This window comes from Salvelinus alpinus, chromosome 26 (assembly GCF_045679555.1).
Source record: "Salvelinus alpinus chromosome 26, SLU_Salpinus.1, whole genome shotgun sequence".
Classification (NCBI taxonomy): Eukaryota; Metazoa; Chordata; class Actinopteri; order Salmoniformes; family Salmonidae; genus Salvelinus; species Salvelinus alpinus.
This window is the reverse complement of record NC_092111.1, coordinates 3,605,466-3,749,133: the sequence shown is the minus strand read 5'-3', so window position 1 is coordinate 3,749,133 and position 143,668 is coordinate 3,605,466. Positions and strand designations below refer to the sequence as shown.

At 41.8% G+C, this 143,668-nt stretch overlaps 8 protein-coding genes, 1 long non-coding RNA gene, 3 other non-coding genes and 1 pseudogene across 13 annotated transcripts in view; 2 read left to right on the top strand and 11 right to left on the bottom strand.

Moving 5' to 3' along the window:
• Nucleotides 1-7,118: 7,118 nt before the first annotated feature.
• On the bottom strand, nucleotides 7,119-8,468 carry LOC139554463 (uncharacterized). Its single transcript, XR_011670845.1, has 2 exons — nucleotides 8,394-8,468; nucleotides 7,119-7,649 (listed from the first exon to the last, which is right to left on the bottom strand). It is a non-coding gene; the product is annotated as an uncharacterized lncRNA (long non-coding RNA).
• Nucleotides 8,469-10,621: 2,153 nt separating this feature from the next.
• Nucleotides 10,622-12,718, bottom strand: LOC139554467 (prostate stem cell antigen-like). Its single transcript, XM_071367279.1, has 3 exons — nucleotides 12,477-12,718; nucleotides 12,059-12,178; nucleotides 10,622-11,236 (listed from the first exon to the last, which is right to left on the bottom strand). Exons 1-3 carry the CDS (start codon nucleotides 12,526-12,528, stop codon nucleotides 11,025-11,027), a joined length of 384 nt encoding a protein of 127 aa, XP_071223380.1. The 5' UTR covers nucleotides 12,529-12,718; the 3' UTR covers nucleotides 10,622-11,024.
• Nucleotides 12,719-14,698: 1,980 nt separating this feature from the next.
• On the top strand, nucleotides 14,699-22,329 carry LOC139554465 (putative hydrolase DDAH2). Its single transcript, XM_071367277.1, has 6 exons — nucleotides 14,699-14,966; nucleotides 16,266-16,907; nucleotides 17,136-17,324; nucleotides 18,159-18,278; nucleotides 20,859-21,002; nucleotides 21,328-22,329. The coding sequence occupies exons 2-6, from the start codon at nucleotides 16,623-16,625 to the stop codon at nucleotides 21,442-21,444; spliced, it is 855 nt and encodes a 284-aa protein (XP_071223378.1). The 5' UTR covers nucleotides 14,699-14,966; nucleotides 16,266-16,622; the 3' UTR covers nucleotides 21,445-22,329.
• Nucleotides 22,330-27,920: 5,591 nt separating this feature from the next.
• On the bottom strand, nucleotides 27,921-31,365 carry LOC139554466 (small ribosomal subunit protein uS7). Its single transcript, XM_071367278.1, has 6 exons — nucleotides 31,237-31,365; nucleotides 30,045-30,154; nucleotides 29,545-29,754; nucleotides 28,674-28,802; nucleotides 28,224-28,322; nucleotides 27,921-28,058 (listed from the first exon to the last, which is right to left on the bottom strand). Coding segments are annotated over exons 1-6 (618 nt in total). The 5' UTR covers nucleotides 31,238-31,365; the 3' UTR covers nucleotides 27,921-27,989.
• Nucleotides 28,413-28,543, bottom strand: LOC139555423 (small nucleolar RNA SNORA3/SNORA45 family). Its single transcript, XR_011671005.1, has one exon. It is a non-coding gene; the product is annotated as a small nucleolar RNA SNORA3/SNORA45 family (small nucleolar RNA).
• Nucleotides 29,259-29,385, bottom strand: LOC139555418 (small nucleolar RNA SNORA65). The gene has a single exon (XR_011671000.1). It is a non-coding gene; the product is annotated as a small nucleolar RNA SNORA65 (small nucleolar RNA).
• LOC139555424 (small nucleolar RNA SNORA3/SNORA45 family) lies at nucleotides 29,845-29,976 on the bottom strand. Its single transcript, XR_011671006.1, has one exon. It is a non-coding gene; the product is annotated as a small nucleolar RNA SNORA3/SNORA45 family (small nucleolar RNA).
• A 3,763-nt stretch (nucleotides 31,366-35,128) lies between the features above and the next one.
• LOC139554461 (lysosomal thioesterase PPT2-A-like) lies at nucleotides 35,129-48,239 on the bottom strand. Its single transcript, XM_071367272.1, has 8 exons — nucleotides 47,743-48,239; nucleotides 45,954-46,107; nucleotides 44,678-44,773; nucleotides 44,421-44,528; nucleotides 42,443-42,526; nucleotides 41,082-41,166; nucleotides 36,433-36,487; nucleotides 35,129-36,319 (listed from the first exon to the last, which is right to left on the bottom strand). Exons 1-8 carry the CDS (start codon nucleotides 47,920-47,922, stop codon nucleotides 36,176-36,178), a joined length of 906 nt encoding a protein of 301 aa, XP_071223373.1. The 5' UTR covers nucleotides 47,923-48,239; the 3' UTR covers nucleotides 35,129-36,175.
• An 8,269-nt stretch (nucleotides 48,240-56,508) lies between these two features.
• On the bottom strand, nucleotides 56,509-69,286 carry LOC139555383 (carnitine O-acetyltransferase-like; annotated as a pseudogene).
• On the bottom strand, nucleotides 67,294-82,270 carry LOC139554460 (uncharacterized). Its single transcript, XM_071367271.1, has 3 exons — nucleotides 77,936-82,270; nucleotides 72,581-72,794; nucleotides 67,294-69,746 (listed from the first exon to the last, which is right to left on the bottom strand). Exons 1-3 carry the CDS (start codon nucleotides 82,250-82,252, stop codon nucleotides 69,727-69,729), a joined length of 4,551 nt encoding a protein of 1,516 aa, XP_071223372.1. The 5' UTR covers nucleotides 82,253-82,270; the 3' UTR covers nucleotides 67,294-69,726.
• Nucleotides 82,271-94,543: 12,273 nt separating this feature from the next.
• On the bottom strand, nucleotides 94,544-101,611 carry nrm (nurim). Its single transcript, XM_071367270.1, has 4 exons — nucleotides 101,411-101,611; nucleotides 97,762-97,955; nucleotides 97,468-97,644; nucleotides 94,544-97,096 (listed from the first exon to the last, which is right to left on the bottom strand). The coding sequence occupies exons 1-4, from the start codon at nucleotides 101,559-101,561 to the stop codon at nucleotides 96,791-96,793; spliced, it is 828 nt and encodes a 275-aa protein (XP_071223371.1). The 5' UTR covers nucleotides 101,562-101,611; the 3' UTR covers nucleotides 94,544-96,790.
• Nucleotides 101,612-106,803: 5,192 nt separating this feature from the next.
• Nucleotides 106,804-135,971, top strand: LOC139554457 (CUB domain-containing protein 1-like). 2 transcript variants are annotated; one of them, XM_071367269.1, is made up of 12 exons: nucleotides 106,804-106,906; nucleotides 107,048-107,119; nucleotides 125,134-125,367; nucleotides 125,634-125,990; nucleotides 127,666-127,875; nucleotides 128,825-129,181; nucleotides 129,334-129,693; nucleotides 129,962-130,159; nucleotides 132,180-132,542; nucleotides 133,476-133,832; nucleotides 134,684-134,771; nucleotides 134,914-135,971. In XM_071367269.1, exons 2-12 carry the CDS (start codon nucleotides 107,053-107,055, stop codon nucleotides 135,434-135,436), a joined length of 3,114 nt encoding a protein of 1,037 aa, XP_071223370.1. In that variant the 5' UTR covers nucleotides 106,804-106,906; nucleotides 107,048-107,052; the 3' UTR covers nucleotides 135,437-135,971. The 2 variants fall into 2 exon arrangements, with proteins under 2 accessions (XP_071223370.1, XP_071223369.1); XM_071367268.1 differs by lacking the exon at nucleotides 106,804-106,906 and having other exon boundaries at nucleotides 106,918-107,119.
• Nucleotides 135,972-138,626: 2,655 nt separating this feature from the next.
• Nucleotides 138,627-143,668, bottom strand: part of exosc7 (exosome component 7) — a 7,688-nt gene continuing 2,646 nt past the window's right edge. Inside the window, exons 5-8 of the mRNA XM_071367267.1 lie at nucleotides 141,310-141,380; nucleotides 141,036-141,159; nucleotides 140,703-140,858; nucleotides 138,627-138,786 (exon numbers count right to left, since the gene is read on the bottom strand). Coding sequence (XP_071223368.1) covers nucleotides 138,682-138,786; nucleotides 140,703-140,858; nucleotides 141,036-141,159; nucleotides 141,310-141,380 — 456 coding nt within the window. The 3' untranslated portion in view covers nucleotides 138,627-138,681. The remainder of the gene's footprint in view (nucleotides 138,787-140,702; nucleotides 140,859-141,035; nucleotides 141,160-141,309; nucleotides 141,381-143,668) is intronic.

Genomic DNA, 143,668 nt, shown 5'->3' with positions numbered 1-143,668 from the left:
TCAAGTTTTACAGTGTACTTTATTGAGGGAAAATGTACAGTTACTATGACTGAGATATGTGGTTGTCCCACCTAGCTATCTTATTAAGATGAATGCACTAACTGTAAGTCGCTCTGGAGTCTGCTAAATGACAACAACAAAATGTTTCAATACATGTAAGAACTGTCTGGATTACTGCAACTCGCTGTTGGCTGGGCTCCCTGCCTGTGCCATTAAACCCCTACAACTCATCCAGAACGCCGCAGCCCGTCTGGTGTTCAACTTTCCCAAGTTCTCTCACGTCACCCCGCTCCTCCGCTCTCTCCACTGGCTTCCAGTTGAAGCTCGCATCCGCTACAAGACCATGGTGCTTGCCTACGGAGCTGTGAGGGGAACGGCACCTCCGTACCTTCAGGCTCTGATCAGGCCCTACACCCAAACAAGGGCACTGCGTTCATCCACCTCTGGCCTGCTCGCCTCCCTACCTCTGAGGAAGTACAGTTCCCGCTCAGCCCAGTCAAAACTGTTCGCTGCTCTGGCACCCCAATGGTGGAACAAACTCCCTCACGACGCCAGGTCAGCGGAGTCAATCACCACCTTCCGGAGACACCTGAAACCCCACCTCTTTAAGGAATACCTAGGATAGGATAAAGTAATCCTTCTAACCCCCCCCCCCCCCCCCCCTTAAAAGAGTTAGATGCACTATTGTAAAGTGGTTGTTCCACTGGATATCATAAGGTGAATGCACCAATTTGTAAGTCGCTCTGGATAAGAGCGTCTGCTAAATGACTTAAATGTAAATGTAAATGTAAACTGTAACGCTGCTTGGTTTTTCATGCTCACCACTTTCCCGTGTGTATCAAGAATGGTCCACCATCCAAAGGACAACCAGCCATCTTGAAACAATTGTGGGAAGCATTGGAGTCAACATGGGCCAGCATCCCTGTGGAATGCTTTCGACACCTTGTAGAGTCCATGCCCCTACAAATTGAGGCTGTTCTGAGGGCAAAAGGGGGTGCAACTCAATATTAAGGTATTCCTAATGTTTTGTACATTCAGTGTATTTTGTATGTCTTCCAGGGTAAGGTTTTGTAAGACTGTATCACCTAAGTGCCATTCACGTTATTGAATAGTACAACCATGAGGATGTCATTTGCAACATATTTAGCATCGGAGGTGGCGTTGTTATGTCAGCTATTTTATACAGTCGTTTCCTCAACATGTGGGATGACCCACTAGGCACATTTGGGTAATATTTGGTTAAGTCAATGATCAATTCGATTTCAACCTTTATTTACACACTCAAAAAGAAGTTTGTTGAATTCCCAATGTGTTATCACTATGCTTTCAACCATCTAAAAGCACAACCAAATTCCAACAGAAAGACAATGCCTGATTTTTGGTTTAGTTGTCATCTGAATGTATCACTGTACTTCTAACCATTTAAAAGCACAACAAAATGAAAATACAATGTCAGATATTTGGTATATATACAACAACTTAATGTGTCATCACCGTGCTTCACCTAATAGCACAACCAAATGACCGGGGTTGCAGTTGAGATTACAGTTAAAGGACATAGTGCAAGTGATCAATGTTGTTCGAGATTCTGCACTGAATATTATAGCAATTGTGAAGATCTCCACAAACATGTGACCTTTGTATGCATTCATGATTACATAAGACATTTATAGTTACAGTAACTTCAACATGTGGCCATGGATTTGTTACTCATTTTGAGGTTGAAGAAATACTGTTACAGTTTGCAATATAGCCTTAAATGTAGGCAATTTACTGTATTACAAAAGTAATAAAGAATTGTGATTGCTTGACAACAGAACCAAATATCAAAATTTAAAGAATAGGACTGAATCAAACATTATTTGAAGTGGATTTAAAGTTTGATTTGATTTAGTCCTATTCTTTTCTTTGGTTTTTGGTTGAGATGGAGACGTGAATCTATCATATCAATGATGAATTTGTAGACAAACTGAAATTAAAGCCAGACTAGGTCAGTGGCATAGATGGCACTATCCAAGCAGAAGATATATCTCCTTAAAATGCTGATATTTGGTTGACAACCAAAGACAATTCAATATCCAGTTTGTCTACAAATTAATAATTGATACAGTGCCTTCAGAAAGTGTGCACAAGTATTTATGTTACAAAGTGGGATTAAAATGGATTTAATTGTAATTTTCTGTCAACAATCTACACAAAAACTCTGTTGTAAAAGTGGAAGAACAATTCTAACATTTGTATCAAATGTATCTTGAGTAGATGAGATTCAACCCACTGAGTCAATACATGTTAGAATCACCTTTGGCAGCGATTACAACTGTGGCTCTTTCTGGGTAAATCTCTAATAGCTTTCCATACCTGGATTGTGCAACATTTGCCCATTTATTCTTTTCAAAATTCTTCAAGCTTGATTGATGGTTGATCATAGCTAGACAACCATTTTCAGGTCTTGCCATAGATTTTCAAGCAGATTTAAGTCAACTGTAACTAAGCCACTCAGGAACATTCACTGTCTTCTTGGTAAGCAACTCCAGTGTAGATTTGGTCTTGTGTTTTAGGTTATTGTCCTGCTGAAAGGTTTTGCCTGTGCTTAGCGGTATTCCATTTCTTTTTTATCCTGAAAAACTTCCCAGTCCTTAGCGATTACAAGCATACCATAACGACACCACTAAGATTGAAAATATGGAGAGTGGTACTCAGTAATGTGTTGTATTGGATTTGCTCCTAACATAACACTTTGTATTCGCTCTGGATAAGAGCGTCTGCTAAATGACTTAAATGTAAATGTAAATGTATTCAGGACAAAAAGTTAATTGCTTTCCCACATATTTTGCAATATTACTTTAGCGCCTTGTTGCAAACCTGATGCATGTAAGCAGGATGCATGTTGTGGAATATTTGTATTCTGTACAGGTTTCCTTCTTTTCACTCTGTCAGAGTAGCTACAATGTTGTTGATCCATCCTCAGTTTTCTCCTATCACAGCCATTAAAACTCTAACTCTTTTAAAGTCACCATTGGTGTCATGGTGAAATCTCAGAGCGGTTTCCTTCCTTTTTGGCAACTGAGTTAGGAAAGACGCCTGTATCTTTGTAATGACTGAGTGTATTGATAAGTGTAATTAATAACTTCACCATGCTCAAAGGGATATTCAATGTCACATTTTTCTTTTTTACCTATATACCAATAGTTGCCCTTCTTTGCGAGGCATTGGAAAACCTCCCTGGTCTTTGTGGTTGAATCTGTGTTTGAAAATCACTCCTTGACTGAGGGTCTTTATAGATAATTGTATGTGTTGGGTACAGAGATGATGTAGTCATTCAAAAATCATTTTAAACACTATTATTGCACACAGAGTGAGTTCATGCAACTTATTACTTATTAAGCTAATTTTTACTCCTGAACTTATTTAGGCATGCCAATCAATAACAAAGGGGTTGAATGCTTAACGTATTGACTCAAAACGTTTCAGCTTTTCATTTGTTTACATTTTCATTACACATTATTACATTTGTTTAAAAAAATTGAAAACATACAGTACCAGTCCAAAGTTTGGACAAACCAACTCATTCCAGGGGTTCTTTATTTTTACTATTTTCTACATGGTAGAATAGTAGTGAAGACATCAAAACTATAAAATAACACATATGGTATCATGTAGTAACCAAAGTGTTAAACAAAATCGAAATATATTTTAGATTTTAGATTCTTCAAAGTAGCCACCCTTTGCCTTGATGACAGCTTTGGACACTCTTGGCATTTGTTTATAATCCCATCCTTCAGCTACAATCAACCCCTCCTATCTATCTCTTAACACCATCCATTTTCTATTTCTATTTGACATATCATTTTTAACTGTGCTGTGATGCTTCACAAAAGTACTGAACCTTTCTATTCTCATAGTTTCTACAGATTGTAAATGAAAGATACATTTTTTGCTAAAAGTATCATTATATTATTGATCAATTGACTTTGACTTTTCAAATCACCCAGCAGTGCTATTTGCCGAGTTAGCTCCGGGTAAATGTTGCAATGAATCCAAAATATTAATTATTAAATTAAAAATTACATTTGAAATCAACACAAACTTGAAACCCTAGGCCTATATTTGGGATATTTTCACTGTATTTTACAAATGTTCCATCCCTAGAATAAATTACTTTTCTCCAGGGTAACCCGGTATTTCCCTCCAAAACCATGTTATTCTAAAGCATATCAGGCATATACAGTGCATTCCGAAAGTATTCAGACCCCTTGACTTTTTCCACATTTTGTTACGTTACAGCCTTATTCTAAAATGTATTAAATAGTCCCCCCCCCCCCCCCATCAATCTACACACAATAACCCATAATGACAAATTCAAAAACAGGTTTTTAGACATTTTTGCAAATGTATTAAAGATAAAAAACTGAAATATTGTCTTTACATACGTTTTCAGACCCTTCACTCAGTACTTTGTTGAAGCACCTTTGGCAGTGATTACAGCCTGGATTCTTCTTGGGTATGACACTACAGGCTTGGCACACCAGTATTTGGGGAGTTTCTCCCATTCTTCTCTTCAGATCCTCTCAAGCTCTGTCAGGTTGGATGGGGTGCATCGCTGCTCAGCTATTTTCAGATATCTCCAGAGATGTTCGATCATGTTTAAGTCCGGGCTCTGGCTGGGCCACTCAAGGACATTCAGAGACTTGTCGCGAAGCCACTCCTGCGTTGTCTTGACTGTGTCACTATGGTCGTTGTCCTGTTGTAAGGTGAACCTTAGCCCCAGTCTGAGGTATGAGAGGTCTGGAGCAGGTTTTCATCAAAGATCTCTCTGTACTTTGCTCTGTTCATCTTTCCCTCGATCCTGACTAGTCTCCCAGTCCCTGCCGCTGAAAAACATCCCGACAGCATGGTCCTGCCACCACTATGCTTCACCGTAGGGATGGTATTGGCCAGGTGATGAGCGGTGCCGGGTTTCCTACAGACGTGACGCTAGGCATTCAGGCCCAAGAGTTCAACCTTGGTTTTGTCACAACAGAGAATCTTGTTTCTCATGGTCTAAGCGTCCTTTAGGTGCCTTTTGGCAAACTCCAAGCGTGCTGTTGTGCCTTTTACTGAGGAGTGGCTTCCGTCTGGCCACTCTACCATAAAGGCCTGATTTGTGGAGTGCTGCAGAGATGTTTGTTCTTCTGGAAGGTTCTTCCAACTCTACAGAGGAACTCTAAAGTTCTGTCAGAGTGACCATCGGATTGTTGATCACCTCCCTGACCAAGGCCCTTCTCCCCCGATTGCTCAGTTTGGCCGAGTGGCCAGCTTTAGGAAGAGTCTTGGTGGTTCCAAAAGTCTTTCATTTAAGAATGATGGAAGCCACTGTTCTTGGGAACCTTCAATGCTGCAGAAATGTTTTGGTACCCTTCCCCAGATCTGTGCCTCGACACAATCATGTCTCAGAGCTTTACGACCTTATGGCTTGGTTTTTGCTCTGACATGCACTGTCAATTGTGGGACCTTATATAGACAGGTGTGTGCCTTTACAAATCATGTCCTATCAATTGAATTTCCCACAGGTGGACTCCAATCAAGTTATCGCAATATCTCAAGGATGATCAATGGAAACAGGATGCACCTTAGCACCTAATAGCAAAGGGTCTGAATACTTATGTAAATAAGGTTTTTCTGTTTTTATTTATTTATATATTTGCAAACATTTTTAAAAACCTGTTTTCGCTTTCTCATTATGGGGTATTGTGTAGATTGAAGAAAAAAAACATGTAATCAATTTTAGAATAAGGCTGTAACGTAGGAAAATGTGGAAAATGTGAAAGGGTCTGAATACTTTCCGAATGCACTGTAACTCATTCTTGAATAGGATTAGGCCTATTTATTTTGGATGCTATTTGAATGGAATTGATGGAGAGATGGAAAGACTGAGAGAGTGCCCACGTACACACTGATTTAAAGCAAAGATATTCTAGTGATAGGCTGTTTTAAAACCCTTCAAAAAAATAAGATGACCCCTGAAAGCCAGATGGATATGTGTAAATTAGACATGCATTCGGTCCTTATATTACTCTTGCATAGGCTATGCTGCAGCAAATGTAGTCCTACCTTTCACAATAAAACAAAGTTACCACGATGAGATGATACATGTATTGTGAACTGCACTCCTAGATGCGCTGAGCATTTATGATTGATTGTGCAGATAGCAGAGTAGGCTGTGGCCCATAGAGAAGCCAGATTACAGTTTAACAGTTACATTTAAGGTCATGCTGTTCATTGAAATGATTTACCAGTTTCTCTTAGTTCTTTATTCCTGGAAAGGGGATTGGGTTTGGGCAGGAAATATTGGTCATTCTTGGTAACCCGGTTCCCTCTATTCAACCCTAGCCTATATTGTCTATTTTTAGTTGAACCCTAGGTTAAATTGAAAGAATAGCTGTTAATGACTTCACAAATAGTATATAGGCATAGTATCATTGATGATATTTGACTTATAAAAGTTAGTTACATTTAATTTGCTCTGTTAAACCTACCCTTTGGAATGACTTCAATTTTATTTTTGTTTAAAAATATATTTTACCTTTATTTAACTAGGCAAGTCAGTTAAGAACAAATTCTTATTTTCATTGACTGCCTAGCAGTGAATCTATATAGTTATTATGAGATCTCTCAATAATCTTTCTTAAGATAGCACATTGGTAGTAGTCAGTGACAAATATCAGATTCCAAGTCACAATACATTCACAAATTACATTGAAACAATGTTGATTCAACCAGTGTGCCCAGTGGGGAGTCTGTCATTTAAAATCATTAATAAAATCCATTATTATTTTTACATGACTGAATCCTTTATGTTATTGGTGTTATTTGGTTTCCATGGACCAACTTGTACCAGACAATTGTCTATAGTCCTGCTGTCATGGCCAATGTTCCCTGTAGCCCTGAGACCGTTACGCAGCAGCTCCCCAGGGACTGCCGCATTTAAATATCAGCCCACAGAGAGAAGCATGAGTTTGAACTTAACTCAACTTTCTAAAGCATTGGTCACCAACCGGTCGATTGCAATCGATTGGTCGACCCCCCCGGGCATTCCTAGTCGATCGCCAAACATTTCTGTAAAAAAACAACGATAAAGCCTTGTGTTCCTATTTTATTGTTTTCGTCTCGGGCTGTTGATGGTAGGTGCATCCGATTCATCTGCTCTGCGCGCCGGGTACGTGAACTGTTGCCATTTTTAACAATTTCATGTGTCTGAAGCTACAAACTCTGCCTTCCCGGCGGCCCCAGATATCAATCGGATGGCTCAGATTACAGTGTCCGCAGTTAACGTAGCAGGCATACAATAAAGCTATAGCAAATTTTATACTGCGAGATTTCAAACCTTTTAAAACCATGACTAGAGAGAGACAGACTGTCTTTTGGGGTATTTTTGAATATCAATTAATATTTCACGTTCTCTGTTTATAGGAGTAACAACATGAATTTGTGCATGAGGCAGAAATAATGTGGTGCTACCCGAGTTTCGCCATCAAGTGGATGGAGACTGTGTCCGTTTTTGGTCAGTGTCAGTTGAGGAAAGGGTGAGCGGAGTGATATTGAGTGGCGGACCCTGTCTGCTGCTCTCTCCCTGCGTTGAGACTGACCATCAGATGCAGGCATCATCAACCCTGTAAAATAAAGATAAAAGGCGAATTATTTAAATGTATGCTCACTCAGTTGTGCCTCACAAGTAATACAACAACGGATCTATTACTGGAGTAATCAAATATGGGAGCCTACCTCAAATGTTTAAATATAATTTTAAAAAATGGCCCGAACAACAATGGGCAAAGCCAATATGCGGTGATAATGTATTGATCCCATAGCTTACTACACACACCTCATTACTACAGTACTGTTTTTAATTGGTTAATGTTACATAGGCTTACGTTTTTTAAGTCATACAAAAAAACAAATCAGAGTGGTAGATCTCGGCTTGCATTTTGAATCAGAAAGTGATCTTGACTCAGAAAAGGTTGGAGACCACTGTTCTAGAGTTATTCCTGTTAACACTATCCACGTTTCCCTTTACTGTGGCAATTGTGATCGAATAAATACAATATTAGCCACTTTCAATGCAACATACCGTAACAAAACGAACTACAGTATCCAAGAGATTTTGTTGTAGGCAGAATGCATCGAAATAGGACTATATTGCATTGACACGCACTTCTCAGCCCCTACTCTACACAGACCTGTGCGGCATAAACAATCACAGCTGGTGCAGACCTATATGCAAATAGACCATTGCCATTCACTTTGAACTGAGCGGTCGTGAGATTTGATTGTTTTAAGATCAAAGAGAGAGCTGCATGTAGCAACGTGTGCACATTTTGTTCATATCCTTTGCTAGTTAGTGAGACATGATTTACCCAGTTATAGATCATCTGTAGTCAGCAATAGAAGATTGATTACTTCCTGCAAGAGCGCAAAACGTGTACATTTCTTTAGAGTCATTTAGAGCTTTTTTTTTTGTCTTAAAGGGGCAGTGTTGTATTTTTTTAAATTTTGAGACAGGCTTGAATAAACTACGTAGCAAATAGGCAGATGGTAGCATAATTTGTCTGATTCTCTGTAATAATGGTATGAGAATAATAGTGCATTTTATTCTGTAAAGTGGTTTCTTGCATCAAACAACACAAGAGCATTTTCAGTCACCTCCTTGTCTGAAGAAGCACAAGTGGATGAAGAGGTTGCATGTTTTTTTCTCTTCAAAAGTCTCATGGAATGTATACATTTGTTGCTACTGTAGGATGAATGATATAACAGCTATTTTCATGTTAAACTGTTATGGGATGCATTGTTTTTGGTGGTAGGCCACTCTGGTAGGCCTACATCATGATCAAATAGCCACAGAAGCCTACATGGCCACTGTTAAAACTGTAACTTAAAACCGGTGCAGCCTCAATGTTCACAGTAAAGGCCCACTGGAAGTTGCAAAGAATTTTCATAAAGTTCAAATTTGCTCAGTGCCCGGAAAATATTTGAGGGAACATTGCTCATGACTATTTGTCAAAAGGGACCAAGTCTTCATTTCAATGCAGCTTGTTGGATTCTAGTATTTTCCTTTACTGAAGCTTGTAACAAGTATTACCTTTTATTGTAAGATTAGATTAGATTTAGATTAGATTAGATTCAACTTTATTGTCATTGAACAAGTACAAGTACAAGTACAACGAAATGCAGTTGGCATCTGACCAGAAGTGCAAATAAAAGAGAGCAAAAAATGTACAAGTGAAACATTTAAGTACAATGTATGTTATTAAGTGGGATGTATAAATGTGCCATGAAGGCAAATGGCAAGTACAAATGGAAATTCTAAATGTGCAACGGAGGTAAATTGAAAGTGCAAGGAGACATGCAACTGAAATGCAGCAGTGAGGTTACTGAGGTAGACATGTACATGTACAACTGAATTACGTCCCTAATCAGATTTTGCAAAGCAATGTCAGAGTCCAGTAGTACCGTGAAGAGTGCAAAGAGAGTAGTGCAACAAGGTCCCTGAGAGGTAGTACTAAGATGTGGGCGGGTGGATATGGCTAGTGCCGTGCCACAGAGGTCAGCAGGGTTACAGTAGCTGGAAAGAAACTGTTCTTGAGCCTGCTAGTGTGGGAATGTAGAGACCTGTACCGCCTGCCTGATGGTAGGAGGGCAAACAGTTTGTGGCATGGATGTGAAGGGACCTGATGATGTCGCGCGCCCTACACAGACACCGCTTGCGCTGGAGGTCTACGACGGCAGGGAGCTGGGCACCGTGATGTGCTGGCCGGTTTTCACCACCCGTTGCAGGGCCTTCCGGTCGGCCACGGAGCATCCGCCAAACCACACTGTGGCGCAGTTAGTCAGAATGCTCTCGACCGTGCAGCGGTAAAAGTTCACCAGGATCTTGGGAGACAGGCGGGCCTTCTTCAGCCTCCTCAAAAAGTACAGGCGCTGCTGCGCCTTTTTGACCAGGATGGAGGTGTTGAGGGTCCAAGAGAGATCCTCGGAGATGTAGACACCCAGGAATTTGAAGCTGGGCACAAGCTCCACCTCAGTGCCATCAATGAGAACCGGGGTGTGGCTGCAGCTTTTAGACTTCCTGTAATCCACATTGAGCTCCTTGGTTTTCTTTGCATTGAGGGCCAGGTTGTTGTCAGCGCACCATGCAGCCAGGTGCTTGACCTCCCTGTAGGCTGACTCGTCATTGTCAGTGATCAGGCCTACCACCGTGGTGTCTCGACGATGGTGTTGGAACCGTGTGCAGGAACGCAGTCCTATTCTTCTTTAATGTTTTCTTCCCTCCTACTCAAACTCATCATTTGAAAACATATTTTAAATGTTATTTTTTTTATTTTCTTCCTACTTTTAATGTATTCTTTCTTCGACATATTTCCTCCCTTGACTTCACCTTCCATTTTAATCAAAGGCAGTTGCATTTAACCTAGATCATGGTGTGGACATTGAATCAATGACATTTCATTAGATCTCTACAGAGGATGTCAATCAACTTAGTATGAGACTGACATTTCTTTTTGACTTCTTTTGTATGTTTCAATCACCCTGAAAAGACACAGTCATTTTCTTAATTCACGTAAAGAGATCGACATTAAAAGCACAGTTGTTTTGTTTGTTTGTCTGTTTATTAATTGCTGCCAGTCATTTTCCAACAAGGTAATGTTAAATATAGCACCGTTGAAAAGTCTAAACATTAGAAAGCCATGTTAACCCTTATTTAAACAAAGGTTCTTAACAAAGTACCATTTCCATCAACATGTGGATTATGTTTTGTCTCTAGTTACATTGTCATTAAAATAGTGTGATGTGTGTGTGTGCGTGTGCGTGTGCGTGTGTGTCTATTGTATGTAAGCAGCTCATGTAAACGAGGCACTGTCCGTTTGTCACACCGTGTATGTCTATACTGAGATTGTTTTGGTTAGTGGGATTCACGCCATGACATATATAAGTTGTGCATGTTACGGTATGATTGTGCATTTTCATATCAAATGCAACAAGTCAGTATATCAGCCCTGTATGAGAGAGAGAATAGGCAGGATGCACAGTGCACCTCCCCTCCAGATGGGGGCAGCATGGGCCATAGCCCCGTTGCACAGGTCAGTGTCACAGCAGTTGTTGTGGTAGGTGAAGTTCAGGCCTGCAGTATGTTTCTCCCCAGACAGACCACATTGGGAGGGAATGGCACAGCTCTTCTCATACAGGACCAGACGCAGGGAGCCTACAGATGGCAGAGAAGGGTAATGCCAATAGTACTCAAAACACAGAATGAGTTTAGCACTACTAATAGTCAGTTAACCCATACTTGGAGTTGGATCCATTCAGTAAAGTATACTTTATTTCACTTCAGTACGTCTAGGCCTATTTGTCAGTGCACTGACTGAAATAGAGGCAAGAGGAGATGACAGTGTAATTGCTAGACTGACAGACATTGTGACGTATTACTGTCGTCCTAAGAGGCTAAAACAATTGGCCCACCAGGAGTCAGCGGATAGGCCACACCAGCTCTGCATTTAGAAAGGTGTTAAACACAATACATTCAACCACTGCAAATCACTGCCCTCCATTGAATTATGTGGCAAAAACACTTTAACAAGAAACACATTGTCTGTGTTTTCAGAGCAGTCCCTTTCCTCTTAACCTCAGAGGCACACAGAATCATGTATACCACCCACTGATCTCACAGGCTATTTTTTTGTTGTTGATAATTTGAGGGCGTCACAGGAATTAGGGAGCTAACAACTGGCTTGATGAGAGATAGTGGTGACATTTGACATTTTCACCTAGTTGTTTAAATACCTAGTAGGAAGGCAAGTCTAGGCAGGCATAGTGGACCATAAAATATCTCCCACACTTAACTCTTCAACTTCAGTTGACACAACACAATTGCAGTGCCACTCAAGTTTGTTATTCAATCCAACACACAATCACGGAACATAGGTTTCATTGTATTTGTCATTAACATAATATGTCATGCCAACTCCACCAGAAACCCAATACTGTCCCCAATGCCCACACACGCACACCCACAGTATGCACTCACCTCGCGTCCCCACTGCGGTGCTAGCTAGGCAGCGCTGTCCAGCAGGACACTCCTGAGGGAACTTGAGGCAGTCCATGGGAGAGATGGCAGGAAACACACATGTGTAACAACAAAGAGGTGCTAAGAAAGAAGGGGACCATCATACATTAAGATTATGTATCAATTATAAGATATACATCATACTAATGGGGGTATAACACTAAAATTCTACTTAAGGTGGAGGGGAAAAAGACAACTCAGCACTATAGAGGTATTGCTTTTCTCCTAAACCTTTTGGCTGACTAGCTAATGTGTCATTATTACCTCCTGCTGTTGCGATATGGGTCGATTCTTAAAAGACAATTGTCCTTGTTAAACAAAAATACTTTGTCATATTGAATTGTGTATTCCTAGGCATTAACCTCCTTTTCTTACATACCTGCCAAAGGAAGACAGCACAGGAAAAGAAGCAACAGTTGTGGATGAGACATCGTAGAAGTCCTAGATCCTTTGGCACTTTGGAAGATATTACAAACTCTTCTGTTATTTTGGTCAACGCCCCTGCCTAATATCTTCAGCCTCTCTCTTCTCTCAACACCACTAGCAGTTAATAGGGAGCATGTCCCATTCAATTCCCAATTGAATTTCCCTTTCTTTCCTTCCAAGTCAGCATCAAATCCATCCAACTCTCAGTCTTTCTCTCCCGGTCAACTACACATATTTTCCTACTGTATTATTTCCCTCTCTGATAATGCAATAAGTGACCAGATGTCATTTGTATTGTCCTCAAATGGTCAGTTGTAAATTTCCTCAATCTACCTCCCTATGTCTGGTCCTCTTTATTTCTGACCAACCAGACACATTGGGAGTCAAGGTCTCCACCCAAAACTCTCCTAATTGAATTTGGATGGTAACCGTGTGATGCTAACACACGTTCCCAGTATAATTGGTCAAAATCTGTCTAAAAGGGAGATTTACAGAGGTCCTTCCTTTAAGGCAACAACTAAATGTGGTGGTGATTTATATTGTACTGAATCAAAAATAACATGGGAAGTTATACATCATGTCCATAATGAAGTCTACACCCACAGATGTGGATACAGAAGGCACAGTAAAAAGAGTGAGGCAATGCACTGTATGTGTAACCTACAGTATAACATGGTGCATTTTACACAAGACTAGTTCTTGCTGTGAAGCTTTTGCATTCAATTTATGCATTCGGTTTATGCATGAGATGAGAGAGAGAGAGAGAGAGAGAGAGAGAGAGAGAGAGAGAGAGAGAGAGAGAGAGAGAGCGAGAGAGCGAGAGAGCGAGAGAGAGAGAGAGAGAGAGAGAGAGAGACAGACAGACAGACAGACAGACAGACAGACAGGGAATGACTAAGAAAGAAAAAGAGTAAGTAAGAGACAGACAGACAGACTGAGAGAGAAAGTAACTGCATTATCCATAACTCCCTAATGAGTGCCGTGAGGTGAGCAGGGAGGATAGTCAAGTGACAGGAGTCTTGTGATAAGGGCGGGCTAAGGCCGGATAAATTGTTTACCAGTCATTAAACACACCATGTACAGCCAGCCTTCCTGAAACCCACTCCAATGTGGATAAATATTAGATAGGCTAGGGTCACGTTCATTAAGCACAAAATGGAAGAAAACAGTGTGAAACAGGGAGGCACTACATGAACTTGTCCAATAAGAACTGCTTGTTTTTTAGTTTTCTGTTAGAAAATGCTTTGCTATCGGAAGGGAGGTTACAGGTTTTAACTAGTTGGCTCATGCTAGTGCTGATGCATAGAATACAGATCCTCCACTGTATTTCAACGGGATGTTTTGTGAGGGCTGGAGTTGGGCTGACAGATGGTGTTCTTCGTTAATCCTGTCTATGTCCGCTGTGTGTGTGTGTGTGTGTGTGTGTGTGTGTGTGTGTGTGTGTGTGTGTGTGTGTGTGTGTGTGTGTGTGTGTGTGTGTGTGTGTGTGTGTGTGTGTGTGTGTGTGTGTGTGTGTGTGTGTGTGTGTGTGTGTGTGTGTGTGTGTGTCCATTGCGCTCTGTCTTTGTGTGTCTCTCTCTCTCTCTTGTCATCAAATAAACATGCAAGCTATTTTTTTTCTTCTGACTCCCAATCAAATCTGCAGTTGACTGTTTTGACCATTTGATTTCAGTAACATATGCCAGTCGCTAGACGAACATTGCACTGTCCTGTCTGCAGGTCACACTCCTTCTGTCACTAGCGGGTCTGTTTGAGTGTGTTTACCATTTAACCAGAGATGATTATCTCAAATTTGAGACTGAGTCATGTTTATCAATCTATGGCCGAACCTCGGAAGTGTGATAAGCCACAAGCATTGATAATGCTGTTCTTAATTCTCCAAGACAAATATACATGTTGCCAGACTATGTTGTGTAACTCCATCATATCTTTCTCTTGGACCCACTGCACGGTTAAATATATGACCAATATTGCAGAAAAGACAGGATTATTTTTCGCAGACAAAGACTAGACTCCAACAAGACACACACACACAAAGACACAAAGTTGAATAGTCAAGCGTATTGCGTCTATAAAAAATCTCTGAAAGCGTGCGAAGTAATAATGTGACTATATACAATGTAACATTGCGAATTGATATAACTGTTGACGTTTATCTGTAGAATGGGCGGATACAAATTTGGCGAGGGAGCGGGGGTGTGGCACATTTGTAAACAATTAATCAGGGAGAAAATATGAATCCGGTGCCATAATCTCTTCGAAAACCACTTAAAGTCAATCTGCATAGAACGAGTTTACGTTACAGCAACATTTCAACTGGTTTGGGCAACATTTTATGAGGAGATTAGCTGTCAAACTTTACTTTTAAAGTGACAGAATTCCGAATCATTTGCGAGTTGAACTCTGGTTGATGAATTCCATTCGAGCTGCACTTTCATACAAGGTAAGAAGCAACTCTATCGTGATAATATTCTACTTTTCTCCTTGAGCGGAGGGAATTAGGACGGGTGGGGGAGGGGATGAAAGGGTGAACAGGGCGCCGGGTAAAGGGAAATATAGAAGAGAAGATAATAACGGGATAGGTTTGGAAATTGAAAGAAAAAAAACTGAGAAAATAGGCATACGATTAAAGACATGACTGAATTTGATTAACCTCTGTAAAAGCAATAATAAAGTAGGCATACATCTTAACATTGCACTGGGCGTGATGAGCTCTTGCAGCCAAAAATGTCAGATGCTCTTCGTGTAACTTGTTTGGCTACTCTGCAGATGGCTAGCACGGGATGATAAAAAGGCATAACAAAATTAAATACATTTGAGAAATAGTCCTAAATCTAGTTGTATTCATTTGATTGAGGTTTAGGTAAGTTACATTCCTAAAAATCTATATTGAGAGACATCACTTAGTTTGTTATTGTCTGATAATTACTCAAATGCTGCCGTGAATGGCTATTTTCTATGAATTATCCAGAATACACTAAATGTAGGTAGCATCTGAACATATAGAGGCGCAATCCTGCAACACTTGTTGCGTCAAAATGTTAGAGGGGTCAACCTGAAATTATTCGACATTCTGGTTTAGCAAACTCGTGTGCCTAGCAGGGAGAGAGAGCAGTCGTTTAAGCAAATAGAATATTGACGCTGGGATTCACAACCGGGTGAAAATAAAGCAGTGAGTGTCTCTAAACTGTAGCCAACGAGCTGATCGATTTGCCATTGCAAGACCATTGTAGGATGTTGGGCTCAAATAATATGCCCTTGAACAATGCAGCTCTTGTCAGCATTCTCCAGTCCACTCTGTTATCTGTATTAATTCTGGTTCAACTTGACACAAGAATAGTGTCTCTATGAAATAAGTTAGAGAAGTTACATTACAAATGATTGAATAATTATTATTTAGTTGGTCTAAATCATGTAATCATGTATTCAATAGCAAATGGTGGACACTGAACACTTGCGATTATGCAATTTATTTTTTATTTTTCATGCCAACTGTCCAATGCCAGCAGCACCACAAAACAGACCATTGTCTCGCTAAGGAAAATATCTTATGTTCCAAGACAGAATGGGTAGCCCTACTATATGTCCTACAGTTGAAGAGAGTTAAATACGTGCAGTAGAGCAGACACAAGTGATCACAGGAACTTTCATCTAATGAGTCACTGAGCATGTACTAACATGCTTTAGCCTTCTCACCAAAAGCCCTCAAGAATTTGTCTCTCTCCTTTCAGACAGCAATCAGACTGAAACTCATTTACCTCCCTGGAACTTTGCAGTTGGTATTGGAGTGGCTAATCACTGAAGTGGAAGAACAGGGATGAATACTTTCTCCTGTGTTTTCCTGCCTGGATGACAGACTCCCCATAGAGTTGCTGATTCGCTCCATCACATCCCTTTAGTGTCCAGCTGGTCTTGCCATCACACCTCACAGCTTCTCAAACAGCTGGGAACACACTCTGACAACAATTGTCACCCACTCATCTAGAGGCAAACACACTTTCACTGTTCTGCCTTGTAGTGGCAGTACACCAATACTAGCCCAAAGCCAGGGTACTCCCACGCCTTCGCACACACACCCTCTCTTTCTCACACACACATTATGGCGAGCGAGTTGCCGTACGGCTGCTTCACCCACGCCGTGGTGCGGGGCATCCCAGAGACCTTTGGGAAGGTCGATAATGAGGAAACCACGACGGACCTGGCTAAGGCACAGCGTCAGTTTGGGGTGCTGACGGGGGCGCTGAGACAGAAGGTGGGGCTGCAGCTCATAGAGATCCCTGCAGACCCGGAGCTACCAGAGAGTTGGAGGATAGAGGATATAGCTGTGATACAGGGAGACACGGTACTCATCACCAGGCCATTCAAACAGCAGAGACGCAGAGAGGTAAACACTGACCACAACAACTGAGAAAAATACTTATCTGTATCGCTGACTTATTTTAACCTAAATGAATGAGATTTGTGTGTGAATCAATCCATTAAACGCGTTGTAGTTCTGTCTCAATTATTGATTTATATTGTTATGTTTTAATTATAGATTAATGTTGCAGTAGAGTCAGTTTGACCTCCTCTCTTTCTCTCCCTCCCTGTCCCTTTCTCCTCTCTTCCTCAGGCTGAAGCGGTGAGGAGGGTGATGTCGGAGCTGAACCTGACAGTGGTGGAGTTTGGGGCAGAGGAGGGAGGCTCCGTGGGGGCCACGCTGGAGAGCAGCGACGTGCTCTTCACTGGCAGGGAGTTCTTTGTGGGCATCTCCTCCCACACCAACCACAAAGGAGCTGAGGTGCTGGCCGACACTTTCAGAGTGAGTATAGCTTGATTCCTTTCTCAAACCACATGCGAGGACAAGATCCAAAGTCCCTCCAACCTTCTCCTCCAATGTGTTCTGAGGAGGCAAGCAAAGAGGACATAAATAATCTAGGAAAGACTAATTGGGACAGAGCCCATGTGTTGCAGCAGAGATGAGCAGGTGGCTATTGTATTATGAGATTCATGGCTCAAAGACAGCTTGCTCTTCCATCATTTATGTCCCCATTGGTCAGGGATGGTGGTGATCATACCAGGAACCCCCTTGAGATTTGACATGGTCCACAGTAGTGCCATTAGTATTGATGGCTTCCTCTTGCTAAGTGCATTTATGGCAAGTTATGTGTGTGTATATCTGTCCACGTGTGAGTTCACTTGTGTGAGAAAGAGACAGATGGGAAAGTATGAATGTACAAAGAAAATGCATACTTAATTTTCTACCATGCTCCCGTAAACTAGACAAAATGAGATTTTTCAGAGTCAGGTCTGTTTATTTTAATGGACTTATAATGGTCGTTAATACCATAACCTGTTGGATTTCGATATTCAATATCACTCAGGGTGTGGCATGCAAACTACACCATTGTGTTTGGGGTGTTTGTCTGTATGCTTTCCTGGTGTTGCTTTACATGCAATATTTACAGAGTATTTATTATCTAATCTATCTGATGAATTACTTGATTTGATGTCGAAGTACATGACCATATTAAAAAGTAATTCAAAGATAAATAATTTTCTTTGGGTCCCTGTGTACACAATAAGAAAAACATTTTAGAATCTACAACATTTTATAGGCCACTTAATGTTCTTACCATCTCTGTCCTCGTTTTAGGACTTTACTGTGTCCACGGTGCCAGTGTGTGAGGGAACTCGTCTAAAGGACATATGCTCTATGGGTGGTCCTGATACTATCATCATCAGCAACAGTGATGGGGCCAAGAAGACCCTCCGGGTGAGTGTGTCAGAGAAAGATGGTGAACTAATATACTGTTGAAGTCGGAAGATTACATACTCTTAGGTTGGAGTCATTAAAACTCGTTTTTCAACCACTCCACAAATTTCTTGTTAACAAACTATAGTTTTTGCAAGTTGGTTAGGACATCTACTTTGTGCATGACACAAGTCAATTTTCCAACAATTGTTTACAGACAGATTATTTCACTTATAATTCACTATCACAATTCCAGTGGGTCAGAAGTTTACATACACTAACAGGCTGACTACACCAGCGCGAGCGTTGCAAAATAAATTTAGAAATCTATATTATTCAATTATTGCACCACACGGCTTGCGCGCACCAACGAGCGTCTGCGTTGCCAAGGTTAAAATAGAAGTCAGTTCTATTCGTGACGCAGATCGCGCTGCAAGTCCTGCCTCTCCCATCTCCTCATTGCTTTATAGAAGCAGGTACCCACGTGCCATCTCCTCATCGGTTATACCCACGTGGGTGATTGAAAGACGAAATAAGTCAGTGGCGGTAATGCACCTAATTTAGAAAGTTGCCAATCGCAATATAAAGTCCAGAGAAGAAAAAGCCTGGAAGGAGGAGAGATGACTAGAAACGATTCAGATTAGCGTTTTATGTGTGGATTCATTGTCGGATTAGAGGACCTTGTGCATTTCAGGTAAAATAACAACTCAATGTTTATGTCCCAGGACAAATTAGCTAGCAAGGAAGCTAGCTAAATAGGACAAATTAGCTAGCTAGCTAAATTGCCATACATTTTTAATGTTTAATTTTTAATGGTTCAGAGTTTGTTTTGGTATTTTAACCTGCGTGTCGTGATCGTGTTTGGTGTGGGGGGACAAAATAAATTTATGCACGATGGCGCACGTGCGCAGCTGGTTTGGGTTCTGTAAGTTGACTGTGCCTTTTAAACAGCTTGGAAAATTCCAGAAAATTACATCATGGCTTTAGAAGCTTCTGATGGGCTAATTGACATCTGAGTCAATTGGAGGTGTCCCTGTGGATGTATTTCAAGGCCTACCTTCAAAATCAGTGCCTCTTTGCTTGATATCATGGGAAAATCAAAAGAAATCAGCCAAACCTCAGGAAAAAAAAATTGTAGACCCCCACAAGTCTGGTTCATCCTTGGGAGCAATTTCCAAACGCCTGACGGTACCACGTTAATTTGTACAAACAATAGTGAACAAGTATAAACACCATGGGACCACGCAGCCGTCATACCGCTCAGGAAGGAGACGCGTTCTGTCTCCTAGAGATGAATGTACTTTGGTGCGAAAAGTGCGAATCAATCCCAGAACTACATCAAAGGACCCTGTGAAGATGCTGAAGGAAACGGGTACAAAAGTATCTGTAGCCACAGTAAAACGAGTCCTATATCGACAACCTGAAAGGCCTCTCAGCAAGGAAGAAGCCACTGCTCCAAAACTGTCATAAAAAAGCCAGACTACGGTTTGCAACTGCACACGGGGACAAAGATTGTACTTTTTGGAGAAAAGTCTGGTCTGATGAAACAAAAATAGAACTGTTTGGTCATAATGACCATCGTTATGTTTGGAGGAGAAAGGGGGATGCTTGCAAGACGAAGAACACCATCCCAACCATGAAGCACAGGGGTGGCAGCATCATGTTTTGGGGGTGCTTTGCTGCAGGAGGGACTGGTGCATAGATGGCATCATGAGGGAGGAAAAGTATGTGGATATATTGAAGCAATATCTCAAGACATCAGTCCGGAAGTTAAAGCTTGGTCGCAAATGGGTCATCCAAATGGATAATAATGACCCCAAGCATACATCTAAAGTTGTCCTTAAGCCAGTTTGCCACAACAGTCAAGGTATTGGAGTGGCCATCAATCCTATAGCAAATTTGTGGGCAGAGCTGAAAAGGCGTGTGCGAGCACGGTGGCCTGACTCAGTTACACCAGTTCTGTCAGGAGGAATGAGCCAAAATTCACCCAACTTATTGTGGGAAGCTTGTGTAAGGCTACCTGAAACATTTGACCCAAGTTAAACAATTTAAAGGCAATGCTACCAAATACTTATTGCGTGTATGTAAACTTCTGACCTACTGGGATTATGATGAAAGAAATAAAAGCTGAATTAAATAATGCTCTATTCTGACATTTCACATTAAAATAAAGTGGTTATCCTAACTGACCTAAAACACAATTTTTACAAGGATTAAATGTCAGGAATTGTGAAACTAAGTTTAAATGTAGTTGGCTAAGGTGTATGTAAACTTCCGACTTCAACTCTACATTCTGCTTGCCACAACCAACTGCCATTCAGACATGCAAAGTGATCGACTGAAAATTCTCCAGCCCAGTATTTGTCACTGCTCAGATGAATAATGTAAATGATAAAGCAAGCTTTGTTGGGCTGTCTTTAAAATGTCATTGTGTTGTTTAGAGCCCTATTAGCCTACATTACCCAAGTGTATTTGGTCCCCATCCGGAAATGATTGGCTCTTGCCCAGTTCAGCTTCTCCCTGTGGGTTACTCAAATGTGAACACATCCTGGCCCCTGCTGTCATGCTAATTTTGTTAGCACCGCCTCTGTGTTTGTGTAGATGATGGAGCAGCTGACTGATCACCACTACGAAGTGCTCACGGTCCCGGATGCCACAGCAGCTAACTGTGTCTATGTCAGGGGCCCCTCCAAAGTGGACTACCTGCTTCACCCGCCCACTGAGGAGTGCCTTGACAGTGTCCCTGTGAGTGAACAGCTGTCTTTAGGCTACTTTACTAAGCTATACTTTTTTTATATCCACCGTATTGGGTCTTTGGCATATAAGAGAAACAATTTTATTTTCAATACAAAATCCCTCCACTCAATCCTAAATGTGCCATGATATAGGCATTAATTTTCCACCCTGCTGCAATACACCATGAAATAATCACATGAAGTGCACTCGTAGAACAAGGAACGCAAGATGAACAGCAGGCGAAACACAAAAGCTTGTCAAGGACATCGGCTGAAGCTTCTCCCCATAAATGGGAATGTAATAAAACTGTATTCTCTCCACCCCCACCCCACAGGCCTTCCAGAAGCTGACAGACTACACCCTCCTCCCTACAGCGTGCAGCGAGGCCTCCAAGCTCGGCGGCCATCTATCTTCATTCTGCCTACTTATCAATAGGAAGCCACACTTCTGAATGCCCTTCTCCCATAGTAAACACATAGGCCTTCATTGGCTATAGGAAAATACAAATGTGAACAAAGAAAATGGCCAACTGTTGGGTCAGGGGCTAAAGGGAAAAGTCTAAACTGTATCCTTGGGACATCCCAACTCTGACGTCACCCCATTTTGAAGTTGACATTTTAAAACTGTTACGGTAAGGGTTAAGGTTAGAGGTATGGTTAAGGATAGGTAAATTGTATGGTTTAGGGTAGGTAGGGACGTCTCAAGGATCCCGGATAGCACTAACTGGGGCTAAAGAGGGTTCAATGTGCATATTCTGCACAACTGCTCTCCCTTCTGTGGAAAGAGTGCAGTGTGGCTTGAGGAACTTTAATAGGCTCTAGATTTGAAATGTAGGTGTACTGTATACGGAACCGGCTCTACAGAGATGCTCTCTGGAGACAAAAGCATAGCCACCTCAGTTTTATGTCCCTATATTATATAACAAGACTTGCTGCGATTATCCAAAATGTCTGATCCATCCTCCGAACCACACTCTCTGCGCTCAAGAGTAAGTAGGCTGTTACGTTGCGGCCATAGAAATATAATACATAGAAGGGACTTGCCACCTCTAACCCTGTCAATTTTACTGGTGAACACATGGGTACACTCTCAGTGGCTGCCAGTCCTGACTTAAATGGGCACATCCGTTGTATAGATTCTGTCTATGGTTGTATAGGCCTTTTGAAAATTTCAAAATACAATCATGGGGAAAAAATAGTTTAAAGTAAATTACCAGTGGCAACCTGTCATTCAGGGCAGGTAGGGCAGAGCACTTTTGTTGTTGCATGTTATCAGTTTGCAAACAATGTAAAAAATAAAAAAAAATACAAAAATTGTTAATAAAGCTGCATACAAACATGGTCTCTTTTTGCTTGAGTAAGGCAGATCCAAAATGCAGGTGTTTCAGCCTAGCTCAGTGCTTTCTGTGGTGTAGGGACAGCCCATGGAAAATACAGAGCGTAGGGGTTGGTTCTGTCACTCATGGGGACAGTATGGCACCAATCTACAGGGAGAGCTAGAAAGTTCAAGCCCTCTTGGGTGCCGCCATAGATTTACATTAGAAGGCTCAAGGTCATTGGCCACAGATAAAATTACGTTAAATCATGTTATAGTGTTGAGTCATCCGCATACATAGACACACTTACTCAAAGCCAGTGGCATGCAGTTAGTAAAGATTGATAAACGTAAGGGGCCTAAACAGCTGCCCTGGGGAATTCCTGATTCTACCTGGATTATGTTGGAGAGGCTTCCATTAAAGAACGCCCTCTGTTAGACAGGTAACTCTTTATCCACAATATAGCAGGGGTGTAAAAGCCATAACATGTTTTTCCAGCAGCAGACTATGATTGATAATGTCAAAAGCTACACTGAAGTCTAACAAAACAATATTTCTCTCAGCCAATCATCAGTCATTTGTCTAAGTGCTTGTTGCTGAAAGTCCATTGTCAATTGGTTTCCTGTAAAATAGCATTGTATCTGGTCAAACAAATTATTTTCCAAAAGTTTACTAAGGGTTGGTAACAGGCTGCTTGGTCAGTTATTTGAGCCAGTAAAGGGGGCTTTACTATTCTTGGGTAGCGGAATGAATTTTGCTTCCCTCCAGGCTTGAAGGCACACACTTTGTAGTATGTTTTAAATTGAAGATGGCAAATAGTGGGAATATTGTCCGCTATTATTCTCAGTAATGTTCCATCCAGGTTGTCAAACCCCGGTGAATTGTCATTGTTGATAGACAATTTTTTCACCTCTTCCACACTTTACGGAATTCAAAAATACAATGCCTGTCTTTCATAATTTGGTCAGATATACTTGGATATGCAGTGTCAGTGTTTGTTTCTGGCATGTCATGCCTAAGTTTGCTAATCTTGCCAATGAAAAATCATTAGTGGTTGGCAATATCAGTGGGTTTTGTGATGAATGGAGCAGACTTAGCCTTTTCTCATTTGTGTTTCATAGTACATTTTTATTTAGTTTAGTCACATGATTTCTCAATTTGTGAGTTTGCCAATCGGTTGTACTACCAGACTTCTTTGCCATACCTTTTGCCTCATCCCTCAAACATACAATTTTTCATTTCCTCATTCCAAGGGTGTTTAACAGTTTTTACATGGGTGCATGCTTATTAGTAACTGGAATAAGCAATTTCATAAATGTGTCAAGTGCAGCGTCTGATTGCTCCTCATTACACACCACAGACCAGCAAATATTATTAACATCAACATATGAATCACTACAAAACTTATTGTATGACCTCTTATGCACTATATTAGACCCAGCCTTTTGAACTTTGGTTTTCCTAGACATGGCTACTATATTGTGATCACTACATCCTATGGATTTGGATATTGCTTTAAAGCAAATTTCTTCAGCCTTAGTAAAGATCTGATCAATAGATGTTGATGATTTAATTCCTGCGCTGTTTGTAAGTACCCTGTTAGGTTGACTGATAACCTGAACCAGGTTGCAGCCACTGGTTACAGTTTGATGTTTTTTCTTGAGTGGGCAGCTTGATGAAAGCCAGTCAATATTTAAATCACCCAGATATTATACAGTGGCAAGAAAAAGTATGTGAACCCTTCGGAATTACCTGGATTTCACAACAATAGACAAACAGTGTGCTTAAACTGATAACACAAATTATTGTATTTGTGTTGTCTATATTGAATACATCATTTAAACATTCACATTGTAGGTTCGAAAAAGTATGTGAACCCCTAGGCTAATGACTTCTCCAAAAGCTAATTGGAGTCAGGAGTCAGCTAACCTGGATTCATATCAATGAGACGAGATTAGAGATGTTGGTTAGAGCTGCCTTGCCCTATAAAAAACACTCACAAAATTTGGGTTTGCTATTCACAAGAAGCATTGCCTGGTGTGAACCATGCCTCGAACAAGAGATTTCAGAAGACCTAAGATTAAGAATTGTTGACTTGCATAAAGCTGGAAAGGGTTACAAAAGTATCTCTAAAAGCCTTGATGTTCATCAGTCCACGGTAAAACAGATTGTCTATAAATGGAGAAGGTTCAGCACTATTGCTACTCTCCCTCGGAGTGGCCATCCTGCAAAGATGACTGCAAGAGCACAGGGCAGAATGCTGAATGAGGTTAAGAAGAATCCTAGTGTCAGCTAAAGACTTACAGAAATCTCTTGAACATGCTAACATCTCTGTTGACGAGTCTACAATACGTAAAACACTAAACAAGAATGGTGTTCATGGGAGGACACCACGGAAGAAGCCACTGCTGTCAAAAAAAAACATTGCTGCACGTCTGAAGTTTGTAAAAGTGCACCTGCATGTTCCACAGCGCTACTGGCAAAATATTCTGTGGACAGATGAAACTACAGTTGAGTTGTTTGGAAGGAACACACAACACTATGTGTGGAGAGAAAAAAGGCACAGGACACCAACATCAAAACTTCATCCCAACTATAAAGTATGGTGGAGGGAGCATCATGGTTTGGGGCTGCTTTGCTGCCTCAGGGCCTGGACAGCTTGCTATCGTCAGAAAAACGATTTCCTACGTTTATCAAGACTTTTTGCAGGAGAATGTTAGTCTATCTGTCTGCCAATTGAAGCTCAACAGAAGTTGGGTGATGCAACAGGACAACGACCCAAAACAGAAGTAAATCAACAGAATGGCTTCAACAGAAGAAAATAAGCCTTTTGGAGTGGCCCAGTCAGAGTCCTGACCTCAAACCGAATGAGATGCTGTGGCATGACCTCAAGACAGCAGTTCCCACCAGACATCCCAAGAATATTGCTGAACTGAAACAGTTTTGTAAAGAGGAATGGTAAAAAAATCCTCCTGACCATTGTGCAGGTCTGATCTGCAACTACAGAAAGCGTTTGGTTGAGGTTATTGCTGCCAAAGGAGGGTCAACCAGTTATCAAATCCAAGGGTTCACATACTTACCTGCAACTACAGAAAACGTTTGGTTGAGGTTATTGCTGCCAAAGGAGGGTCAACCAGTTATCAAATCCAAGGGTTCACATACTTTTTCCACCCTACACTGTGAATGTTTACAGTGTGCTCAATAAAGACATGAAAACGTATAATTGTTTGTGTGTTATTAGTTTAAGCAGACTGTGTTTGTCTATTGTTGTGACCTAGACGATCAGATCCCATTTTATGCAGAAATCCAGGTATTTCCAAAGGGTTCACATACTTTTTCATGCCACTTTACCTCTGTTGATATCACATACATTATCAAGCATTTCACACATATTATCCAGATACTGACTGTTAGCATTTGGTGGTCTATAGCAGCTTCCCACAAGAATGGGCTTTAGGTGAGGCAGATGAACCTGTAGCCATATTACTTCAACAGTATTTAACATGAGATCCTCTCTAAGCTTTACAGGAATGTGGTTCTGAATATAGGCCGCATCACCGCCCCCATTGGCATTTGTCTTTTCGGTAGATGTTATAACCATGTATTGCTACCACTATCATCAAAGGTATTATCTAAGTGAGTTAAAGAGATCGTCAGAATGAGTGTCATCTGTTACAAGTTAATAACTTTATGAACCTTGTTTCATAGAATGTTATTATGGGCATTTTTTTTGTTGCACTTTTCTGGATTGGTTGATTGTTTTTAATGCTTTACTGGGAAGCTTATCAGAGGTAGACTTATTCATGTTATTTATATTTGAGCTGATAGTGCACTGTGTGCTGCTCACTGCTCCGCCAACTCCTGGACAGTCTGTGGTGCAACGTGGCGTTGGTGGATGGAGCGAGACATGATGGCCCAGATGTGCTCAATTGGATTCAGGTCTGGGGAACGGGCGGGCCAATCCATAGCATCAATGCCTTCCTCTTGCAGGAACTGCTGACACACTCCAGCCACATGAGGTCTAACATTGTCTTGCATTAGGAGGAACCCAGGGCCAACCGCACCAGCATATGGTCTCACAAGGGGTCTGAGGATCTCATCTCGGTACCTAATGGCAGTCAGGCTACCTCTGGCGAGCCCATGGAGGGCTGTGCGGCCCCCCAAAGAAATGCCACCCCACGACTGACCCACCGCCAAACCGGTCATGCTGGAGGATGTTGCAGGCAGCAGAACGTTCTCCACGGCGTCTCCAGACTGTCACATGTGCTCAGTGTGAACCTGCTTTCATCTGTGAAGAGCACAGGGCGCCAGTGGCGAATTTGCCAATCTTGGTGTTCTCTGGCAAATGCCAAACGTCCTGCACGGTGTTGGGCTGTAAGCACAACCCCCACCTGTGGACGCCGGGCCCTCATGTTGCACAAAGGCGGAGGTAGCGGTCCTGCTGCTGGGTTGTTGCCCTCCTACGGCCTCCTCCACGTCTCCTGGTAGCACCTCCATGCTCTGGACACTACGCTGACAGACAACAAACCTTCTTGCCACAGCTCGCATTGATGTGCCATCCTGGATGAGCTGCACTACCTGAGCCACTTGTGTGGGTTGTAGACTCCGTCTCATGCTACCACTAGAGTGAAAGCACCGACAGCATTCAAGTGACCAAAACATCAGCCAGGAAGCATAGGAACTGAGAAGTGGTCTGTGGTCACCACCTGCAGAACCACTCCTTTATTGGGGGTGTCTTGCCAATTGCCTATAATTTCCACCTGTTGTCTATTCCATTTGCACAACAGCATGTGAAATTTATTGTCAATCAGTGTTGCTTCCTAAGTGGACAGTTTGATTTCACAGAAGTGTGATTGACTTGGAGTTACATTGTGTTGTTTAAGTGTTCCCTTCATTTTTTTGAGCAGTGTATATATATATATATATATATATATTTTTTTTTACACTCAGCAGTCCAGTTCTGTGAGCTTGTGGCCTACCACTGCACGGCTGAGCCGTTGTTGCTCCCAGATATTTCTACCTCACAGTAACAGTTGACCAGGGATGCTCTAGCAGGGCAGAAATATGAACTGACTTGTTGGAAAGGTGGCATCCCATGACAGTGCCACATTATAAGTCACGGAGCGCTTCAGTAAGGCCATTCTACTGTCAATGTTTGTCTTTGGAGATTGCGTGGCCATGTGCTCGATTTTATACACCGCCAGCAACTGGTATGGCTAAACTAGCTGAATCCACCAAATTGAAGGGGTGTCCACATACTTTTGTATATTTAGTGCAGTAACTCAAAATAAACTGGCATCGTTTGTCACAGTACTTATGTGTTGTTGCGAAGTCCTGCACTGACATTTACCTTTTACTTCAGTAGTCCAATCAGTAGTATGCACCTAAAATGCAGCATTAATTTATATTCAAGTAACTACATATCTGGTGACTCAGTTGAAACAAGTGAACTCAAGTTCTACACATTAAGCATTTTAGTGTAGCTTTTGAATGTGATGATTATAGCTCTACTTAGTAGATCAAATAAATGAATTTAAAACCTTTGACTCATTCCTCAACTGTCCTGTATTCAGGCCTTTATAAGTGTTACTAAACACCATACCACATTAAACTTTTTTTTTTAAACAATGGAAGTTCAAATTTATTTCCTCATTTTCTTTTTTAGAAAGGAACAAGCAATTTTAACGGTTGGACTTGGCGACCCTCTCCAACTCGTCCTTCTTCTTGATGGCGTAGGAGTTTGAAGAACCCTGACAAAACACAATCAACACATTGATCAACCCCGAATAAATTGACATGAACACTGGTGAACAAAACCCAACAGCAGACTAGAAAAATCTGATTAAAACTGGTTCGAAATCAAATCTGTATAGTACTGAAATCGCAATTGAGACTACACTTTCAACAAGTCTCACCTTAGCTGCGTTGATCAGCTCATCGGCAAGGCACTCTGCGATAGTCTTGATGTTCCTGAAAGCAGCTTCTCTTGCTCCAGTGCATAGCAGCCAGATCGCCTGAGAGATAGGAGGCAAGACAGTGAGCAGCCATAAACAGAATATAAACTATGTTGTGAATCTTTACAACAAAACAAGTCAAAATGGAGGTTCTGTATCTGAGCTGGTGATTGACTGGGCCACAAGAGACTACAGCCAATGAATAGGCAAAGATGTTTACTCTACGAGCACTCTAGCACACCAGGACAATGAGTTTGTAACGGCGTGACTCTAGCCTCGTGTACACAAAAACAAAATGTACAAACAAGTTCTATATTCCTGTAACGTCACTTGTGATGTAGCCTAAATTTGGCAGTGAACCAAGTGGCAACAGGCAGAGTTGGAGGAGAATGTGGCAGCAGTCTCCTTTACCTGGTTGACTCTACGCAGAGGGGACACGTCCACGGCTTGCCTCCTCACGGTACCAGCACGACCAATACGGGTGGAGTCCTCACGGGGCCCGCTGTTTATGATGGCATTGACCAGCACCTGCAGGGGGTTCTGAGAGGACAAGGCAGAGGAGAGACAAGGTCAACCACCACAACCGTAATGGAATCCATATTCAGGGGTACAAATTTCACAGGCAAAGACACTCCGAGCGTACTGTTGGATTCGACATTTTGAACGTTGAGATATTAAAGACATGATAGATCAGACGCATAGTATATTAAGGAGTGAAAGAGACCGGGTCTCTGTAGAAAGACATAGCTGTGGAATGTGTTGGGTGACAAGAGGAGAGCAATGTGTTGATACAGGGGAGACAGATGGACACCTGTGGATTAGATGGAGGGGTTGAGGTCAGGTTCTCTTAAAGCTTCTCTAGTGTCCATGAGTTATTTACTCTGAAAAATAAGAACCCAACAGTACATATGGGACATAGAGATGACCAGTAAAATTGGGGTGATAACAGTAACAGGAGAGTAGGCATGGACTTAAGTAGAACAATTTCCATGTGGTGTTTGTTCCAGGCCTTTCGGCACAGAGTCGCCCATTTGTTTAGGCAGCCCTGCTTCCTAGAGCTGGGTCTATCTGAGCCTCCACTGGATTATACTCAGTCACTGAGACAGACCAGCATAGTGGCGGGAGGCTGACAGGCATGGAGTTCAAGGCTAAGTCCGCATTTCAAATGGGACCCTATTCCACATTTAGTGCACTAGTTCCGACCAAGGACCATAGTAGTGCACTATGAAGGGGATGGGGTGACATTTGGGACGCAAAAAACAATGTTGAATAAGGTACGTACCTCCCCGGTCAGCAAGTGGATGATCTCGAAGGCGTGCTTCACAATGCGACAGGTCATCAGCTTCTTGCCGTTGTTGCGGCCATGCATCATCATAGAGTTGGTGAGACGTTCCACAATGGGGCACTGGGCCTTGCGGAAACGCTTAGCGGCATAACGGCCTCCAGAGTGTGGCAGGTACTTAGCGTACTTCTCCTTCACAGCAATGTAATCCTGAGTTGAAGGAAAAAGCACCATCAATACTAGTTCTCTTCCCAATAATGTAGGTTTCAATGTCCTGGTTAACAGGGAATACATAGATGTTCATGTTTCTGAGCTGGTGATTGACTGGGCCACATCAGACTACAGCCAATGAATATGCAAAGAAGTTTACTCTGCGAGCACTCTAGCACACCAGGACAATGAGGGTCGTAAAGGCGTGACTCTAGCCTCGCGTACACACAAAAAACAAATAATGATGTTTTAAAGTGCCTCGTCACAAGTCAAACATTGAAATGCCCTACCTGCAGGGAGATGTCATTGATCTGAACATCGTCTGTGCTCCATTTCCCGAAGAGCTTGATTTCTGGCGTTTCAGCCACTGCAGGGGCAGTCTCCCACGACTCTGAAGTCACTGATGAAAAACAGAAGATTTGGTCCGGTTATATTGATGGATTTAATTACGAGAGTTAAGGTACCACAATGTCTGACCCCAGTTCCATGGCAAAAGGCCTTGTAACAATGGTATCCCACACTAATCAATGATTACTAAATTGTAATTATTTCACCACTGTGCCCCATTTATTGCCTACCTCCCTTATCTTAACTCATTTGCACACTGTATATAGACTTTATCTATTGTATTATTGACGGTATGTTTATTCCATGTGTAACTTGTTTGTGTCACACTGCTTTGCTTTATCTTGGCCAGGTCGCAGTGTAAATGAGAACTTGTTCTCAACTAGCCTACCTGGTTAAATAAAGAATACACTTAAAAAAATATATTTAAAAAATAACCACATCACGATATTGACATTACCACATCACGGCTCAACTAGTTAGCATAATAGAGGAAATGAGAAACGGTTTCATCAACATCAGGAAGGAATGGCTGCCACTGTTAGTAACACACGAATAGTTAGCTAACTTGCTAGCCAACGTTATCCATTATACAGTCAACGTTAGTGATGTTAGCAACGTGGGCTGGGCTACACACGGACAGCATAAATATAATGGTTTAAGTAGTTAACGTTAAATTATATTAAATGAAACAGTCGTGATAAAACGTAAAGGCAATGTGAATGAGCGCAGACACCCGACAGTAGGCCCAAAAGGCTAAAGTTAGCCCGAGTCTACTAGCGAACGATAGTTATATGGCTAATGTCATTATGAGCAAAACATGAGATAAACATATGTTTAACACCAAACTGAACATCTTGCATAGCAACAATGTTCCGAGTGGTCCAGGGAAGACGCTAAATAGGTAGGTAGCTAGTTAGCAATGTCGCACGTGCTAGCATGAAGTTAATCTGCCCCGGCTGAAGGAATTTGAGCACAGAGGAAAAAAACACTCGGATGATTTAAAAACGACTTTGGACTATAAACTGATATACTTCTGACTCAAAGTCAAACAAGCAATGTTACACGTACGATAGTTGGACATTATGCTTTTTCATGCAATTTTGGGCTTGAAAATTGTAAAAAAAAATCACTCACTTGTGTCTGCCGTTCTGCACCACACTTCTCAAAGCCGGAAAAGGGCCTTTTCAGGGCGCATCAAACAGATATACAGTGAGGCGGGAAATGAGGCATCTAGATTGCAAGGCTTTTATGGAATTGTAGTTCAATTGCAGAAATCCCATCTCCGATATGTCCAGTGCATTCGGAAAGCATTCTGACCCCTTTACTTTTTCCATATTTTGTACGTTACACCATATTCAAAAATGGATTAAATGGCTTTTTCCCCCTCATCAATCTACACACAATACCACATAATGACTAATCGAAAACAGGTTTTAATACATTTCTGCTCATTTATTAAAAATAAAGAAACCGAAATAGCTTATTTGCATAAGCATTCAGGCCATTTACTATGAGACTCGAAATTGAGCTCAGGTACATTCTGTTTCCATTGATCATCCTTGAGATGTTTCTACAACTTGATTTGAGTCCACCTGTGGTAAATTCAATTGATTGGACATGATTTGGAAAGGCACATACCTGTCTATATAAGGTCCCACAGTTGATAGTGCATGTCAGGGCAAAAACCAAGCCATGAAGTTGAAGGAATTGTTCGTAGAGCGCAGCGACAGGCTTGTGTCGAGGCACAGAGCTGTGGAAGGGTACCAAAACATTTCTGCAGCATTGAAGGTCTCCAAGAACACAGTGGCCTCCATCATTCTTAAATGGAAGAAGTTTGTAACCACCAAGACTCTTCCTAGAGCTGGCCGCTCAGCCAAACTAACCAATCGGGGGAGAAGGCCCTTGGTCAGAGAGGTGACCAAGAACCTGATGGTCACTCTGACAGAGCTTCAGAGTTCCTCTGTGGAGATGGGAGAACCTTCCAAAAGAACAACCATCTCGGCAGCACTCCCCCTTAATCAGGCCTTTATGGTAGAGTGGCCAGACGGAAGCCACTCCTCAGTAAAAGGCATATGACAGCCTGCTTGGAGTCACCTAAAGGACTCTGAACATGAGAAACAAGACTCTCTGGTCTGATGAAACCAAGATTGAACTCTTTGGCCTGAATTCCAAGCGTTACGTCTGAAGGAAACCTGGCACCATCTCTATGGTGATGCATGGTGGTGGCAGCATCATGCTGTGGGGATGTTTTTCAGTGGCAGGGACTGGGAGACTAGTCAAAGGTGCTTCAACAAAGTACTGCGTAAAGGGTCTAAAATACTTATGCTATGTCTTTTTATTTGCCAAAAACTTATACAAACCAGCTTTTGCTTAGTCATTATGGGGTACTGTGTGTAGATCGATGAGGGGGGGAAAAGCAATTTAATCAATTTTAGAATAAGGCTGTAACATTACAAAATGTGGAAAAAGTCAAGGGGTCTGAATGCACTGTTTAAGACTTCACATGTCATTTGATTAATCAGGTGCAACAGATGCACTCGTGGAACAAAACCATTTGTTTCGTATGAGAACATTGAGCCTACAAGTCCTTTGTGAGCTAACTACAGTTGAAGTTGGAAATTTACATAAACCTTAGCCAAATACATTTAAACTCAGTTTTGCTGAGTGCTGCCATAGAGTTACATTAGAAGTGCCCATTCAAGAAGGCTCAAGGTCATTGGCACAGATTAAATGTCAAATCACGTTACATGTACAGTAGCTTTGATTGGACTGATGTCAACATCATACTTTCAAAATCTTAGCTAGCAGTCATCATCATGAATCAAGTTGACAATCTACTGGCAAATCCTTTTTAATCCTTGTCATATGAAAGCGGTCTAAGGCACTGCATCTTAGTGCTAGAGGCGTCACTACAGACCCTGGCTCGATTCCAGGCTGTATCACAACCGGCCGTGATTGGGAGTCACATAGGGCGGCGCACAATTGGCCCAGCGTCGGCCAGGTTTGGCCGGGGTAGGCCGTCATTGTAAATAAGAGTTTGTTCTTCACTGGCTTGCCTAGTTAAATACAGGTTATATAAAAATAAATGAGAAATAATGAAGAGAAATTATAGATAAAACGTATTGGTGATCATCGGCCATTGGACATAAGCATTACACAACGAGTTGGAAATTGCAAATTCAACAATGAGTGGTTTGGAAGGAATCAGTGACAGTGGCTAACTCTACAAGCATTGCAAAGCAATCACTCGCCTGCTATTCAGTGGAGTGGCTGTGTGGTCCCAAATCTGTGATTAAGGGTCTCGTTTCCAAGTTTAAAATGATAAACATTCAACATTGGCCATGCTGTCAATGAAGCATGATTTGTGCCGCGCTCAAAACAACTGTTAACTCAGAACTGTGAAAACTTGACTTCAGTGAGTTCAAGACAACTGGGAAGTCGGGAATAAACGAGCTCCGACTGGGAATTGGAAATCCGGCCTCTTTCTAGAGCTAGGATCTCTGAGACCAGCCACCCGGACAGCTGATGAATCTGTGGGTTTGCACAACCAAAGAATTTCTGAAAACTGTCAGAAACCGTCTCAGGGAAGCTCATCTGCGTGCTCGTAGTCCTCACCAGGGTCTTGACCTGACTGCAGTTCAGCGTCATAACCGACTTCAGTGGGCAAATGTTCAACGTCGAAATGTACCAGGCAGATGACAGACAGCGTGTATGGCGTTGTGTGGGCGAGCGGTTTGCTGATGTCAACGTTGTGAACGGGGTGCCCCATGGTGGGGTTATGATATGGGCAGGCATAAGCTACGGACAACGAACACAATTGAATGTTATCGATGGCAATTTGAACACACAGACATAATGTGAAGAGATCCCGAGATCCATTGTCGTGCCATTCTTCTGCCGCCATAACGAAAATGCACAGCCCCATGTTGCAAGGATCTGTACACAATTCCTGAAAGCGGAAAATGTCCTCGTTCTTCCATGGCCTTCAGCGTATTTGTATATTTTTACTTTTACTCCTTTTTCTCCGGTATCCAATTGGTAGTTAACGTCTTGTCTCATCGCTGCAACTCCCGTACGGACTCGGGAGAGGTGAAGGTCGAGAGCCATGCGTCCTCCGAAACACGACCCAACCAAACCACACTGCTTCTTGACACAATGCCCGCGTAACCTGGAAGCCAGCCACACCAATGTGTTGAAGGACACACCGTACACCTGGCGAATGTGTCAGCGGCCCCCACAGGAGTCGCTAGAGCGCAATGGGACAAGAACATCCCTGCCGGCCAAACCCTCCCCTAACCCGGACGACGCTGTGAAAGCCTGGACTCAAACCAGGAGCTCTAGTGACACAGCTAGCAACTGTGATGCAGTGCCTTGCGCCACTCGGGAGCCTTAAGTGTATTTAGATAAAACTTTTTTGGTTTGGCTAAACCGTTTACAATCCCTTTAGAATTGCTTGCTGGCTAGCTACAGTGGTTAGCTGGCTAGTTAGCTACAGTAGGTAGCTACTGCCATCAGTTGTTATATTTGACCTATTATACCATTTGTAGAATACATAGTGGCATTTGAATATAGCTTGGGAAAAGGGAATCCGAACACAATGTGGACACGGTAGACACATTGACAGCCGAAGGGATGGTCACCGTCAGAGCATTAAAACCTTTGTAATTTTATCTTTTGTTGCACCTACCCAACATTTTCCAAGAATAGCCTTATGTTACTAAATGTATCCAGAGTATTTTCAGATTTTGTTATCAACAAATGCAGACGAAAGTACAGTAAATGTAAAATGCACATAAATTCAAGCGTAACATTTGGATTCAGTCTTGTGACCTGTTGTGTCCTCACCTTTGGTATAATGATTTCCCCATTACCTTCAAACTGTTCCCTTTCAATTGCTACTATGGTTATGCATTTAACATTTATTCTGTAAGAAACATTTCAATTTACCCCTATAGGCCAATTCCCACAAGTGTTAAACCTTAACAGATAAATGCAATGTAAAGAACTCACAGAACACAGAAAAGTATTCCTTTTAGTAATCTATTGATTTATGCAATGTCAATTTTAAAACTTCCCTTAGAAGCAGAACATAAACCAGGAAGTGTGTGACAATATTAAAATACATACACTTAATACTGCAATGTCAACGATAAAAATATAACAATCTGAGTCTCATTTTAAGTTCACATCAAATTACATTTTAGCAGATAACATTTTCAATCTTTGTGCAATGCTTGCCGTCTTAATTCACATTGTAACTTAGTGAAATTACTCTATCGTAAAGGCAATCCCCTGTGTCATACAATAAAAACACCTATAACAAACAGTCAAGTTAAAAATAAATCATTCCTTTGACAAAAACAGACATAGGTTTGATCAAAAGCCTGAGATACCTAATTGCAACGAGAGGTACAGGTATGTCACATACATTATGCTCAAGTGGACAGGTAAATTACCTCCTGGCACTCTACTCCCCTTCCATCCATTCCTAAAACCTCCTTCCTTTCTCATATTCTTTGGTCTCCAGTAGCTCTTCCCTTTTTTCTATCCACTCCCCCCTTTTAGCACAATCACTAGAGGCAGTGTGCCATAGCACTTCAGTTTGTAAACACATAATGGAACACAGAGACATGGGTAACACAAAACTAATGGCATGATTTCTACTGCAGCGGTCTGCCGGGCGGCTTAGCAATGACCAACGGTTTACTTTACAGGTTAAAAAGACATTTGTTAACGGCTAAAACCAATGGTAAAAGTCACTTTAGCAATGAGATGAACTGAGCGGTGGGTCTGCAAATGTACCGGATGTCACTCAGTCAGGCACTGTTGTGTGATACCTCAAAGTATGTGTGGGTAAAACACACACACACACACGAGGGTAAGGATGTTTTGAATCATTCTCACAGAAATGTAAGAACATAAGATGTAGTTCACAATGAAAGTTTCACAGTGGAAATATGAGTGCCACACTGCAGAAGTAAAACTTTGTGCATGAGTAGGTGTGTGCGTTTCACTGTCACGATCGTATGAAATGGGACTGTTCTTGTGATGCTGTTTGGTGGAGTAGTCAGCTCTAGACAAGCCACTTTTCAATGCAGGCGTTGAACACCGTGTAATTGGAGTGCCAATTGATGTGCTCTACTCCAGCCATGGAGCACAGGAACAGGTCCCCGCGAGCATTTAGGGTCTTCAGGCCAAACACATCTCTCAAATAGAACTGGGAAAGAAGGAGAAGAGTGCAAGGAATCGTTATAAGATAACGGCAAGCATCAATATACATAGCATCTTGTGTCATATTTACGCACAACCATGTTCTAAAATAATACGTACATCCTGGTCCTTTATCTCAACGACAGTCTCGTTGTCATCGAAAAATCCAAACTGACTAAAAAGTAAAAAAGAAGGGAGGGAACCAGTGAGTGGATGACCTTGAATGAATAACATACACATACACAGTTGAAGTCGGAAGTTTACATAAGCCTTAGCCAAATACATTTAAACTCAGTTTTTCACAATTCCTGACATTTAATCCTAGTATAAATTCCCTGTCTTAGGTCAGTTAGGATCACCACTTTATTTTAAGAATGTGAAAATTCAGAATAATAGTAGAGAGAATGATTTATTTCAGCTTTAATTTCTTTCATCACATTCCCAGTGGGTCAGAAGATTACATACACTCAATTAGTATTTGGTAGCATTGCCTTTCAATTGTTTAACTTGGGTCAAACGTTTCGGATAGCCTTCCACAATAAGTTGGGTGAATTTTGGCCCATTCCTCCAGACAGAGCTGGTGTAACTGAATCAGGTTTGCAGGCCTCCCTGCTCGCACACGCTGATGGCCACTCCAATACCTTGACTTTGTTGTCCTTAAGCCATTTTGCCACAACTATGGAAGTATGCTTGGGGTCATTGTCCATTTGGAAGACCCATTTGCGACCAAGCTTTAAATTCCTGACTGATGTCTTGAGATGTTGCTTCCAAATATCCACATACTTTTCCTCCTCAAGATGCCATCTATTTTGTGAAGTGCACCAGTCCTTCCTGCAGCAAAGAACCCCCACAACATGATGCTGCCACCCCCTGTGCTTCACAGTTCATTGAGTAGGTAGGCCTTGAAATACATCTACAGGTACACCTCCAATTGACTCAAATTGTGTCAATTAGCCTATCAGAAGCTTATAAAGCCATGACATAATTTTCTGGAATTTTCCAAGCTGTTTAAAGGCACAGTCGACTTAGTGTATGTAAACTTCTGACGCACTGGAATTGTGATTCAGTGAAATATAAGTGAAATAATCTGTAAACAATTGTTGAAAATTACTTGTCATGCACAAAGTAGATGTCCTAACCCGACTTTCCAAAACTATAGTTTGTTAATTAACAAGAGTGGTTCAAAAACTAGTTTTAATGACTCCAACCTAAGTGTATGTAAACTTCCGACTTCAACTGTTTGTGTGTGTGTGTGTGTGCATGTATGTATATATATTTATTACACACACACAATCAGCAAAAAAAGAAACGTCCCTTTTTCAGGACCCTGTCTTTCAAAGATAATTGGTAAAAATCCAAATAACTTCACAAATCTTCATTGTAAAGGGTTTAAACACCGTTTCCCATGCTTGTTCAATGAACCATAAACAATTAATGAACATGCACTTGTGGAACGGTCGTTAAGACACAAACAGCTTACAAACGGTAGGCAATTAAGGTCACAGTTATGAACTCTGAAAAACACCAAAAGAAAGATGCCCAGGCCCTGCTCATCTGCGTGAACGTGCCTTCGGCATTCGCAAAGAGGCATGAGGACTGCAGATGTGGCCAGGGCAATAAATTGCAATGTCCGTACTGTGAGACGCCTAAGACAACAGGGAGACAGGACGGACAGCTGATCGTCCTTGCAGTGGCAGACCACGTGTAACAACACCTGCACAGGATCGGTACATCCGAACTTCCCACCTGCGGGTCAGGTACAGCATGGCAACAACAACTGCCCGAGTTACACCAGGAACGCACAATCCCTCCATCAGTGCTGACTGTCCGCAATAGGTTGAGAGAGGCTGGACTGAGGGCTTGTAGGCTTGTTGTAAGGCAGGTCCTCAGACATCACCGGCAATGTCGCCTATGGGCACAAACCCACCGTCGCTGAACCAGACAGGACTGGCAAAAAGTGCTCTTCACTGACGAGTCGCGGTTTTGTTGTCATTGCAGGCAATCTCAACGCTGTGCGTTACAGGGAAGACATCCTCCTCCCTCATGTGGTACCCTTCCTGCAGGCTCATCCTGACATGACCCTCCAGCATGACAATGCCACCAGCCATACTGCTCATTCTGTGCGTGATTTCCTGCAAGACAGAAATGTCAGTGTTCTGCCATGGCCAGAGAAGAGCCCGGATCTCAATCCCATTGAACACGTCTGGGACCTGTTGGATCGGAGGGTGAGGGCTAGGGCCATTCCCCCCAGAAATGTACAGGAACTTGCAGGTGCCTTGGTGGAAGAGTGGGGTAACTTTCACAGCAAGAACTGGCAAATCTGGTACAATCCATGAGGAGATGCACTGCAGTACTTAATGCAGCTGGTGGCCACACCAGACACTGACTGTTACTTCTGATTTTGACCCCCCCTTTGTTCAGGGACACATTCCATTTCTGTTAGTCACATGTCTGTGGAACTTGTTCAGTTCATGTCTCAGTTGTTGAATATTGTTATGTTCATACAAATATTTACACATGTTAAGTTTGCTGAAAAGAAATGCAGATGACAGTGAGAGGACGTTTCTTTTTTTGCTGTGTATATATACAGTGGGGAGAACAAGTATTTGATACACTGCCGATTTTGCAGGTTTTCCTACTTACAAAGCATGTAGAGGTCTGTAATTTTTATCATAGGTACACTTCAACTATGAGAGACGGAATCTAAAACAAAAATCCAGAAAATCACATTGTATGATTTTTAAGTAATTAATTTGCATTTTATTGCATGACATAAGTATTTGATACATCAGAAAAGCAGAACTTAATATTTGGTACAGAAACCTTTGTTTGCAATTACAGAGATCATACGTTTCCTGTAGTTCTTGATTAGGTTTGCACACACTGCAGCAGGGATTTTGGCCCACTCCTCCCTACAGATCTTCTCCAGATCCTTCAGGTTTCGGGGCTGTCGCTGGGCAATACGGACTTTCAGCTCCATCCAAAGATTTTCTATTGGGTTCAGGTCTGGAGACTGGCTAGGCCACTCCAGGACCTTGAGATGCTTCTTACGGAGCCACTCCTTAGTTGCCATGGCTGTGTGCTTCGTGTCGTTGTCATGCTGGAAGACCCAGCCACGACCCATCTTCAATGCTCTTACTGAGGGAAGGAGGTTGTTGGCCAAGATCTCGCGATACATGGCCCCATCCATCCTCCCCTCAATACGGTGCAGTCGTCCTGTCCCCTTTGCAGAAAAGCATCCCCAAAGAATGATGTTTCCACCTCCATGCTTCACGGTTGGGATGGTGTTCTTGGGGTTGTACTCATACTTCTTCTTCCTCCAAACACGGCGAGTGGAGTTAGACCAAAAAGCTCTATTTTTGTCTCATCAGACCACATGACCTTCTCCCATTCCTCCTCTGGATCATCCAGATGGTCATTGGCAAACTTCAGACGGGCCTGGACATGCACTGGCTTAAGCAGGGGGACCTTGCGTGCGCTGCAGGATTTTAATCCATGACGGCGTAGTGTGTTACTAATGGTTTTCTTTGAGACTGTGGTCCCAGCTCTCTTCAGGTCATTGACCAGGTCCTGCCGTGTAGTTCTGGGCTGATCCCTCACCTTCCTCATGATCATTGATGCCCCACGAGGTGAAATCTTGCATGGAGCCCCAGACCGAGGGTGATTGACCGCCATCTTGAACTTCTTCCATTTTCTAATAATTGCGCCAACAGTTGTTTCCTTCTCACCAAGCTGCTTGCCTATTGTCCTGTAGCCCATCCCAGCCTTGTGCAGGTCTACAATTTTATCCCTGATGTCCTTACACAGCTCTCTGGTCTTGGCCATTGTGGAGAGGTTGGAATCTGTTTGATTGAGTGTGTGGACAGGTGTCTTTTATACAGGTAACGAGTTCAAACAGGTGCAGTTAATACAGGTAATGAGTGGAGAACAGGAGGGCTTCTTAAAGAAAAACTAACAGGTCTGTGAGAGCCGGAATTCTTACTGGTTGGTAGGTGATCAAATACTTATGTCATGCAATAAAATGCAAATTAATTATTTAAAAATCATACAATGTGATTTTCTGGATTTTTGTTTTAGATTCCGTCTCTCACAGTTGAAGTGTACCTATGATAAAAATGACAGACCTCTACATGCTTTGTAAGTAGGAAAACCTGCAAAATCGGCAGTGTATCAAATACTTGTTCTCCCCACTGTATATATATATACACACAAAAGTATGTAGACACCCCTTCAAATGAGTGGATTCGGCTATTTCAGCCACACCCGTTGCTAACAGCTGTATAAAATCGAGCACACAGCCATGAAATCTCTATAGACAAAGAACTTGACTGGCCTGCACAGAGCCCTGATCTCAAACGTCTTTGGGATGAATTGGAACACCGACTGCGAGCTGGGCCTAATCGCCCAACCTCACTAATGCTCGTGGCTGAACGGAAGCTAGTCCCTGAGGCAATGTTCCAACATCTAGTGGAAAGACTTCCCAGAAGAGTGGAGGCTATTATAGCAGAAAAGGGGGGAGGGGAACAACTCCATATTAATCCCCATTATTTTGGAATGAGATGTTTGACAAGCATACTTTTGGTCATGTAGTGTATAATCTCTCTAGGAACCAAATGCCTCATACATTAAAGTGGAGAGAGAAGATTCTTCTTAGAGGTGTCCATTTAAAACAAAACACATCTTGTTAAGCAGATAGAATGGAAACAATGCTTTAACAGAATATAGATTAGTAAGAATATTGCACTCTTTAGGAAAGAGGAACTAGTCACCTGGACTGCCAAGGTGTGATGACTCCATCGTCTGGCCCCCCGATTAAGACCAGCTTCTTGATACGTAGGAAGTTCTTCTTCCACACTGTGTGAAAGAGAGATAATATCACATCCTATCTACACTGCCTTCAGAAATGATTCATACCCCTTGAATTATTCCACATTGTTGTTACAGGCTGAATTCAAAATTGATTATAACATATTCGTTTTTTTTTACCCTAACCTATCTACACACAATACCCCATACTGATAAAGTGATAATATGTGTGAGATTTTTTGCAAATGTATTGAAAATGAAATACAGAAATATCTCATTTACATAAAGTATTCTACCCCGAGCCAATACATGTTAGAATCACTGTTGGCAGCGATTACAGCTGTGAGTCTTTCTGTGTACGTCTACAAGCTTAGCATACCTGGATTGTGGAACATTTGCCCATTATTATTTTCAAAATTCTTCAAGCTCTGTCAAAGTGGTTGTTGATCAGTGGTAGACAACAATTTTCAGGTCGTGCCATAGATTTAAGTATAAACTGTGATTCTGGTGGAAAGCAGACAGCCGGGTTTTCATCTAGGATTCTGACGGTGCTTAGCTCCATTCTGTTTTGTTTTTTTATCCTGAAATGCTCCCTAGTCCTTAACGAGTACAAGAATACCCATAACATGATGCAGCCACCACTATGCTTGAATATATGGAGAGTGGTACTCAGTAATATGTTGTGTTTGATTTCAATGTCTGCTTTTGATTTATATTTTGACCCATTTACCAATTGGTGCCCTTCTTTGTGAGATATTGGAAAACCTCCCTGGTCTTTGTGGTCGAATCTGTGTTTGAAATTCACTGCTCGACTGAGGGACCTAGATACTTGTATGTGTAGGGTACAGAGATGAGGTAATCATTCAAAAATCATGTTAAAACACTTATTGCACACAGAGTGAGTCCATGCAACTTATGTAACTTTTGAAACAAATGTTTTACTGGTGAATTTATTTAGGCTTGCCATAACAAATGGGTTGAATACTTACTGAAGACTTTTCACCTTTCAATTTTTAATTTGTAAAGAAATTAAAAATATAATTACATTGTGTGGTATTGTGTGTAGGCCAGTGACAACATCTCAATGTAATCCATTTTAAATTCAGGCTGTAACACAACAATGTGGAAAAAGTCGAGGGGTGTGAATACTTTCTGAAGGCACTGTATATAACATTGTAATTACATAACAGCAATGCTGTACAGTGAGCAAAGGTTTCTTATAAAATCCAGAGTAATACAACCCCTGACATTGCCTCAGCAGCAATAGAGTAGTCAGACTAACCCTTCTCTGAAATAGTGGAGCAATGTGGGAAGAGTTGCTGACCTGTTGAATTGGGATTTGTCCTCTCGCTGTTCAATAAAGCCAGATAATCACTGCTGTTCACGTACATGTCCATGTGATGGGGGTCTGCAAGAGAAAACAAACACTTTAGTCGAACAAAAACTTCAACTCCAACCACATATCATCAATATTTGAGGTCGACCGATTATGATTTTTCAACCCCGATACCGATTGGAGGACCAAAAAAAGCCGATACCGATTAATCGGCTGATTTTTAAAATGTATTTGTAATAATGACAATTACAACAATACTGAATGAACACTTACTTTAACTTAATATAATACATCAATAAAATCAATTTAGCCTCAAATAAATAATGAAACATGTTCAATTTGGTTTAAATAAAGCAAAAACAAAGTGTTGGAGAAGAAAGTAAAAGTGCAATAAAAAGCTAACGTTTAAGTTCCTTGCTCAGAACATGAGAACATATGAAAGCTGGTGGTTCCTTTTAACATGAGTCTTCAATATTCCCAGGTAAGAAGTTTTAGGTTGTAGTTATTATAGGAATTATAGGACTGTTTCTCTCTATACAATTTGTATTTCATATACCTTTGACTATTGGATGTTCTTATAGGCACTTTAGTATTGCCAGTGTAACAGTATAGCTTCCATCTCTCTCCTCGCAGCTACCTGGGCTCGAACCAGGAACACATCGACAACAGCCACCCTCGAAGCAGCGTTACCCATGCAGAGCAAGGGGAACAACTACTCCAAGTCTCAGAGCGAGTGACGTTTGAAACACTATTAGTGCGCACCCCGCTAACTAGCTAGCCATTTCACATCGGTTACACCAGCCTAATCTCGGGAGTTGATAGGCTTGAAGTCATAAACAGCGCAATTCTTGAAGCATTGCGAAGAGCTGCTGGCAAAACGCACGAAAGTGCTGTTTGAATGAATGCTTACGAGCCTGATGGTGCCTACCATCGCTCAGTCAGACTGCTCTATCAAATCATAGACTTAATTATAACATAATAACACACACAAATACGAGCCTTAGGTCATTAATATGGTCGAATCCAGAAACTATCATCTCAAAAACAAAACGTTTATTATTTCAGTGAAATACGGAACCGTTCCGTATTTTATCTAACGGGTGGCATCCACCTTCAATGTTATGTCATAATTACGTAAAATTCTGGCAAATTAGTTCGCAATGAGCCAGGCGGCCCAAACTGTTGCATATACCCTGACTCTGCGTGCAATGAACGCAAGAGAAGTGACACAATTTCACCTGGTTAATATTGCCTGCTAACCTGGATTTCTTTTAGCTAAATATGCAGGTTTAAAAATATATAATTCTGTGTATTGATTTTAAGAAAGTCATTGATGTTTATGGTTAGGTACACGTTGAAGCAACGACAGTCCTTTTTCGCGAATGCGCACTGCATCGATTATATGCAACGCAGGACACGCTAGATAAACTAGTAATATCATCAACTTTGTGTAGTTATAACTAGTGATTATGATTGATTGTTTTTTATAAGATAAGTTTAATGCTAGCTAGCAACTTACCTTGGCTTCTTACTGCATTCGCGTAACAGGCGGGCTCCTCATGAGGCAGGTGGTTAGAGCGTTGGACTAGTTAACCGTAAGGTTGTAAGATTGAATCCCTGAGCTGACAAGGTAAAAATCTGTCGTTCTGCCCCTGAACAAGGCAGTTAACCCACAGTTCCTAGGCTGTCATTGAAAATAAGAATGTGTTCTTAACTGATTTGCCTAGTTAAATAAAGGTGTAAAAAAAAAATGGCGTCCAAAATTACCGATTGTTATGAAGACTTGAAATCAGCCCTAATTAAATCAGCCATTCCAATTAATCAGTCGACCTCTAATCAATATATCCACGTTGAGTCCTTGAGAAACCCGTGGCATAGGTCATCGGATATAGAAAATCCCTCTTCCTTCAGCGTTGAGGCAGTCCACAACCCTTGTATTGCCCAATCCTCTGCTCAGCCTACTAACCTTTCCAGAAGTTGCAGATAGATATCCTTTGGCCCACTGAGGTGTAGCAGAAATGGAACAGGTTGAACTTCATGAACTGGGGGAAGAGGTACTTCAGGTAGTTTGTGTCTGAACAGAAACAAGAGAAAAGACCAGTCTCTGTTAAGTTCAGGCCTCAGCAGACACTGGGAGTCAGGGTGACAATGTACCATGTTTCAAACAATGATGTTGGCTGTTGAGCACAAAGATCAAGTTGATGGCTTCTAGTGAACGCTTACCTCCATACTGCCCAGCCTGAGGTGAGGACAGAGAGATGAAGGAGTGGACATTGTGATCAGGGAGAGTAGAGAGGATCCCTCTGCAAATCAGTCCACCTGGAACAGAATGAGAGTGGCGGTAAATACAGGTAAATGCCAAAATAGAGGCAACACCAACATAAAGTGTAATAATAGGGCATTGGGCCACCACGAGCCAGAACTCATTCAATGCTCCTTGGCATATATTCTACAAGTGTCTGGAACTCTGTTGGAGGGATCAGACACCATTCTTCCACAGCAAATTATGGTATTTTTCGTTTTGTTTATGGTGGTGTAAAACGCAGTCTCAGGCGCCATTCCAGAATCTGCCATAAGTGTTCCATTGGGTTGAGATCTGGTGACCGATGGCCCTGCTACACTACAGCCATGGGGCGTCCGGCATTGCCATCAGCCATTGAGGCAATGCTGCCTTTGAAATCGATGAAAGCTGCTATACTGCCCGTGTTGCGCTCGCGTTGCATCACGTCCAATTGCAGCTTCCAAGCTCAAGAAATGCAGATGTTCAATTCTCTATAGCCAAAGAGTGTGTTCATTCGATCTTGAAATAATGAAAAATAAAGTTTAAAATAATGTTGATTTTGGTTGCATATGGCCTCGTCTATACACCACTGGTTATTTTACTAAGATCTATGAAGTCAAGAAGCTACTAGCAGAAACTCCAGCTAGCTAGCTAGCTACATTAACTATGTTCACAATCCACCAGCAACAATTGAATGAGTCCTTGTGAAAAACTGAACCAAAGCTATTGTACTTACGCACCATATATGAATGTGGTACAGTAGGGGAAAATAGAATAAAGAAGCTCTCAAAACAACAACTCTGTGTAGCAGGTAGAACGTCGCATTGACGCGACACTGATGGCAAAGCAACATGGCGTGTACAGTGGAGCTGAAGTGTAAGACGTCCATGGCATATGGTTTACATCATTTTCATGCTGGTCAAACTGCTCAGTGACCACTCGTGCCCTGTGGATGGGGGCATAGCCATGCTAGCCAAAATAATGGCCCATCCAGCATTTTTATACATGACCCAAAGCTTAACTAACTCAGGAACCACACTTGTGTGAAGTTTGCTTTCAATATACTTTGTATCCCTCATTTCCAAGTGTTTCCAGTAGTCAGTTACCTGTACATGCGTTCCCATTTCATTGTAGAAACACGAGGTGAAACGATAGCCCACGTTAAACGTAAAAAAGATTCAAAATGAAACCAAACAAATGCAAATTATACACCCAAACCTTGAGAGTAGCAGATGAAGTGGACCCCATCTGCAGCGTTTTGCATGATGGGATAGATGGCAGCCTTGAAGCCCTCCACTTGTTTCCATAGCGGCTGTAGGCTGGAGCTGCGGTCAAACAGGTCGAAGACTGACACATTGGTTCCTGGGTGAGCCTTTCAGAAGAAGATGAGGACGGGACAGATTAAAGCACCATAACAAAGAGAGCCTCATCAATTAACGTTCTATAAAGCTAGGAGTGTGGGAGCATCAGACAAAATTAGTGAAAATATTATGTTAATAAATGACCAAATAATGCCTCAACTGACAGAATTGATTATACAAAAACAAAGCCACGACTTATTCGTTTTTCAGCAGGGGCCAAACAGGCATACTTACTTATATTGGTTGAAATACCTCAGCTTGTTGTGTTATCACATAAGTCTATCCTTTGGAAATGTATCACTACATTACTAATTAATAAGCGTCTATTAAGGTGATGTTTCGAATATTGATTGTCAGGCAGTTTGGAAGTAGTGGACCTCACAGTCTATATAAAAACCCCTGTGATACTTTGTACATTCTCACATCTGCAATCCAGTGTGTATTGCCATCAAGTTACATATTAACTTCTGTCCAGTACAGTAGTTTCCACTCTGACATTTAAGTTCTTTATAATCATTATAAAATGGGGTTAGAGGGTGGGGAACCACCCGGAAGAGATCATCTTCAAGGAGAGGGGAAACACGTGAGATGTTGCTATGTTGAAAACTGCAAGAGCATGCATATCTCCTGTTTAGTCTCCTCCCCATCTTATAACAGTCAGCTAAAAAATTCCCCCTGGAGCCATGTAAGTATTTTCAGGTTCAATGAATTGTTGATCATTAAAAAAAAAGGAGAACGATCCCAAGGATCGTAATCCTGAAGAGGCCAGGGGGGATGATTAGGCAACATTATGCCAGGAACATTTTGCTCTGGAATCTGGCAACAATCAACAGCCTATTTCCCCAGTATTCATGAAGAACTCAGCTGATAAGACTGGTGACAAACAGCTGATTTCATATTATAAACGGGGTGGTTCGAGCCCTGAATGCTGATTGGCTGACAGCCGTGGTATATTTAAGCAATAAGGCACGAGGGGAAAAGCAGAGTGCATGGATACAGCCGTCGTATATTGACCATATCACAAACCAGTTTATAGCAGATAGGTATGACAACAAAAAAATATTTGTACTGCTCTAATTATATTGGTAACCAGTTTAATAGCAATACGGCCTCACGGGGGTTTATGGTATATGGTCAGTATACCACGACTGTATGTATTTGCTGTATCCATGCACGCCAAGTTGCGTCGTGGTTAAGAACTGCCCTTAGCCGTGGTATATTGGCCATATAGCACACCTCGGGCCTTATTGCTTAAATATAGCCTTCTTAAAATAACAAGGTGACATGACACTTGCACTAGCCCTAACGAAAATGGAAACATTGTAACGTTAGCGACCAAAGTTCTCATAAAACCCAGTAGTCTCCTGCTATTCTCAAGCAGACCGCAGTAATGTTTGGTATGAGTAAACTGAGGCGCGCGCCCAGCTTCCAGAAGCACAATGGAAACACCATGTACAAACATGGAAATTACCCAAAGATTGACCGTTTAAGATAATGGTATGGGCCTTACACATACAGTCTACATAACTCAACCTGCCAGATCTGTTCTGTAGTTACATAGCCTAACAGGCGTTCGTTATTACCCATAAGCAATCTTTCTTTAGCTAGATTGGTGGACCGTGGTGATATATTTTCAAAACACTCACCTGATTGATGAATCGAAGTAATTCCACAAATTCCCCAGAGCTGTCGAACAACCCATGAACTATGACCACCGGTTTGTACCCGATGACTGCAGCAACAAGGCAGGCACCCAACAGTGACCACAACAGCCTTGTCGCAACACTCTTCCTTCGACTAGAGACTGCATAAGAGGGCCCTTTCATAGTTATTCTAAAAAAAAAAACATAAAATATCGGTAAAAACAAACAAATAACGAACACTAAAATATCTTACACTGTTGTACACAATGTCCTACGAATCCGGTTACAATATTGTTGCTTGCTTTGGCGGTATTCCCTTTTCTTTAGACAAATGTTACAAATACATACAATTGATATCGCATGTGCTACTCTGTACTCTTATTCCCCTTCATAGATCCTGTTTTAAATTAAACGAACACCCATGCTGAATGTCTGCATATGACTGGCGCTGCTTAATCACAACACCGCTTGACATTTGCTTCGTTTGTTTGTTAGGGTTCGTGATCAAAGACGCGAGACCACATGAAGTAATTTCCGGTTTCCATAGCTCCTCAAAGTAACCGCATGGCTCAACAAGTCAGCAAAATATAACTCGACTGAAAAAAATACAGAATGCACCTTTTACTAAATGAACACACTTGGGACAACATATCCATTGTAAACGGGTTTGCAGTTCACAGTCAGGACATACTCAAATGATAATTCAAGATCTGCTGAATGTTCCAGATGTAGCCATGGCCTGGTCATTATACCAAAATACAAGTACTGAATTATGTCTCACTCGGTTACTATTTTGCTCACCCACAAAATCAAATTTTCAACACAGTATTTCCATTTAAAATGTACTTTACTAACAAAACAGGACAAGCTGGATCGTAGAAGTAGAATTGAATTGTATTTGTTCCAATCACACACAAAAACAGGACAAGCTGCGGCATGAATAGAGCTCTGCTGAACAAAAATGCTGAATGACATGAAATTTCAAAGTGAATACTAGGAATTGCATTACCAAAGCACAGGAAGAACCACCATGCCATAGAGCTGACGCATCCAATGGTGCAAGTAGGGGTTGCTCAGCAACAATACTCGGAGTACCAGCTAAAGCTTCATGTATATATCGGCATGTTAACATTTGGTCCTTTTTCAAGAATCTACCCACAAAATAAATAAGTAATGGACAGATTGGACAGTTGACAGGCATTCTCATTGACTGCAAAAGTATTGCAGCAAACAGGATGCCAGATGGTATTAGATACCATACAGTCAAATCATCCCATGAGATGGCATTAAAGAAAGATACCTACCATACAGTCAAATCATCCCATGAGATGGCATTAAAGAAAGATACCTACCATACAGTCAAATCATCCCATGAGATGGCATTAAAGAAAGTTACCTACCATACAGTCAAATCATCCCATGAGATGGCATTAAAGAAAGATACCTACCATACAGTCAAATAAGTCATCCCATGAGATGGCATTAAAGAAAGATACCTACCATACAGTCAAATAAATCATCCCATGAGATGGCATTAAAGAAAGACACCTACCATACAGTCAAATAAATCATCCCATGAGATGGCATTAAAGAAAGACACCTACCATACAGTCAAATAAATCATCCCATGAGATGGCATTAAAGAAAGATACCTACCATACAGTCAAATAAATCATCCCATGAGATGGCATTAAAGAAAGACACCTACCATACAGTCAAATAAATCATCCCATGAGATGGCATTAAAGAAAGATACCTACCATTCAGTCAAATAAATCATCTAAATGGCATGTCAATAAAGCATTACAAACCTCTAGCAAGACAAACCTAGCTTATAAAGTACATTCTTATGGCTTTAGATTCTCCTTAAGTAGGTACACAAAAGTGTCCTAACAGTAGTATTCAATTGCCCTTAAGTACAATCAGTAGCTTAAACCTAGCATCAAATTAAGCTAATGCTAGCACATGCAACATAGGACACATATACCTCTGACTCAGATGTTTTCCACAGCAGTCCTGGGTTAGATTCATTAGGGCACACAACTGAACACGTTTTAAAGCGCTTTGCAACGGAAAACGAAAATTAGTGTTTCTTATTGGACAAGACCTGGTAGTCCCTCCCAGTTTCAGTCTCTTTTCTTATATTTGGTGTCTGATGAGTATACCCCTGTTGTGTGAGACAGCACAGCGATATACAGTAGGCTGCAGTAGCTCCTGGAGCTGGCAGAGGGTACTGTGCAGTGTGGCGGCCAGTGTCTCAGCCTGGGTTTCCACACAACAGTAGAAGGCTGTTATGGAGAAGTGGACATGGTCAAACTGGGGGTTGTAGCACACAGCATATCCGTCGGGAACGAGAGGTTCAAAACACAACACAATGTCCATGTTTGTAGGCACCTAGTGTAGGGGTTTTTAATGTAGTTTAGAAGTTGGGGAGAAGAAGGAAGACAAGGTATAAAGTTACTTTCACATAATTTAAAAAAATTAGTTTTACTGATGTAGTTTTACAGTTACTGATCAAACTATTCCTTTACTTTAAATTGGTATGCACAATAGTTTCCTAAATGTGTGTCTTGCAAATGATCTGAAAATGATAAACCACAAATGAGGTGTTGATAACCAATAAAAAAAAAATGAAATACTTTAACACACACATATATATAACATCCAACAATTTCAAAGATTTTACTGAGTTACAGTTCATATAAGGAAATCAGTCAACTGAAATACATTAAATTAGGCCCTAATCTATGGATTTCACATGACTGGGAATAGATGCATCTGTTGGATGCAGATAACAGATAACCTTTTTAAAAAGGCAGGGGTTTGGATCAGAAAACCAGTCAGTATCTGGTGTGACCACCATTTGACTTATGCAGCGCGACACATCTCCTTCACATAGAGTTGACCAGGCTGTTGATTGTGGCCTGTAAACGTTGTCTCACTCCTATTCAATGCCTGTGCGAAGTTTCTGGATACTGGCGGGAACTGGTACACGTCGATCCAGAGCATCCCAAACATGCTCAATGGGTGACATGTATAGTGAGTATGCAGGCCAGCTGGGACATTTTCAGCTTCCAAAAATTCTGTACAGATCCTTGCGACATGGGGTTGGGCTTATCATGCTGAAACAGGAGGTGATTGCGGCTGATGAATGACACGACAATGGGCCTCAGGATCTCGTCACGGTATCTCTGTGCATTCAAATTGCCATTGATAAAATGCAATTGTGTTAGTTGTCCGTAGCTTATGCCTGCCCATACCATAACTCCACCATGGGGCCCTCTGTTCACAACGTTGACATCAGCAAACCGCTCTTCCACACGGCGCCATACATGTTGTCTGCCATCTGCTCGGTACAATTGAAACCGGGATTAATCCGTGAAGAGCACACTTCTCCAGCGTGCCAGTGGACATCAAAGGTGAGCATTTGCCCACTGAAGTCGGTTACGACGCCAAACTACAGTCAAGTCAAGACCCTGGTGAGGATGACGAGCACGCAGATGAGCTTCCCTGAGACGGTTTCTGACGGTTTGTGCAGAAATTCTTGGGTTGTGCAAACCCACAGTTTCATCAGGTGGCTGGTCTCAGACGATCCCGCAAGTGAAGGAGCCGGATGTGGAACTCCTGGGTTGGCATGGTTACACGTGGTTTGCGGTTGTGAGGCTGGTTGGACGTACTGCCAAATTCTCTAAAACGACGTTGGAGGTGGCTTATGGTAGAGAAATGAACATTCAATTCTCTGGCAACAGCTTGTGGACATTCTTGCAGTCAGCATGCCAATTGCACACTCCCTTAAAACATCTGTGGCATTGTGTTGTGTGACAAAATGGCACATTTTAGAGTGGCCTTTTACTGTCCCCCAGCACAAGGTGCACCTGTGTAATGACCATGCTGTTTAATCATCTACTTTATATGCCACACCTGTCAGGTGGATGGATTATCTTGGCAAAGGAGAAATGCTTGCTAATAGGGATGTAACATTTGTGCACAAAATGTTTGAGAAATAAGCTTTTTGTGCATATGGAACATTTCTGGGATCTTATATTTCAGCTCCTGAAACATGGGACCAACACTTTACATGTAGCGTTTATATTTTTGTTCAGTGTACTTGCAGATCCAAAACTTTGTAAGCAAAATGTTTAGCAACTTTATAACTCAGTCCTACTCCAGTACTGTCGACACTATTCTGATACAAGGGCTCAATCACAAAGCTAAGATCGCTTCTATTGACTCCATTATTTTGCTCTATGCAATCTGCACCCATTGTGAAAATCAAAATACAATTGGAACAATGCCTAGATTGTACACTGTCATATAGGGTCAAATTCGGTAAAAAATGCACTCTTCCTCTAGCTTCGCTAGACAGTCTCATTCAACTTAAACTAATACATTGTATGCCAGGCAAGGTTATTATAGTTTTGTGATTTTCTATTAAAAAAATGTTTAAAAATCAAACCGTTTTTAGATTTTTATTTCAAATTCAGTTTAGTTTGTTTGTTTTCAGACTTGATTTACTAGTTTTTATTCAGTTTGATAAAAACATTTCTATTTTGATATTTCTATTATTTTGTTTCTGTTTTAGTGTTAGGGACAGAAAGTATTATGCATGAGCGGCTAGGAGCCCATTTAGACACTGAGTGTACAAAACATTAGGAACACCTGCTCTTTCTATGACAGAACCCCCAGGGGTACGCACAATGCAGTAGGGGGTACGCCAAACAAAAATGTGATTCACATTTTTTTTTAAATTATAAAAAATATTTTTTTCTTTTACATTTTTCATTTTCAGACCTTTAGAAACATGACAATTTGAAAACTAAGCCATGGCAGTTTTTGAGCGAGAATAAAGATGACTTTTGAGTAGTAAGACATGTATAAAAGCAACAGATACCATTAATAAGAAGGGGCTAGAAGCGTCTTATATAGTGAGCTACCAAGTGGCTAGGACAGGCAAGCCCCAAACTATTGTGGAGGACTTAATTCTTCCTGCTGCTATGGATATGGCTGAGACAATGCTGGCGGAAAAGTACAAAAAAACTATACACACAATTCCTTCATCAAACAACACTGTTTCACGACGCATCACTGACATGGCAGGAGATGTTTTGAAACAATTACTGCTTCGCATACAAGCCAGTGAATTACAGTTGAAGTCGGAAGTTTACATACACTTAGGTTGGAGTCATTAAAACTAGTTTTTCAACCACTCCACAAAAGTCTTGTTAACAAACTATAGTTTTGGCAAGTTGGTTAGGACATCTACTTTGTGCATGACCTAATACATTTTTCCAACAATTGTTTACAGACAGATTATTTCACTTATAACTCTCCGTATCACAATTCCAGTGGGTCAGAAGTTTACATACACTAAGTTGACTGTGCCTTTAAACAGATTGGAAAATTCCAGAAAATTAAGTCATGGCTTTAGAAGCTTCTGATAGGCGAATTGACATCATGTGAGTCAATTGGAGGTGTATCTGTGGATGTATTTCAAGGCCTACCTTCAAACTCAGTGCCTCTTTGCTTGACATCATGGGAAAATCAAAAGAAATCAGCCAAGACCTCAGAAAAAAATGGTAGACCTCCACAAGTCTGGTTCATCCCTGGGGGCGATTTCCAAACGCCTGAAGGTACCACGTTCATCTATACAAACGATAGTACGCAAGTATAAACACCATGGGACCATGCAGCCGTCCTACCGCTCAGGAAGGAGATGCGTGCTATCTCCTAGAGATGAACGTACTTAGGTGCGAAAAGTGCAGATCAATCCCAGAACAATAGCAAAGGACCTTGTGAAGATGCTGGAGGAAACAGGTACAAAAGTATCTATATCCACAGTAAAACGAGTCCAATATTGACAAAACCTGAAAAGCCGCTCCGCAAGGAAGAACCCACTGCTCCAAAACCGCAATAAAAAAAGCCAGACTACAATTTGCAACTGCACATGAAGACAAAGATCATACTTTTTGGAGAAATGTCCTCTGGTCTGATGAAACAAAAATAGAACTGTTTGGCCGTAATGACCATCGATATGTTTGGAGGAAAAAGGGGAGGCTTTCAAGCCGAAGAACACCATCCCAACCGTGAAGCACAGGGTGGCAGCATCATGTTGTGGGGGTGCTTTGCTGCAGGAGGGACTGGTGCACATCATGAGGAGGAAAAGTATGTGGATATATTGAAGCAACATCTCAAGACACCAGTCAGGAATCTAAAGCTTGGTGGCAAATGGGTCTTCCAACTGGACAATGACCCCAAGCATACTTCCAAAGTTGTGGCAAAATGGCTTAAGGACAACAAAGTCAAGGTATTGGAGTGACCATCCCAAAGCCCTGACCTCAAGCCTATAGAAAATTTGTGGGCAGAATGAAATAGCGTGTGTGAGCAAGGAGGCCTACAAACCTGACTCAGTTACACCAGCTCTGTCAGGAGGAATGGGCCAAAATTCACCCAACTTATTGTGGGAAGCTTGTGGAAGGCTACCCGAAACATTTGACCCAGGTTATACAATTTAAAGGCAATGCTACCAGATACCAATTGAGTGTATGTAATCTTCTGACCCACTGGGAATGTGATGAAAGAAATAAAAGCTGAAAGAAATAAAAGCTGAAATAAATCATTCTCTTTACTATTATTCTGACATTTCACATTCTTAAAATAAAGTGGTGATCCTAACTGACCAAAGACAGGGAATTTTTATGAGGATTAAACGTCAGGAATTGTGAAAAACTGAGTTTAAATTTATTTGGCTAAGGCTTATGTACATTTCCGACTTCAACTGTATGTGCGTTATAGCTGGATGAGTCAATAGACGTGGCGGGCCTGGCACAGCTCCTCGTATATGTCCATTACGTTTATGGGGGGTCAATTAAGGAAGACAATCTCTCCTGCAAACCACTGGAAACCAGGACAACATGAGAGGATTTTTTAAATGTACTGTACAGCTTTGTGACATCAAATTAACTTTGTTGGTCAAGATGTGTTGGTATCTGTACTGATGGCGCAAAAGCCATGACATGGAGACATAGTGGAGTGGTAACGAGCATGCAAGCAGTTCTCAAGTGCTGTCAGGTTGGATGGGGAGCGTTGCTGCACAGCTGTTTTCAGGTCTCTCCAGAGATGTTCGATCAGGTTCAAGTCTGGGCTCTGGCTGGGCCACACAAGGACATTCAGAGACTTGTCCCGAAGCCACTCCTGCTTTGTCTTGGCTGTGTGCTTAGGGTCGTTGTCCTGTTGAAAGGTGAACATTTGCCCCAGTCTGAGGTCCTGAGCGCTCTGGAGCAGGTTCTCTGTACTTTGCTCTGTTCATCTTTGCCTCAATCCTGACTAGTCTCCCAGTCCTTGCAGCTGAAAAACATCCTCACAGCATGATGCTGCCACCACCATGCTTCACCGTAGGGATGGTGCTAGGTTTCCTACAGACGTGACGCTTGGTATTCTGGCCAAAGAGTTGAATCTTGGTCTCATCAGACCGGAGAATCTTGTTTCTCGTGATCTGAGAGTCTTTAGGTGCCTTTTGGCAAACTCCAAGCGGGCTGTCATGTGCCTTTTACCGAGGAGTGGCTTCCGTCTGGCCACTCTACCATAAAGGCCTAATTGGTGGAGTGCTGCAGAGATGGTTGTCTTTCTGGAAGGTCCTCCCATCTCCACAGAGGAACTCTAGAGCTCTGTCACAGTGACCATCAGGTTCTTGGCCACCTCCCTGACCAAGGCCCTTCTCCCCCGATTGATCAGTTTGGCCAGCTTTTGGAAGAGTCTTGGTGGTTCCAATCTTCTTTCATTTAAGAATGATGGAGGCCACTGTGTTCTTGGGGACCTTCAGTGCTGTAGCCATTTTTTGGTACCCGTTCCCAGATCTATGCCTTGACACAATCCTGTCTCGGAGCTCTATGGACAATTCCTTCGACCTCATGTCTTGGTTTTTGCACTGTAATGCACTGTCAACTGTGGGACATTATTTAAACAGGTGTGTGCCTTTCCAAATCATGCCCAATAAATTGAATTTACCACAGGTGGACTCCAATCAAGTTGTATTAACATCTCAAGGATGATAAATGGAAACAGGATGCACCAGAGCTCAATTTCAAGTCTCTAGCAAAGGATCTGAATGCTTACGTAAATAAAGTATCTGTTTTTTGTCTTTAATACATTTGCAAAAATGTCGGTTTTTCATTATGGGGTATTGTGTGTAGATTGCTGAGGAAATTGTTTCATTTAAACCATTTTAGAATAAGGCTGTAACGTAACAAAATGTGGAAAAATTCAAGGGGTCTGAATACTTTCCAAAGGCACTGTAAACCAATACGACATACTCCTATTGTAAAACTCTCTCTCAAGTGCTCCATAATGGGACTTGAGAAATAACCCTGACACCATTGGAAAGGTGGGATTCCACTCTATTCAACATTGTGACAAATATTCTAGCCTAATTGACAAATACCTCATGCTGTTAATAGATCATCTGAATATTTTAGGTTATAGATAAACATGCCTTAGTTAGTTACCTTGCTTTGAAGTAGCCATTTGATCCCTAACTCATTGAATGAGGGAATTATTTTATAAAGACATAAAAAAGTATTTGGTTGTAATTGTAATTTTGCAATATTTTATAGGAGCGCCTTAAAGGGGCAGTGTTGTAGGCTTGAATATGCAAATAATAATGCATTTTATTTTGTAAAGTGATTCCTTGCATCGTACAATGATGTAAAAATAGTGTTATAGAGCACTCTTTAACTCACCGGAGCTTCCTCTCCCACTTGTCCAAAGGACATGTCAAGCCCTGAGTATGATTCTCACCGAGATAGTGGGGTCGTCAAAGGCAAGCACAAACTTGAGCATTTGATTGGTGGGAGAGCGGATGTAGTCTGTGCGGCCCCCTCGAAACATCCTTTGGGAGGCGATATCACAGGAGGCACAGACCTCATTGTGAACTCTGATGGAGAGAAGGAGAAAGGGAGAGCAGGGGTGCGTTCAGTTTGCTTCAACGTTTGCTACGTTCCGTGACGCTTTGAACTGAATGACCCGTTTCCCCAAAACAGTGCACAACAATCTTTGACTACCTTTGAGGTATGCTTGCTCCCATTTGGTGAGTGTGCTGAGGTATGGCCTTATCAATATGGGTGTGACCATCTGAAATTGCAAAACTCGTCCAGCACACCATATAGCTACTTCCCTTTGGGACCACCATAATCACAACGTTTTTAAACCGGATGTTCAGTACAGTACCGTTTCAGTTGAATTCAATGTTGCACAACGTTCTGTCGTACTGAACGCAATTCAGATATTGGATATGGACACAATAATTGCTGCTAATCACAATTCATTTACAGAAAAGTTTTGATTTGAAAATGCAGATATTCCACATTTTCAGAAAGTTGGCTGCCAAGAACATATATTGTCTCATTTATTTACTATGAGAATATAATGCTTCTTGTATGAACATTTACTAGCACGTCTATGAAAATCAGTACCACAAAAGTGTGAAAACAACATCAACTGCACACATATGATCCTTATTATTGCATACAGTATCCTGGTTTGAGGCTGAATGCCCTTTGTAAGTGATTCCCATGAGCACACTTGTAGTAGGCCAGCTGCAGTGCCACCTGGACGAAGGAGATGGGACTCAGGTTGTGCCGTTTAGGCAACTCCTTCCCAAACCTCTGAAAGTTGAAGCACCGGATATCCAGGTCGTTGATCAGTCTTGGGGGAAAAGTATGGTCAAAATTAAAATGACAAATTAAAATTCCATGAATAAAGCGTCAATGTGGGAGTGCTGATCTAGGATCTGTTTTTGCCTTGTAGATTATAATGAATGGCCATGATCCAAAATCTGCTTTCTTGCTCTGAGACACTTCATGTATACGGGCCCAGGTTGGCTGTTCAATTCAAATTATAAAGATGAATCTTCACTCTAATGGGATACAAATGTATCGACAGTTGTCAGTTTGGCCACAGGATGGCAGCACATGGTCTGAACCCAGGATAACACAGCCAGCTCAGGATCACAAACAATTACTTCAAATAGAATAAGGAGGTTAGGGGGCCCTAAAGCCAACCAGAGCCGTCTTACGCCTCTGACCGTGTTTTGTAAAGGTTAAACCAACACTGAGGGCAGATAATCGTGTTTACACGCCTCCATTTGCTTTGGTCCGTGTAACTTTCATTTCAGCTCAGAGCCGTGTTGAATTTCATAGCAAAGCAAACGTCGACTGCACAGAGGCTGAGTGTTTCCTTGTCATTGTCATTGTAGTATCACCTAGTACACCAATGCACTCGACAGTGTTAGTACTGTAGTCTGTGTGGAACCAGTCAGTATGCGCACCATATAAATAAACAACCGCATATTTAGGTTCAATAAAGCCTATATGATATGTAACAACACAGGAGTGAGGAAATAATGCATGATAATAATTGCATAGGGTATGCAAACTCACATATCACGGTTTTGCTTGGCATGCTCGATATCTCTGTTCATCTCACAGTCAATGTTGAAGTAAAGCTTCTTGGGCATCTGAAGTGGGATCAAAGGGGTTTTATGTGGGTCAGGTTTCTTACTGAAGAGAGAAGACCAAGGATGAATGTTAATTGGAATTGTGTGTGTGTGTTTGTGAGTGTTTTTTATTGTTTGACTCATTGTTTCTCTTCTGATAAGCCTCAACTACACGTTTTTTTGCAATCTTGAGAAACTGAGGTGAATACCGTATGTAAATGAGCAAGTGATGCAGCAGAAGTAAATGAGACCTTCCCCTGTGTTATCGGACCAGTTTTGTAGAATGTGATCCAGAAGAGTAGCTATTGGTGGACCTTCAGCCGTGGCCTGCTCATACAGAAGCCCCCATGAGCCATCCTCACCCACCACAAACTAGGAGAGAGGGAGGAATAGTGGAAGAGAAAGATAATGAATTAATTTACCAACAACTGTTGCTCAGTCCATGAACTTCATTGCTGTTTGATTGGTTTTATTTCAGTGTCATCCACCATTTGGTGCCAAGCCCATAAGGGCTAACAAGACACAATTTATAAAGTGCTTCTGCGAAATGTGATCTATGATTGGTTGGTCATTCGGTTAATTGCACTGCTCCACTCACCTGCAGTGTTTTGTCAAACCAACGATTGCCGCTGTTCAAGTGTGTCCCGCCCCCACGCAGGATTTGAGCTGCCATGCGACTGGAGTGCCTGTCAGTCAAGGTCAAAGTAACATAGAACTGCATGACTAATTCATCTCATAATCCAAAAACACATCAGTCAGACGTAACCAATGAAGTGCTCAACAAGTCCCTGGTGTGTCAAATGTAAATGAGCAAAAATAATTCATACTGTACAGCAAATACAAAAATAGTAACAAAGGATGGGTGAAATAACAATAATTTGGTTGTATAAATAATTGAGAAGAGGAAATGGAGAGAAAATACATAACAATAATAATTAGGAGGGTGCTTACATTTGTTCTATTTCATACATGTATGAAAGTGTGTATTATACATGTGAATTGGAAATAATTGTTTGGCATGTCCCACTCCCCCAGAGACACCCTCGGAGAGTTACTGGCGGCGACGCTGGAGAAATTAGGGAAAAGGGAAAGGGGGATACCTAGTCAGTTGTACAACTGAATGCATTCAACTGAAATGTGTCTTCCGCATTTAACCCAACCCCTGTGAATCAGAGAGGTGCGGGGGGCTGCCTTAATCGACATTCACGTCTTCATTGGATGGGGAACAGTGGGTTAACTGCCTTGCTTAGGGGCAGAACGACAGATTTTTACCTTGCCTGCTCGGGGATTTGATCCAGCAACCTATCGGTTACTGGCCCAACACTCTTAACCAATAGAGAAGAACATGGCTCATACCTATCATCTGAGACCCTCATGACTGGAGAGTCCAGACACAAGGTGAAAAGTCCCTTCTCAATCGCTCGCACTGACTTGTTCAATTTATATGTGTAAGAAAAAGAGGGAGAGCATGAAAGAAAGGTTAAGAGGTGAAGCACTGAGCAAACAATCGCCCTAAGTCCTTACTGAAGGTAATAAAAAATGACTTTTCGGACTTCAGAGACCTAGTATTTGAAAACAGTGTCGTGCCTCTGCATTACACACCCTGGATGTTAGAGACGATTTGGACATATTTGTACAAAAGACAGAACATACAGAGCTCCATGTACATTTGTGTAAATATATTAAATATGAATGTATATGATGAAATATTAGGTACGTACCTTTATGATTTATATTTACCTGATTGAGATGTATTCATTTGTTGTTAGTGTAACTTAGTTTTTTGCCCCCCCTCTTGCCCATTCATTGTACTGCGTTAAGTGTGTTAGGATAAAGGCAGGAAGTTGGGCCTTCGGGGGGAGGAGTCCTTGCTAGACGTGGGAGCGGTATAGTTTTTTGACCATACAGACATACAAACAGGTCATATTATGTATTTTCCATATCAAGTAATCTATGATTTAAGTTGATTGGAGAATCATTTTTTGTTAGATATAAGAAGAATAAACCTTTTTGTTGCACCATATCCCTGGATCTCATTGAATGTTTTGGCCGTTTGAAAACTTTGAGTGTGGACTGTATGCGTACGAAACAACCCCGCTTCAAGCTTGGGCAGTGGCTATGGTAAAGAGGAAAGGAAGCCACTACACTGGACGTCCCATACTTTAGGTATTTTTATGGGTATGTATAGTATAATGCTGTGTTCTATCATCTGTCTACCTTTGAGCAGGCGGCTGCAGGCCTGGCCGCAGGTCTGGCGGTGCTTACTGGTCAGGATGCTCATGGGCTCCTTGTCCGTCTTCCAGGACTCAGCCCTGATTCACAGGAGCTGGGCATGGATCTGGCTCTCTGTCATCCGGGAGCCGTCACTGTTGTACACGTCCAGCTGAAAGCACTTGGGGAGCAGAATAGAGAATTGAATTGTGATACGGAAAAGCCATTCCATGCTTTTGTCACTTCAAGATTAGATTACAGGAATTACCTACTTTCCGCCTACCCAAATATGGCACTAGGCTTTAATAAACTTCAGTTAGTGCAGATTACAGCTGCAAGAATCTTGACTAGAACCCCAAAATTCCAGTACATTGCTCAAGTGCTAGCCTCTGGCTTCCTGTAAAGGTTAGGGCTGATTTCAAGGTTTTACTTTTAACCTACAAAGCATATGGATATTCTTGGTACCATTTGAAGGGAAAAGCTTTGAAGTTTGTGAAAATGTGAAAAGAATGTAGGAGAATATAATACAATAGATCTGGTAAAAGATAATACAAAGAAAAAAAGAAAGGAAAAAATGTATTTTTTTTTACCATCATCTTTCAAATGGAATAGAAAGGCCATCATCTATTATTCCAGCCCGGCTGCAATTTAGATGTTGGCTACTAGATGGCAGCAGTGTATGTGCAACATTTTAGACTGATCCAAGGAACCATTGCATTTCTGTTCAAACTTTTGTATTAGGACTGCCCAAATGTGCAGTCCTAGTTGGTTTATTAATAACTTTTCATGTTCAAAACTGTGCACTCTCCTTAAACAATAGCATGGTATTCTTTAACTGTACTAGCTACTGTAACTTAGACAGTGGAGTTAGATTAACAAGAATTGAAGCTTTCTGCAAATATCATATATGTCTATGTCCTAGGAATTTTCTTGTTACTTACATCCTCATGCTAATCACATTAGTCTAAGATAGCTCAACTTCCTGCAGGGGACCCACCGATCCTGAAGAAGTTTTAACCAACAATGCAGTTAAGAAAATAGAGAAAAAAAGTAAGAAATAAAAGTAAGAAATAATTAAAGAGCAGCAGTAAAATAACAATAGCGAGGCTATATACAGGGGGTCCGGTACCGAGTTGACGTGCAGGGGCATTGGTTAGTTGAGGTAATATGTACATGTAGGTAGAGCTACTAAAGTGATTGTGCATAGATAATAGCAGAGAGTAGCAACAGTGTAGGGGGGGAAATGCAAATAGTCTTGGTAGCCATTTGATTAGATGTTCAGGAGTCTTATGGCTTGTGGGTAGTAGCTGTTTAGAAGCATCTTGGACCTAGACTTGGTGCTCCGGTACCGCTTGCCATGCGGTAGCAGAGAAAATAGTCTATGACTGGGGTGGCTGGAGTCTTTGACAATTTTTAGGGCCTTCCTCTGACACCGTCTGGTAAAGAGGTCCTGGATGGCAGGAAGCTTGGCTCCGGTGATGTACTGGGCCGAACGCACTACCCTCTATAGTGCCTTGCAGTTGGAGGCCAAGCCGTTGCCATACCAGGCAGTGATGCAACCCGTCAGGATGCTCTCGGTGGTGCAGCTGTAGAACCTTTCAAGGATCTGAGGACCCATGCCAAATCTCTTCAGTCTCCTGAGGGGGAATAGGTTTTGTCATGCCCTCTTCACGACTGTCCTGGTGTGCTTCGACTATGTTAGTTGGTTGGTGATGTGGACGCCAAAGAACTTGAAGCTTTCAACCTGCTCCACTACAGCCCCGTCGATGAGAATAGGGAAGTGCTCGGTGCTCCTTTTCCTGTGGTCCACAATAATCTCCTTTGTCTTGATCACGTTGAGGGAGAGGTTGTTGTCCTTGCACCACACGGTCAGGTCTCTCATCGGCAAACTTAATGATGGTGTTGGAGTCGTGCCTGGCCGTGCAGTCATGAGTGAACAGGGAGTACAGGAGGGGACTGAGCACGCAGCCCTGAGGGGCCCCCGTGTTGAAGATCAGTGTGGCGGGTGTGTTGTTACCTACCCTTACCACTTGAAGGTGGCCCATCAGGAAGTCCAGGATCCAATTGCAGAGGGAAGTGTTTAGTCCCAGGGACCTTAGTGATGAGCTTTGAGAGCACTATGGTATTGAACGCTGAGCTGTAGTCAATGAATAGCAATCTCACATTTTCAAGGCACAAGGCAAGATCCAAATGCAGACACAGGAGGTAGATTGTTGGAGTCTTACAATGTTTATTAATCCAAAGGGGTAGGCAAGAGAATGGTCGTGGACAGGCAAAAAGGTCAAAACCAGATCAGAGTCCAGGAGGTACAGAATGGCAGACAGGCTCATGGTCAAGGCAGGCAGAATGGTCAGGCAGGTGGGTATAAAGTCCAGAAACAGGCAAGGGTCAAAACCGGGAGAACTAGAAAAAAGAGAATGCTAAAAGCAGGAGAACGGGAAAGACGTTGTTTGACTTGGAAACATACAAGACGAACTGGTACAGAGAGACAGGAAACACAGGGGAAAATAAGCGACACTTGGAAGGGGTGGAGACAATCACAAGGACAGGTGAAACAGATCAGGGCATGACACACATTGGTGTTCCTTTTGTCCAGGTGTGAAAGGGCAGTGTGGAGTGTAATAGAGATTGCATCATCTGTGGATCTGTTGGGGCGGTATGCAAATTGGAGTGGGTCTAGGGTTTCTGGGATAATGGTGTTAATGTGAGCCATGACCAGCCTTTCAAAGCACGTCATGGATATAGACGCGAGTGCTACGGGTCAGTAGTCATTTAAGCAGGTTACCTTAGTGTTCTTGGGCACAGGGACTATGGTGGTCTGCTTGAAACATGTTGATATTACAGACTCAGACAGGGAGAGGTTGAAAATGTCAGTGAAGACACTTGCCAGTTGGTCAGCGCATGCTCGGAGCACACATCCTGGTATTCTGTCTGGCCCTGCGGCCTTGTGAATGTTGACCTGTTTAAAGGTCTCACATCGGCTGTGGAGAGCGCGATCATACAGTCGTCCGGAACAGCTGATGTTCTCATGCATGTTTCAGTGTTACTTGACTCGAAGCGAGCATAGAAGTTATTTAGCTCGTCTGGTAGGCTCGTGTCACTGTGCAGCTCTTGGCTGTGCTTCCCTTTTGTAGTCTGTAATAGTTTGCAAGCCCTGCCACATCCGACGAGCGTCGGAGCCGGTGTAGTACGATTCGATCTTAGTCCTGTATTGATTATTTTTCTGTTTGATTGTTCGTCAGAGGGCATAGTGGGATTTCTTGTAAGCATCCGGGTGAGTCCCGCTCCTTGAAAGCAGCAGCTCTACCCTTTAGTAATCCATGGCTTCTGGTTGGGGTATGTACGTACAGTCACTGTGGGGACGACGTCATCGATGCACTTGTTGATGAAGCCAGTGACTGATGTGGTGTACTCCTCAATGCCATCGGAAGAATCCCAGAACATATTCCAGTCTGTGTTAGCAAAACAGTCCTGTAGTTTAGCATCTGCTTCATCTGACCGAGTCACTGGTGCTTCCTGCTTGAATTTTTGCTTGTAAGCAGGAATCAGGAGGATAGAATTATGGTCAGATTTGCCAAATGGAGGGCGAGGGAGAGCTTTACACGTTTCTGTGTGTGAAGTAAAGGTGGTCTAGAGTTTTTTTTCCATCTGGTTGCACATTTAACATGCTGATAGAAATGAGGTAAAACTGATTTATGTTTCCCTGCATTCAAGTCCCCGGCCACTAGGAGCATCGCCTCTGGATGAGCGTTTCCCTGTTTTCTTATGGCTGTATACAGCTCATTGAGTGCGGTCTTAGTGCCAGCATCGGGCTGTGGTGGTATGTAGAAGGCTACAGAAAAATACAGATGAAAACGCTCTAGGTAGATAGTGTGGTCTACAGCTTATCATGCGATACTCTACCTCAGGCGAGCAAAACCTCGAGACTTCTTTAGATATCGTGCACCAGCTGTTGTTTACAAATATACATAGCCCGCCACTCCTTGTCTTTCTAGAGGCTGCTGTTCTGTCCTGCCAATAGAAGGTATAACCCACCAGCTGTATGTTATTAATGTCGTCGTTCAGCCACGACTCTGTGAAACATAAGATATTACAGTTTATAATGTCCCGCTGGTAAGATATATGTGCTTTTAGTTCATCCCATTTATTTTCCAGCGATTGTACGTTGACTACCAGTACGGATGGGAAAGGCAGATTAGCCACTAGTCGCCTGATCCTCACAAGGCACCTCGATCTCCTTCAACACAATCTCTGTCTCTTTCTCCTGCGAGCGACGGGGATGAGCGACGGCCGACACTCACACACGCTGGCCCCTCCAGTCTGAGAAGTCCCACTTAGGCATGGAGATGGCTGGGTTAGAATGCATGGGCAGGGGCTGTCTGCTCTCCAGGTACGCCCACTGCACCCAGCAGTCAGATATCTACAATAGAGGACAGAGAAGAGAACAACAGCAAAACAACCATCAATCATGCAGGACAGTCCATAAAGGAGGGCAGCTGTGGAAAGGCAATTTGAGCCATAGAGTTAACTTGAAATTAGCATCATGCATTGTGTGTACTATAAGGTGTCATCCAAAACTGATATTTTCTTGTCTCAGTCTAGTTACGTGAAAATCAGTCGGTTACAAATTGTGCACAATTTCCCACATTGTTTGCATACCCAAATGTTTAAGTGTCTAGCTCGTCTCTCCAGTCCCTCTTGAAGTTGCGGACCGAGTCCCCCCTCTCCACAAAACTTTTGGATCTTCTTGCGGGTGTGGACCAGCTCTTTTTCAGGTATCAGGGGCTCCAGTGCTCGTAGGTAGCCCTGCAGAGTCTGGGCCAGCGGGGGCACCGGTTGGGAGGGCACTGAGGAGTAAAAGCATCACTCCTGGCTGGATCCAGACATAACCTACATGCATGTCCAGATAAACAATGATGAGTTGATATGTGGTTTGAACATTTATGTTATTTGGGGTCACCTAGGGCTATTACTTTAATAAATGGGGAAACTCCATTTGATTCGCATTAATGTCCATTCTGTACGTTACCCGTACCTTTTCAATGGGCCGCTTGGTGCATTCTGGGTACACTCCTTCAAGGAGTCAATTGAATGCTAGCTTAAAAACCCAACATTTGCATGAATTACTTGAACAAGAAGCACAACATTACAAATCGTTTCCCGAGATGTGAGATAATAAACTTCTCTGTGATATCGTAGATCTTTGAAATCGTGGCATTATGAACTTTAAAGGAAAATAGGCAGGTTTCTCGACTACTGCTGCGTTCACAACATCTCATAATTTAAATATCAGCATAAGACTGAGGAAAATCCACTTGATCCCACTTTAGGGAAACTGGTCGATCATCTCCGTGCTCTGAGTTTCACACTTGCGCCTCTGACATCATTTGTAAAAATAAAAAAAAACAGCAGGATCTTCAGTAGTTGTTTTTTTATGGTAAGAAAATAATTCAAATTGTTGATCCAAAATTGATTCTGTTCATCTTCCTTTTGATTTAGAAAGTGAAAGGAACTCTGGATTATACAGTGCATTCGGAAAATATTTAGATCCGTTGACTTTTCCCACATTTTGTTACGTTACAGCCTTACTCTAAAATTGAATCAATAAAAAAAATCCTCAATCTACACACAATACCCCATAATGACAAAGCGAAAACAGGTTTTTCGATTTTTTTGCAAGGTTATTAAAAATCGGATTACAAATCTATTCATGTTGCGACAGAATTGCCTGAAATGCTTTGGCCGTGAAGTCCTGCAGATCCAATAACCTTTAAGCTGCATTCACAAAGATATCCAATTTCTCCGACTTCTTATTCGTTTGGCGCATACAGTTTATTACCTGCGCAATGAAGCTAAACAATCCACCCTAGTTAAAAAAAAGTCCTATAGGATTAGTGATTTCTCCAATAGAATTCTATAGGATTCTCACAATCCTATAGGATTTTGTGTCACCTCTATCAGAATAATTTTGGTATCCTATTGGACTAATGTTTTCCAATTGGAAATGAAAAGTATTCCTATTGGATCCTGTAAGATTCTCGCAGTCCTATAGGATTTTGTGTCACCTGTATCGAATCCTATTGGAATTCTATTATACTGCTTTTTTCCCCGATTGGAGATAAAAAATAATTATATCGGACCCTATATGAGTCTTGCAATCCTATAGGATTTTGTATCACCTCTATAAGAATCCTATTGGACTTCTTTTTTTCCTAAACACTGCACTAGATGACTGACAGGGGGTGCTGTGTTGAAGCCACCGTGCCTCCATCTGGGCCCTCCACCACCATTGTAAAAAATATTTTGGAAGCTATAGAAATGCACTTATTAATGTCTACATTTGTTTTTGACACGTTTATTATTTTACGGACAACTCAGTGCATACTTCTAAATTATATTATGAGAGCTAAACAAAAAAATGTAAGAAAAATATTAAAACATTTTCCTTAAAGTAGAATTTTTGAAAGTACTAACGTTACTGTCCGTACTACAACACACAAAATACTTAAATACATCTAATTTTGTCATTTAAACATTTAATTGAAATAGCGTAGAATTCTATTCATTCCTGTGGATTACTTATTTTCTGAGGAGTGTCAATAAGGCTGACCGGTGTCTTCAAAGCCTGTCATTGGTCAGTACATAGCAACAGTAATCCAGGATTTATATACATCATTGGTTTGGACAGCCAGACTGTAACCTCTGTGCTGTGATTGTAAATCATTGCATCGATGCAGCCACGTTTGTGCACTAGAAGTCCCACCATGACATGATAATATCACATACTCTCTAAATATCCTTGAAACATAAACGTATGCATAGTCACGTCTACACAACCCATCATGACACTTCAATTGGTTTCAAATCATTTATTTTATGTTTTTCTCTCATGAAGCCAGCTTCTTCGACCACAATAAAAAACAGAATAAATCCAAGTATTAAAATTGCACACTTGGGAGCATAAATCAGATATACCATAAATCCGATATTCTTAATTTAGATTATTTTTCATCTAAAATTGAGATTACAGCATCCCATGGAGCCATTATAACGTTTGTGCCCTTATTTGGGATGTCGGTGATTCCTCACAAAACCAGGATGAAAAAATACCATGATTTGGGAGATTTTCACAACATTTAATCCATAGAATGCTTCTTTGGAGGAAGGATGGTTGACATATATTTTACATTTGTGTTTAAAAGCAGAATTGAGAAATACTTCATCGAAGTTGTCCTATTTATTACATTTTGGCCTTACCCAGGCCTCCTTTAAGACGCCATAATGTTTCATATGTAGGTGCTACAAAAACCTGTGTCTTATAAATCTTTTCCACTTACTTTGAAACATGAGTGGTATTTTGATTTCAATAACAATTTTCTTACATGAATGAATGAATATAATATAAACAAGAATATAGAATATAGAAAAGAATATTGGGCAAATCTTTCAACATATTGTACATCCTGCAAATCACCAGCAGTGGGCAACCATTTTGAATCAATTTTCACATTCACTCTGTTCTTAATGCTTACAAATTGGATAATAACTCTAAAAGTAGCAGAGAACTTTGATATGTCCATAGAGTATATATATTACGTTCAACAATATATAGAAAAAATTGCTAAATCAAAAAATATACTTATTTTTCAGTATTCATAAATTAATGCAAGAAAATTGTTATTGAAAACAAAATACTACTCATATTACAGAGCAAGCGGTAAAGCTTCATATGACACCAATGTTTGCTTTGTAGCACCTACAGAAAAACATAATGGAGTCTTAAAAGAGACCTGTGTAAGATCAACATTTCATAAATATGCCAACTTTGATGAATTATTTCTCAATTATGCTTTTAGATACAAATGCCAAATATATGTCACCAACCCTTCCTCCAAAGGACCCTTCTATGGATTAAATGTTGTAAACATCCCTTAAATCCTGTTTTCACCCACATCACCCATGTGCTGTAGTCTCACATAATAACACCAGAGACACAAACATAATACCTTTTCCATTCAAAACTATGCAGTCAAATTAGTACAGATACAGTAGATATACTACTCTTTTTCATTCTACCACATTAATTCCACTAAAGGGCAAACAGTGAAACATAAAAAAAAATATTATAATAATGTGTATTGGTGATTATTCCATAATGTATCATCAGTATTTTCAATAATCTGCATTAAGGCTAGCTGAAATCCATTTTGTGGTTCAAACAGAAACAGTAATTGAACAAAAGAGAATTGTCATGATGTTACATATAGCCATGGTTTGCCAGAAACTACATATGAGGGGTGTTCACAAGGCTCAAAATTCATCTTGGACTTGTAGATGACCTGTTCTTATATAATCTGTATGAGCAAATCCAGCAGGCACAGGGACCAGATGATATACTGTTAGCATCATTGAGGATGCGTCCAAAATGACATTCTAATCCCGTTATAGTGCACTACTTTTGTCCAGAGCCCTATCGGGAATAGAGTGTCATTTGGAATGCACAGTGAATCGTTACAGTGCTGATGCAGAGTTTATATACAGTAGAGACGTTGTGTTGTTGAACTAAGCTAACTAAAACTAAACTGACCGGACCCTTTTTACCATACATTGTAATCCACTAACTTGCATAGACATGTGATCATCACCCCATAGTACACACCTGATAGTAAAAATACAACCAGTGTATATAGTAAAACTTATAGGCTACAATATGTACCATGTTTTCATATTGTCTTTACACTTTTACACTGAAATAGAGGAGTTGAGGCTCCACCATTCTGTCACGTGTGCTCCCTCTTCAGCCTCTTGGTCACCAGGCTGCTCGTTATGGCGCACACCTGTCACCATTGTTACGCGCACCTGCGCATCATCAGACACACCTGGACTCCATCACTTCCCTGATTACATTCCCTATATGTCACTGCCGTTGGTTCCTTCCCAAGGCGTTATTGTTTCTGTTTCAGTTTCTTGTCTGTGCGTTGTTCGTGTTTCATGGTTTGTATTATGTTGCATATATTTATTAAAACACTCACTCCCTGAATTTGCTTCCTGACTCTCAGCGCACATCGTTACATATTCATCTCACAAACTACATAAAACGGTTATTTTTTATTCAAAACCAATAGTCCCTGATCCTATGTAAAATAAAACATTGTACATCAAAAAAGATTACAAACATTAAATGAATCATTTCAAAGAAACAAAATACAGGAAAACAAAAGTCATATTGCAAGATAAAATCTAATCTTAACCACATTACTTGAGCAATTTGGCGAGCCGACTGATGTCTACCGATGGCAAGACTCATCTGTAAAATAGAGAGATAAAGAGGAGTTATGAGACACAATTCAGACTGGACAACCACATTTCATGACTGGACAACCACATTTCATGACTGGACAACCACATTTCATGACTGGACAACCACATTTCATGACTGGACAACCACATTTCATGACTGGACAACCACATTTCAGACTGGACAACCACATTTCATGACTGGACAACCACATTTCATGACTGGACAACCACATTTCATGACTGGACAACCATAATTCAGACAGGACAACCACATTTCATGACTGAGGGGTGTATTCACTAGAAACCAAACGGATGCAGACGGGCGAAAACTGAGAGGGACTAACCTAGACTTGTCCAATAAGAAACGCTTGGTTTCGTTGCAGAATGTTTTGCAATGGTTTGCACAGGTATTCAGCTACACTATAAATGCAAAAGTATGTGGACACACCTTCAAATGACTGGATTCGAGCTATTATAGCAACACCCGTTGCTGACAGGTGTATAAAATCGAGCACACAGCCATGCAATCTCCATAGACAAATATTGGCCATAGAATGGCCTTACTGAAGAGCTCAGTGACTTTCAACATGGCACAGTTTTCCAACAAGTCACTTCGTCAAATTTCTGCCCTGCTAGAGCTGCCCTGGTCAACTGTAAATGCTTTTATTGTGAAGTGGAAATGTCTGGGAGCAACAACGGCTCAGCCGCGAAGTACTAGCAGCTCCGTCTCATCGGTCACTCCACCTTCTCGGGAGCCCCACTTACCTCCTTTGGAACGCTTCAATGGAGAGCCGAGCACCTGTCGGGCGTTCCTAGATCAGTGTGTCCTCGTCTTCAAGCTTCAGCCCTCCTCCTTCCCCTCAGATCGCTCCAAGATAGCCTACCTCATCACGCTGATGACCGGGAGGGCTCTCACCTGGGCTACTGCCGTGTGGGAACAAGCGTAGAGTGCTTGGAATCCCACCTCGTGCTTGGTGACGGCACTCAACTGGGGTATAGGGAAACAGGTCTGAGAGGCGCAGCGGTCCCAGCCGAACCCTGGGGGGGCCCTGATAATTGGATGTTTGTGCCTGACGCTGTCCGCTCTGCGGTCCTGGAGTGGGCCCATTCCTCCAGGCTTGCCTGCCACCGGGGGTCCCATCGGACCCTGGCCTTCGTGCGACAACGCTTTTGGTGGCCAACGATGGTTCCGGATGTCGCCGCGTTTGTATATGCCTGTACAGCCTGTGCTCAAAACGGCGCTTCTCGGCAAGCGCCGGCTGGTCTTCTGCAACCACTGCCTGCCCCTCACCGATCCTGGTCCCACATATCCCTGGATTTCGTCATGGGTCTTCCCCCGTCTGAGGGCAACACTGCCATCCTGACTGTGGTTGACCGGTTTTCCAAGGTCGCTCACTACATCACTCTCCCTAAACTACCCTCGGCCAAGGAGACGGCCCAGTTCATGGTGCAGCACCTCTTCTGGATCCATGGACTGCCCGCGGACATGGTCTCCGACTGGGGGCCTCAGTTCTTGTCCCGGTTCTGGAAGGTGTTCTGTGCCCTCTTGGAGATTTCCCATCTTCAAGATTATTAGCCCCTCTGCTGTTAATCTTCTGTTGCCCAGTACTCTTCGTATACATCCCACCTTTCATGTGTCCAGAGTCAAACCTATGTCTCACAGCCCTTTGTCTCCTGTGTTCTCTGTTTGTCTGTTGCCAGTTCGTCTTGTTTGTCAAGTCAACCAGCGTTTTTTCTCAGCTCCTGTTCTTTCCAGTCTCTCCTTTTTCTCGCCCTCCTGGTTTTGACCCTTGCCTGTCCTGACTCTGAGCCCGCCTGCCTGACCACTCTGCCTGCCCCTGACGCTGAGCCTGCCTGCTGACCTGTACCTTTGCCCCACTTCTGGATTGTTGACCTCTGCCTACCCTGACCCTGAGCCTGCCTGCCGTCCGGTACTGTTGCCCCACCTCTGGTTGACTGACCCCTACCTTGACCTGTCTATTGCCTGCCCCTGTTGGAATATTAAACCATTGTCAATTCGACGTGTCTGCATCTTACCTTGATTCCTGATACGTCTTTTCGTCAGGAGCAACGTCTTTTCGTCAGGAGCTTCATGAAATGGGTATCAATGGCTGAGCAGCCACACACAAGCCTAAGATCACCATGTGCAATTCCAAGCGTTGGCTGGAGTGGTGTAGAGCTTGCAGTCATTAGACTGGAGCATGGGAAACACGCTCTCTGGAGTGATCATGCTTCACTATCTGGCAGTCCGATGGATACATCTGGGTTTGGCAGATGCCAGATGAACGCTACCTGACCCAATGCATAGTGCCAACTGTAAAGTTTGGTGGAGGAAAAATAATGGTTTGGGGCCGATTTTCACGGTTCGGGCTAGGCCCCTTAATTCCAGTGAATGGTCATTTTAACGCTACAGCATACAATGACATTCTAGACGATTCTGTGCTTCTAACTTTGTGGCAAGAGTTTGGGGAAGGCTCTTTCCTGTTTCAACATGACAATGCCCCTGTGCATAAAGCAAGGTTCATACAAAAATGCTGAGATCGGTGTGGCAGAACTTGATTGGCTTGCACAGGGCCCTGACCTCAACCCCATCGAAAACCTTTGGAATGAATTGGAACGCCGTCTGCGAGCCAGGCCTAATCATTCAACGTCAGTGCCCGACCGCACTAACGCTCTTGTGGCTAAATGGAAGCAAGTCCCTGCAGCAATGTTCCAACATCTAGTGAAAAGCCTACCCAGAAGAGTGGAGGCTGTTATAGCAGCAAAGGGGGGACCAACTCCATATTAATGCCCATACTTTTGGTCATGTAGTGTATTTGTAAGGAAGTGACATATACTGACCCACTCTCAGCACTCTCAGGCCAGCCGCTGCCCCCACATTCCTGCTGCTCCTGGACACAAGCACTCCTCTCTCCTCCTCCTCTTCCTCCTGCACCTCCTCCTCCCTCCCTTTTTCCTGACCAAGTAAGGGGTAGTGGGTGGAGTCAAACATGGAGGTCTCTGATGGGTACTCACACACCTGCTCCAGCTGGGTCTCGTCGAAGCACACCTTCCCCTGGAGGGGGCAAACAAGACAGACACAGGAGAGAGGCTTAGTACAGTGCACACAAATGAGCCACACCCTTACAGACAGCCTGACCACATTGCAGTGTTATAATAATAAGGATGGACATGCTTCAAGAACAATAACCTTTACTTTCAGTGTTGCCCTTATTTCAATTGAAAGGGAGATGGTGAAGGCACCCATAAAAACGACATAATTAGGTTGTACTGAGTCGGACCCTCCCTGCCAAAAATGTGTGTAACCTACAGTTTGTTTACTTAGCAAGGACACTGCGTTTTGGTTAGGTCAGGGTGTGACTAGGGTGGGTACGCTAGTTTTGTATGTCTAGGGTTTTTGTATGTCTAGGGCTTTTGTATGTCTAGGGGTGTTGTATGTCTAGGGGTTTTGTATGTCTATGTTGGCCTGATATGGTTCCCAATCAGAGACAGCTGTTTATCGATGTCTCTGATTGGGGATCATATTTAGGTAGCCATTTTCCTCGTTTGTATTGTGGGATCTTGTCTACATTGAGTTGCCTGAGTGCATACCAGTAGCTTCACGTTTCGTTTGTTCTTTATTTGTTTTGGTGAGTTTCGATTTATTAAAAATATGTGGAACTCTACTCACGCTGCGCCTTGGTCTCATCTTTACGAAGATCGTGACACCTGGACCCAACAGGAAGTAAAACCTGGCTCCTGGGATGTATGTGTAGGTCGTTATAGTACATTATATTATAGGTCGGTGTAGTACATTTATATTCACAACAGACTGACTGCCCACACACTCCTGATAATAAACTGGTGTGAGAGAAGTTAGACGAATGAAGCTCAGGCCCAGGAGGCTAATCCCTTACTGAACTGATTAACCCAGGCTAACACAGCAAGGGAGAACATGGAGGACAGACAGAGAACCAGAGAGAGAGAATGAGGAAGAAAGGAGGCGCACTGTGTCAATCGCTGCTCCCAAGTGGCACACAGTCTAAGGCACTGCATCTCAGTGCACTACAGTCCCTGGTTCGAATCCAGGCTGTATCACATCCGGCCGTGATTGGGAGTCCCATAGGGCGGCGCACAATTGGCCCAGCGTTGTCTGGGTTTGGCCGGGGTAGGCCGTCATTGTAAATAAGAATTTGTTCTTAACTGACTTGCCTAGTTAAATAAAGGTTAAATAAAAATAAAATAGTCACACCGGGAACCTTTACGAATACTCGAAAAATGTCTTACACAGGATGTGGGGCAGCCACTGTCGACGAGAATGGTACCTTGGTCTAGTTTGAGAGAAATAGATGTGCCAAGGGAGCCTAGGGATTGAAGAGGGTGGAGAGAAAAGATCTGACCGAGGATGAGGAGGAGAGCATAAGTCACCCCCCTCTGTGAGATGATGCTGTTGCTCGGAGGAGCTGACGGCAAACAGTCTCAAGGACAGCAACGTGAGCAACAGGTGGCCAGGAATCACCAATAGGCTACGGAAGAGTTACGGCAGGACGACTATAGTAAAGGAGATCTGTGCTTAACAGCTAGGAGGAGTACATTACACGATTTGGTGCCGAACAGATACCAAAGAAACGATTCTTGGGGTTTTTCTCATTACTCAGTGTGGACTGAGTGGGTGAGATTCATTCAGGTGAATGATCCAAATAATCATCCAAATATATCCACACAATTAGGTTTGGATATCTTTGGATGATTTCGGTCAGAGTATGTCCATTCAGTTACAGAGGGTGATACTTTGTCATAATCCACATTCTGTATCATAGTCGATTAATAAACAACCCTGCATAATTTATTCACTCAAAACCAGTGTCTTTAGGGGAGATCGGGGTATGATGAGCCGTTTTTTACATTCAGCGTCACTACGTCAAGGGAAATATGGTATTCTTTCTAACAAAGATATCTATATATTTCAGGATGTTTTGTATCCCTGGAAATAATCTGAATTAATGTAAACATAACAGTTTTGAAAACATAGCTTGTCCAAATAAAGTGGTCTCTTGAGCATAGTGACAGGTAAGTTGAGCAGCCTTGAGGTAAGTGGGTGATGGTGCTGGTAGGTCAAAGTTTAATGAATGAAATGGGGGAGTGGTATATTGTATATCCTAAATGTATACCTACATTCAGATATAGATCTCTCTGTTCAATATCACTTATCCTCCCATTTCTTGACCACTTGTCTGGGACAGGGATGTTGTTTCGATGTGCCAATTTGTAGGCAAGTTCTCTGCATTTGAGGCTACTAAGCCCATGAAATTGGTTCGCAAGATTCTTGATATGTTTATCATCTCAGACTCCATGTCATCAGATAAGACCTTGTGTGCCTCTGCTACTCTATCATAGCCTCTCTTTCGAACAGGTACATTTCTTTTTTTGTCAATGTACCTCTTCAGTGTCATTCAGTAAAATGTTTTCATCCCTTGCTGCTGCTCGAATTGACTTTTTCCCTTCTCTCAATTCCATGTGTGAACTCTCAAGAACCTCAAGGAGGGGCTACACCCCTGCTTGTTTACGTTTGTAAACATGGGGCATGATGATGTCTGCTCTGTCACAATACAAATGCACTATCTTTAGTTCATATGCATGATACATGGCAAAAATACTATGCATAAAACTGGCAAAATGTAATCATCATTTGAATGGGGCTTGGTGGCCATTGGCTCAACTTACCCCAGCGTTTCCCAAACTCTGTCCTGGGGACAACAGGGGTGCACGTTTTGTTTTTTTCCCCTAGCACTACACAGCTGATTCAAATAATGAACTCATCATCAAGCTTTGATTAATTGAATCAGATTTGTAGGGGTAAAACCAAAACATGAACCCCTTTGGGTCCAGAGGACTGAGTTTGGGAAACCCTGACTTACCCCATGGCCATTGGCTCAACTTATCCCAAGGCAAACATTTTGACGACTATATATTAGCCCACACAGCTAGGAGGCACTTTCATGCTAGGGTTAGGACCTCATATTGTAGCTTAGAAAGACCCCAACGGATGTATAAAACAATCTTAAAACTCTAACATTTGGTTTAGATACAAGCCTCATGAAACCTACAACACAATATATTCATTTGAGTTTGTGAAAATCTTTTAATTTTTTTTTAACTAACTTGCTTACCACATGTTCCATGTGGTTTCTTCCTTCATAGACTCCATGAAATGATGACCTCTTCCTAAATATTTGGTCACGTGATTAATCTTGTGTATGGTTTCTTAGAAACAAGGGGTGGCTCAACTAACTGCTTGGCTCAACTTACCCCACTCTCCCCTATATTTGCTATTCCTCTGTCTCTATCATTCAGAGGAAGTGAGCAGGCCTGAAAGAGGAAATGAGAGCTAATATCCAGTGAATGCATGCAAAATGTCACCCGTTTCTCTGTAAAGTGCACTCGTTTTGACCAGGGACTCAGACAGGCAGTGTCAGCTAGGGAATCACAAAGTGGTTGAGTTTCCCCACACTACACTGTTTAATCCCACCCTCCTCTTTCACTGACAAATGAGAGGCTGTTCCTCCTCAGTCGCACCAAAATTGGGCTTGATGACCCCATTTGAAAAAGTATCAATTGGAAATTAGGTTACAGTAGGACAGCATCAATAGTCAATGTTGCAAATACTACCCAATAAACATGGCGAGAGCTTCCTCAACTATAGTGCCATTGCTAAATGAACAAGTTAGTTATTTTTCATTTGAGGTGTTATCACTCATTCCCATATTTCAACAAGCCTTGAAAGGATGGCATTGGCATTGCGAGACTATTCATTTCGTTCCTACCCTGCAAATGCTGCTATATGCCAATAGGTCAACGTCTGCCAAAATTCCAATGCAGCAAAACAAACTCAGCAGAAACAGGAAAATACAAAGGAAGACTTGTCGGGAAGGCGAACAACGGCAGACTCATTGAAAGACAGGATCTGGCAGAGGAAGTAACCTGCAATATAATGGTGTGACGCAGTTCGGGAACTGGGTAGCATCTTACATTATGGACAGAAAACGAAAGGAAACAAGATGCTGATAGGCAAAGTACAATAGCAACGTGCTTTATACTAAAGGTCATGCTGTCTGAGTGAAGTACAGTACATAAACCATACACAATAAGTATACTGTATATAGTAATTGCTCTAGATATGCACATTCTGGTCTAACTTACTATATAAACAGACTGTACCAGGCTCATCCCACTCTAAAGCTCTTGCTCTATTTGAGTGGGGAGACTGCCAGCCTTGTCTTTAGTTCTGCCCTGATGAGCCACTTTGTTATGCGGGCGTCCTAATTACAGTACTCTAAAAGGCTCTTCTGTGTCTGAAATGGTACCCGGAAGCATCCTGTCTCCAACAGGCTATGGGTCCAAAATGTTTTCATCGAAAAGGGGACGCAATGTTAAAAAGATTTTTGAAAACTTTTGTGAGATAACTCGTCTTTTCTATATGAAACAGAAAGAAGTGATGACTGATTCACAACCCACACACCTCGTCTCTGCAAAACCTCCGGTCAGACAGACCGAAAGAGATACGGGGGAGGAGGAAGGGTGGCTCTAGTTGTCGGTGTGATTTCCTCTCTACCCCTCCTGGCCCCAAGTGTTACATGAAGGCTAATTTGAAAGTGACTGGTAATTCTATACATTACGGTTAACCCTAACAAATGATTTCTAAAGGGTTTATAATTAGTCTACTAGTAAATGAGACCACACAGCCACTGCTACTAGCAGGCTACTTTACACCTGGGAATCATGATGTCGTGCTTGATAAGGCTTTAACAGGCTTAGCTCAGTCGACGTGCTCTAACTCCTCAGTTCAACCAAACAGGATGTTCTAATGCTAGCGAAAGGGGATTCTACATGATAGTGGGGGGGGGGGGGGGGGGGGGGCATTCTGGGGACTGGTGATAAAAAGGTTCAAATGGAAGCAAGTAGGGAAGAGGTGATGTTTTCTGACAGTCACCGTCATGAGTGTGACAACTCAAAACACTATCATCGATCTTATCCCATAACATACTGATAGTCTATTCTATTTCTGCTATTTCTTTCTTTCTTTTTTTACCAATTGGGTCTTTATTAAACACAACCTTAGATGATGGGATCCATGATCGCCACTACAAGATGCGATACATCATCAATGCAATTTGTAGTGCACGGGCTGCAATATGCCAAAAGGCAGTCTACACTCACCCCTTTGGGAGATGCTTTGGAAGTCTTGGCCAGGCAGGACTTGTCCAGGTTCTGATACCCACCGATCACTTCGATCTCCTCCGCGGTGGGGTACCTCTTCTTGCCTCTCTCTACTTCCTCGGTTAGGACAGGCATCTGGGACTGGGCAGACGTATTGGCCAGGGGTCCCGAGGATACTGAAACTGCTTCCACGGCTGCCCCTCCAACAGGCTTCCTGGGGGTGATGGTGATGGTGGTGCCCCTCTTGACCTGCTGGCCTCCAGAGAGGCTTCTGATGGTGAAATGGGTCGGAGAAGGGGAAGGGGAGGGAGAGACGGAGGGGGACTGGGATGGCGAAGCTGATGGGGGGGTTGGGACTCCCTGGTCTGGGTGTAATGAGTTCTCAGGAGAGGGGGTCAGGAGAGATCTGGAGTTGATGGTAATGGATCGGGCCTGTTTGGGTTGGTTGGACTGGGCCTGCTTGGGTTGAGGCCTTTCAGAGTGCAGTTGCAGATTGGACTGAGATTTTCTGGGACTTAGGATTGTTTGCTGGTCCTTTTGCCTCGGATGCGTCTGCTGGGGTTCCTTATTAGGCTGGTTGCGTGATATTCTAGGGCTTTGCTGAGCTTTAGACTCTTTATCTTTCAAATTATTATTTTGTCCAAGAGACGGCCGTGCTGCGTTGTCGTCATGTGATAGTCTCTGTACTTCCTGTTGTTCTCGCAACTGAAGCTGTTCCACCTGACGCTGTGCAGTCTGAAGTCCGGACGTCTCATGGCTGGAAGAGGCTTTATTCCCAGATGCCCCACCACCACCCCACAGCTGCTTCTGTATCAGCCTCCCAACTGATCTCTCTGGACTGCATGGCTCCTGTTGTTCTGCGGATATGTGGGACTGTACCTTCGGAGTGTGTGATGGGATAGGCCTATCCACGGTCCTGTCACTCATGCACACCGCCGTCCTGGACCCCGGCGTTTTCAAGTTATAGATCCGGCTCATCTCAGCAAGAGAGGGAGGGTGAAGCAGAGAGGGGGAGAGCGAGTCTAAGGGCGCGGGAGAGTGTGAAGGAGGCAGATAATGCAGCCTGTACTCTTCCTCCGAGAGTTTATCCTCTCCTTCTTCTCCTCTACCTCCTCTGCCTCCGCTGTTCTGTTTCCTCTGCCGACCCCTGTCGCACCCTAACTCCGCTAGTACATGTTTGGTTGGATCTTCCCCTCTCTCAGTCGTGTGAGAGCTGAACAAGGCTACTTCACAGGCTGCGATGGAGATCCCCCCGGTTTCTTTCTCTCCTTTGACAGCTTGCGAGAACAAGAGAGGAACAGGAAGCTGGGAGACGGCTTTCGACACGCTCACTTCCTGTGTGACGTCAAACTGAGTGGATGTTGTCTGCGGTGCAGAGCCTTCCTGTCTCTGTCTCTCTCGCTTAATTTCGTTCCCTATCTCTCCTTCCTCACACCAGTCTGAACTTGAAGCTTTTCTAGTCCTTCTAGTCCCAGCCTTTTCTGTCCCCTCAGTCGCATCTCCATAATCCCCCGTCGTTGCCACTCCCTCCATGTTCCTCCGCCTCTCCTTCTCTCTCTGTTGGATTTTCTCTCGCAAGGATTCGATGCGAGACAAGGGCTTGCCAATCCTCCAACTGTCCTTCCCCTCCACACCTTTCCCTCCCTCTCCTTCGCAGCTCTGGTCGTATTCGCTTTGGAGGCTTGCCTCCCCCACACCATAGAACACTGTTCTGGGTATGTGTATCTCAAGTGGCATTGGAGGGATTCCAACTGAGGCAACGCACTTTGGAGACTTAGGACACTTAGGGGTCACTTCCTGAACTGACTTTTTGGGATAAACATGACTGCGCACGTGTGCGCCAGGTGGATGTGTGATGTCCTTGCTTACCTCACCTGGCTCCCTATAAGCTTTGCTCCCTCTCTCAGTCTCTGTGTCCTCCCTCATCACGCTTTTGCTATCCTGCATCGAGGTTTGGGTCCCTTTGTGATTGTCACGTTCATTCCCTTTCCCCCCCACACTCTCTATCTTGTTGATAAGATCCTCTGTGTGCTGTGACAGTGGTGACTGGGTTGAATGGTGCCCCGTTGCTCCTTGACTACTATGCCAGTCTGTTCCTTTATGTGCCACAGTGCTGAGCAAGGTTGATGAGCACTCTGTAAAAGCTGACATGTGTTTGTAATGACTATCGACCGACTGAGGAGGACTGGCTCTGTCTACGGAGAGGGTGATCACACAGTTTTGCTGAGTTGTCTCAACTGAAATTGTGCAGTCCCTTACCTCTGATACCCTCGTCATGTCCCTAGAATCTAATCCTCTCCTAAAGTCTGACCCCCTTCTCTCCCGCACTTGAGGTTCTGCCTGTCTTCCACCCACCCCCTCTCTCTCTTTGCTCCTCGCCCTGTCCATCCCTCTCTCACTTTCTTCTCTCGTTTGCCTTACCTCTCTTTCCACTGCTCTCTCTCGCCCATCATGTTTGATGGGCACTCTTCGCGCAAATGAGGCCTCTGTGTTTTTAACTGAGGCCATTGTAAACCCTACCTCCCCATACATATTCTCTGTTAGTTCCTCTGTCCCCTTGTTACTAAAATCTAACTCCACTCCTGTTACTCTCTCGAGCCAACGGTCAATCTCTTTTCCGGCGTTACTTTCCAAAGCAGGCTGTCTCTCATGCTGTCCCCCTACCGCCCTGTCTGCTTTTATGCATCCCTCTCTATGCTTCCCTGCCCGCTTTTTATCTGAAAGACAGGTCCAGCACCCCTGCTTGCCTCCTCTCTCTGACCATTCCCCCTCCACTACATCTCCCCTTCCTGCCACCCTCCTGTCTGAATATGTCCTCTCCACCACCTTCCTATCATGGTTCCCCTCATCCTGTATGCCGTTCTCCTTTGCGCATATCACACGGTCAGAGAAACTGAATGACCGCTTGGGCACACCCCTGAATCCTGCATGTTTCTCCTCCCCTCTCCTGTCTCCATCATCGTCCTCATCCAGACAAAACGTTTCTCTGTCCCTGCCAGGCCGGATGAAACACTCTGAGCTTTTAGACCGGGACGGGGGTTTTGGATGTTCTCTGAATTTCTTTGTATGCTCCCCAAATTTACTCAGCAGCTCACTCACCCGAACTCCTCTCTCGTTGTGGATACTGTCATCTGTGTCACCATATCTCCTATCCTCTTTTTCTGAAGAAGCAACTTGTGTCCGTGGTCGGTCTTTCTCCCTCAAGTTTTCCCTCTCTTTATCTTTCATCATCAACCATGCCACCTCTCTCTCCAGCTGCCGCTCACAGTCCTTCCCTCCATCTTTATTGCACTTTGCATCTCTCCCTCTTTCTCCATCTCCTTCCCTGCCTGTCCCTTTTAGACCTACACTTCTTGAGTCCTCAGTGCCAGCTAAGGGTTTAATGATCAATATTTCTGATGCTCGGATCTCTGTGACACTCCCTCCACCAGCCAGAAACTCCTTGAGGTCCATCGTTACATCTCTATTTTCCTGCTCCTCTTCCATCACCTCCCGCTCCCTCTCTGACTCTCTCCTTCTACCTCTCCTTTCATCACTTCCCTTTCTGTCCTGTTCAATAATGATGATGTTGTCTGCTCTGATGGTACGAAGGCCTGGGACTAGTGGATAGGGGTACTTGGGTGTTCCCTCCTCCCTCTCCTTCTCTTTTCTCCCCCTCGGGCAATCCATTTCCCTGTCCCTCACAGTATCCCGGCTCGCCTCTCTCCCGGCACTTCTGTCCCTTTCTCTGCCCCCACTCCATTCCCTGTATCGCTTTATTTGTATTTCTATATCTCTTCCCTTCCCAGACTCTCCATCATGACCTTTGACGTGGCCTCTTTCTTTCTCCTTTTCCCTCTCTCTCCCTACTTCTATTTCCTCCTCATTCCCTTTCTCGTGGCCCATTTCCCCAGCCCTCTCTGCTTCTCTTCCCCTCCTCCATCCGCCATGTGTGCGAATGAATGAGTTTTGTCCAACAGGGATGATGGTCTCCTTTAACACCAGACTCTGCGGTTTAGCCTCTTCATCCAGCCAAGGCCCTGTGATGTCTGGGCTGAGTGGTGGTTCACTTTCCAGCTGCACTAGTGTAGAGCTGTCCAGGTCACTCGCAGGATCAGAGGAGGACCTGCCCTCCTTGACTTGGAGGGGGCCCTCCCTCTCCTTGTCCCCGAAACTCTCCTGTTTCATTCTCCTCCTCTGGATGATCCCTCGCTTCCAGGCAGGCATGCTGGCGAGTTTGTCCTCCTCCTCTTTTTCTCTCTTCTCTCGCTCCTCCTCCTCCCTCCTCTTTCGCTCCAGCAGGAGTTGTTTCCATTCCGGTAAAGAGGAGACAGACATAACAGAGAAGAGGTCTTGTTTTTGGCAAGTTGCCTAATCTTCCTTTCTTTTAACGCTCTGGCAACAGGTCTGCCAAAAAGGACACATATATAATAAACATATGTTGTGATTTAAATTGTATAGCATATTCCCTTTCAAACGGATCATAGAGAACTGGAGAAAAATGTGTGCTTCACTTTGCTTTCAAATCAGAATAGACTTTTTATTGAAATGTTGCCTATTAATAGGCCTGCTTTGTACTTTCTATGACATCATGAGTAGAGGCTACGTAGCCTATTTACTGGATGACATTTTACACAGGCGTCATCCTCCCCTGATGGTTACTTTCTCTATTCATAAAACATCCCATCGACGGATAGTTTAGTACTGTCGTTTTAGAATAACATGCAAACTTTGCCTCTGGTCTGCACGCAGCTATACATTTGCAAGCCAAGCGTTCACCACAATTACACACTCCTCGTTTTTAGGCGTGCACGCAAAGAATGTTCAAAAACCATTTTCCAAACTTACCAAATCCTTGGTATTCCGCAGTAATGCTTTATATCCCTCTCTGTGTTGGCTTGAGAGTAGTCATCTTCTGAACGACGGGCGACTGTGCGCCACCCGTTGTTCTTAATGCGTTCAAAGCACCAAGATTGGTCTCTAGCCAAAGCTTTCCGATATACTTGATTAATCGATGTTGTCAAAAAGTCAGGATTAATAATGTTCATATAGCTCGATTATCTAATGACGACTACACTGTGAATTAGAGCATATCAATTTAAAACACCTCCATTGGTAGTAAATGTTCCCCAACTGCAGTGCTGTCCGACTACTGTAATCCACTAATTACATTTCATTCCATCAGGGGAGTTAGTGGCACACACCATAATGGCCGACCTAAGAAGAGGCGTTTAAAGAAGACTCCCGTCTGCCGGTCACCCCCTCATCCCTCCGTCCCTCTAATTGGAAGAGAGAGAGAGAGAGAGGAAAGAAGGAGAGAAGGGGATCACCTCAGCCAGAACATGAGGGTTGAGATGATGCAAATTATCCGAGGTGTTATGAAAAGCTTCAACCTGTCTTCCCTGGTGGAATCCCAAATCAAAAAATGTGTGATTTTTTTTCCAATAGAATCCTATCAGATTCTCACAATCCTATAGGATTTGTGTCACCTCTATCAGAATCCTATTGGTATCCTATTGGACAACTTTTTTCCTATTTGAAATGGAAAGTAATGATATTGGGTCCTATAGGGTTCTCGCAGTCCTATAGGATGTTCTGTCACCTCTATCATAATCCTATTGGAATTCTATTGGATTACATGTTTTCCTATTGGGAATCAAAAGTAATCCTATTGGACCCTATATAATTTTGGCAATCCTCTAGGATTTTGTATTACCTCTATCAGAATCCTATTGGAATCCTATTGGATAATCAAAAGTAATCTGATTGGAACCAATAGGTTTTTGATAAATCTTGTAGGATTTTGTCACCCCAATCAGAATCCTATTAGAACATATTTTTCTATAACAAACCCATAAAATTATACACTGAACAAAAATATAAATGCAACAGTAAAAGTACTGGTCCCACCTCCACATCCGGCTTCTTCAACTGCGGGGGTACGGAGGAGAATTTTTGTCTGTAATTAAGCCCTTTTGTGTGGAAAACACATTCTGATTGGCTGGGCCTGGCTCCCCAGTGGGTCGGCCTGGCTCCCAAGTGGATGGGCCTATGACAGTTTCCTTTAAGAGTGACTGATGATGTCACAGCAAGCACGAGCTCGTCAGTGTTAGCCTAACTCCCAAATTCAGCTTGCCAGCTGTGGCTGTGCAGAGAACCTCCGGTTTTCTAACATTATTGTTCAAACTGTTTATCCTTCACTGTGCTGTGCATAAATGCAAGAACCGTGAGTACAGTATGTGTTACCTCATGTTCCTGACGAAGTTGTCAATGTTTTAGTCATATTTTCGTCATTGTACAGCATATTATGCTTTTTTTATGCTAGCTAAAAAAACTACTGTTAGCCATATTTTGCCTGTCAGCTGACTAGCTAGATAGCTAGCTAAGTTGTAGCCATTTGTTTGTTGTTTTTGAGTCACTGTATTGTTATAGCAGATGATAAATATTTTTTCTTGTTTGTTATTGATAAATATACAATATGTGTCTTATTACAGACAACTCAACCCCGTTTTCATGATTTCAGGTAGATCATCAAAATGAGTCACATCACATCACGTTTTTGGACTCATTCAGCAGTTTTTACCTAATAAGTAGAATACTATTGGAAATGAACGTTGAAGTTCCAATAACATTTCTAAAACATAAGTTGAAAATGATGCTGTTGCTGCTTCCTGTTGACAATAACTTTTGATAAATAGCCCAATGTCAAAAAAACATTTTGAAGTGTCCAAATCAATAAACAGTTTATGATATATTGAAATCATAAACATAAAATATACTACCTACACATACTGTATATGTGCCACAATTTAGTATTTTTTTTAAACAAGCACCTGCATATGCACCAAAACCCTGTTGACAAGTGGCAACGAATCACTCATATTGATCAGGTTGTATGCGCGGTTGAAACTAACACAACTCAAAAACCACATGGAAACTGGAAATATTATTTGCATCACGTGTTAGAGGACAACCTGCTGAAGACAACCAGCTACATTTTGGAGTGATGCATTTTGATTTGGTGGTCGCCAAAACGGAAAGAAAAGTGCAACACTTACAGTACCAGTCAAAAGTTTGGACACACCTACTTATTCAAGGGTTTTTATTTATTTTTTACTATTTTCTACATTGTAGAATAACAGTGAAGACATCAAAATGAAATAACACATATGGAATCATGTAGTAACCAAGAAAAGTGTTAAACAAATCAAAATATATTTTCTATTTGAGATTCTCCAAATAGATTCTCCAATTCTCTTTGCCTTGATGACAGCTTTGCACACTCTTGGCATTCTCTCAACCAGATTCATGAGGAATGCTTTTTCAACAGTCTTGAAGGAGTTCCCATATATGCTGAACACTTGTTGGCTGCTATTCTTTCACTCAACCATCTCAACTGAGTTGAGGTCGGGTGATTGTGGAGGCCAGGTCATCTGATGCAGCACTCCATCACTCTTCTTGGTCAAATAGCCCTTACACAGCCTGGAGGTGTGTTTTGGGTCATTGTCCTGTTGAAAAACAAATGATAGTCCAACTAAGCGCAAACCAGATGGGATGGCGTATCGCTGCAGAATGCTGTGGTAGCCATGCTGGTTAAGTGTGCCTTGAATTCTAAATAAATCACTGACAGTGTCACCATCAAATCACCCCCACACCATCACACCTCCTCTGCCATGCTTCATGGTGGGAACCACACATGCGGATATCATCCGTTCACCTACTCTGCGTCTCACAAAGACATGGCGGTTGATACCAAAAATCTCAAATTTGGACTCATCAGACCAAAGGACAGATTTCCACCGGTCTAATGTCCATTGCTCGTGTTTCTTGGCCCAGCAAGTATCTTCTTATTATTGATGTCCTTTAGTAGTGGTTTCTTTGTAGCAATTTGACCATGAAGGCCTGATTCACGCAGTCTCCTCTGAGCAGTTGATGGTGAGATGTGTCTGTTACTTGAACTCCATGAAGCATTTATTTGAGCTGCAATCTGAGGTGCAGTTAACTCTAATGAACTTATCCTCTGCAGCAGAGGTAACTCTGGGTCTTCCTTTCCTGTGGCGGTCCTCATGAGAGCCAGTTTCATCATAGTGCTTGATGGTTTTTGCGAATGCACTTTAAGAAACTTTCAAAGTTTTTGAAATTTTCCAGATTGACTGACCTTCATGTCTTAAAGTAATGATGGACTATCATTTCTCCTTGCATATTTGAGCTGTTCTTGCCATAATATGGACTTGGTATTTTATGAAATAGGGCTTTCTTCTGTATACCGCCCCTTCCTTGTCACAACACAACTGACTGGCTTAAGTGCATTAAGAAAGAAATAAGTTTCACAAGGCATCTTGTTAATTGAAATGCATTGCAGGTGACTACCTCATGAAGATGGTTGAGAGAATGCCAAGAGTGTGCAAAGCTGTCATCAAGGCAAAGGGTGGCTACTTTGAAGAACCTCAAATGTAAAATATATTTAGATTGTTTAACACTTTCTTGGTTACTACATGATTCCATATGTGTTGTAATGACACTCTCTCCTTGGTGAGGATCAAAGGTGCCAGATCAGCTTGGAAATGGCTGACAGATAGCCAGACCCCCCCCCCCCCCACCCACACACACACACACACACACAGGAGAGGAGAGGGGGGAGTTGGGCCAGTTTTTTAGTCATAAATAGTTTGCAGAAACTCTCCCTCTGGCTCTCTAGTATGGGAAGACTGACATTTATTTGTTACAGAGAGACTTTTGCTGGGAAACCCTTTTCCTCCAAAAGATTGGACATTGGAACATTATTTCTGATTATTTCTGTCCAAATGTTTGGAATGGTTGGTGGAGATCTAAAGAATAATCATGTCATATGGTTTATTATTTTGTGATATCATTAAGGATGGTATAACAAAGTAACTGTAACTGAAAGTGTCCTAAGTATCAAGTTTACATCTAAATATATTATTAAATATGAGAATAATTATTTTGAAGATAACAATGTGATTTTAACCTTCTAAATTAGATAATTGTTTTTCAGATAAACTTGTGCCCAGTCAGTAACCACGCCCAAGTGAGCACAGACATTGTGTCGGCCTGATGGAACGCCCCTTTTTACCCGAGTATAAAATCCTTGCTAACGAAATTTACACCAGACCAAGCAGACGAACGGTGTAAGCCAGACGTCACGAATGGTTAAAACTACTAGACCAAAACATGCCGGGTTGCTGCTGGCGTGTAAAGTGATTGGGAGCTTGAACCTGAAGAATCAACCTTGAGACCACTACCAGACCAGCCGACGTACAGCGCGAGCTGAACGTTACAAATGGTTTAAACTCTGGGACCACTACGAGACCAAAAGACGATAGACCATGGTCTACACATTGAAATGGTTAGAAACTCTGAAGCACGTGTGAAGAAGATCACCTAGGAGGACCAGAAACATTCACAGTCTGCAGCTGTGCATTTAAAAGTGGTCCTCTAACTTTTTATTTTAATTTTTTTTAATGATTTATTACAAAAAACACAAGGAAGGGGTAACATTAAAGTATTAGAATATGAAGGACAAACAATACAGCATCAAGACACTATCAAACATGTATCAGTCTTTCCGCAACAGAGCCATCCTTATGTGTGAGGGTGCATGATAGTGATATAAAATATATGTCATAGTTTCCTTTTTCATGATCCGAATCTTGTGAAACCCGAACCCTCCAAGATCCCCCCACAGTTCCCCAATAGCTGTCCCTCAACAATTCGAGAACCCTCCCACAGTCCCCCCTTCGGAAAAATAAATAAATAAAATTAATTCCATTCCCCACGCCCAAGAACCCCCCAATGCACCAACAACCAACAGAATGAACTAAAGAGAAAAAAGGAAAAGACAGAAGAAAACAAAGGACATCAAGGACAACTGAAATCATAACAGCAATGCCTACTTTATATGTTAGTGTGCATGCCTGGCACTACTACATGTACAGTGGGGAGAACAAGTATTTGATACACTACCGATTTTGCAGGTTTTCCTACTTACAAAGCATGTAGAGGTCTGTCATTTTTATCATAGGTACACTTCAACTGTGAGAGACGGAATCTAAAACAAAAATCCAGAAAATCACATTGTATGATTTTTAAGTAATTAATTTGCATTTTATTGCATGACATAAGTATTTGATCACCTACCAACCAGTAAGAATTCCGGCTCTCACAGACCTGTTAGTTTTTCTTTAAGAAGCCCTCTTGTTCTCCACTCATTACCTGTATTAACTGCACCTGTTTGAACTCGTTACCTGTATAAAAGACACCTGTCCACACACTCAATCAAACAGACTCCAACCTCTCCACAATGGCCAAGACCAGAGAGCTGTGTAAGGACATCAGGGATAAATTGTAGACCTGTACAAGGCTGGGATGGGCTACAGGACAATAGCCAAGCAGCTTGGTGAGAAGGCAACAACTGTTGGCACAATTATTAGAAAATGGAAGAAGTTCAAGATGACGGTCAATCACCCTCGGTCTGGGGCTCCATGCAAGATCTCACCTCGTGGGGCATCAATGATCATGAGGAATGTGAGGGATCAGCCCAGAACTACACGGCAGGACCTGGTCAATGACCTGAAGAGAGCTGGGACCACAGTCTCAAAGAAAACCATTAGTAACACACTACGCCGTCATGGATTAAAATCCTGCAGCGCACGCAAGGTCCCCCTGCTCAAGCCAGCGCATGTCCAGGCCCGTCTGAAGTTTGCCAATGACCATCTGGATGATCCAGAGGAGGAATGGGAGAAGGTCATGTGGTCTGATGAGACAAAAATAGAGCTTTTTGCTCTAAACTCCACTCGCCGTGTTTGGAGGAATAGAAGGATGAGTACAACCCCAAGAACACCATCCCAACCGTGAAGCATGGAGGTGGAAACATCATTCTTTGGGGATGCTTTTCTGCAAAGGGGACAGGACGACTGCACCGTATTGAGGGGAGGATGGATGGGGCCATGTATCGCGAGATCTTGACCAACAACCTCCTTCCCTCAGTAAGAGCATTGAAGATGGGTCGTGGCTGGGTCTTCCAGCATGACAACGACCCGAAACACACAGCCAGGGCAACTAAGGAGTGGCTCCGTAAGAAGCATCTCAAGGTCCTGGAGTGGCCTAGCCACTCCAGACCTGAACCCAATAGAAAATCTTTGGAGGGAGCCGAAAGTCCGTATTGCCCAGCGACAGCCCCGAAACCTGAAGGATTTGGAGAAGGTCTGTATGGAGGAGTGGGCCAAAATCCCTGCTGCAGTGTGTGCAAACCTGGTCAAGAACTACAGGAAACGTATGATCTCTGTAATTGCAAACTAAGGTTTCTGTACCAAATATTCAGTTCTGCTTTTCTGATGTATCAAATACTTATGTCATGCAATAAAATGCAAATTAATTACTTAAAAATCATACAATGTGATTTTCTGGATTTTTGTTTTAGATTCCTTCTCTCACAGTTGAAGTGTACCTATGATAAAAATTACAGACCTCTACATGCTTTGTAAGTAGGAAAACCTGCAAAATTGTCAGTGTATCAAATACTTGTTCTCCCCACTGTATGTGTGTGTTCTTGTATGTGTTTATTTGAATGAGAGTGTGTGTATATGTATGTGTACAAACACAGCATCAGCCTCAGGCAAACCGGCACTAGTTGTAAAAACACTGCACTTAGTGTCATTCAAATGTACTGTTATTATGTTTTATTTCACCTTTTTTCCCCCCTTTATCTTTTGACCATCATTCTCTCTCTCACACAGCACCTCCACACCCACTTGTCTCCAATTCCACATACCAACCCTCAGCTTCCCTCAGCCCATCCCATCCATCTCTGCTGGCCACCCACTTCGTGTTTCTACGCAACACATATCTTTCAACTATGCTATGATGTTTAACGTACAATTTGAATCTATCTAATCGAATAGAATCTACAGATTGTATGTTGAAGATAAATACTTTTACTAAGAGTATTATTGATGTACCATGGAATCGGTACATCAAAAATCTCTTCACAACTATTTTGCAATCTGTATGGCACAGTTGTCAACATCCTGGTCCTCAAATGAAACTGGTATACTTTCCTATTTATGCTATTTTTATTCCTCTGCCAGTTTTGATCCTTTATATTGGGCAGACAGGCCAGTTCCCTGCCTCCTCTCGCTGCCACCCGCCTCCTCCATTTTTGGGGCAATGCTGTAATCAATTGGTTGTACTCTTGGATTGAGCAGACCTTCCCGTACAATTCTGGTAACTCCATGAAGGACATAACTCTACCATTACAATTTACAATATCATTTAAGAACAAAATACCATTTTCAAACATCTTTCCCATAAATACAAGTATTTTATCAACCAGCACATTTGAGTTCAGCCATAATATTTCTTGTAATATTTGTTTTATCTTTTCAGGGGGATGAAATGTAAATTGTAGCCAGCTCTGCAATGCTTGTTTGAAAAAGACAGATACTTTGAAAAAAGTATAATTTTCAATTAATCGAAAATGAGACATGGAAATCTACACAAAGGCAAAAAGGCCATTTTTAAACAATGGATGAGCTTTTCTTATTGATCTACTTGAGAACCATTTAGGGTTCAAATAAAACTTTTCAATGAGTGAAGCTTTTAGAGAGAGGTTTAGTGCTTTTATATTTAATAATCTCAACCCACCCAATTCATATTCATTATATAGATAGGCTCGTTTTATTTTGTCTGGTTTAGCGTCGCAGATAAATCAAAATATTTTTGCTCATATGATTTGAAAAACGAATCATCAGGAGTATGCAGCGCCATAAGTAAGTGAGTAAACTAAGATATGACTAAGGAGTTAATCAGGGCAATTTTTCCATAAATAGACAAGTATTTACCTTTCCATGGTTGTAGGATATTGTCTATTTTTACAAGTTTTCTATTGAAATTCATTGTGGAGAGCTTATTTATATATTTTGTGATATGAATACCGAGTATGTCTACTTCACCATCAGCCCATTTTATAGGTAAGCTGCAGGGTAATGTAAAAGTTGTATTTTTAAGGATCCAATAAGTAATATTGTACACTTCATCATAATTAGGTTATAATTAGGTCATAATTAGGTTTTAGTCCAGAGAGAACAGAAAAGTTATCTAGATCTTTAATGAGACATTGCAGGGATCTAGCTTGCGGACTTAACATAAAACTTGAGTCATCGGCATACATGGACACCTTTGTTTTTAAGCCTTGGATTTCTAATCCTCTAATGTTGTTATTGGATCTGATTTTAATAGCTAGTATTTCGATGGCCATAACGAATAGATATGGTGACAGCGGACATCCTTGTTTAACTCCTCTTGACAATTCAAAACTCTCTGAGAAGTAGCTGTTATTTACTATTTTACACCTGGGGTTGCTGTACATTATTTTCACCCATTTTATAAGAGAATTACAGAAATTGAAAAAATCCAGGCATTTATAAATAAAATCCAGTCTTACTTTATCAAATGCATTTTCAAAATCAGCTATAACTACCATTCTTGGCTTCTTATATGTTTCATGATGTTCTATTATTTCTAGTAGTTGTCGTATATTATCCCCAATGTATCGTCCATGTAAAAAACCTGTCTGATCAGGATGACCAATACCTGGTAAAACTCTTTTAATTCTGAGTGCTATGCATTTTGCATCACAACATAAGGGGCCTCCAGTTTTTTAGATAGACTGGGTCTTTATATTTGCCATCTGGGTCTTGTTTTAATAATAGAGAAGTCAGACCTTCGTGCTGAGTACCCGACAGACTACCATTTCTATAGGAGTAGTTAAAACAATATAACAATGGAGCTTTTAGTATATCAAAAAATACTTGATATACCTCTACCGGTATGCCACCAAGCCCTGGGGTTTTTCCAGACTGAAAGGATTTAATAGCCTCAAAAAGTTATTCCTCTGTAATTTGGCCTTCGCACTGATCTTTCTGTACATTTGTTAATTTTCCATGTTTTATATTATTTGGAAAGAATTCCTTACCGTAATCTTCATTCAGTGGGAGAGGATGAGACGTAAGAGAGAACATCTGCCTAAAATAATTAACTTCCCTTTTAAAATATCATTCGGAGAATCATAGATGACTCCGTCTTCAGTAACGAGTTTCTGCAAATTCTTTTTGTTAGCGTTCCTGTATTGGAGATTCAGGAAGAATTCTGTGAAATTTTCTCCATATTCCATCCAGTTTGCTTTATTTTTGTAATAGATTACATTATATTGTTCTTGAATAAGTTCCTCAAGATCTTTTTGTTTTTCCTCTAACTTATGGGGCACCATACCGTGCCATACCATATCTCTCTCTCTGTTTTCATTGCTATCTACCTGTACTATTAGTTCATGGATTTCCCTTGTTAGTCTTGTTTCTTTAGCCAGAAACTGCTTTTTTATTATTTATGGATATTGAATTGAATGACCCCTGAAGGTACATTTAATGGTATCCCAAACAATAAGGGGATTTGCTGAACCTATATTATACTGGGAAAATTCAATTATAAATGATTTTGTCTTAGTTAAAAATAAACTTTGATTAAATTTCCAATATCCCCGTCCACGTGGAAAATCTATAAGAGTTATGTGAATGCCAATTAGATGATGATCCGACCGCCAATTAGATGATGATCCGATCGCATTCTGTCATGTATTTATTCCTATTAAAAGTGGTCCTCGAACTTTGACTAAAGTCACAAGGTGGGAAGGAGAATCCCCACATACAACCATTGGTACATCTGAAGTAACTGTTCTAACAAGCACTTCACTACCAGAGAAGCTCTACAACTGAGATTGTGACCTCCGGTGGACAAACTAGAGCCTCACACCTATTCAGCCCCTTCCTCATAGAAGGACCGATTGGTTTCAACAGAGAGATGACAGAGAAAGACAACTACGCGGAGGTAGCGGTCCTGCTGCTGGGTTGTTGCCCTCCTACGGCCTCCTCCACGTCTCCTGATGTACTGTCCTGTCTTCTGGTAGCGCCTCCATGCTCTGGACACTACGCTGACAGACACAGCAAACCTTCTTGCCACATCTCGCATTGATGTGCCATCCTGAATGAGCTGCACTACCTGAGCCACTTGTGTGGGTTGTAGACTCCGTCTCATGCTACCACTAGAGTGAAAGCACCGCCAGCATTCAAAAGTGACCAAAACATCAGCCAGGAAGCATAGGAACTGAGAAGTGGTCTGTGGTCACCACCTGCAGAACCACTCCTTTATTGGGGGTGTCTGGCTAATTTCCTATAATTTCCACCTTTTGTCTATTCCATTTGCACAACAGCATGTGAAATTTATTGTCAATCAGTGTTGCTTCCTAAGTGGACAGTTTGATTTCACAGAAGTGTGATTGACTTGGAGTTACATTGTGTTGTTTAAGTGTTCCCTTTATTTTTTGAGCAGTGTATATATATATTGCATTTCTTATTCGCATGAGCGATGGTTCATGTGCAAAGTATTACTATTCCTTTGAGCGTAGGTTCCAAATGTAACAATGATAATTTAATATTTTTGTCTCTACCTTTCCGTTTCTATGGACCCCTCCCTTTTGTAACAAGCCATCATATCTTGTCAGTCCACTAGGGACTTTTATCACATGTAAGTGTTTGTGTGTTTATGTATTCTGTGTTATTATTTAGGTAGTTAGTATATAAATAATTAAGCCAAGTTGTGTATTGCTGATTCATCAACAAGGTTAGGCTTCTTGCAGATATCAAGGAGTATGTGACGTTCAGAATGAGACTGATATGAGGTAATGATTTAATAACTGATGTAAGATATATCTTTAGAGTTTAAGTCGGGAGATAGTAACTCATTAAACAACATTTTCCCGTGGTGCCCCAAATTCCTAATGAGTTAATTGTTATATGATTAATTTAATTCAGTAACAATTAAACATAGTTAGTTAATCAAATAAATAAGTGATCAGATTAATGATAGTCAAGTCAAGACAGTGTTATTTCATAGATTTGATGTCTTCACTATTATTCTTCAATGTAGAAAATAAGTAATAAAATAAATAAAAACCTTGAATAAGTAGGTGTGTCCAAACTTGTGTTGCATTTTTCTTTCCGTTTTGGCGACCACCAAATCAAAATGCATCACTCCAAAATGTAGCTGGTTGAAATCAATAGAATGAGAGGGGCGAGTCGGATTACACGTCCTGTTCAAACTAACCACACGGAATCTGGGAATAACAGTCCAATAGAACTGTGTCCAAAATCTGACATGATTTTTCTACTGGATTCTTGTATTGGAATCCTATAGGATAAAATCCTATAGGATAGGTTCCAAAATCTGATAGGAGTTTCTGTTGGATTTTTTAACATTCAGATTAGACAGTTGAGGAATCATGCATAAGAGAATAGCCTACATCCCTCAAACTCAACTCTTAACCTTGAAGTCAGTTCCACTGCTTTTTTAAAAATCGTTCCCCTCTAAATCAGGGACTGATTGAGACTTGGGACCCCAGATGGGTGTAATTCACTTTCAGGTAGAACAAAAAACCATCAGGCTCCGAACTTCGTAGGGTAAGAGTTGAATACTCCTGGCCTACATCAATGGTAAGAGCCTAAATCAAACTTAAATTAACTCTAAAAAAGAATGACAAAAAATGACAATAGAAAAAAATGCATTATGGCTTGCATTTATTGAGATATTTTGTTTTAGTTGCTTATAATTTGTTCCAGTGTAACAAAGAACTTGTGTTGGTACCAAACTGATGAAAATATGGCATCACATGAACAGTTTGCTCTAAGGTAGTTTCACCTATATATTATCTTATAAAATTAATTCATGTAGTTAAAAAATATACTGTAATTAGACCTATATAAAATAATGAAACAATGAATACCTTATCCTCTCCTATAATCCATGCTCACAATTGGAATTAGAAGGAATTCAGCTATTCAAGTCCTTATACGTTGATTTACTGCAACACAAAGGACAAGTCAAGGACACAACGCCATAAAACAATGATGATGGAGAGAAAAGGAGAAGACAAAGACACCCTCAGAATGTGTGTGGGGAAATAGGAAAGGAACAGGATAAATACAACTAAACGAAAGACAACAGCAAAATGTAGCACTGACAATCCAATTTTTGACAATAATACAGTGTGGAACAGCAGTTGGCACATAATTAGAATACTAGAATGGCCATGAACCTCGATGGGATACAGGTCAGCCATTTTTGTCAGGAAGTTGGTCAACCATGGTTTGCCAGTGAAGTGATAGTGTAAAAAAATGATAATTTTAAGAATTTATCTACACTGTGTTTGTAAGCTAGCTAGCCAGCCAGCTTTAGCAGAAAGATTTATTTTCTCAAATTAACTGCCAATATGCCAACATCCCACAGCCATACACTGGCTGACATCAGTTGATGATAGGACTTAGACAAGTTGTTAATGCGACAAGTAGCCTACTGATATTGTATCATATAATAGAACTCACAGCTTCCCAAGGAGGCATTTATGGTCTGTTTACATATATTTTAGAGGCTATTTATACAGAAAATGTGTAGAAAACCCGTATAAACTGAATTTATAATTATGACAATAATTCTAATACACAATTTCTTATGTCATATGCCTTACTTTTATTTTCCTGCATAAGTAAAATCAGGATTGTACCTCTACTGCCATTCATTCAAGTTAGACTGGTTTGGATTTCTCCCTGACCAAAATGGCTGCAATTCCTGGAAGTTTGACAGTTTATGACATAGAGATCCTATTAAATTACTAGAAGGGCTATGAGTTAGCACTTGGTGGTGAAATGTAAAATGTAATGTTATGTTGATAGGCTATATAAAAATATACTCTTTTCGATAAAAAAAATATATATATTCGGAGTAATTACTCACTAATACATTGATGTTAAAAGCTATGCCTAAATGCTTGGTGGCATATTTACAGACGTTCTGAATCTGATCATTTTCTAAAATCAACAGTGTTACCCCTACCAAGTGAAGTTAACAAACAACTGCAGTGTGTACTTTTGTCAATTGCTGGAGGCAGCCACACAAACATCCCATCTGATCCCATTCATGTATGTCTAGTAATAAAGCTTTCGCCAGTTTGTAGTCCCCAAAAAACAGAAATTAGTTACCTGTGGTCTTTCAGCCATTTCTATAAGGGAAATGAATGGGGAAAGAATGGGGTTTTGGGATAAACACCAGAAAGAGTCTGAGGTGAACACAGGCTTAGGAGATCTTGCACATTTTGATCTATGAGATAACCAGGGTTGGGGTCAATTCCATTTCAATTCAAAAAGTACAATGAAATCCTAACGCCAATTCTCTTCCAATGCTTTTCAATTCTGAACATGTTGAGTGGAAATTGGAATTGATGTGCTTGTTTTGATTACATAAATGCTTCAAATGAACAAAAATGGACATTAGCTGATGAAGATGATCTAATTGAACAAAACCTATAAGATCTCCTAAACCTGTTTTTACCACAGATCTTATTTTGGCGTTGAGTCAAAAAAAACATTAATTTTCCCATAGGCTTTGACCAATGAGCTATGGCAGAGTTAAGTGCCTTCAAAAAGATGCCATTACTCTTGCTCTCTATAACCAGGTTTCCATCCAACCTTTTTATGCCAGTAAAGTCCATGCCGTATAATGCAATTTTTTGTATGAGAATACCATCGGAAGAGTTTAAAATGCGAAGGAAACTTTAACTTTAAAAAAATGTTTAATTAAAAATATTCTGTACATCGGAATTTAACCACAAAAGGCATTTAATCCCCAACAAGTCAATTTGATGGAAACATCTTTAGTGGGAAAATGTGCATATTGTTTTAATGTGGATTTTAGAATATTCTTATGTTTTGGCAATTGGATGGAAACCTAGCTTACAACACCCATGACTTCAATTCACTCTTGCTTGTGGTTGTCATTGTTCTGAGCAGTGCCATCCTGTGGCAAAGAGAAGAGCCGCAGTTTGCTATGCAGCTGGACACTGAGGTAGGCACAGTCCTGCGTATCCAGGGAGTGAGCCAGGGCCAGGTAGGCCGACAGACTCCCTGCCAGCAGCAGCCTGTCCAGGGGCAGGGCAGGGAGGAGCCACAGCACCACAGCCAGCTCCACACACACGGGGTGACGCAGGTGGGCGAAGAGACGCTGAGCCCGGGGGGACTTGAGAGCCAGAGGGTCTCCCAAACCAAGGCACTCATAATAAACCTGAGAGAGATGGAGGGATGGAAGAGGGAGGGAGACCGGGAGAAAGGGATAAATGACTTATTGCAGATATTATACCAGTTATTTACATTCCATCAGAAGGATGTTCTTAATCATTCTATCGCTGACTAATTCCAGCTTTGGCATCACATCAAAGACAGAATTTATGCAGATGATTAAAATTGTAGGACTATTATAGTAGTATTTGTACATTTACAAGTGCGTGGGAGAGGGACAATGATCAAATGTGATGCATGAAAACGCTTTGGCGTAACCAGTGTCAAAGTGAACAGTATCACTCAAACTAGTGGTCCTCTGATCGCAATCACGTGACTGCAATCTTACTCTGTTACAGCTGCATGGGTTTACTTCACCTGCTTGATGCCCAGTAGTTCAGGATAGTCAAAGATCAGCAGTATACTGCAGATGATGGACCAGCAGAGGAAGTGCAAGGTGAAACAGAGCAGGGGGAACCAGGTATTCCATGGGGCATTACGTACTGACCACAGACAGGGTGCATCCGTCACAGGCTGCCAGTAATGCATCAATATCTATAACAGGGACAAGACAGTGAAGTATGACAGCAAAAGGGGTATTTAAATGTAGAATTGTCAAAAAATGTTAAGACCGTGAGATTTTATAAATGAAAGTGTGTGTGTGTGTGTTACCTGGAGAGCCAGAGCAGTGGTGGAGCAGTACATGGCCCGGTTCAGTACCCCCAGGACAGACTGACAGGCCTGTTTGACTGGAGCCCAGGCCAATAGGCTGTGCTGGACAATAAAAAGAGCCAGAAGCCCCAGATCCACAACCACAGACTTGAGAACAGAGCTGTCCCGCAAAGCTACAGACCATGGCACAGAGTCTATATAAAATATAGAGATATGGACAGAGAGATACGATAAGTATATGGCGTGGTAGGTTAGCTGTTGGTGATTATCAGTACAAGACAACAACAAAGTCTTGGAGCAAAGTATAATGATGAATTCCCATTGTTGAAGTGATCTTGTTAGTCAGAGGGTCCCGGTCTTGGCCCTGTTTCCCAAAAGCATTGGTTCTAACGATGAACATAGCCTTAACCTCTAAGGGATCGGTGCCGTTATACAGGGACGGTTGTTGCTAACGTGCGCTAATGTGACTAGAATGACGTTGTAAGTAACAGCAAACTTTCCAGGACATAGACATGTCTTATATGGGCAGAAAGATTAACAAGATTTTAAGCTAACTGCACTATCCAATTTACAGTATCTATTACAGTGAAAAAATACCATGCTATTGTTTGAGGAGAGTTCACAAAAACAAAAAACGTTTATCACGGCAACTGGTTTGATACACTCACCTCTGAAGGTAAATAATGTACTTACATTCAGTAATCTTGCTCTGATTTGTCATCCTGAGGGTCCCAGAGATAAAATGTAGCATAGTTTTGTTTGATAATTATATTGTTATAGTCAAATGTAGGAACTGGGATCTACAGTTTGAATCCCTGCTGTCTCTGGCTCCACACCTACCCCACCCGGCCATCTAGATGTGTGAAAGTTAGTGTATAAGCTAGAGGTCGACCGATTAATCGGAATGGCCGATTATTTGGGGCCGATTTCAAGTTTTCATAACAATCGCAAATCGGTAATTTTGGACTCCGATTTTGCCAATATATATTTTTTTTTACACCTTTATATAACTAGGCAAGTCAGTTAAGAACACATTCTTATTTTCAATGACGGCCTAGGAACGGTGGGTTAACTGCCTTGTTCAGGGGCAGAACGACAGATTTTTACCTTGTCAGCTCAGGGATTCAATCTTGCAACCTTACGGTTAACTAGTCCAACGCTCTAACCACCTGCCTGACGAGGAGCCCGCCTGTTACGCGAATGCAGTAAGAAGCCAAGAGAAGTTGCTAGCTAGCATTAAACTTATCTTATAAAACACAATCAATCAATCAATCATAATCACTAGTTATAACTACACACAGTTGATGATATTACTAGTTTATCTAGCGTGTCCTGCATTGCATATAATCGATGCAGTGTGCATTCGCGAAAAAGGACTGTCGTTGCTCCAACGTGTACCTAACCATAAACATCAATGCCTTTCTTAAAATCAATACACAGAAGTATATTTTTTTAAACCTGCATATTTAGCTAAAGAAATCCAGGTTAGCAGGCAATATTAACCAGGTGAAATTGTGACAATTCTCTTGCGTTCATTGCACGCAGAGTCAGGGTATATGCGCAACAGTTTGGGCCGCCTGGCTCATTGCGAACCAATTTGCCAGAATTTTACGTAATTATGACATAACATTGAAGGTTGTGCAATATAACAGGAATATTTAGACTGATGGATGCCACCCGTTAGATAAAATACGTAAAGGTTCCGTATTTCACTGAAAGAATAAATGTTTTGTTTTCGAGATGATAGTTTCCGGATTCATGAAAATAAAGGAGAGCCGCACACTCTAGGAGCTCAGATGCAAAAATGTAATATCCAACGTTTCGACAGCCAAGCTGTCTTCATCAGGGTATAATCACAAACACTGCGGAATGACTCGTTTATATAGTGTCAAAAGACACACAGGTGTCAGTAATCATGGCCAAGAGTGGCCAAATATCATTGGTTAATTCTCAAATATTAAAATGGCATACAAAGAACAGCATACAAAAAACAAATGGATAGCATACGATCATAGATTCAATCATAGATTCAACCACATTAATGACCTAAGGCTTGTATTTCTGTGTGTTATGTTATAATTAAGTCTATGATTTGATAGAGCAGTCTGACTGAGCGATGGTGGGCACCAGCAGGCTCGTAAGCATTCATTCAAACAGCACTTTCGTGCGTTTTGCCAGCAGCTCTGCTGTTTATGAATTCAAGCCTATCAACTCCCGAGATTAGGCTGGTGTAACCGATGTGAAATGGCTAGCTAGTTAGCGGGGTGCGCGCTAATAGCGTTTCAAACGTCACTCGCTCTGAGACTTGGAGTAGTTGTTCCCCTTGGTCTGCATGGGTAACGCTGCTTCGAGGGTGGCTGTTGTCGATGTGTTCCTGGTTCGAGCCCAGGTAGGAGCGAGGAGAGGGACGGAAGCTATACTGTTATACTGGCAATACTAAAGTGCCTATAAGAACATCCAATAGTCAAAGGTATATGAAATACAAATCGTATAGAGAGAAATAGTCCTATAATAATGACAACCTAAAACTTAAGTTTTAGGTTGAAGGTTGAAGACTCATGTTAAAAGGAACCACCAGCTTTCATATGTTCTCATGTTCTGAGCAAGGAACTTAAACGTTAGCTTTCTTACATGGCACATATTGCACTTTTACTTTCTTCTCCAACACTTTGCTTTTGCATTATTTAAACCAAATTGAACATGTTTCATTATTTATTTGAGGCCAAATTGATTTTATTGATGTATTATATTAAGTTAAAATAAGTGTTCATTCAGTATTGTTGTAATTGTCATTATTCCAAATACATTTTAAAAATCGGCCTATTAATCGGTATCGGCGTTGAAAAATCATAATCGATCGAACTCTAGTATAAGCTAATGATCTATCATGTATGACATTCCTGGGAGTGTGTAAACTTAAATTTGTATTACCATATCATTTTTGTATGTTCTCTATAGTTATGTACTTGAAAATGTATCAATTGACCAATTCGGCACATTCGGGCAGACTTCATAGAAAATATTGTGCAGTATTTCAATGCTTCACTGGATCAATCTGAAACTTTGCACACACACTGCTGTCATCTAGTGGCCAAAATCTAAATTGTGCCTAGACTCTTGATATTATATTATTGCATGTTTTTTTGTTTTTCTTTATCTTTTACCAGATCTACATGTTTTATATTCTCCTACATTCATTTCACATTTCCACAAACTTCAAAGTGTTTCCTTTCAAATGGGATCAAGAATATGTATATCCTTGCTTCAGGTCCTGAGCTACAGCCAGTTAGATTTGGGTATGTCATTTTAGGTGAAAATTGAAGAAAAAAAAGAGTCCGATCCTTAATTAAGTTAAGATGCTTTGGGGAAACCGGGCCATGTTCAGCTAACATTGTTTTGCACGGGCACATTAACGTTACATCACAGCGTTCGATTTCGACTGCAGTACTTTTTTCTACGGTCTCGGTTCCAGTTCCAAAAGTATTTATTGAGATGAATGAAACATTCAAAAAAACATTCTAACTTGCTACTGAAACAATGTATCCGGAAGTTGCAACAGCTGTGAACCGTTTGTATAGTTTGAGACCAGAATGTGCTACTTTTCCTGATGAACACACACAACCCTTTGCCAAAAAGTCAGGAAACATACCTTGACACAGTAGCGACTCTCCAGTGATGTTATGATATATCGCTCGAAATGAGATAAAACGAACAAAGTCTGCACCGGTTATAAAAACGAAGACAAAGTTTAACAGCGCCAAGACGCAAAGGGTCATACCACGAGCAGTGACTGACGCCATTTCAATATGGACCTTTTCCTCATTAGGCAGAAAAAAAGAGAGGCGTCGCCTCTTCCTCTGTGCTGATCGGGATCCTTGGGACGTAGCTTAACCGTAAACATAGCGCTTACCTATCCGTCCCAAGGATCCCAGATAGCAATGACCCTGCTGCTTTTGCAAAAATGTTCACTACAGTCGGTAGTTTCTTCCGGGAGGTGAGCGGTGTGGACAAATATTAACACTTGATGTCGCTGTTAACCTGAGTGAGACTTGAAGAGTAAAGACCTGGGTTCGGAATCCCACGAGCATGTAAAAAACTTTCATTTGACTTACTCAATGCTGATACAGTACATAACTGTCCAATAAAGGAGACACCTTCTTACTTTGAGCTTTTTTATATATATTATTATACACATAAAAGCCTCACAAATTGGACAGAAAAATCAACACGTGATTAATTTTGCACATCACAATATCAAATGTATATTAAAGGAAGCCCAGCTCAGCATCTCGTGGTACACCGCTCTGATTATCACGTGTAGGTTAATCTCCCAATCAAACCTCAAATCAACATCACAGTGATAGCACTCCACATGGTAACGTCTGTCCAAGGTCACTACCTGAATGGACTCTCTTGAGCCCTAAGGGAAGACAGATATACAGACAAAGGTTCAGATCCTTCTCTGGACAGACAACTCATTATAAACACATGCACCATTTAGCCAAATAGCCTTATATCATAGCCTGTGTCCCAGTCTGTTTGGATCTGCTCAGAAACAACGGGCACCCAGGCTATTATGCCATGCTTTTAGTTAGAACCTGCTCAAACATTCAAAAGCAAGATATCATAGTTAACCTCAGATGGCAGAATTGGCTGGCCACAAGTCGCACAGCCACAAGTCTGAGAAATGGACACGAGGTAAATGAAATAGAGAAATGTGATTGACTCAATTGTGGTAATAGTTTAATCATTATTGCTGTGCTGTATAAGGGTGTGTCTGTAACAGGGTGTTGATGTTGATTTAAGGGTGTGTGGTGGTCTTGCTCATTGTGTTGGAGTAGTAATGCGGTCAAACTCGCCTGTGGTAGTCTCTGGCACAGTAAACCTTTTCTTTTATTAAATATCCACAGGCATTACAGAATTCTGGAGTGCTTTCAAAGTAATTGAAAAATAGCGTATACTTAATCAAATTCTCATAACAAGAGACAGTACTTGATTAACTAATTGAATACGTTTGAATATACTGAATGTCCTTTGCATAAAAATGAAGAAGCAGAACCCCACCCTTCACTGATATCTGATTTAAAGACATTGAGATGCTTACCAGGAAGTCATCTTCACAAAAGATTATTATTGACATGTAGTAAAATGGCCTGCCTTTTAGCGTTTTTGTGTGCATGTTTGTGTGTAGAATAGATGCATGCACTGCACTGCACTGCAGGTGAAACAGGTGTCATGGTATAGCTTTCCCATTGCCTGGCAAGCCCGGCCAATACCATATACTGCGTCACTACATCTTCCACAGCTCCCTGAAATTGTCAGACCACACACACACAATACACACAAACTACACATTGTAACTACGTTTCTTTCAGTATCCCTCGATCATCCAGCAAGAGCTGCACGGTCAACTGAAATACTCTGACATCAGTACTGGTCTGGGAGTCCATCTCCACTTCCAGAAGCCTCTCTATGTGAGCTTCTAATTTTAGAGTCTCTGGCTGTAAGGGGAGCCCCTGTCCGGGTTTATAGGAGCTCAGAGGGACGTGGTCTGGTGGTGTCCCTTGGGGGCCAGCTAGCCCACTGGCTTCTACAGAAAGGGGTAGGACTGGCTGAGGAAGGACAGACGAGGCCAGCTGGACACTCAACAACTTGGAGTTGAGCAAAGCTTTGAGATGTTTGGGACAACATAGCAGGGGGGAGAAGGAGATCAATTATGCTGTGTTCATAACCTAGTGGGAAGTGGAAATTAACCATGCACAACTTGGGAAAATCCACTTGAACGGCCCTCCAACTGGTAATTACTAGTGGGAATCTCGTCTCTCATCCTGAGCTCCCACGTGTGTTGATTTAATCATTATTTAACTGTGCAAGTCAGTTTAAAAGTAACTGTCTAGTAAAAATCTCACTTTTAAAAGTTCATATTTTGTTAACTCATACCCGAAAAGTAATTATAGGTAATATTTAATAGAAATCTGGAAACACTGGGCAGTTACTTTAATCAGTGACCATTAGTTGTGTGTTGCTGCCCTCATGTGGTCTTCCTAGGGTTCCTATCTTGTGCCCTGGGCTCCATCTCAGGAATGCTAGCCATGTGGCATAAGGCATGTGGAGGCAGGAGGATGTCTCAATACTGCAATGAGAGAAAAGCCCAAAAGTTGACATCTGCACGGGTCCACTGAAAAAAACCCTGATACATGATGACACTGTGGCAGATACGGTTGTTTATGAAGTCTTTCATCAACAAATAACACAGGTTAGCCTATATCGAAATGTGTCATAAGCATTCTGTCAAATAAAAAACTATAGCCTAAACTACACCTTCTTTATTTTTTCAAATTGTCTTTGGAAAACACAATCTCCCTTTCCTAGTGTACTAAAATATTGATGTTCCAGAAAATAAATAATACATAACCTCAGAATTGGGCCTGCCCTCTGCAATATAATCAACACAACACACAATGAGGGGATGCACAATGTTTGCCCAAAGAATGCTGCACACTTTAAAACGTAGTCTTCTCACAATTAATGAAATATTGTTATTCATTGTAGGGCATCAATAAAGCCAAAACAGAGAGGGAGGGTGTCAAGGCTTCAACGGCAACCTGGACTCAGGGGTAGACGTAACATAGATGCGGTAAAGGAGTCAATGGAACATCTGCAAGGAGTCAATGGAACACAGACGTTCCATTGACCAGATTGGCACTCCTTCAACAAATCTGATCAAACAAACTAAATATTTGTCAAATCTGTCATGATTTTTGTATTGTAACTGGCCTACAATGTGGTTACTGATTTGGATATATTTGGCTGTTTTCACTGAATAAGTTGTCCCTTTTCAGGGTCAGAAGAAGTACTTTCTAAATGCTAACTCCCGTTCGTATAAACTGGTTAGCATAGCTAGCATACAGAAATCGGTGGTGGTAGTCAAATTCGTTTCTAACTGTAATGCAGTTGATTGGTAACGATGACATGAACACGTGTTGGGGTTGACATCAGTGGAGGTTCCTCAGAGGAGGAAGGGGAGGACCATCTTCCTCAGTGAATTTTATACCAATAAAAATAGTAAAACATTAAAAAAGTTATCCTTTTTCGATAAAACTATACTGAATATAATCACGTCACCAGATAATTTATTAAAACACACTATTTTGCAAAGAAGGTCTGCAGTAGCCTCAACAGCACTCTGTAGGGTAGCACCATGGTGTAGCTGGAGAACAGCTAGCTTCCGTCCTCCTCTGGGTACATTGACTTCAATACAAAACCTAGGAGGCTCATGGTTCTAACCCCCTTCCATAGAATTACACAGGAATAATGACTTACTCACAGTAACTTCCGAAGGACGTCTTCCAACCTATCAGAGCTCTTGCAGCATGAACTGAATTGTTTTCCACCCAATCAAAGGATCAGAGAATTAATCTAGTACTGAAAGCATAAGATACAGCTAGCTAGCACTGCAGCATATAACTTGTGGTGAGTAGTTCCAAAATGAAGGAGAAGCAAGAAAGAAATAGAGATGAGATTTTGTTAAAGAAAAATCACTTTAACTTACTTAGCTAGCAAATGCAGCTAGCTAATTTAGCCATCTGAAACACCCTGCTCAAACAGAGGGATGCTATGTTAGCTAGCTGGCTATGACATTCCAACACAACACTGAAACTCTTCCAAGACAAGGTAAGCTTTTGATTTGACTAATTTATTGCCACCGGGGCCCGCCGGTTTATTTGCTTACTGTACACTGTAACGTTACTGCATGATTTTAGCGGGTTTACTAAGAAATTAGTTATATTAGCTATGCCGACTATGACGTTACTTTAGCTAATGTGGTGACAACGATGTAGGGTGTGTGTAGCGGTTTGGCTTCGAAAGGTTTTTTCGCCTGGTCACATACAGCTGATGTGTTGTGCATTGAAGTCCACAAGCGAAGGGAAGATGTGAGAGGAGGATGCGAGAAGGAATACATAGTGGCTGCTCTGAAAGAGAACTGTGTTTATGTGTGATCGGGGTGGATTCTGTTGAAAAACATTTCTTAAACGAAGCAAACAGAACAAAACGAGGATAAACATACCTGATTTTGTCCAATAGAAACTCTCATTGGACAAATGATGGACAACTGTTGGACAAATGATTACACCTTGTATCAGCTAAATGCAGGCAGGAGTGTGCAAGGCGGTATTGAATGTGACTGTCTGTCACCTCAAATTTGTCTCTCGACCTGTGTGCACATATGTTGTAAACTTTCATTCATAGGCTAAGTTGTAGCAACCTCATGATGGGTATAGGGAAAATTTGAGTATCATGTAGTAGCCAAAACCTATCACTGTTACATTGAACTGGGTGAATGGAATATGAATGAAAGGCATCCAATATGCTTCAATAGAAATAAGGCCATGCTCATGAATTTTGTTTTTGTCCTCCCTCATCTTAAACGTCACTGACCGGCAGTGGTTGACATCCATACAAGCATTATACTCTGATTTCTACCTCAACATAGTGTGAAATACACATATAAACAATAGCCTAAATGTGGGCTAATTTTGCTGGGAGAGACTCGGGATCTTTCCCTCACGCCCTTTCCTCCATGCATTTCCATGGCAATTCCATTGTTTTGGTCGAGTTCGATGGACCTCTTTACCACGTCTATAGTAGACAAAAGTCCGGGAACACAAAAATTTGTATGATATGATATGTAATATACTTTTCATTTGTGGATGTCCGTCATCCATTTCGTATATGATATGTATACGTATGATATGTTAACAATTACAATTCATATGATACATTACAAACTGCAATTTGTACAATATGTTACGAATTTGCAGTACGTATGATACATTACAAATTCCAATTTGTTGTGGCTAATGTTAGCTAGGTGGCTAATGCTAAAGTTAGCTAGGTGGATAATGTTAGCTAGGCTGGGGGTGAAGGTTAGGAGTTAGGTTAAAGGGTTATGGGAAGGGTTAGCTAACATGCTAAATATTTTTAAGTAACCATACCAAACATAACATACTAATTTGAGTGGCCCGGATTTTCGTTTACTATGTTACGTATAGTCTAAGAGACCAGACTGTCAACGGCTAAATTCTTCCGTCAAGTTTCGACAGACCGATTTACGGTAGCCTACACGTCGCCCTGAGTGAAACAGGTAATGTAAATCAGGAAGCTACTGGTTGGTCACCGCCATTGAAAATATTTTAACCTGGGATTTAAAAAGGAAAATATCGTGGTTTTGATAACAACATTTATCCAGAAATATTTAAGGCACATCTTTTTGTCGTTTTATCAGGGGACATGCGGCCCACTACAATTTGCGCTGGAGCGCTCCTGGGATTTGTGATTTTGTTACTCAACCTGTCAGGTGAGAGAATATTCAAAACAACCATTCAAACAAAGCAAGCAGACGTTAACAATAAGTTATAAATAATGTACTGAGTGTGGCCTTTACATATTCTCAATGTTGCAGAATATGATGTTATCGATAAACGTAAGAATTATATTGTACTTCAGTGTTACAAGTTTTTAGTTTTGTATATTTGCGAGCATTAAAAAAAAGGATTATACATGATTGTGAAATAATTTAATGTAACGTTAATCTGTAACAGCGTTCTGCATATTCTTGATCCACTGCAATTGGAAATGGTTTCCAAATGGGTATGACATTTTGCCCACATGACATTTTAACGTTAGACAGGTTGGACAGACTATAAACACTGAGAAGTGAAAAGCTGAAAACGACCTCTTTATACGGAAGTTAATTTCAATAGAACACATAAGGTTGAATTTAAACTGCACTTAGGCACAATTTGTACTAAAAAAGTCAGACACCTTTCTCCAACTTGTGTCAGATATAATGTTGATTGAATTGACACTGTGAAATGAGAGGCCTAACACATAACGTGCAAGCAACATACATTGCTACAGTTTACACACCAGATAATGTGATATAAATAACCAAAGATTTGTGCTGTCCATTAATGGACGTTACATGTTCGCCTATACAAAACAGCATTATAGATTTTTCAATTATCCTGGGATTGGCGATACTCTCTTTGTTCTCAATTCTGGAAATCGTATAAATTAGTGATGGGGAGATCGATACAGTTACATATCAGTATATTATTTTGGATGATACATAGTTTTGTATCGTTTTAACAGTATTGCAATATAATTGTTGCGATAGTTGACTGTACCTGCACCAAAACTCCAGTATTTTTCATTCATAGCTTCTTCTTTATCTACTTTTTAAATAGGGAGCCAATTTGTTTTCAGCACTTTTCTTTCCATGACTGATCAAAACTCATCCTCTCATGGCTCTCTCTTGTCCCTCTGCAGCAGACATATGGTGAGAAATATGTTTGGAACATGAAATCGCAATAAAATCACAGTATCGAATCACAATACATATAGAATCGTGAGAATCGCTTATACATATTGTATCGACACCTAAATATCATGATAATATCGAATCGTAAAGTCGAGGGCAATTCCCAGACGTGTAAAAAAAAAAATATATATATATATATATATAGGTTTATTTCACCATTATTTAACCAGGTAGGCCAGTTGAGAACAAGTTCTCATTTACAACTGCGACCTGGCCAAGATAAAGCAAAGCAGTGCGACAAAAACAACAACATAGAGTTACACATAAACAAACATATAGTCAATAACACAATAGAAAAATATATGTATAGTGTGTGCAAATGTAGAAGATTATAGAGGTAAGAAAATAAATAGGCCATAGAGGCAAAATAATTACAATTTAGCAGTAACACTAGAGTGATAGATGTGCAGATAATGATGTGCAAGTAGAGATACTGGGGTGAAAAAGAGCAAGAGGGTAAGTAATAATATGGGGATGAGGTAGTTGGGTGTGCTATTTACAGATTGGCTGTGTACAGGTACAGTGATCGGTACAGAAGCTGCTCTGACAGCTGATGCTTAAAGCTAGTGAGAGAGATATGAGTCTCCAGCTTCAGTGATTTTTGCAATTCGTTCCAGTCGTTGGCAGCAGAGAACTGGAAGGAAAAGCGGCCAAAGGAAGTGTTGGCTTTGGGGATGACCAGTGAAATATACCTGCTGGAGCGCGTGCTATGGGTGGGTGTTGCTATGGTGACCAGTGAGCTGAGAAGGCGGGGGTTTACCTAGCAAAGACTTATAGATGACCTGGAGCCAGTGGGTTTGGCGACTAATATATAGCGAGGGCCAGCCAACGAGAGCATACAGGTTGCAGTGGTGGGTAGTATATGGGGCTTTGGTGACAAAACTAATGTCACTGTGATAGACTACATCCAGTTTGCTGAGTAGAGTGTTAGAGGCTATTTTGTAAATGACATCGCCGAAGTCAAGGATCGGTAGGATAGTCAGTTTTACGAGTGTATGTTTGACAGCATGAGTGAAGGAGGCTTTGTTGCGGAATAGGAAGCCGTTTGTAGATTTAATTTTGGATTGGAGATGATTAATGTGAGTCCGGAAGGAGAGTTCACAGTCTAACCAGACACCTAGGTATTTGTAGTTGTCCACATATTCTAAGTCAGAGCCATCCAAATAAACAAAAGGATGTAGAATAATTTGATATTGAGGGGAGCTAATCATAAAGGGTAAAAGATATAGCAGACAGGCCAGGGTTATACTGAGCTGAGGTTATGTTGTTGCTACAGTTTTTACACCAGATAATGTGATATAACCAAAGATTGTTGCTGTCTATTAGTGGACGTTACAGGTTTGCCCATACAGACTGCCACCATAGATTCTTCAACTAAGCCAGTATTGGCGATACTCTCTTCGTTCTTGATTCTGGAAAACCGTTATCTTATAAATGTCTGTGTCCAGATGCAGGTGGTTCTACAAACACCAGAGAAAATCCATGTTTTGCACCGCGTGAGGAGGGTCCTCGCCATCTTAGCTGCTGCACATCTAGCATTTCCTAGCATCTTTACCTGAACTAGTCATTTATATGCGACGCGGGCACGGCCACGTGTAGAAGTAGATGACAAAGATCGAAACAAAGATCTACACACATGTAAGAGGCATATCTCACTTGATACCGAACATGGATTTACTGTTTACTACTAATCAAGTTTATTTTATATAGCCCTTCGTACATCAGCTAATATCTCGAAGTGCTGTACAGCAACCCAGCCTAAAACCCCAAACAGCAAGCAATGCAGGTGTAGAAACACGGCGGCTAGGAAAAACTCCCTAGAAAGGCCAAAACCTAGGAAGAAACCTAGAGAGGAACCAGGCTATGAGGGGTGGCCAGTCCTCTTCTGGCTGTGCCGGGTGGAGATTATAACAGAACATGGCCAAGATGTTCAAATGTTCATAAATGACCAGCATGGTCAAATAATAATCAGGAGTAAATGTCAGTTGGTTTTTCATAGCCGATCATTAAGAGTATCTCTACCGCTCCTGCGGTCTCTAGAGAGTTGAAAACAGCAGGTCTGGGACAGGTAGCACGTCCGGTGGACAGGTCAGGGTTCCATAGACGCAGGCAGAACAGTTGAAACTGGAACAGCTGCAAGGCCAGGTGGACTGGGGACAGCAAGGAGTCATCATGCCCGGTAGTCCTGACGCATGGTCCTAGGGCTCAGGTCCTCCGAGAGAGAGAAAGAAAGAGAGAAGGAGAGAATTAGAGAGAGCATACTTAAATTCACACAGGACACCGGATAAGACAGGAGAAGTACTCCAGATATAACCAACTGACCCTAGCCCCCCGACACATAAACTACTGCAGCATAAATACTGGAGGCTGAGACAGGAGGGGTCAGGAGACACTGTGGCCCCATCCGATGATACCCCCGGACAGGGCCAAACAGGAAGGATATAACCCCACCCACTTTGCCAAAGCACAGCCCCCACACCACTAGAGGGATATCTTCAACCACCAACTTACCATCCTGAGACAAGGCCGAGTATAGTCCACAAAGATCTCCACCACAGCACAAACCAAGGGGGGGCGCCAACCCAGACAGGAAGATCACGTCAGTAACTCAACCCACTCAAGTGACGCACCCCTCCTAGGGACGGCATGAAAGAGCACGAGTAAGCCAGTGACTCAGCCCCTGTAATAGGGTTAGAGGCAGAGAATCCCAGTGGAGAGAGGGGAACCGGCCAGGCAGAGACAGCAAGGGCGGTTCGTTGCTCCAGAGCCTTTCCGTTCACCTTCACACTCCTGGGCCAGACTACACTCAATCATATGACCTACTGAAGAGATAAGTCTTCAGTAAAGACTTAAAGGTTGAGACCGAGTCTGCGTCTCTCACATGGGTAGGCAGACTATTCCATAAAAATTGAGATCTATAGGAGAAAGCCCTGCCTCCAGCTGTTTGCTTAGAAATTCTAGGGACAATTAGGAGGCCTGCGTCTTGTGACCGTAGCGTACATGTAGGTATGTACGGCAGGACCAACTCGGAAAGATAGGTAGGAGCAAGCCCATGTAACGCTTTATAGGTTAACAGTAAAACTTTGAAATCAGCCCTTGCCTTAACAGGAAGCCAGTGTAGGGAAGCTAGCACTGGAGTAATATGATCAAATTTCTTGGTTCTAGTCAGGATTCTAGCAGCCGTATTTAGCACTAACTGAAGTTTATTTAGTGCTTTATCCGGGTAGCCGGAAAGTAGAGCATTGCAGTAGTCTAACCTAGAAGTAATAAAAGCATGGATTAATTTTTCAGCATCATTTTTGGGCAGAAGATTTTTGATTTTTGCAATGTTACGTAGATGGAAAAAAGCTGTCCTTGAAACAGTCTTGATATGTTCGTCAAAAGAGAGATCAGGGTCCAGAGTAACGCCGAGGTCCTTCACAGTTTTATTTGAGACGACTTTACAACCATCAAGATTAATTGTCAGATTTAACAGAAGATCTCTTTATTTCTTGGGACCTAGAACAAGCATCTCTGTTTTGTCCGAGTTTAAAAGTAGAAAGTTTTCAGCCATCCACTTCCTTATGTCTGAAACACAGGCTTCTAGCGAGGGCAATTTTGGGGCTTCACCATGTTTCATTGAAATGTACAGCTGTGTGTCATCCGCATAGCAGTGAAAGTTAACATTATGTTTTCGAATGACATCCCCAAGAGGTAAAATATATAGTGAAAACAATAGTGGTCCTAAAACGGAACCTACTATTATTTACTATTTACTACTATTTACTATCTTGTTCCTGACACACCTCTTATTTACATTCATGTTCTCACAGTCTGAGGTCATTGTGAGCTGAGCCTACACAGGACATATGGGTGATTCCTCACGAAACTACGAACAAAAAAAGCTTTCATCAAGGCAAAGGGTCGCTACTTTGAAGAATCTCAAATATAAAATATATATTTGTTAACTTTTTGGGTTTCTACTTGATTTCATATGCGTTATTTCATAGTTGTGATGTCTTCGGTATTATTGTACAATGTAGAAAATAGTAAAAAATAAAGAAAAACCCTAGAATGAGTAGGTGTGTCCAAACTTTTGATTGGTACTGTATACAGTGCATTTGGAAAGTATACTTTACACTACATGGCCAAAAGTATGTTCGCTTGTCGAACATCTCATTCCAAAATCATGGGCATTAATATGGAGTTAGTCCCCCCTTTTGCTGCTACATCAGCCTCCACTCTTCTGGGAAGGCTTTCCACTATATGTTGGAACATTGCTGCGGGGACTTGCTTCCATTCAGCCACAAAGAGCATTAGTGAGGTCGGGCACTGATGTTGGGCGATTAGGCCTGGCGTGCAGTCGGCATTCTAATTCATCCCCAAGGTCTTTGATGGGGTTGAGGTCAGGGCTCTGTGCAGGCCAGTTAAGTTCTTCCACACCGATCTCGACAAACCATTTCTGTATGGACCTCGCTTTGTGCCCAGGGGCATTGTCATGCTGAAACAGGAAAGGCCTTCCCCAAACTGTTGCCACAAAGTTGGAGGCACAGAATCGTCTTGAATGTCATTGTATGCTGTAGCATTAAGATTTCCCTTCACTGGAAGTAAGGGGCCTAGTCCGAACCATGAAAAACAGCCCCAGAACATTATTCCTCCTCCAACAAAGTTTACAGTTGGCACTATACATTCGGGCAGGTAGCATTCTCCTGGCATCCGTCAAACCCAGAGTCTTCTGTCGGACTGCCACATGGTGAACCGTGATTCATCACTCCAGAGAACGGGTTTCCACTGCTCCAGAGTCCAATGGCGGCGAGCTTTACACCACTCCAGCCAACGCTTGACATTGCACATGGTGATCTTAGGCTTAACACACTTGGTTTGACCACCAGACAACCGAAAGACAAAGATAACAGATATGAAATGAATATAACAGTATGCCAGTGGAAGGGAGGACCGTAGCAGGTGATTATTTTTGTTTTCATCATGAATAGTCGGATAAGATGAGGAAAAAAGAAGGAACCCACACACTGCTCTTGATAGTATCACTGATCTTTAATAAGCTTTACGTATCGGCCTTCGTCAGAGCTTTTGAGTAAAAAAAAAAAATTAGCACCCTTATGTAGACCTAGCCCCACCCACATCCGTTCCACTCATCGAATGGGGTTGGAGGCGAAGGAAAAACAAATAAGTGCTACCAAATATAACAATATGCATTTCATAAATATTTGAATAAAGTGTGTACATAAAACGTATTAAACATGTCTGTAAAACCACAATGAGGACATCGACCTACCGAGCAAGTTTTCATAAATCATTGGGTACAGCGCAATAAAAACGTCAGAGTAATCTGAAATAGGGGCATAATTCATGTTCAAATTTACAACATAACCTACATAGGCATTTCATCATTAAGACCTTTAGGAAATAATGTCTGGACCCCATTCGATGCGTGGAACGGATGTGGGTGGGGCTAGGTCTACATAAGGGTGCTAATTTAAAAAAAACTCACAAAAGCTCTGACGGAGGCCGATACGTAAAGCTTATTAAAGATCAGTGATGTTAGCAAGAGCAGTGTGTGGGTTCCTTCTTTTTTTCTCATCTTATCCGACTATTCATGATAAAAAAACTTTTTTTTATTACTCTGCCATTTTTTAAAGTCTTTCCCTGCTCCGTCCTTGACTTTTCCTAAATAAGTCTATATAACACACTGCCATTGTCAGAATCTTAATATCACAAACAGAACTGGAGTTTTAACCAGTTTTAGGAGGACATGTCATTTAAAAAAAAAAAAAATCCCCCGTTGCCCCTCGTTCTCCCAAAAGTAGGGCCTTCTCCGCTCCTTCTTCAGACAGTTGAGAGTGCAGTGCCCATCTGATAGTGACCCTGATAATTGCCTCAAAACTGTACCTAAACTATACCGAAACTACACTGCACAAAAATATAAATGCAACGTAAAGTGTTGGTTTCATGAGCTGAAATAAAAGATCCCAGAAATGTCCATACCCACAAAAACCTTATTGCTCTAAAATGTTGTCCACAAATTTGTTTACATCCATGTTAGTGAACATTTCTCCTTTGCCAAGTTAATCCGTCCACCTGGCAGGTGTGGCATATCAAGAAGCTGATTAAACAGCATGATCATTATACAGGACAAAAGAAGGTTACTCTAAAATGTGCTGTTTTGTCACAGAGCACAATGCCACAGATGTCTCAAGTTTAGAGGGACCCGTGCAATTGGAATCATGACTGCATTCCACACACACACACACACTGACCAAAAAGTTATTTTGTTGGCATTTACGTATGTCCCCATTACCAGTAAAACATCATCAAAACCTATTTCTTTCACTTACTTGCTATTCTGTTTCGTTGTTCAGTCATTTCATTCTCAACCAGGATTTCATCATACATGCCAAGCAGTAAAGTTTCAACTCTGTCTGTCCGTCGCCTCTTCTGTCGTGGGTCCTCTTCCTCGATGCGCACTGTCACCCTGTCCGTTTCCATCTTGTCCATCTGTGTCTGTAACATTTCACGTAAACCCTGTTTGTCTGCATCGAAGTAGCGGTCCCTGTACTTAGCACCGAGCATGGTGGCGACCACAGTAAAGAGGCTCAGAGAGAATGCCACGAATCGCTTGTTCACAGCCTCTAGTAGAGTACTTTTGCTAGTAGAGTTTCAATGCTATGACCGAGGGTATCACGTCTGCTGCAGACGCAGTCGATGAGCTTATTTCTCGAGTCAGTTGTTTTGAATGGAGCTAGGAGTGTGTTCATGTTGCAAACATGTTCTCAAATGCCATTGAAATGGCCGCAGCGGTATGAGAACCGGCACATTCTTGAGCATGCAATACGGCTTTCCTCAGTAGGAAATCCTCATCGACCCACTGTGCTGTCAGACTCCGCATGCTCATGGGGCTGACATCGCTGGTCCAAATGTCAGTCGTATAGCTAATAGCAGTGACGCCCGTAGCAAGTATCGCATGGATGTGCGTTTCAACAATACTGTGTAACTCCGATAGGGCAACATCTGAAAAATCGCCTACTTGGTAGTGAGTACCGGGGCTCGAGGTGCTGAACCAGTCGGCGAAAGCCAACATCATCAACGACAGAGAACTGTTGATTGTCAAGGGCAATGAATTCCATTATCTTGGCGTTAATGGATTTCACCTTTTTGAGTTGTCTCACTGAAATGTTCTTACTCTTTCAAATGACTGCTCGACTTGAACTTGTTTAGTTGTTGGAAGCGCTTAGTTTTTTCTGCTTTTGTTCTAAGTAGGGGCTGAACGTCTGGGGATGATGCACTTTCAAATGAGTAATTAGGTTTGTGGTATTGAAAGATTTCACTTTCTCCCCACGGGAAATAATAGCAGCACAAACGTTGCGTTTGGCCTTTTTGTTATCTTCCTTTGAAACTTCAAAATAGATCCACACAGCAGACATTATGGGCTAGGTTAGGAATGCTGTGTTGCACGTGTAGCGCTGTATTTTTCGTGGCGTCATTACGTCATCTACCTATGTTATATACAGTTGAAGTTGGAAGTTTACACAAGCTGCTCCTGTGTTGTCTTGGCTGTGTGCTTAGGGTTGTTGTCCTGTTGGAAAGTGATCCTTCGCCACAGTCTGAGGTCCTGAGCAATTTGGAGCAGGTTTTCATCAAGGATTTCTCTGTACTTTGCTCCATTCATCTTTCTATCGATGCTGACAAGTCTCCCAGTTCCTGCCACTGAAGCACATCCCCACAGCATGATGCTGCCACCACCATGCTTCACCATAGGAAGGTTAGGGCCAGGTTTAATGCAAATGCTATTGTGTTATTTGAAATAAAATAAAAATCATATTCTAATGTTACCCAAACCCTTCAGAAACACAACCAAATGATTATTTTTGCTATGGCATATATTAAATGTATTAATTACACTGTTAGAATGTTGCAGTCAGCATGACTGCTCATTAGCTTGGGGGGGGTCCATCGAGGCCCAGCAGTTCTAGTGTTAATCAGCTAATAATTAAAGAACAAAATTGATATCAGTAAAATCACTATCATTAATTGGTAGATCTACCATTACTTGTTACTTCTGTGAACTTTCACTATTCTCCCTCATGAGGAAGATAAATTTGAAAATATCTTAAAGATATGTGGGTTTTTGGTAGCAGAATTACAAGGAAGTATTTCTTAAACTTACAGAAGGCAAATTATTTAGCCAAACTAAATATGAGTGTTATTAGTTGGCAAGGGTATTAACTTCAACATTATCGTTTTTTAATGTATTTCTGATGTATTTCTAATACCATTTAAGACTTTTTCTGGTAGATGTTTTGTAAGACCCGTTTCATCTATTTGACTAGAAATCAAGCCTTTTCTTATTCCTAATTGTGGGATAAAATATTGATTGTATGTAAAACTCAGCAAAAAATAGAAACGTCCTCTCTGTCAACTGCGTTTATTTTCAGCAAACTTAACATGTGTAAATATTTGTATGAACATAAGATTCAACAACTGAGACATAAACGGAACAAGTTCCACAGACATGTGACTAACAGAAATGGAATAATGTGTCCCTGAACAAAGGGGGTGGGGGGGGGGTGTCAAAATCAAAAGTAACAGTCTGTATCTGGTGTGGCCACCAGCTGCATTAAGTACTAGTGCATCTCCTCCTCATGGACTGCATGAGATTTGCCAGTTCTTGCTGTGAGATGTTACCCCACTCTTCCACCAAGGCAAGTTCCCAGACATTTCTGTGGGGAATGGCCCTAGCCCTCACCCTCCGATCCAACAGGTCCCAGACATGCTCAATGGGATTGAGATCCGGGCTCTTCGCTTGCCATGGCAGAACACTGACATTCCTGTCTTGCAGGAAATCACTCATAGAACGAGCAGTATGGCTGGTGGCATTGTCATGCTGGAATGTCATGTCAGGATGAGCCTGCAGGAAGGGTACCACATGAGGGAGGAGGATGTCTTCCCTGTAACGCACAGCATTGAGATTGCCTGCAATGACAACTAGCTCAGTTCGATGATGCTGTGACACACCGCCCCAGACCATGACGGACTCTTCACCTCCAACTCGGTCCCGTCCCAGAGTTCAGGCCTCGGTGTAACGCTCATTCCTTCGACTATAAACACGAATCCGACCATCACCCAAGGTGACACAAAACCGCGACTCGTCAGTGAAGAGCACTTTTTGACAGTCCTGTCTGGTCCAGCAATGGTGGGTTTGTGCCCATAGGCAACGTTGTTACCGGTGATGGCTGGTGAGGACCTGCTTTACAACAGTCCTACAAGCCCTCAGTCCAGCCTCTCTCAGCCTATTGCGGACAGTCTGAGCACTGATGGAGGGATTGTGCGTTCCTGGTGTAACTCGGGCAGTTGTTGTTGCCATCCCGTACCTGTCCCGCAGGTGTGATGTTCGGATGTACCGATCCTGTGCAGGTGTGGTTACACATGGTCTGCCACTGCGAGGACGATCAGATGATCAGCCGCCCGTCCTGTCTCCCTATTGTCTTAGGCGTCTCACAGTACAGACATTGCAATTTATTTCCCTGGCCACATCTGCAGTCCTCGTGCCTCCTTGCAGCATGCCTAAGGCAAGTTCACGCAGGGACCCTGGGCATCTTTCTTTTGGTGTTTTTCAGAGTCAGTAGAAAGGCCTCTTTTTAGTGTCCTAAGTTTTCATAACTGTGACCTTAATTGCCTACCGTCTGTAAACTGTCAGTGTCTTAACGACGTTTCCACAGGTGCATGTTCATTAATTGTTTATGGATCATTGAACAAGCATAGGAAACAGTGTTTAAATTCTGTGAAGTTATTTGGATTTTTATGAATTATCTTTGAAAGACAGGGTCCTGAAAAAGGGACGTTTCTTTTTTTGCTGAGTTCATGTATGTATGCATGTATGTACAGTTGAAGTCGGAAGTTTACATACACCTTAGACAAATACATTTAAACTCAGTGTTTCACAATTTCTGACATTTTAATTAGAGGTCGACCGATTATGATTTTTCAACACCGATGCCGATTATTGGAGGACCAAAAAAAGCCGATAGCGATTAATCGGGCGATTTTATTTAAAATGTGTATTTATTTGTAATAATGACAATTACAACAATACTGAACGAACACTTATTTTAACTTAATATAATACATCAATAAAATCAATTTAGCCTCAAATAAATAATGAAACATGTTCAATTTGGTTTAAATAATGCAAAAAGAAAGTGTTGGAGAAGAAAGTAAAAGTGCAATATGTGCCATGTAAGAAAGCTAACGTTTAAGTTCCTTGCTCAGAACATGAGAACATATGAAAGCTGGTGGTTCCTTTTAACATGAGTCTTCAATATTCCCAGGTAAGAAGTTTTAGGTTGTAGTTATTATAGGAATTATAGGACTATTTCTCTCTATACGATTTGTATTTCATATACCTTTGACTATTGGATGTTCTTATAGGCACTTTAGTATTGCCAGTATAACAGTATAGCTTCCGTCCCTCTCCTCGCTCCTACCTGGGCTCGAACCAGGAACACATCGACAACAGCCACCCTCGAAGCAGCGTTACCCATGCAGAGCAAGGGGAACAACTACTCCAAGTCTCAGAGCGAGTGACGTTTGAAACACTATTAGTGCGCACCCCGCTAACTAGCTAGCCATTTCACATCGGTTACACCAGCCTAATCTCGGGAGTTGATAGGCTTGAAGTCATAAACAGCGCAATTCTTGAAGCATTGCGAAGAGCTGCTGGCAAAACGCACGGAAGTGCTGTTTGAATGAATGCTTACGAGCCTGCTGGTGCCTACCATCGCTCAGTCAGACTGCTCTATCAAATCATAGACTTAATTATATTATAATAACACACAGAAATACGAGCCTTAGGTCATTAATATGGTCGAATCCGGAAACTATCATCTCGAAAACAAAACGTTTATTCTTTCAGTGAAATACAGAACCGTTCCGTATTTTATCTAACTGGTGGCATCCATAAGTCTAAATATTCCTGTTACATTGCACAACCTTCAATGTTATGTCATAATTATGTTCGCAATGAGCCAGGAGGCCCAAACTGTTGCATATACCCTGACTCTGCGTGCAATGAACGCAAGAGAAGTGACATAATTTCACCTGGTTAATATTGCCTGCTAATCTGGATTTCTTTTAGTTAAATATGCAGGTTTAAAAATATATACTTCTGTGTATTGATTTTAAGAAAGGCATTGATGTTTATGGTTAGGTACACGTTGGAGCAGCGACAGTCCTTTTTCGCGAAAGCGCACTGCATCGATTATATTTAACGCAGGACACGCAAGATAAACTAGTAATATCATCAACCATGTGTAGTTATAACTAGTGATTATGATTGATTGATTGATTGTTTTTATAAGATAAGTTTAATGCTAGCTAATAATTTACCTTGGCTTCTTACTGCATTTGCATAACAGGCGGGCTCCTCGAGAGGGTTAGAGCGTTGGACTAGCTAACCGTAAGGTTGTAAGATTGAATCCCTGAGCTGACAAGGTAAAAATCTGTCGTTCTGCCCCTGAACAAGGCAGTTAACCCACCGTTCCTAGGCCGTCATTGAAAATAAGAATGTGTTCTTAACTGACTTGCCTAGTTAAATAAAGATTAAGTAAAGGTGTAAAAAAAAAAAAAAAAGAAGCAGGCAAAATCGGTGTCCAAAAATACCGATTTACGATTGTTATGAAAAATTGAAATCGGCCCTAATTAATCGGCCTTTCCGATTTAATCGGTCGACCTCTAATTTTAATCCTAATAAAAATTCCCAGTCTTAGGTCAGTTAGGATCCCAACTTATTTTAAGAATGTGAAATGTCAGAATAATAGTAGAGAGAATTATTTATTTCAGCTTTTATTTATTTCTTTACATTCCCAGTGGGTCAGAAGTTTACATGCACTCAATTAGTATTTGGTAGCATTGCCTTTTAAATTGTTTAACTTGGGTCAAACGTTTCGGGTAGCCTTCCACAAGCTTCCCACAATAAGTTGGGTGAATTTTGGCCCATTCCTCCTGACAGAGCTGGTGTAACTGAGTCAGGTTTGTAGGCCTCCTTGCTCGCACACGTTTTTTCAGTTCTGCCCACAAATGTTCTATAGGATTGAGGTCGAGGCTTTGTGATGGCCACTTCAATACCTTGACTTTGTCGTCCTTAAGCCATTTTGCCACAACTTTGTAAGTATGCTTGGTGCCTCTTTGCTTGACATCATGGGAAAATCAAAAGAAATCAGCTAAGACCTCAAAAAATTGTAGACCTCCACAAGCTGGGTTCATCCTTGGGAGCAATTTCCAAACACCTGACGGTACCACGTTAATTTGTACAAACAATAGTGAACAAGTATAAACACCATGGGACCACGCAGCCGTCATACCGCTCAGGAAGGAGACGCGTTCTTTCTCCTAGAGATGAACGTACTTTGGTGCGAAAAGTGCTAATCAATCCCAGAACAACGGCAAAGGATCTTGTGAAAATGCTGGAGGAAACCGGTCCAAAAGTATCTATATCCACAGTAAAACGAGTCCTATATCAACATAACCTGAATGGCCGCTCAGCAAGGAAGAAGCCACTGCTCCAAAACCACCATTAAAAAAAGCCAGACTATGGTTTGCAACTGCACATGGGGACAAAGATCGTACTTTTTAGAGAAATGTCCTCTGGTCTGATGAAACAAAAATAGAACTTTGACCATAATCGCCAAGATGCTTCCAAGCCGAAGAACACCATCCCAACCGTGAAGCACGGAGGTGGCAGCATCATGTTGTGGGGGTGCTTTGCAGCTTCCGACTTCAACTGTACGTCTGTGTTAGCTGCATGTGTGACATAACTCCAGTCCTATTTATGATATTGTTTACAAAGATTAAACCTTTTTTAAACATTTTATCAACATTTTTCTTTTTTTTTATCAATTTAGTATATTTGAGTTTAACCACAATTTTTGTTGTATTATTTGTTCTGTCTTTTCAGGTAGATTAAATTGAAATTGCAACCAACTTTCTAAGGCTTGTTTAAAAAAATATATATTTTGGAGATTATTGTCAGCAGTTGTAATCTGTATAAAGGGGAAAAGGCCATTCTTGAACATGGGGTGAGACATTCTTAGTAATTTACTAGAGAACCATTTCTGATTTAAGTATAACTTTTGTATGACTGATGCCTTTAGTGAGAGGTCTAATTCTTTAATATTTAATCATTTCTGCCCTCTGAATTCATATTCATTATTTAAATAGGCCCATTTCATTTTGTCTGGCTTGCCATTCCAAATAAAATGTATTCTTTTTGTTCATATAATTTAAAAAGCAGGTCACTAGGTGTAGGTAAAACCATAAGCAAATAGCTGAACTGTGATATGACTAAAGAGTTAACAAGGGTGGTTTTTCCACAAATAGACAGACAGGTAATATCCTTCCCATGGTAGCAAGATCGTATCTATTTTTGTTAACTTTTATATTAAAATTTATTGGAGTGAGAATTTCTTTCTTTCGGGATATGTATACCGAGTATGTCCACATCCCCGTCAGACCATTTTATTGGTAAACTACACGGTAATGTAAAAGTTGATTTTTTTTGTGATCCAATACATAATATAGTACACTTTATCAAAATGTGGTTTTAATCCAGAGAGGTTATAAAATGTATCTAGATCCTCTGAGACTGTGGAGGGATTCTTTGTGGTTTTAAAAGAACATGAATCATCAGCGTACAATGACACCTTTGTTTTTAAGCCATAGATTTTTAATCCCGTAATATTATTATTGGGTCTAATTTTAACAGCTAACATTTCGATGACAATGATAAATAGATATGCCGATAGAAGACAACCTTGTTTTACTCCTCTTGACAGTTATCTTTATATATACCACTTGGATCCTGTTTCAGTAGTAATGAAATCAGACCTTCTTCTTGCGTGTCCGATAATCTACAGTTTATATAGTAGTGATTAAAACATGCTAATAATGGTCTTCTGAGTATATCAAAAAAGTTTGGTATACTTCCAGTGGTATGAAATCCAGCCCTCTGTTTACTTGTATCATTGGACATCCTGCAAATCACCAACAGAGGGCGACCATTTTGAATCCATTTTCACATTCACTCTGTTGGTGGCCTCGGCTTCCAGGCCTGCGTTCAGTATGGAAAAAATGTAGTGTAACGTTCAATTAAACGAAAACGGTGCTGTAGTGAACGACCTGGGTGGGTTTGGGTTGTGGGTTCAAAATGCACTCCTGCCCTTTAAATATGCCACTCATTTTCGTCAAGCTACACTCTGGCACACCCACAGAACTGAGCAAACGTATCTCAAAGTCCGTTTTTAAGGGGCGTACAAGAACGTTTAGGGGTAACTTGACGTTCAGTACAAACCATTCCGCAATGTAAAAGTGAACTGAACGCACCCCATGTCTTGCTCACCGTGTTCTATAGAGCCTGGGGAAGGTAGATATGAATGGAGCGCTGATTGCCAGTGGCTTAGAAGTAAAAATATTTACGTATGCTCATTTACAGTGCTAGCATACTATACCTTTTCAAAATTTATATTGATGAAATTGTTTTTATTTTGTATATAATTTGGTTGAAATGACACTACTCCATGTCGGTATCTATGAAAATGATTTGCTTTCAGTTAAGATTCTCTGCCTCTGTTTGAACGTGCCTATTCCAATTGTTGGGAGGGGCAAAGGTCTTAGATGCACCAAAGATGGTGGATAAACTTAAGATGAATGACTGAAGCCGTTTAACTTTGGTCGCGTTCCCCTGCTCCGACATTGCGTGCAGCGTATTTATGCATGCAACGTCTGAGCAGAGAAACGTGATCAATATCTGGCATGCTCATGTGAGAGAGGGAACAGCTTGCTCTGTCCTACTTATTGGTCGCGATCCCCTGCTCAGACGTTGTCATCGACTGACAGATTGCTAATAAATATGCGGTTAGCTGATACGTAACATACATATCCAGGTGTTGTAAGATCTGGCAGGTGTCAGCAACGTGAGCAGAGAAACGTGCCCATTGTCCCCCTGCCTGCTTGCCTTGAGCTAGTGAGATATCTCGCTCTGGCACACCACTTCCACGGGGTGGGGGCAATAAGCAAGCCAGAGCGGCCCCACCCTTATCAGGAAAAAATTAGGGAGCCGGATGTCTCGCTTTCTCTTCAGTCTCTGTATACATTCCACCTTCTTTAAGCCTATTTCTGACAAGGTCTTTTACAGGCTTTCATACTGAAGTTAAGGTGAAAGCCTGGTGGAGGCTACTCTGGGAATGCTTAAATTGGATTCTTACTCCTAAAAGTAGCAGAGATCCCACTTTGATATGCTGTATATTTCAGACAGAAAACACTACTTATATTTGTTTAACCATTTATTAGAAAATACATTTCATTAGGTCTTGGGTTTAGGCTCTGCTCCTCCATTTAAGATAATAAAATAACTACAGACAGTGTGCTCAAAATGCTATATCAATCTCCCTGAATGAAACGGAAGCACAGCCAACGAGATGGAGGCTGTGGGTGGTGGTAGGCTATCAAAATCAGACAAGCATAGCCCGTAATGCAGATTGGGGCAACAGCAAATTAGCAAGAAAACCCTGTGCATATCTTGCCCATGCCAGCCATCCTAGGATGTGTGCGCGGAAATTGTACATTTTAAATAGACCATCATGTAAAGGTAGAGCGATTAATCTAATTGGTGCAATATCGGCTGATGCCATAACCTGAGTGTGCATCCGGCATCAGGTGTTCTTTCTGAACTGACTTCGCTTTATTATGTTCAACTATATACATGTAACAATATAACAATTTGCCAAATCTGTAAAGCTTCATATGACACCAATTTTTGCTTTGTAGAATCTATAAAACATTACGGAGTCTTAAAGGTGACCTGGGTAAGGCCAAAAATGTCAAATATTCCAACGTCAATTAATTATTTCTCAATTATGCTTTAAGATACAAATGTCAAATATATGTCAACAACCCTTCCTCCAAAGGACCCTTTTTTTTTAGATTACATGTCATAAAAATCCCCCCAAAATTCAAGTTGTGAGGAATCACCCTTTGGCAACACTTTTTACAATTCTGTGTGATGTGAATTCTGCCATTGTTCTGTGCTTGCTTCAAGTCTCTGCAAGTTTATAGGTGATGAGCATTTCCTGCATGTTTTTGTAGGTGCACTACAATAGTATTTTTCTCAGAACAGCCTATGAACAGCCTATGGAAACAGCCTATGGAAAGTATTGAGTTAACCATACCAAACTTCCATCTTAACACCATAAGATGTACATAAGATGTAACCACTAGACTTTCCTCCAAATATTTAGGTTTTCAAATAAAGGATGAGTTTCTCAAACAATATGAGAATACCCAACTTTTTCTTCAAACACCCTTGTTAGATCACCTACATAACTGTAACAAGGGCTTTGATAAGACTTCAGTCTGAGTACTGACTTAATTGTGGGTGCTACTTTACAGTCGGGTACACAGTGGCCGGTGTGCTTGGTACCACGCTGTTTGCAGAAGCATCAACACTAGTCACATTTTTTGATTATGTTATTAAAGTTGAATTTTTTTATATGTTGATATGCTATTCAAAGACAAAAGAGCTTCCGCCGTGGTAGGTTTAGGCACAGACCAGTCATCTGACACTGGACTTGATACAGGCTACTTCCTGTCAATTTCAATGTCCCAGAGAACCTAAATTCATATTTTCCTCTAAAAGACAATGTAGCCGAGTGTTCTGGAAGGATGTGTATTTGTGCAATAACCAGTGCAGCCTCGAGTCCAGACATGCAAATAGGTTCTAGCCTACTCCCAATGTTCAGTGAAACTGAAATGCTATGTCACTGTTTTATAACCTTTTTCTCTCATGTATTGGTTGTTACCTTCACCTCCAGAAATCTTAGCCTGTTCATTGATTCAAACAACAGTTTTACTCCTCAATACAACGATTAGTAGTAGATTGGCCTTTTCTGTTTGGACTGCAAAATATGAAAAATAACCTTTTCTTTGTTCTGTTCCCTCAGAATGTCTGCACATGAATGTCCACCCTGACAAAGATGCCGATGTGACTGTGTCGTCCTCACTGTTATTTCCGTTGGAACGGTGTTCCGTGTGCACAGTCCGTGACGGTGAGAATGACACCCAGACGGCCTGTCACTCATCTCTGGCCCTGGTCCCAGATGAGGACATCACCTTGCTCTTCAACTGCACTGAACTGCCACAGAGGGCCTTTGCCATCCAGATCCACAGGAAAATCGGTGAGTCTAGAGAAACGTTGTTGTATTGGGTTTCCCTTTAGGCTGCCACCTCAATTCGATCAAACCAGTCAAAAAGACGTACACCACAGACAGCTGCTTCAGAATTTGATATGCACGCTGTGGGTGGTAGTTGTGTAAACAAGGATACTGCATCAAAACAGTATCCTTGTTCAGCACTTCAAATCTAGCACTAAGGGTGAACTGTTAAGCAGGTTTTGTTTGGGTTTCTTCTCCTCTTACCTGTTTTGTAATTTTATTTTACTCAGATTGCACCAAGGACTCTTGCAGCCCTGCCACAGGTGCAGCTCAGCCTTCCCTCTTCCCAGAGTTCAATAGAACCCTCGTCTGGCACCTAAATGTGCCAGAGAAGACCGTTTTGAGTTTGGACTTCCCTGTTGACAGGCTGAAGGAGATGACTGAAGCAGAGATGTGTCAAGATGGCTACCAGTACACTGTAACCAGGACCAGCACTGAAGGAGAGGTCAAAACTCAGACATACTGCAGGAATGGCCTTGTGTCTCACCTAGATATACTGAGCAACGCCACGGTGTCTTTGCAAGTTCAAAACGGCGGGGAGGTGAATTCCCCTATATTCACGGCCACTGCCAAACCAATGAAGAAACGTAAGCTCTTTCAATTCTTCTGTTCATGCCTCACACTATATACACACAAGTATGTGGAGACCCCTTCAAATTAGTGGATTCGGCTATGTAAGCCACACCCGTTGCTGACAGGTGTATATTCAATCTCCTTAGACAAACATTGGCAGTAGAATGGCCTTACTGAAGAGCTCAGTGACTTTCAATGTGGCACCGTCATAGGATGCCACCTTTCCAACTGGTCCACATACTTTTGGTAATGTAGTTTATGTACAATAAATTATATTTTGTAGAAAACAGAACAATAAATTATACTGAACAAAAATATAAACCCACCATGCAACAATTTCAAAGATGTTACAGTTCATATAAGGAAATTAGGCCCTAATCTATGGATTTCACATGACTCAGAATGGAGATATGCACTACAAAGTATGTGGACACCTGCACCTGCAGTCGGTGTTCCAAGTTCATCCCAAAGGTCTTTGATGGGGTTGAGGTCAGGGCTCTGTGCAGGCCAGTCAAGTTCTTCCACACTGATCTTGACAAACCGTTTCTGTATGGACCTCGCTTTGTGTCCAGGGCCCTTGTCATGCTGAAACAGGAAAGGCCTTCCCCAAACTGTTGCCACAAAGTTGGAAGCACAGAATTGTCTAGAATGTCATTGTATGCTATAGCATTAAGATTTCCCTTCACTGGAACTAAGGGGCCTAGCCCGAACCATGATTCCTCCTCCACCAAAGTTTACAGTTGGCACTATGCATTGGGGCAGGTAGCGTTCTCCTGGCATCCGCCAAACCCTGATTTGTCTGTCAGACTGCCAGATTGTGAACCGCGATTTATCACTCTAGAGAAGTGAGTGTTGCAACCGGGGATAGACAATTTTTACGCGCTTCAGCACTTGCCGGTCCTGTTCTTGGAGCTTGTGAGGCCTACTACTTCACGGCTGAGCTGTTGTTGCTCCTAGACGTTTCCACTTCACAATAACAGCACAGTTGACAGGGGCAGCTCTAACAGGTCAGAATTTTGACGAACAGACTTGTTTGAAAGGTGGCATCCTATGACGGGGCCTTGTTGAAAGTCACTGAGCTCTTCAGTACAGGCCATTCTACTGCCATTGTTTGTCTTTGGAGATTGTATGGCTGTGTGCTCGATTTTATACACCCGTCAGCAATGGGTGTGGCTGAAATAGCTGAATCCACCAATTTGAAAGGGGGTCCACATACTTTTGTGTATGTAGTGTACCTTTAAAAAATGGGCCAAATTCTCAAAAACGACATCGGAGGCAGCTTATGGTAGAGAAATTAACATTCAATTCTCTGGCAACAGCTCTGGTGGACATTGTTGCAGTCAGCATGCCAATTGCACGCTCCCTCAAAATTTGAGATATCTGTGGCATTGTGTTGTGTGACAACTGCACATTTTAGTGGCCTTTTATTGTCCCCAGCACAAGGTGCACCTGTGTAATGATCATGCTGTTTAATCAGATTCTTGATATGCTGTACCTGTCAGGATTATCTTGGCAAAGAAGAAATGCTCACTAACAGGGATGTAAACAAATTTGTGACATTTGAGAGAAATTAGCTTTTTGTGCGTATGGAACATTTCTGGGATCTCCTGAAACATGAGACCAGCACTTGTTGCATTTATATTTTTGTTCAGTGTAGTTTTGAGTGCTTATGTTTCAAATCTTCCTCAGAGAGCCGGATGATGTCAGTGACCCCAGAGCCAGACACTATCGTCACCATCAGCAGAGACGCCAAAGCCAAAGAGTGCAGTGTGTGTGTTGGGGAGGGGCCTACCTGCAACCCCAAAGAACTCGTCCTGAAAGACGCCCACAACACCTCTGTGATGTTCACCTGCCCACAGCCACAAGATGTCTTCAGTGTGCAGATCAACAGGGATATTGGTAAGACGCCTCTGACCCATTTTCCTTGCCTCAACAGGGCCCTGACCAAACCTGATTTCTAGTAGCACTTGACTGAGCTTTCCTGGCACTTGACTGAGCTTTCCTGGCACAATGGACCCAATAGGAGAGTCTTAAAAGTGTAATCCCTTGCTCATCAGTTAGCTTCACTAACCATGATTCCATCCACATAGTCATACCCCATAAAAACAAAATCTCAAAAGCTGGGATGGAAACTACAGGAGGCTTCGTTACAATTTTATAAATGCTCACAGATAATTTGTTCATTAGACATGTTGGGATCTTTTTGTGTCTGTAAAATTAATTATGCGCAAATATTTATATAATAATCATCATCATATCGAAGTAAACTTGGAGTCAGGTTATGATACGGTGTGTGGTCCTCCCACTACGACTTGGGAAACCATGCAGGTTATTAGGCTACAGATTGAATAGATGATGATGAACTACCACGGCATGGTACACGGTGATGAGCTTGATGCTCCTTTCCAATAAATATTGAGGGTCTTATTCTTGTGACGTGATGATCGATGCTTGACTGCCGTTTGACAGATACAAATATTCTCTCATCCATAATAATCTACATGTAGAGTAGCCTACCCGCACAGCCTACCCGCACTGTATCTGAGCGGTCGGCTAGAGCGTATGTGCCAAGACCAGAGTAGGCACATTTGCTATTTAACAGTTTTTCTGACCAAACCTTTGGCAGAGTTGAAAATGCGATGGAGACACATTGAGCTTTTAGATTTTTATTCAGTACATTAAAATGTAGGTGAAAAAGTACATTTTGTGAGCACTACGTCATCACGCACTGAAACAAGTTAATTTGGTGGAAACACCACTGGTGGGAAAATGCTCATATTTTCTTTATGCAGATTTTAGAATATTCGCATGAAAATCTGTCGCTAATTGGATGTTTTTCCTCCTCCAGATTGCACAGAGATCACCTGCAGCGGGAACATCGTCCAGGCGGAGTCCTCCCTCTTCCCAGACTTCAACAGAACCTTCACCTGGGACCTGAAGGTTCCACCCGGCCTGTCCTTCCAGCTAGACTTCCCATCACCGGGAATGAGACAGATCCCACCCTCTGAAACCTGTCCTGACGAGCATACCTACACCATCATCACGTACCAGCGCACCGGGCCCGCCACCATCGGCATGTTCTGCCCAGATGGCACCATCACCACGGTCCAGGTGCTGTACAAGGGCCGAGTGTCCCTGCAGGTCCCTGGGGACAGGAAGCTGGAGCCGCTGGACTTCAAGGTCACTGTTGGGCCGGAGATTAAAAGTGAGTGTCCTGGCAGCTATTGGAGGAGCCATAGAAAATGAATGCCTGTTGAGGTCACTGAGGTCATCTCTATTATCCTATATATATTTGGTGTCCCTCTATTGACAGAATTACTCATGTCATTATACCTTATTTAACCCTCTTCCTTCCAGTGCTGGCTGTGGTAAAAGTCAACCTACCTCGTGGGGTGTCCGATACAAACTTTCTCTCAGCCAACTACCCTAGAGGTTTCTCTGACAGCGACCTGATGAGGTGGGACTTCATGGTGCCCGGCATGCATAACTGCACAGTTAACTTCCTGAATTACACGGCGCCTCTCTGCCGGAAGAAGAACGTGATGGTGATTTACGACAAGGAGGGAGAGGAGGGCATCCAGAAGACCCTGGCGGACCCCCAGCCAACACACAGGCAGGGCAGCTTCACCATGACCCTGTTTAACTGTGAGACCGACAAGACCAAACCGGGCCTGTCCCTCCATTTCAGGCTCTCGGTGATGAGGAGCGGCCATCCAGGTACAAAGACTATTGGCGATCATAAATTGTTATATGACACGATTGTGCTGTAAGCAATCACAAATAAGATCCAAAGATGCGTATTTATTCTGTGCATGCAATCTGTTAAACCAACCCTAGACTTTTCAAAACCAATACACCACTAATATTTCCATTATAAACTTTTGGCCTAAAATTAGCCTGATCATTCAATCAAATTAATTGAGTGGTGATCAGTAACCTATTTCTCAGGATGATTGTGCCTGTTTGTCTTGTATTCCCTGGTCAGTTCTCTGCACTGTGAATCTGTCGGAGGAGGAAGGGCCATTCCTCCACATTGAGAAGATAGGCTCTGACTCCCACTGTGAGATGAGGAAGGACTCTGTGGTCCAGGAGAAGATCACCGTTCCCTCAGGAACCAAAGCAAGTCTTTCTTTCCTGGACTGTCCAAGCGAAGACCTACGTCTGACAGCCACGAAAACCATAGGTACTGTAACAATACTTACAGTAGCATTGCATGTATTGCTTCCAAAATAGCTAGACTTGAACATAGGAACTATAGTACTATGGACAGTATCTATACCATTCTCATTTAAGCTAGTTAGAGTATCTTCGTGACAAAGCTAGAACAAATGGTCTTTGTGTATTATCCAAATCTAAGGATGTGATGCACCAATAATATTCATGTACAGTGCCTTCAGAAATTATTCACATCCCTAGACATTTTCACATGTTGTTACAGCCTGAAATTTAAAATGGATTAAATTGAGATTTTATTTTCACTGGCCTACACACAATACCCCATAATGTCAAAGTGGAATGATTGTTATTTTTGAAAATGTGTGAATTTTTACAAATTAATAAAAAATGAATAGCTGAAATGTCATGAGACAATAAGTATTCAACCCGTTTGTAAGAGTAAAGATTTGCTTAACAGGTCACATAATAAGGTGCATGAACTCACTCTGTGTGCAATAATGGTGTTTAACATGATTTTGTAATGATTACCTCATCTCTGTACCCAACACTTACACTGATCTGTAAAGGTCACTCAGTCGAGCAGGGAATTTCAAACACAGATTCAACCACAAAGGAGGTTTTCCAATGAAAAGAAGGGCATCTATTGTTAGATGTAACTGAATAACCCTTTGAGCACGGTGAAGTTATTAATTTTCAGTGGTGTAAAGTACTTACTTGAAAGTACTAAAACAATACTTGAAAGTACTACTTAAGTATTTTTTGGGGTGGTATCTGTACTTTACTTGACTATTTATGTTTGACTTTTAATTCACATTCCCAAAAAAAAGTACTTTTTACTCCATACATTTTCCCTGACACCCAAAAGTACATTTTGAATACTTAGCAGGACAGGAAAATGGTCTAATTCTCACACACTTTTCAAGAGAACATTCCTGGTCAACCCTACCGCCTCTGATCTGGCAAACTCACTAAACACATGCTTGTAAATTATGTCTGAGTGTTGGAGCGTGCCCCTGGCTATCCGTAAATTAAAAAGATAAGAACATTTTGCTGTCTGGTTTGCTTAATATAAGGAATTTGAAATTATTCATACTTTTACTTTTGATACTCAAGTATATTTTAGCAATTACGTTTTCTTTTGATACTGAAGTATATTTAAAACCAAATAATTTTAGGCTTTTACTAACCTAATTGCCAGAGTGAAAAGAAGGAAGCCTAAAATATTCAAAAAATTGCATTATGTTTGCAACAGGGCACTAAAGTAATACTGTACAAAATTTGGCCTGAATACCCTGTTATGTGTGGGGCAAATACAACACATTACTGAGTACCACTCTCTATATTTTCAAACACAGTGATGGCTGTATCATGTTATGGGTATGCTTGTAATCGTTAAGGACAGTTTTTCAGGATAAAAAATAAATGGAATGGAGCTAAGCACTGGGAAAATCCTAGAGGAAAACCTGGTTCAGTCTGCTTTCCACCAGACCCTGGGAGATTAATTAACCTTTCAGCAGGACGATAACCTAAAACACAAAGCCAAATTTACATTGGAGTTGCTTACCAAGAAGACTGTGAATGTTGAGAGTTTTGACTTAAATCTGCTTGAAAATCTATGGCGACTTGAAAAATGGTTGTCTAGCAATGATCAACAATGAATTTGACAGAGAATGAATTTTAAGAATAATGGGCAAATGTTGCACAATCCGGGTGTGGAAGTCTCTTAGAGACTTACCCAGAAAGAGTCACAGCTGTAATCGCTGCCGAAGGTGATTCTAACATGTATCGACTCCGGGGGTTGAATATATTAGTGTTTTTATTTTTCTTGATTGTTTTGACATGTTAGATTTTTTTTTCTACTTTGACATTGGAGTATTTTGTGTAGATCATTGACAAAAAATGACAAATCCATTTTATTCCCCCTTTGTAACACAACAAGATGTGGAAAAAGTAAAGGGGTGTGAATACTCTGAAAACACTGTGTGTAAACCATTATAACCCTTCAAGCCTTTGTGGATCTTTTCCAGGATGCCAGAGTTTGGACTCATGCTCTGTGAGCGGGACTCTTCTCACGGTCCCCAAAATTCCGACGTGCCTCCCTACGCTACTACAAAGCTTCACCTGGCACCTCAACATCCCAGTATATGGCACTGTGGATCTACTGTCCCCCACAGGAAACCTCAGGCAGTCCCTGCCAGGACAGGAGTGCAATGGGAGTGTCTCCCTTCACATAGCCGAGGGTGATGGGTCCTCCATTGGCTACTTCTGCTCCGAAGGCATCATTCGCAAAGTCCAAGTGCACTCCAACGTCTCTGTCACTGCCACAGCCAAGGACCTTAGCCTGATTCAAGGGCCTTTCCTCAATGTGTCCTTCAGTGACGAAATCTCAGGTATGCTAACTAACCTAATCTTTTTTTGTCACGTTTTAAATCTTTTAAAGTAACTGTCCAGTGACAATCTCATTATTTTAACTCTACCCAAATTGACTCATCCTATATCCCCATTGGTGGCCAAAGCATAAATTCACTTCAAAAACTTGTATCTCAAACAAACCGTTTAAAAAATATTTGCTATTTCCTCATAGAGTATGATGTCATACTTCTGAGGAGGAGGAGCTGGCCAATCAGCAGTCTATTTATAATGGGTTAGGGTTAGGGAAATCTTACCTATTTCTTTTTTAACTGCTCAACACAGAATAGCCTCATGTACGCTCTCCCTCAAATCGTTTAGAGAAAATATCCTTTATTTTATTCAGCTTTGTTCAATTGTATTCTTCATACTATAAAATAATATAAAATTATGCCACACAATTCTAAGCAAATCTTGTCTGCTTAATGAACTAGTGTAGCCCATGGCCATATGGCATAGCCAGATCAGGACCTAACATAAAGACAACTCAGAGTATGCTATTGTGTTCTTCTGAAATGGACCACATTTATTTCATATCATGTTTCGTTAGACCCGTCTAAAATAAATAATGGATTTATTGTGATGGTGTAGGCTATATTACATGGATTTATTATACTTTATAAAATGTAGATGTTCCAAAGGTCTGCATCAGTGGCTTGTAAGCTATGTGTAGAAGCCAGGTCACATTTCATAGAAATCTGGAAACACTGAACAGTTACTTTAATAGCCTCTTCACTTACCTTTTTATGTTTTCTTGTGTAACATCCCCAAGAGGGCACTGAAATACAGCAATAGCAAGGGGGTTTGTTTTAAAAATTGATTCAGTGGAAAATGCCATTCTCCCTCTCTTCAACAACTGTGTTCAAACTGTATTGGAAATGATTGTTCCTCATCACTTACTTTTTCTCTATCAGAGAGCATCATATATACTGTCCAGCCCAGAATGGGTTCCCCTGCTCTCCTGGCCACCCCAAACTGGCCCAGCGGTATGAAGCCGTACTCCACCGTGTCCTGGATCGTCAATCTGCCGGGCCACCTCCAGGCCAACTTGCTGTTCACTAACATCAGCCAGCCCAAGTGTGGCAAGGGGCACACGTGCATCAAGGTGCAGACCCTGGGCTCTCCAGAGGAGCTATTGAGTCAAAGGGAGGATGAGGCGGCAGAGGACAAGCTGATGGTCCCTGAGAGCTTCTACCTCAACATGTCCAACTGTTTGCCGGAGGACAGACACTTCAGTGTGCTCAGCAAGGTCACCCTGCAGAATACTAGCAGTAAGGACCTGTTTGTAATGTTTATTATGAAGTTGTGACAAGATCTGCATAATTCTAGCATTTTTCTCTCAAGACCTTTTCTGGTTATTTCAATAACTCTTTAAGAGATCTTCAATTTGAGGGAAAATGAAAACAATTGTTTATATTTCTTAAATGACATCAATACACGTAGGGCACTTATTAGGGATACATGGTGGTCTCATAATCATCAACACTGTGTTTAGGGGTGCTGGCAGTGAAGCTTGACTCAACTCAGAATATATGTTCATCCCTCTACAAAGTATGAAAAAAGCTCAGCGATATGTCAAAAGATGGAAGAGAAAAGCGCAACTTTCTACAAAATAATATTGCTCTCTCATTCAAACCCTAATTCAACTTTTCTTCGCTCTATCAACTTGAAACTGATTGATGTTCTTGAGGGTAGGAAGGTGTATGCCAAAGCAGGTGTTTATAAAAAATAAAATAAAGTATAAATAAACAGCATGCAATTTAGTTGTGAACCTTAACTCTTAGCATGTATTACTGTCTAGTACGATTTGAGAAAATCTAAGAAATCCGGCAAAAGATGAGAAAATGGAATCTTTGTAAAACATTATTTACACCCTAAATGAAACCCTAATAACTCCACTTCTCTTTGCTCAATCAACTTGAAACTTGCCATAGTGTTTTGAATTGTTACATGGGAGTAACTTTGTTGCAAGGGAGGATGTACAGTATAATGCTTCCATGCAACTGTCTTTCAGCCTGCTCATAAACCAGCACCCCATTTCATTGCTACAGTACAAGCTGCTGTATTTGTCTAATTCTTACCATATCTAATCATGATTATCTTCTTGTGTGTGTCTCTATAGTGCTGCTCCAGGGCGGCATTCTGGGGGCTGTGGGAGCAGTGCTGCTCCTTATGCTCATTGTGCTGACAGTCGTCTGCTTGGTGATAAGGTGAGAACCTGCCTCACCAAAACAATCTGTATAGCTTTGATGTTAAGGTCAATCCAAGGTCATTGTATGACTTGGCCGTTTCCCCCCCCCCTGTAGTTTGTCTGACTCAAAACAATTTATATTCCTCATTCGTGCTTTTCAGGAAGAAGAAAAGAACGATGGTCAATGAGGCTTCCATCTACGTAAGGAAAGGGAATATCTTCATCCCAGGCGACGGCATGTTCCACAAAACCCGGTCGGACAATGAGTCTCACGTCTACGCCTCCATCGAAGACACCATGGTGTATGGCCACCTGCTCCCTGAGCCCAGCTACGTGGGCACCATCCAGGCCCACTTCCAAGGACAGCCGGTCGACACCTACCGGACATTCATGCCGCTCCAGGACGGAGTGCCAGAGATCACAGAGACTGCTGCAGACCATGAGCCTGAACTGTTGCCTGAGAAAGACATGTACAGACCTTTCCTGGACCCGTCGGAATCCTTCATGCCATCAAGACCTCGCACGCCCATAAACCGTCACAACAGCATGGGCTTCATGGACCGCAGGATGGTGGACAACGAGCTGTACACGTTCAAGAGCACTGGGGATATAAATACGATTCGACTGTCGGGTGCAGACCAAATCCTAGATCCAGAGATCTCGGATGGGGAGGAATCCATTTAGCATACTGTGAGATGGACTACTGTTAATCATTTCACATTGTTGCAAGTTCACTGCAGTGTAGAAATGGAGCGTAAATGTGCCTTTGCATAACAATCAGGGAGTTTGTGTTAGTGATGTGTTGTCTACTGCATAAGACCATCAGACAACACTGGTACTACATTTCATTGGAGCCTCTGAGTCTACGCTTCCTCCAAGCTCCTTGAAAGCAATTTCTGAGACAGCACATGGTGCTGCTCTTCTGTTTCTACAATACTGGTCGACTTGGTTTTTGTGTATATTTCTTGATTGTATTTTATGTTTGTTTTATATGCTAGTATGTACTTAATAGAATGAATGTTGCCCTGGGCCACTGGTGTGCCATGGATTTAGGAGCAGGGTTGCTTGTTTTGTATCCAATGAGTAACCTTGGGTTACTTTTAGCTTTTTTGCATTGTGTATGCTGTTTTGCCAAAGGTTTTTCTCTGTAAATGTATTTTTAGACATTACCAAACTTTTTCTCTGCCAATTCTGTTAATAAATTAATTTGACATTTTGAGTGGTCTGTGAAAGTGTACAGTGTGATATTGTGAATAATACCGTTTTTTTTAGGATAGACAAGGTAATCAATCCAAAACACTAAAACTTACAAAGAAAATACAAAAGGTTTCCTTGTTGTTATGGGGAAAAGTGACATTATTTCATCCTTTGGCTAAAACCTGTGACCTTTTAAGTCCTGTCTTGTTATAACCTTGACCCGCGGAAGACCGATTGTTTGGAAGGTTTTCATTGGAGTGGTTACCATTGAGTATTTGTGGAGGGACTTTTACAGGAAACAACCAAACCTTTAGCCAGAAGCCAAGGGTCATCAGATTGTGGCAAACTTTGGTTTAAAATCTTGTCCTCAGTACGAAGGTAAAAACAAATATATATATATATTATAATCACTGTTCATTGAACATTCCCAAAAATATTTTTTGTTCAGTAAAGTGTAGTAGTTGGGTTTTCATTCTAATTTAATAACTATTTAGTTTTTTATATATTTTTCAGATAATATCAGTCTAGCCATTGTGTGATAAAACAAACAAGTATTCAAAGGCTAGTTCTCTGAAATAATTATTGTCAATTAGATAGGAAAGTGTTGGATTAAGTACCAAAAATCTGGATAGTAAATTGAAGGATTTCATACATGTGCAAATTCACATGAAAATGTGTCGTTGAGGCAGTTTCCTGGATGCAGATTAATCCTAGTCCTGGATAATCCTCAATCTCTGTCCAGGAAACCACTCCATTATATTTTACAAAGAATTCTCCATGTACCAGTGTTTCACCTGTTATTTTTGTCTGGCTCTAGAAAAGTAACTCTTTCTAAAAGGTCCAAAATTCAGGGGTTTAAAGCATACATTGTTGAAAATAAGGTATGCTTTTTTGGTAGGCAACAAAACATATAATTCAAGCAGGGGAAATGCAGATAAAATAAATGGCACTCCTCAGATGATGTTGAACTCGTAGACAGAGGCCTTCTCATTACAGTTCTTGTCCAACCATTTCCCACCAATGGACTCTGAGAGGATGGCACAGTTCTGGGAACTATTTGTCTTTGGGGATCTGGAATCAGAGTTCCAGTTCTTGTAGAGGATGCTGTTGCCTGCCTGGTCCATCCATTTGCTTTCAGTCACCATGTAACTGATGTCCAGCCAGATCAGCTCATCTGGGCCAATGTGATGGTGGATGTAGTCGCTGAGATGGATGTTCTAGTCCTTGGACAAGGGATTACTGATAACACCCCCAAGGGCAATGCTGTTGTCAAAGGCTGTGTGGTAGCTCTTCCAGGAAACACCCGCCATGAACCTTGACCCCTTTCAAACAAACTGAGGAGCCAAGAGAACATTTAAAATTCAATTCTACCAGCTGGAAACTGTATGGTCAGAGCGCCTTTAGAAGTGTTAAAACAAAAATACTGTTATGTCCAAAGGGTCCTGCACAATACCAGTCTGTGGGAATCTCACCTGACTTCAAAGCCTGTTGCTCCTTCATACTATTTAGATCCTGAACAATGTCATTGATCTGCTTCTGTAGTTCCTCTATGGGTGCATCTTTGCCTTCATCTGGGGTCCAGCAGCACCACAGAACAGACGCAGTTGGAAAACAGGATGGACTCAATTAAAGAGGACACAAAGTTTGAGCACTAGGCTCCTGCTCCAGTAAGGTGGCAATGCCAGATATTTGTATTGCAGTTAATCTTCCGGAAAATGAGAGCTGTGTGTAACAAAAATGTTCTCAAATTCTAACTTATTTGATTAAAAACTATTTAAACACGGGAAATAAATATATTCTGACAATTATATAGTGTAAGGCATCCACCTTTTTCTTCCTGCTGGAATGTTGAATGACTACTTCAATGTAGACCCTGTCAATTTCTCCCCTCTCACTTCCACAAAAGGAAAATAAATGTGTAATTGACCTGTCCAACCTTAGGACCTGATACTCTCCCAGACCGAGACATCGCATGCACTGACATCCTTGTTTTATGTCTGGGCGTCCCAGTGGTCCCCACCCTGTACTTTGAAAGAGAACAATAGTGGTTCTATGAGTCAAATGACATCTTACTCACTTAATGATCAACTAAATGATCTCTAATATGATTGCAATGTAACTTCATTTCTTTGCTTACATTTTTTTACTCAGGATCTTGGTCAGGTTTTTAAATGGTGAAGTAGTAAACAGACATGTTTCTTTCGACCAGTCTCCTCTCAGGCAGCACAGAGCAGACGCCCCAGGCCAGGGCTCTTACGAAGTGGAAATGGTCAAGTCTCACATCTGCTCTTCGGCTGTGCACTTTATGCTCCTCTGATGACACGAACACGTGGCAAGGACAATAGGACACAGCGACTTTCAGAGTTGTATCTACTCAATTACAGAAAAACATATAGTTTAAAGGATACACAGTATAAGCACTTTTGATATGAACTTCACTTAATGCTGAACATTTGTGAAATCCTGGCCAACCTGGAAGACTCAAAAGGGGCTTTAGTTTTTATTGGAGCCATTTGAATGCCAAGAAGACACTGTTCAAAATACCCATACACAATTTTTATTGGTGATTCAGAATTTCCCTGCTTTGACGTGTAAGGAAGACACATTGCATAAGTCTTTAAATAAATAAAAAATACCTTTCGTACTTTTCTCAGAAAACAGACAAGGAAAAACAGACTGTACAAATAAAAAAAGCTTTATTAGAATAGTAAACAATTACAAAAACAGCGATGCTAACCAAGAAAGCCCACTTTCTGTCTCTTCTTTCCCAGACTCTCCTCCTCCTGCAGAAGCTCCATGAGTGGGGCGTGGAGGGCTTTCCCTACCCGTTTCCCTGTCTGTAGAGACACACAACAGAGCATCAGAATATGTTTGTGTTGGAGATATATATATATATATACACACACAGTACCAGTCAAAAGCTGACACACCTATTCTTAAGGGTTTTTCTTTATTTAAAAAAATACATTGTAGAATAATAGTGAAGACATCAAAACTATGAAATTACACACATGTAGTAACCAAAAATAAAAGTGTTAAACGAATCAAAATATATTTTGAATTTGAGATTCTTCAAAGTAGCCACCCTTTGCCCTGATGACAACTTTGCACACTCTTGGCATTCTCTCAACCAGCTTCATGGGGTAGTCACCTGGAATGCATTTCAATTAACATGTGTTCCTTGTTAAAAACTGCGGAATTTCTTTCCTTAATACGTTTGAGCCAATCAGTTGTGTTGTGACAAGGTAGGGGGGTATACGGAAGATGGTCTTTTACCAAATAGGGCTAAGTCCATATTATGGCAAGAATAACTCAAATAAGCAAAGAGAAACGACAGTCCATCATTACTTTAAGACATATTTTCACGTCTCTCCAGAGATGTTCGATCGGGTTCAAGTCATGGCTCTGGCTGGGCCACTCAAGGACATTCAGAGACATGTCCGGAAGCCACTCCTGCGTTGTCTTGGCTGTGTGCTTATGGTCGTTGTCCTGTTGGAAGGTGAACCGTCACCCCAGGCTGAGGTCCTGAGTGCTCTGGAGTAGGTTTTCATCAAAGATCTCTCTGTACTTTGCTCCTTTCATCTTTCCCTCAATCCTGACTAGTCTCAGAGTCCCTGCCGCTGAAAAACATCCCCACAGCATGATGCTGCACCATAGGGATGGTGCGAGGTTTCCTCCAGATGTGACGCTTGGCATTCAGGCCAAAGAGTTCAATCTTGGTTTCATCAGACCAGATAATCTTGTTTCTCATGGTCTGAGAGTATGTGCCATTTGGCAAACTCCAAGAAGGCTGTTATGTGCCTTTTACTGAGGAGTGGCTTCCGTCTGGCCACTCTACCATAAAGGCCTGATTGGTGGAGAGCTGCAGAAATGGTTGTCCTTCTGGAAGGTTCTCCCATCTCCACAGAGGAACTCTGGAGCTCTGTCAAAGTGACCATCGGGTTCTTGGTCACCTCCCTGACCAAGGCCCTTCTGCCCCGATTGATCAGTTTGGCCGGGTGCCCACGTCTAGGAAGAGTCTTGGTGGTTCCAAACTTCTTCCATTGAAGAATGATGGAGGCCACTGTGTGGCCACTTCTTGGCGACCTTCAATGCTGCAGAAATGTTTTGGTACCCTTCCCCAGATCTGTGCCTTGACACAATCCTGTCTCGGAGCGCTACTGACAATTCCTTCGACATCATGGCTTGGTTTTTGCTCTGACATGCAAGTCAACAGTGGGACCTTATATAGACAGGTGTGTGCCTTTCCAAATCATGTCCAATCAAGTTGTAGAAACATCACAAGGATGATCAATGGAAACAGGATGCACCTGAGCTCAATTTCGGTGCTCAAAGCAAAGGATCTTAATAATTATGTGAATAAGCAAGGGGCTGAATACTTGTGCGTCTTATTTTTAACACATTTGCAAGAACGTCTAAAAACCAGTTTTCTCTTTGTGATTATGGAGTATTGTGCGTAGATTGGTGATTTTTTTAAATCCATTTTAGAATAAGGCTATAACGTAACAAAATGGGGGGGAAAGGCAAGGGGTCTGAATACTTTGAATGCACTGTACATTGCAATGCATTCACATAAACAAAATAAACTGTACATTCACACACTTCATGAATTTCCTCTACACAAAAGGTGTAATTGTGTAACCAACTTTGTGTTGTGCTGATAAGGTTAACATTTGATACAACTGAACATTCTATGCTAATAAGTTTGCCTGGGTGAAGACAGATGGTATGAAAAAGAGGCATCCTATTTCACCTCTGTCATCTCAAAGATGCTCTCTGGGTCCAGGCTGCCTCCCCCCACCTTCCTGACACAGGTGACCGTCCCCTTGTGTGTGACAGAGATGATCAGGCTGGCCACCGAACACGCCTTCTCCTGCAGCGTGGCGTCCACCACGTGCCTATGGCCCACCTGGAGTGAGACGAGGACACACACAAATAATGTGTGACTAACCATCATTTGTGGACAAAACCATCCAGCTTACTATCCTTTGTCTAAACTAAACTTATGTACTCATGTAAATGATGTGATTTGTTACACTTATAATACCATCTCAGCAGGTGTTGCCATGTCAATGACCGAACCCACCTTGCACAAGGTCACGATGCAGGGAACGTTCTCCACATTGAGTCGCATGCAGTCATAGGGGTCGTCTGACAGCTCTATTTCCTTCCCTCCTTCCTCATCCTCAGAGATGTGCACTTTGGGAATTCTGTCGGGAAGAGAGGGAAAGTCAAGAATGTGTTTGACTCAGGACTAGATGTTCTATTGCTGGAGCTCTGTAGGACAGACTTTATGAAATCACAGCATCTATTTCTTGCAATTTAATGAGCAAAGTGGTAACTGAAGCTTAGCGCCTTACTTTGTATTGAAGAGAGCTGCTTTAATGGCAACAGAGATGGCATCAAAAAGATTTCCATCACACTGCAGGAGCTGAGAAACAAAACAAAAAGTGATGACTACACACACACACACACAAATAAATAAATAAGAGAGACCAATTACACTTTGAAAGGGGAACTGTCCCTCCCTACCTTCAGGCTACCCTACATCCCAACCCGAGCACTCCTGCCACCTCTGGTCTCTTGGCCCTCCCAGCCCTACGGAGGGCAGCTCCCGCTCAGCTCAGTCAAAGCTCTTCTCTTCCCTGCCCCCCCCCCCCGAGGGTGATATGTTGTCTCACTCACCTAACATGAATGCACTAATTCTAAGTCGACTGGACTAAATCGTTTTTGGTATCTTTTAGTTGTCACTATTAGACTAAGCAGAGGTGATTTGATGGATGTTGAAATGTTGATGTTGAAATGGTGCTGGAATAGTGGAGGCAGCTCCTGTTTTCTTTGCGACTTACGGTAACTCTCCGTGGTTCTAAATCAATAGTTGTTTAGCAGGTCATGTAACCATTTGTGACATGCAATATGCTTTGTGGACTTCACTAGACAGAGGTCGCTCTCCAGGTTTTGTGATGAAACAAAAAGGTGTGGTTGAATGTATTCTGCCACTGTCTTTTTAGGCCTACGGGCGCAAGGTACAGTATATGAACTAACAGGTTACAGAGCAAACAACGCAATTATCCATAACACATATTGTAATATGCCTTTACATTTTCTGTCTCGACTTCCCCAGTGATTTTACCCACGCACCGCTACTGAAGTAGGCCTGTTGTAAAATAAATATCATTAGCCTATTGCTGTCATTTGTAGGCCTACAGTGGGAACTCACCTTTTTTGGTAATTGCTGCAATATAAGCCTGTTCAAAACTTTTGTGAAGGTTTAAACATTTAACATTAACATTTAACATTTATGTCATATTTATCAAATATGCAATAAGTGTTTTTATTTCATTCTGAGACATTTTCTTTAGCCTAATTAAGTTCCAACTGTAATGCTGTATTTGTAGCAATAAAATAGAATTACTGGTAGGCCTGCTATAGGGGCAACTCGCACTCAAACCATGAATATGAAAAATCTTTTGTGTAACACTTTTTTGGTTACTACATGATTCCATAGTTAATGTCTTCACTATTATTCTACAATGTAGAAAATAGTAAAAAAATAAAGAAAAACCCTTGAACGAGTAGGTGTCCAAACTTGACTGGTACTGTACATATAATAATTTATCCGCTTGAGGTCCCCCATGCTCCTCGAGACAATAAATAACCAAAACAATCACACTCAAAATCTGTCTGTTAAAGCTAGAGTTAAAAAATTATAATTAAAAAACATGGGCTGCACTTCAATCCACCGCATCTGCTGATGTCGTCATTCCACATCTGCATTGGAAGGTGGCAGAACTACAGCTGTGTTTGCCAGACCAGGCGACATCTTGAAATTCAGTCTTGTCACGAAAACGTCTGCAGTGTCCGAACGGTTTGGTCTACTTAAGCAATACGGCCTGAGGGGCTATGGCATATGGCCAATATACCACGGCTAAGGGATGTACTTAAGCACAACGCGGAGTGCCTGGATACAGCCCTTAGCCGTGGTATATTGGCCATATACCACAAACCCCAGATGGGCCTTACTGCTATTATAAACTGGTTACCAACGTAATTAGAGCAGTAAAAATACATGTTTTGTCATACACGTGATATACTGCAGCTCTCAGCCAATCAGCATTCAGGGCACGAACCACCCAGTTTATAAAAAAAGAATATGACACCTCTACGGAAAGATGAGACGCCCTCCGTTTTGCTCTTAAACCCCCACAAGTGCCACAGGACTAGTCTGAAGGTAACCCGGTACAGGGCCGAAAAATGTATGGAAGTGAATAGGGCATCTCCACGTCAAAGGTACACAGCTAATACCACGGTTAAAAACATTTTTTCCAAATCTCTCTCAGATATAGGACAGACACTTCAAATCATTCTTCCTTTTGTCCTAAAATTCTACATCAGATAGCCAACGTATCCGTGATACGAACATCTTAAAACAATTCCATATTTTAGCTTAGTAGAAGCGTCGCGTTGCAATATCTCCAAAATCACATCGCTGTCACGCCTCCTTTCGGAGGTCTGTAGAATTGCAAAAACCGTTTGAATGGTCCGTTAGCTCTCAGCAGCAAGATTTTGATTGGATGTTACATTTTAAGAACCCTCCCCCCACATGCCTGTTGGTGCTACGTGTTAGGTTCGTCACTGTTTTCAGACCGGGAGGGACATTTTGCAGAGAGTTGTTCCGTACGCTAGTTTGCAACGTCGCAGAAAATGAAAGAACACCCG

Excerpts from the sequence above, each read along its gene's own strand:
- LOC139554467 (XM_071367279.1), bottom strand. The coding sequence starts at position 12,528 with ATGTCTCATCCACAACTGTTGCTTCTTTTCCTGTGCTGTCTTCCTTTG. Across the intron at positions 12,179-12,476 it reads GTGCTGTCTTCCTTTGGCAG|CACCTCTTTGTTGTTACACA; the intron begins GTATGTAAGAAA and ends CTTCTTTCTTAG. Across the intron at positions 11,237-12,058 it reads CACCGCAGTGGGGACGCGAG|GCTCCCTGCGTCTGGTCCTG; the intron begins GTGAGTGCATAC and ends TGCCATCTGTAG.
- nrm (XM_071367270.1), bottom strand. The coding sequence starts at position 101,561 with ATGGCGTCAGTCACTGCTCGTGGTATGACCCTTTGCGTCTTGGCGCTG. Across the intron at positions 97,645-97,761 it reads CCACTGCTCTGGCTCTCCAG|ATATTGATGCATTACTGGCA; the intron begins GTAACACACACA and ends TCCCTGTTATAG. Across the intron at positions 97,097-97,467 it reads AACTACTGGGCATCAAGCAG|GTTTATTATGAGTGCCTTGG; the intron begins GTGAAGTAAACC and ends CATCTCTCTCAG.
- LOC139554465 (XM_071367277.1), top strand. The coding sequence starts at position 16,623 with ATGGCGAGCGAGTTGCCGTACGGCTGCTTCACCCACGCCGTGGTGCGG. Across the intron at positions 16,908-17,135 it reads AACAGCAGAGACGCAGAGAG|GCTGAAGCGGTGAGGAGGGT; the intron begins GTAAACACTGAC and ends TCTCTTCCTCAG. Across the intron at positions 17,325-18,158 it reads TGCTGGCCGACACTTTCAGA|GACTTTACTGTGTCCACGGT; the intron begins GTGAGTATAGCT and ends TCCTCGTTTTAG.
- LOC139554466 (XM_071367278.1), bottom strand. Across the intron at positions 29,755-30,044 it reads TCAATGACATCTCCCTGCAG|GATTACATTGCTGTGAAGGA; the intron begins GTAGGGCATTTC and ends CCTTCAACTCAG. Across the intron at positions 28,803-29,544 it reads TCCACTTGCTGACCGGGGAG|AACCCCCTGCAGGTGCTGGT; the intron begins GTACGTACCTTA and ends TTGTCCTCTCAG.
- LOC139554460 (XM_071367271.1), bottom strand. The coding sequence starts at position 82,252 with ATGTCTGTCTCCTCTTTACCGGAATGGAAACAACTCCTGCTGGAGCGA. Across the intron at positions 72,795-77,935 it reads CCAAAGCATCTCCCAAAGGG|GGGAAGGTGTGCTTCGACGA; the intron begins GTGAGTGTAGAC and ends TGCCCCCTCCAG. Across the intron at positions 69,747-72,580 it reads CCTGAGAGTGCTGAGAGTGG|ATGAGTCTTGCCATCGGTAG; the intron begins GTCAGTATATGT and ends TCTATTTTACAG.
- LOC139554461 (XM_071367272.1), bottom strand. The coding sequence starts at position 47,922 with ATGAAAGGGCCCTCTTATGCAGTCTCTAGTCGAAGGAAGAGTGTTGCG. Across the intron at positions 44,774-45,953 it reads CTTCATCTGCTACTCTCAAG|GTGGACTGATTTGCAGAGGG; the intron begins GTTTGGGTGTAT and ends ATTCTGTTCCAG. Across the intron at positions 44,529-44,677 it reads TCAGGCTGGGCAGTATGGAG|ACACAAACTACCTGAAGTAC; the intron begins GTAAGCGTTCAC and ends GTTTCTGTTCAG.
- LOC139554457 (XM_071367269.1), top strand. The coding sequence starts at position 107,053 with ATGCGGCCCACTACAATTTGCGCTGGAGCGCTCCTGGGATTTGTGATT. Across the intron at positions 107,120-125,133 it reads TTTGTTACTCAACCTGTCAG|AATGTCTGCACATGAATGTC; the intron begins GTGAGAGAATAT and ends CTGTTCCCTCAG. Across the intron at positions 125,368-125,633 it reads CCAGATCCACAGGAAAATCG|ATTGCACCAAGGACTCTTGC; the intron begins GTGAGTCTAGAG and ends TATTTTACTCAG.